Source organism: Ascaphus truei, chromosome 5, assembly GCF_040206685.1.
Source record: "Ascaphus truei isolate aAscTru1 chromosome 5, aAscTru1.hap1, whole genome shotgun sequence".
Taxonomy (NCBI): domain Eukaryota; kingdom Metazoa; phylum Chordata; class Amphibia; order Anura; family Ascaphidae; genus Ascaphus; species Ascaphus truei.
In genome coordinates this window covers 279,373,085-279,502,499 of record NC_134487.1, presented here as the reverse complement: position 1 = coordinate 279,502,499, position 129,415 = coordinate 279,373,085, and the positions used below count along the sequence as shown (strand labels likewise).

General features: G+C 42.1%; 1 protein-coding gene across 1 annotated transcript; it reads right to left on the bottom strand.

Annotated features, from left to right (window-relative positions):
• Positions 1-14,686: 14,686 nt before the first annotated feature.
• On the bottom strand, positions 14,687-86,471 carry RFX4 (regulatory factor X4). Its single transcript, XM_075599193.1, has 18 exons — positions 86,381-86,471; positions 81,491-81,577; positions 79,355-79,412; positions 70,191-70,314; positions 52,975-53,036; positions 51,318-51,531; positions 51,059-51,136; positions 49,298-49,461; positions 47,505-47,605; positions 45,941-45,999; positions 45,441-45,585; positions 43,867-43,961; positions 42,190-42,307; positions 41,025-41,144; positions 32,706-32,861; positions 21,984-22,143; positions 20,030-20,165; positions 14,687-15,494 (listed from the first exon to the last, which is right to left on the bottom strand). Exons 1-18 carry the CDS (start codon positions 86,469-86,471, stop codon positions 15,225-15,227), a joined length of 2,238 nt encoding a protein of 745 aa, XP_075455308.1. The 3' UTR covers positions 14,687-15,224.
• Positions 86,472-129,415: the final 42,944 nt, after the last annotated feature.

Here is a 129,415-nt window from a genome sequence, read left to right as displayed (position 1 = left end):
CTCCTGGGTTCAGACCTTGTACCTTCCCCCTCTGTACTTAAGGAGCTGCACAGCTAAATTTAGTCAGAATCTCCGAGAGGGTGGGAGAAACACTGTTATATACCCTTATGTCTGAAGCATTTCCTCCCATTACAGACATACCCCGCATTAACGTACGCAATGGGACCAGAGCATGTATGTAAAGTGAAAATGTACTTAAAGTGAAGCACAAACTTTTTTCCACTTATCGATGCATGTACTGTACGGCAATCGGTATACGTGCATAACTGATGTAAAGAAGGCATTTGTAACAGGCTCTATAGTTAGGGTGACCATTTGTCCCGCTTTTGCCGGGACAGTCCCGTTTTTTTGTGTCCTGTCCCGGTTCCCTGTCTGTCCCGGATTTGTCCCGGGTTTTGGCCCCGGTCCCGGTATGCGGCGAGGCGGCGGTGGTGAGAAGGATGCCGTGCGGGAGCAGGTAAGTTTTCTTCCTATGTAGAATGAATGGTTGCCGGGGGGCGAGACTTAGAATGCCGGCCGGGCCGCAGGGGATTGGCTGCAGGTCAGAGGGTGCCGGGGGCGGGACTTCCGCTTCCTCCTGCAGAGCACATGTGGTGTGTGTGTCTCTTCCCGCTCCTGGCTCCCCCCTTGGAGGTGGGTTTTTCTTCCTTTGCCTCCTGTCGCTCCCTTCCCCCCCGGTCCCCTTGGTGCGGGAGATGGGCGCGGGGGCAGGCAGTGGTGGCTGTGCGGTGTCCCCCACATTCTGCCCCGGGAACCTGTGGCTGCCCGCCGGGGGAGGGGGGCGGCTGTTTGTACCTTTGCGTCCCGGTGCTCCCATCCCCCCCCCTTGGTGCGGGAGATGGGCGCGGGGGCAGGCAGTGGTGGCTGCGCGGTGTCCCCCCCATTCTGCCCCGGGAACCTGTGGCTGCCCGCCGGGGGAGGGGGGCGGCTGTTTGTACCTTTGCGTCCCGGCGCTCCCATCCCCCCCCCCCTTGGTGCGGGAGATGGGCGCGGGGGTGGCTGCAGGGGGAGACGGGGGAGCTGCCTGCAGTGTACTCCACTGTGTGTGTGTGTGTCTGTGTCTGTGTGTGTGTACCAGTGTGTGTACTAGTGTGTGTGTGTGTACCAGTGTGTGTGTGTACCAGTGTGTATGTGTGTACCAGTGTGTGTGTGTGTATACCAGTGTGTGTGTGTGTGTACCAGTGTGTGTGTGTGTGTGTGTGTGTGTGTGTGTGTGTGTGTGTGTGTGTGTGTGTATCAGTGTGTGTATCAGTGTGTGTATCAGTGTGTGTGTGTGTGTGTGTGTGTGTGTGTGTGTGTGTGTGTGTGTGTGTGTGTGTGTGTGTGTGTGTGTGTATCAGTGTGTGTGTGTGTGTCTCCCTCACCCTCTCCGTCTCCCTCACTCTCTCCGTCTCCCTCTCTGTCTCCCTCACCCTCTCCCTCCCTCCCTCTGTCTCCCTCCCTCTCTCTCCCTCCCTCCCTCTGTCTCCCTCCCTCTGTCTCCCTCCCTCCCTCTCTCTGTCTCCCTCCCTCCCTCTCTCTGTCTCCCTCCCTCTCTCTGTCTCCCTCCCTCTCTCTTTCTGTCTCCCTCCCTCCCTCTCTCTTTATGTCTCCCTCCCTCTCTCTGTCTGTCTCCCTCCCTCCCTCTCTCTGTCTCCCTCCCTCCCTCCCTCTCTCTATCTGTCTCCCTCCCTCCCGCTCTCTGTCTGTCTCCCTCCCTCCCTCTGCCTCCCTCCCTCTCCCTCCCTCCCTCTCCTTCCCTCTGTCTCCCTCCCTCCCTCTGCCTCCCTCCCTCTCTCTGTCTCCCTCTCCTTCCCTCTCCCTCCCTATCCCTCCCTCTGTCTCCCTCTATCTCCCTCCCTCCCTCTGTTTCCCTCCCTCTGTCTCCCTCCCTCCCTCCTTCTGTCTCCCTCCCTCTGTCTCCCTCCCTCTCTGTCTCCCTCCCTCTGTCTCCCTCCCTCTCTCTGTCTCCCTCCCCCCTCCCTCTCTCTGACCCCCTCACTCTCTCTGTCTCCCTCCCTCTGTCTCACTCCCTCTGTCTCCCTCCCTCTCTCTGTCTCCCTCCCTCCCTCCCTCCCTCTCTCTGTCTCCCTCCCTCCCTCTCTCTGTCTCCCTCCCTCCCTCTCTCTGTCTCCCTCCCTCTCTCTGTCTCCCTCCCTCTCTCTCTCTCTCCCTCCCTCCCTCCCTCTCTCCCTCCCTCCCTCCCTCCCTCCCTCTCTCCCTCCCTCCCTCCCTCTCTCCCTCCCTCCCTCTCTCTCTGTCTCCCTCCCTCTCTCTGTCTCCCCCTCCCTCTCTCTGTCTCCCTCTCCCCCTCTGACTCCCTCTCCCCCTCTGACTCCCTCTCCCCCTCTACCTCCCTGTCTCCCTCTCCCTCCCTGTCTCCCTCCCTGTCTCCCTCTCTCTCCCTGTCTCCCTCTCCCTCCATGTCTCTCTCTCCCTCACCCTCTTCCTCCCTGTCTCCCTCACCCTCTCCCTCTCTGTCTCCCTCACCCTCTGTGTCTTATCTTAACTGCCGTATACCTACACCGAAGTAACCTACCCTGCTTTCTTCCAGATCTGACTCAAGTTTCACGCAGGAGATATCGGAAGACAGGTAGGGAACACCTCCCCTCCAGTATAGTACCTTGAGGGACTGCGGATCAGGTAAGATCCCAGGCATGATTGCTGCTTTAGAAATTGTGAAGAGGGGGCATCCTGACCCTGGTTAATGGGTTCAGAATCATTCACATCTAGCTTTTTTTTTGTTCGATTAGTGAGGTCGACACACACACACACACACACACACACACACACACACACACACACACACGTAACAAGGACTAATGGTAGTAAAGTATAAGTGTACTACAATAAATAAACTGTTATGTAAAAAAAAAATGTGTCCCGGTTTTTCATTATCAAAATCTGGTCACCCTATCTATAGTCTCCCCGCTTGCGCACAGCTTCGGTACTGGTAGGGAGCCGGTATTGCTGTTCAGGACGTGCTGACCGGTGCCTGCGCGAGCTGCTGTTTGCCTATTGGGCGATATGTCCTTACTCGCGAGTGTACTTAAAGTGAATGTCCTTAAACCGGGGTATGCCTGTATGTGTTATTTGTATTATTTGTTCTTTATATGATTATGTCACGTGTATTACTGCTGTGAAAAGCTAGGTACATTAATGGCGCTATATAAATAAAGACATACTGTACATACATACAAAGCACAAAGTTGCTACACACTTCCTTCATAACACAGCATTCCAAGAAAGAGATACATAGTAAACCAATAAAGTTCTGAACAATGTATGAAACCTTCAATAGCCTGTTTCTTGCTAAGAAATTACTATATACTTGTAACATGGCTGGTCCTGTTGCTTTTCTGCCTCCTGCCACACAAACCCTGATAGGTATTGCAGGCTGTGACAAAATAATCTAGAGCTATTGACCCCCCTTCTGCTATCCTCTGATTGACAGGAGAGGAGGTGACATGGTGCATGTGTGTATGTGTGTCCAATGGAGATACAGACACTATGCCCTCCCCTTCTTGATATCAGGGGGAATTGCTAAAAGTTAGTGGGGCAGTCCAGGCTGGAGTTGGAGACTGGAGGAAGGGTTGCGAGTCTCTACCATCTGGGATGAGCGTGCCCACTCCAGCCCCTAGGGGGCTGCGGAAAACCTGCTGCCACAAAGGCTGCAAGAATGACAATTAGGCCTCAATATGACCTGAGGTCCATGTACCATCCTGATGCCTGGAACACTCTGATTCGCATCTGCACCGCTTCAATTCCATCTATGCAGTGACTGCACAATAAAGCCCCTTGTTTTATATATCACTGCCTGAGTCTACAGTAATTGGGCAGGGGTATGAGAGACTATGCTACATTGGGACCTATCTCCAGGAATACTGGATACTCACTGAAGCTGGAGGCGCTGACACCGATCCCAGATGACACCAAAAGCCTGTCCTGATCTCCAACTCATCGCAGATCAACTCAGCTCTCCTACACCCTCACAGGTATGTGCATCACAAAACACCTGTAGCTGAAGCAGTATCTCCTAGAGGGTGGCGTACATGTGCTACATATTATTATACTATACAGACATGCATATTATCCTGTACATTGTTGTGTTCCAAATGTAAAGGGAAGAAGGTGTCACTAGAGATCGGCACAATTTTTGCCAAAGTTCGAATTTGCCGTGAAGCCTGCATTTTGGGGGATTTTCCAACTTTCATTAAAATGCCGATGTCAAAACCACCATTCATGTCTTTTAAAAAAAAAATTGAAATGCAGTGAATGTGTGATTTTTTATTTAAATAGTTAAAGTTTGAAAGAAGTTCAACTTTGCTTCTATAAAGGGCTACTGATTTTACAACTAAATGTTCATATTTAAAAGTTAGATCGACAGGGCACGACCCAGAGAAGAATGACCCCATAACAGCCGAGTTGTGCTCATGAGGGGGTAAAAGCGCCGTTTGTGCCTTTTTAATAAGTCCTAGGAATAAAAAAAAACTAGATTTTGATATCCTGACATCAGACCGAAGCCGAAAGAGCCAAAAAGGACTCCCGCACAAGAGGTGTCCCATTTTATTTTTTAGCCGGAGGGAGAGGTCTGTTTACAGAGTCATAAAATGGCGGATCGCCACGTGGCCACCCATACTCCGAGTTTATCTCAGATGAGGATGACTCCAAGTCGGGCGGCCACCAAAAGTTCATCTATCGAGAGGTTGATGAGCTCTCACAATATCCGCAGGAGATGGACCGAGAACTGCGGAGCAACATTGAACTTGTTAGTAAAGAGAGTGTAGAGGACGAAGAGAACCGTTTACGCAGGAATAACATCAGCATTAGAAATATTCTGGATGCTGATAAGCTCAAAAGATATGATACAACCTTCATGATACGACTCTTTAACACATTTATTGCCCGCTTCCATTATTACCATGTGGTGGAAGCCATGCTGAAAAGGCCCAGGAAATGCCTTCCCTTTCGTATGAAGGCTGTACGGCTGCTCCAGATCGGCATAGGCCGAGACAGGGGCTTCTGTGAGGCTTTTCTTGAGCCCGGTGAATTCCTTCTCGCAGACGGACGCCCACTTGTTCCCAAAGGGTGTTTGTGGGAATGCGGCCTTCTGCCGAGGTTCCTTGGGGTAGATTTTCAACAGGTTATTGAGGACCTTGGACTTGCTGGTGTACCCCTCTACGAATCTGCGGTAGTATCCGCAAATCCCCAGGAAGGATCGTAGCTCCATCACGTTATCTGGTCTGGAACAGTTCACTACGGCTTCGACATTAGCAAGGTCGGTGGTCACTCCTTCCGTGGAGACTATGGGTCCCACATAGGTGACTAAAGTGAGGCAGAAGCAACATTTATCCAGGGACATCTTCAGGCCTTTAGTCTATCCAGTACTTTCAGAAGGCGTTCTTCGTGCTCTTCTTGTTTTTTGTCAAACACGATGATATCGTCCAGATAGACTAGACATTCCTGGGGATTCATATCGTCAATGGTCTTTTCCATCAATCTCTGTAATGTCCCTGGTGCATCACAAATGGCTTGGGGCATCCGGGTGAACTAGTTGAACCTGAGGTGGCAGACAAACACTGTCTTCTCCTGGTCTTCAGGGCTCATGGGTACCTGGTAGTATCCAGACCTCAAGTCCAGCACGCTGAACCACTGACTGCCTGATAAAGCGCTGAGGATTTCTTCATTCCGTGGTAGAGTATATTGGTCTGGTAATGTACGACGGTTCAGGGTGCGGTAGTCTACGTATAGGCGGAAGAAACAATTTTTCTTGCATACTACCATGATAGGGGAGGCATAGGGGCTACGGAACACCATTATGATACCCGCCGTCTCCATCTCCGTCTCCATCTCCTTCAGGACATCCCTTACATCCTCCAAATTTCTGGGGGCTATACGTCTGGAACACTCCCTGAATGGAGTGGCGTTGTTCAGTTGGATTGTGTGTTGAGCACTCTTGCTGCAGCCCACATCCATCTCACGGGTGGAGAACACTTCTTGGTGTTCCCCCAGATTGTCGCTCAGCCATTTCTTCCATTCCGCAGGCAGGGATGATTCTCCGAAGCTGAATTGCAACCCAGTAGGAGCGTCTTGAACGGTGGCCGCGCTCACATGTGCCAGGGATTCTATTGGAGTAACTGGGTATATCTGATCCAGTACCTGCCCGACATCAAACTGTATAGGGTCTGGTGAGATATTCTGTATGGCCACCCTGAATCGGCGAGGGAGTGCAGACTTCCACTCTTTTATTTCAGGTACCACCTTGAATCCTCTAATGGCGTTCTCTTCTGGTGTGGTCTCTAATGAGAAGTACCAGTTGGCCTCGTCACGTCCCGGGTAGTTAGGTACAGCGTTCATGTGTTTCACTCCCCCTGGTGGAATCTCTGTCAACCCTTTCTCTAGATTGAAGAATTTTCCGAAGCATTCTTGGATAGAGATTCAATGGCATTCCTCCTTGAATACGGGGTGAATCCGTAGAGATGCTTCTTGCAGGTAAGCTCGGATTAGAGCTCTCACCGCATCGGCGTTGGTCCCTGATATGATGGGGGAATTTGGATGTTCCTGGGGCTCGGGCCACATCAATGCTTCTACTTCCATGGGATGGGATTTGTTAGTATTGAGCTGCGGTATGCCTAACCGCCCTTGAACCACGCCATCAATGGGGTAGTCTTCGCTGCTAAGGCCCCACAATTTCATCTGTTCTGCTGACTGCACAGGCAGATGCTTGAGGTGAAGGGGCGGTAGATGATGGTCACCTGATACCCAGTGTCCAGCAATGCGGAGGCGTAGATTCCTTCCACTAGGACTCGTATTATAGCCGCAGGACCTACTCGAGTGCAGGCATCTGATGGGGTCCTCTCTTCAGGATGAAGCGCAGGGGCACTATCCGAGGATGTGGACAGTGCCTCTGCTGAATGTACGGTGAAGGCCATAGCTCCAGGGGTGGAAGTGTCTGATTTGTGGCAGTCCGTTCGAAGTGGCCTTCTTTGTGGCAGTTGAAGCAACGGTTGTCTCGGGTTGCATTGTAACTGGACCTCCTGCTTCCGTATGTGGCTCATCAATTCCAAGAAGCTGGGGGGTTTGCGGCACAAGGGGCGCCACTCATTATGAGGGCTATAGGGTGTGAGGGTAGAGATCCTTTCATGAGGTGTTTGAATCTGTACTCATTTACTATAGCGGCAGGGATAATTTTCTTGGAGAGCAATCCCCATAAGGACAGTTGTAAGAGTCGGGTAAACGTGGACAGTTCTTCTCCCTCCTTCTGGCGGAGAGCACGGAACTGAGCCAACAGTTCATCTCCGTCATCCTCGACAGTGTTGGCCTGGGTGAGGAGTTTGGCTAACTCCTGTGCGGTGACTTCTCCTTCAGTCTCGCAATGCATTCGCACCAGTTGGGCGGCTGGGTGCCGTAGACACTCGACTATTCGCTGTCTCTTCATGGCTTCTGAGCAGGACCATTCGTCAAGCACGTGCAGGGTATGTTCCCTCTATGCTCCAAACTATTTTTCCCCGACGGGAGTGGGTGATATCCTGGAGAAGGCTTTGAGTTCGCGGTAGTTGTGGAACTGTGAGGACTGCGCTAGAGCATCCACCAGTTGTGGTAGTGTTATCCCTAAATCCGAGCCTACGGTCAACAGGCGACTATGGCAGTCACGCCGGCAGCTCGGGACTGACTCCGGGCTAGCTTCGTTCCTCCTTGGGATATAGGAGTGCGTGGAAAGTCAGTCCGATAATGTACCTCTGGTGTGGGTCCCGGACTGAAAGTTACCATTGGTATGGGTAGATCTGGGTATATTAATGGACAAACCGTGGGTAGGGTTTCCGGAAATACTGTGCCCGGGGGCCGTCCTCTTCACGTATTTCTTTGCCCGCGGGCCACTATAACGAAACTCCACCGGTATGTAGGGTCCCACTTTCGGCCTATGGGCAGGCGTTGGCTAAACCGGGGAATTGTCTTAGGCAGGTGCAGACTTCCCGCGGGGGTGTATCGGCTGGGACGTCCCCCATGGTAACCACATGGCGGGGAGATTCGTGAAACTCCACGGCCCACTGATGGACCTCTTGCTTGGAAAATACAAACATTGTTCCCTACATTTTGTACTACTCTCTCGGGCACCCCAGGTCTGAATCTCAGCAGTGTCTCCAAATGTAGCCCTATTTCCCTATGACTAAGGGGAACAACGCGTGCTGATTACCTGTTTGCTCACTGGAGGCCTAATCCTCTGCCGCTGGGAGCCTGGGGTGAGCTCTTTCTTCCCTGGGTACAGCGCCTCCACCTATGAGGGATCCCAATGTTGGCTGGAAAGCCCCTCACAGGAACTAACACAATCAGTAATAAGAGATACACACACACAGGTATTTAACTAACTTATATTTACTGACACACATATAACTATACAATAAGAATGTAATATCCCCATGCAACAATACAATGTAGTAACCCAATGTCCCCCACAGTACGGAGGGTGCCCTGGGCACCTACGACCCCGGTGTCCACAAGAGCAGGCCACCCAAAATGTGAGGTAGCGCTACCCCCTTGTGTTGTGGTGGTGCATGGTGGGTACCTTCCTGGCTACGACCAGGGTATGGTGGAGATCCTGGGTTAGCAGAGCCGCAGCGTGATCCCACGACACTGGGTCTGCAAAATCCCCTGTCGCCTTACTGGTGGTGGTCCGCCTCATGGGGGAGCTCCAGCAGGAGTGTCTCCCTAAAGGTCTATAGGGCCCTGGACCTGGTACCAGGCAGCAGGACACCGAGTGGCCGTCTGGTCACCGGTGTGATACTACCACTGTGTGCTAAGGGGAAGCATCCCTATCTGAGGGCCTTCCCTTCAACACACCAACTAGAGGGGCTTGCGCCTAGCTGGGGCCTACGGGGCAATACTAGCCTAGTCCAGGGAAGCACTGCTCCCTGGAAAATACCTGCTCCGTTGACTTCCCTGCTCCAACTGAAGCGCGTGGTGTATGCGCACCAAAGATATCTTGGTTCCTGCTCTGAAACCAGCCGTATTGGCTTGGACTCCCATGTGATTTCCCCTCTCCTGAAGGACTCTTGGACATGTAGTCCCTGCCTGTGCCTTGCGGAGCCATCCAAGATGGCCGCTGCACTTCTACCCTTCTGCGCATGCGCACAGCGTTACTATGCGCATGCGCGAAAACTAAGATGGCGGCCCCCTGCATTACGGTTTGCTGCGGAGCTCCGATCAGTCTGCAGACTCCCCACCCCGCACAGGAGGTAAGAGGGGACCCGGCTACATATATATATATATAATGGGAGTTATTTATTACTATCCTGATGTTATAAGAGGGAGATAAATAGGAAAGGACCAGTGTGTGAAAAGGGCAAAATCTTTTATTGGGATAGCCTGTGAGTAATGGGCAGAGATAGGTGAAATGTTATGGAGAATTTGAATCCGCCTTGGATCAGCCGGATCCTCTGGTACATGAATTTCCGCGGATCAGTCTTTTCCAGATTCTTTTTTTTTTTTACTATCACTGACAATCCACACGGGGGATTAATAATCTTCGGTTGGATTGTTATTAATCCGCACTCAGATTAAATTCGAGGGGGCAGACTGCAGATTGGTAACAATCTGAGTGCGGATTTCATATTCAATATGGAATCTGAGTGCGAATTCTTCAAAATCCACCCGGATTGTACCCAACGTACATATTTGGAAACTGCTCAACAACGCCCCCCCCCCCCCCGTCCCCGTCCCCGTCCCCGTCATATATTCCTCAAGACATAGAGCAGTGTTTTTCTTCAACCAGGGTTGAACCCTTGGGCTCCCCGGGCTTCCCTAAAGGGTTCCCTCTAATTTTCATGTAATTTTTAAATTGTACCAAATACAGGAGAATTTACAATGCATCTGATCTCAGACGCGCTATTAGATAGGGTTGGGGTTCCTTACAATGCATCTGATCTCAGGTGTGCTATTAGAGAGGGTTGGGGTTCCTTACAATGCATCTGATCTCAGACACGCTATTAGATAGGGTTGGGGTTCCTTACAATGCATCTGATCTCAGGTGTGCTATTAGAGAGGGTTGGGGTTCCTTACAATGCATCCGATCTCAGACACGCAGTTAGATAGGGTTGGGGTTCCTTACAATGCATCTGATCTCAGACGCACTATTAGAGAGGGTTGGGGTTCCTTACAATGCATCTGATCTCAGACGCGCTATTAGAGAGGGTTGGGGTTTCCTTACAATGCATCTGATCTCAGACGCACTATTACAGAGGGTTGGGGATCCTTACAATGCATCTGATCTGAGACGCGCTATTAGAGAGGGTTGGGGTTCCTTAGAATGCATCTGATCTCAGACGCGCTATTAGAGAGGGTTGGGGTTCCTTTGAATGCATCTGATCTCAGACGCGCTGTTAGAGAGGGTTGGGGTTCCTCAGAATTTCACATTGGGTTCCTTAACCAAAAAATGGTTGAGGGGATTTTTGTACCCAATGACTTATTTACCTCCCAAAACATTAATTGATACAAATGTGGAGACACACCTGGGAAATAAGCTAATTTGAATATGCAAAGAACATTCAAATTATTTAAATTGGCATATTTCCCAGGTATCTGAGGTGTGTTCACAAATATGTTTCCACGTGTTGTACAGCGGAGAATTTTGGAAGGTAATTAAGTCAATGGATACTATACAAAATTCCTCTCTTTCTCAACTTTTGTAGATATGTAAGGTTAATGCCTCTTTTGCATATAATAATCATGGCTGTTATAGTTACCGAAATTCTCTTTACGGGAGAAAATACGACTTGACGTTACATTATTGTCCATTGAAGAAATCGTTAAGTTCACGTCACGTGAAGACACTTAACGGAGCTTTGAGGATGTGACCCTTTGTGAAATTAGACAAAGCCCTTTACGTTCCTGTGCTTGTAAACTCAACGCGCCTACAAAATACTAGGTACAGTATATTGTCAGTGCTACAAAAGAAAAAAAACACTGTTATTTTATAGTTAATAGTCCACAGCTAATTGTAGAATCGCATTTACATTCCAGATCCCCTACTTCACTGTGACTTCAAGTAGTCTTCTATTGTGAAGGAATATTTACAGAAACTCATTTTTTTGAGGCACTCTTAAAACGGCTTTATTTATCATCCCCAATAAGAGGCTGAAGTGGTTTAAAAAAAAAAAAAAGTTGTGGTAGAATGTGATTTACAAAAAGATCTACAGAGATTAAACACTGACTAGGGCAAAGCTCTTTGGGTTTGATTGAATTTTTTTTTTAAATAGCATTATTCCATATCCCCCAATACCATTACACCTTAACCATCCTGTTCCCTCCAGTCCCCAACAAGGCATTATATACAAGGCTGTATTTACTAAGTGGTGCTATTTTATGACACCTCCTGGTGCTTGAAGACACCTCACAGGCCATGGATACAACACAGTTGGTTACATAATTTCAATCCCTAATGTCTTCAAACAGTTAAACACATTAGGCCGCGTCCACAGTGGCTCCGACGTCGTTTACTCCAAATACAAACCAATGGAGGCCAATGCGTGTGTCCATAGTTCGCCCGTGAGCGCCGAGGCTTGGCAAGACAAACAGGTTGGAATTTTGCCGTGCGACGGCCGGGTCGCGAGCGCGGTTCATCCAATGGGGGCAAACCGCTCACGTGACGTCACGGCACGCTCTAGCCACGCCCCCCCCCCTGATCGCACAACCCTGCAGGACACAGATCTCGGCAAGTACAGGCGCGCGACGCCACACGCTCGGTCGCGAGCGCGCGCCTACTATGGACGAAGACTTACTCCGCTGAGTATTTTCATTTACCCTATTGAATAGGCCACACACTCCGGTGATACTGGGGGAAAAAAACACTGACTTATTTGGAAACTATTTATCTTATGGCCCATTCAAGCGAATGTGCCCCAAGGCGTCTCCCAGCGCAGGAGCGTTTACGGTGGAATAGAACAGCTTAGTAAATATAGCTTTTTATATTATCTACTCTACTGGTTTTTATGCTTATGTTTTTTGCTAATAGCCTTTCAGGTTTTCATTTGCAAATCTATTGAACATACCTTAAATCAGGGGTCTGCAAACTGGGGGGACACAAGATTTTCCTCGGGGTGGTGGCGCGGTGGTCGCAGATACCCCGCGCTCTTCCCCCAAGGCATTTCAATTAAATGCCTGGGGATCGCGTGAGGCCTCTGCAACTTCCCTTACCTTGTCTTTGGCGATGCATTGGCATGGCAACGCAGCGTCAAATGACGCATGACCCCGCAGCTTTATTTGATGCCAAAGACAAGGTAAGGAGGGGGAGAGGGTGGGGGGGGGGAGAGCAGGCAGGGGGTGCAGACTGAAAAGTTTGCGCACCCCTGCCTTAAATTACGTAACATACATTACAAATGGTTAATAATGTTTTACATTGCGGACTCTTTTCACTTTCTTTGGTTTTCAATACATATTGATAACTGGGACTGCATCTTAAACATTGGTGTAGGCATGGTGGTGAAAAAGTAATAAAAGTGCCATCATATACAATAACTCAATGTATAAATGCTGCCCTTGCAGGCCTTTTCTTTTCTTTTTTTTAGAGATGATATATTGAATTCTTTGGGCAGTAATCCTGGTGAATACGTGGCATTGCTGTCATTAGCGGCTTCAGGCTGCGCAACGGATTCACTAAAACAAGTTCAATATGTATACTTTCAATAATTGTTTTATTGACGTGAAAACTGGCTTCACAACTGTACAAATAATATGAACTTTCCATTTGCAATATGCATGGCTGGATGCTAGGAAAGGGACTATTTACAAACAATTGCTCAAATAGCTGATGTTATACTTTCATTTATTCATTTCTTACCCATAGGGTAATAAGTCTGCCTTATTTCCTCAGTGCGTTATACACAGGATACATATCAGGCCCGTCCCTAGACAGGTCCCTAGGGTATGTGCCGCCCCTTAGACGAGCACTATAAGGACGCCCTCCACCCCCTCGGTAGGAAGCAGGGGGTCTCCGGAGCTGAACCCCGTTAATTTCAGCTCCGGGGGTCCCCATGCTTCCCGAGATACGTACCTCCTGAGGACGTGGCAGTAGCTCAGGTTTGGATGTCACATCACATGGACCAATAGGAAGCTGTGACATCATATGCGGCTTCCTATTGGCCCATGTGACCAGGGGCTTTAACCCTCAGTTGAGATACCGGCACCGCCTATGGAGGTAAGTATCTCAGGAAGCAGAGGGTCCCCGTAGCTGAAATTAACGGGGTTCAGCTCCGGAGACCCCCTGCTTCAATCCAACATGTATTTAAAAAAAAAAAAAAAGGAAAGCAGCAGTGCTGTTACTCTCTCCCTCTTGCCGCCCCCTGAGAACTGCCACACCATGGCTCTGCCTTACCTGCTTACCGCCTTGGGTCGGGCCTGGGTACAAAGCTTGTGGTACCAAAAACTCACAGGGCTACAAATTAGACAAGCAAATGTCTAACATAAATGTTCCAAAAGTACCGATAAATTGTTTCACACGGACACTGACTAAACTGTAATTTTCCTAAGGCACAGCTTTGATGTGTTGACAAGTATATGGATTCTGAATGTGATCACATCGTAAAAGAACTAAAAAAAAGAGTCACTGTGCAGTAAGCTTTTCAGTAGCCATATTTATGCTATATTGTGTTTCACCTGCATTGTGATACGTTTCAAGGTAGAGGGAAACCACAACAGTTGCATTAAATCATTGCAGTCAAGTGCAGACTAAGTATAATCCTTCTAATGTAGGGGTAACTTCAGTCCACAAGGGCCACCAACAGGTCAGGTTTTCAGGATATCCCTGCTTCAGCAGAGGTGGCTCAATCAGTGACTCAGTCTTCAGGAGATCCCAGCTCCGAAGATTGAGCCTCTGATTGAGCAACCTGTGCCGAAGCAGGGACTGATTGAGCCACCTGTGCTGAAGCAGGGATATCCTGAAAACCTGACCTTTGTTGGGTCTTGAGGACTGGAGTTGATAACTCCTGGTTTAGGAAATTGTATGATATGGGCAGTAACGTTGTTGTTAATAATGACCTGCAGTGAGTTTATTATACAAGGTGATTTAATTATTTCTTATCCAATAGGCTAAAGGCCACATTCTGTGTTGTGCGGGAGAAGGGCTCCCGTTTCTTAATCCATGTTCTCTTTTCAGATGCACCCGCTGAGGGTAGTAAGAGCATCAGGATTTAGGTGGATACAGCACATTGAAGTGAAAGTTCCCCCTCTCCGCCCAGGCATGTGGCCTTACTGAGGGGGAAACCCAGACTTTTGTCGTCTCTCCTTCACCTGCATTTCTCTTTACTTGCCTTCTGCAAGCTACAGCTGCCGCTCATACACACGACTGAATCTCATAATCCTGATCAGGCTTAATCACACACTCCTGTAATCACTTACTCCATCATTTGTTGCCTAATCACATTATTGGAAAATAGACTCCTGCAATAGTTAAATGAATATGTATACAAGCGAGCCTGCGTATGGTGCTGCCACTCTGTGGTGGCAGGCGGGGGTAGATCCTTTTGGAATGTCACAGGGGCGAAGATCAGATCTTATGATTGCAATCTCCACTCTTTAGATTTAGGGGTGGGCATCTCCAGTCCTCACGGGCCACCAACAAGTCAGGTTTTCAGGATATCCCTGCTTCAGCACAGGTGGCCCAGTCAACGATTGACCCACCTGTGCTGAAGCAGGGGTGTCCTGAACATCTGACCTGTTGGTGGCCTTTGAGGACTGTAGTTGCGAGAGGCATCCTCTCTTTTCAGAACATCTGCCTTACCAGAAGGTGCATCAGTATAGGTCAAGTTCAGTGTAAACAAAATCTTATCCATTATCTGATTTGTTAATTATATAGGCAGGAACAGAGACACGCTGCTTTTGTGAAAGTCATTACTTTGCTGAAGCGAAAATAAGGTTAGGACTCTGCATATTAACTCATCTATGTGTAAATAAATACAAAACATTTACCCCAATGATCCTCCTCCTGAATCTATTTAACAATTGTTAGAATGGCAGGAAATTCTCGTCTGAAACTAGCACCATATAGGATCAGATATCAGAAATTATTAACATATAAAAGGCACGACTTGGCCCAAATAGTGCTCTACAGTAACAATAAATTCTCTTTAGCTACACGGACGTTGTCAATCTGGTTTCACTGTCCAGTTTTAGATCTACTCCATATTTAAACTTCTTTTTATCAGTCAGAAATGCAGACAAAGAGGTCCCAGTGAAAAAGTTCGGAGAATCTGTCCTCATTTAGCCCATCCTGTGGTCGTTTCGCCGTTGATGTAGGCGAAGCCGGGGAAATGTTGCATGTGCTCGTACTCTGAATTCCGACGGGGCGCCAATGAAGTGTACATGTCGCTAGAGTTCCCATATCTCGCAGAGTGCATGGACGGGCTTGTGTAACACGTGTTGGACGATGCAACTTCAGGCCATCGGGGGGCCACTTGGCTTGGATGGAGCCTCGTGGCGGTGTTCATAAGACAAGGGTCCATACGTGCCTGGCTGTTGAAAGGATACTGCAAAAAGGATGTACACGGACCAATGTTACATTCTGACAAATATATCAACCTGGGCAAACTAAGGGCAATGAATGCAACCTGGCTGCAAATATAACATCTTTGAAATAGGTTAATAACTAATAGATGTTTAATAACTTTCAAGTAGCAATCCCTCTCTCCCCTCCCCCCAGAATCTTTTTAGTTTAACTCTGGTCCCCTAAGCCTTTCCTTCTAATTAAAAAAAAAAGTGTTAAAAATCATTGTTTTCTTAATCTCTAGTGCAGAGTGGCCAACTCCAGTCCTCAAGGGTTACCAACAGGTCAGGTTTTCAGGATATCCCTGCTTCAGCACAGGTGGCTCAATCAGTGGCTCAGTCTTCGAAGCAGGGATATCCTGAAAACCTGACCTGTTGATAGCCCTTGGTCAAAGACTGAGCCACTGGTTGAGCCACCTGTGCTGAATCAGGGATATCCTGAAAACCTGACCTGTTAGTCTAGTGTGTGAGCTTACCATGGTGAGACATCCTTTTTGACCGCGCGGACACTTAATATTGAAACTGCTCACATCGCTCTAAAAATAAAAACATCCACTGACGGGACATTCAGATCTCTTAAATATATATTCAAAACGTACTTTCAAAGTGAATTCTATCTATAATTGAAAACCGTTGAATGTTTTACCAACTGATAACGGCTGCTTTAAAGATCGATTCCCGAACGGATCTTCACAATACAAGACTTTTTTGAGCCTGCCACTGAGCTGCCAGTAATATTTACTAGAAGGAGATAGCATTTTTTTTCCAGGGCAATGGTTGCAGCTGCGTCCTTGAATGTCATAAGTTTAAAGGAAGAAAAATGTCTAAAAATAATACCGACTGTAAGTGTCTTCTATTTGGTAATAAATTCTATTATGACTGACACATGGAAAGTTTTGCCATTATAGGTCAGCTAATTGAAAATGAGTCATTAGTTTTTCTTTCTTTGCAGTGAAGAGACCATTGAAAGACAATGTTTAAAACCAGCCATCGGCATGCGCCTAACAATCTCTCCAATGAGCCTTCTATTCAGCCTTGTTCGAGTGTCCAAACTTAGCCATCTGCGCAGATGTTGGCATGCTGCTGCCTCCATCACCTCTCACACTTAACATCCGGTGTAATGAAGAGTCCTTAAGCACGGAGACTCAAACCACTATGTCCTAATGATCTTTGTCAAACATAAAGGCGATATTTGTTGCAATATGCTTGACAGGAAATTACCCTTTTCTGGGTCAACTTACTCCTACTTCTGTATACACCAGACAAGAAATATTAACCCTTTATAGCAATGGTTTTGATCTTTTTAAATGTCCTTGAAATTAAAAAATACGACTGATGTGACAGGGCTTATATATTTGTGTGGGTACCGTCCTCAAATGCTGTGTTTATGAAGCACAGACGGTGGCACTCACATGGACTATGCTATAATTAATATTTACTTACAGGATCCTAGATGCTCAGTAAATGTAGCCTTATATATTAGCTACCCTATGGTTATTGTGGTTGAGCTTTTTGCTATTAGCCTTTCAGGCTTTAATTTGCAAAGCTATTGAAAACACCTTCAATTATGGAACATACATTACAAATGGTCAAGAATGTTTTACATTGCGGACTCTTTACTTTCTTTCATTTTCCAATATATATTGATAATTGGGACTGCAGCTTAAACATTGGTGTTGGAATAGTGGTGAAAAGTAATGACAGAGCCGCTATGCAATAATGCAATGTATAAATACTGCCCGTGCAGGACCTTTTCTTCAGAGATATATAGAATTCTTTGGGCAAGAGTCCTAGTGAAAACGTGGCATCCTAGATCCCTGCAATAAATATTAATTAGAGCTTAGTCTATGTCTTCTGTGCTTCATGAATTTGTACGATTTGATGGGGGGGAGAGTAGAGAGATTTGCTGGCGGGGAGAGGAGAGAGACATGTTGGGGGGAGAAGAGAGACATACTGGGGGGTGAAGAGAGACATACTGGGGGAGAAGAGAGAGACATACTGGGGGGGGGGGAGAAGAGAGACATGCTGGGGGAGAAGAGAAATACATGAAAGGAGGGGAGAAAAGAAACACAGAAGGGGAAAAGATGGAATAACACAAAGGGTGTGAGAGAGAAAGACATTAGGGGGAAAAGGAGAGAGTAAGACATGAGGGGAGGGGGACCAAGAGACATGACGGGGCAAAGTAGACCGAATGTGGTTATGTCATAACATTTGGAGGGGTCCCATTCTTCAAGTTTTTCCTGGGCCCCCACAATTCAGTTGGCAGTCCTGTGTTTATGTGTGTGTGTCTTGTTGTGTGTGTCTGTGTATTTGTTCTGTCCTGTTGTGTGTGTGTATGTTTTCTGTGGCTGTCATGTGGGGGTGAGGGAGGGGGGAGAGAGAATGACAGGAAGGGGGGGAGAGAATGACGGGGAGGGGAGGGGAGAGAATGACGGGGAGGGGGGGAAGAGAGAATGACAGGGAGGGGGGAGAGAATGAGAAGGAGGGGGGAGAGAGTGAGAAGGAGGAGAGAGATAATGACAGGGAGGGGAGGTGAGGGGGAGAGAGAACGACGGAGGGAGAGAGAGAGGGAAGGGGGAGAGAGAATATGGTAGAGAGAATGCGAGGGAAGGGTAGAGAGAATGAGAAGGAGGGGGGAGAGAGTGAGAAGGAGGGGAGAGATAATGACAGGGAGGGGAGGGGGAGAGAGAACGACAGGGAGGGAGAGAGAATGAGAGGGAAGGGGGAGAGAGAGAATATGGTAGAGAGAATGCGAGGGAAGGGTAGAGAGAATCAGAGGGAAGGTTCGGGAGAATGAGAGGGAAGGGAGGGGTAAAGAGAATGAGAGAGAAGGGAGGGGTAGAGAGAATGAGAGGGAAGGGGAGAGAGAATGAGAGGGAAGGTTAGAGAGAATGAGAGGGAAGGGTAGAGAGAATGAGAGGGAAGGGAGGGGTAGAGAGAATGAGAGGGAAGGGGAGAGAGAATGAGAGGGAAGGTTAGAGAGACTGAGAGGGAAGGTTAGAGAGACTGAGAGGGAAGGGTAGAGAGAATGAGAGGGAATGGAGGGGTAGAGAGAATGAGAGGGAAGGGTAGAGAGAATGAGAGGGAAGGGAGGGGTAGAGAGAATGAGAGGGAAGGGGAGAGAGAATGAGAGGGAAGGTTAGAGAGAATGAGAGGGAAGGGGAGAGAGAATGAGAGGGAAGGTTAGAGAGAATGAGAGGGAAGGGGAGAGAGAATGAGAGGGAAGGTTAGAGAGAATGAGAGGGAAGGGGAGAGAGAATGCGAGGGAAGGGAGGGGTAGAGATAATGAGAGGGAAGGGGAGAGAGAATGAGAGGCAGGGGGATAGAGAAGATGAGAGAGGGGAGAGGAGAATGAGAGGCAGGGGGATAGAGAAGATGAGAGAGGGGAGAGGAGAAGAGAGAATGAGAGGGAAGGGAGGGGTAGAGACAGAGAGAGAAAAGGGGGAGGTGTGTATGAATGTTAGAAAAAAAATCTACTTTGTATAACATGGTAATTTATCAATTAGATAGAAAATAAAAATGGCGAAAGTTAATTGTGTTGGTTGGCGCAAGGCTGAAAGTTTGCCTAGGGCGCCGAATACCCTCACAGCGGCCCTGACTACAGTAAATACTATTTGTCATTGCTTCTATTCCAACTCCATCTACAACATCCCAATCTTAAAACATTTGCATACACAGACATATGCAGAGATAGTGTTTGGGTTTGCTTCTACATATCTGGGTATTAACACCAGCACCCTGAGAGTGATCAATGCCACCATTTTATATCACCTTTGGATATCAAGAGTTCTTGTGTCAGTAAATAATAAAGTACTTTCTGAGGAGGAAACATTGCAAGAGACGGTTGAGCAGATCAGAGGGCAGAAACAGAGGGAAGAAAGCAGAATAGAAGAGAAACAGTGGGAAAAACTGGAGAAATGTAAATATTTGAAATAATTGCACTGAATTTGTGTTCCATTGTTTTATTTGTATTTTTTTCCCCCTCCTGATGTAAATATGTAATGTTTTGACAGTCTGTTTCTGTATGGTATATGTTGCATGTTTTTCAACAAATAAAAATTACAACATCCCAAACTTATGTGTCAGCAAGATGCTAGTTAATAAATGAGTTAGCACAGGTCAGGTTTTCAGGATATCCCAGCTTCAGCACAGGTGGTTCAAACAGAGGCTCAGTCGCAGACTGAGCTTCTGATTGAGCCACCTGTGCTGAAGCAGGGACTGATTGAACCACCTGTGCTGAAGCAGGGACTGATTGAACCACCTGTGCTGAAGCAGGGATATCCTGAAATGCTGACCTGTTGGGGGAGGGGGTATGGGAGGCTTGAGGACTCCAGTTGAACCCCCCTGAGTTAGCAGATTCTAGGCATGTCATGTTAGCCTTGAAGATAAAGCAGGTGAAGCAACTCAATGGGTTGATCACAATGACACGCTCCATGTAACTAGTCTTACCTAGCTGACCAGAAAATATTTTCTGAAGGCACAGGCGGCATGAAATATATTCAGTGTAAATCATACAGACCTGAGAGGTGCTTCTGTAGGCTGTGTAATGAAGTGGTGCAGAGATGCCAGACTCGTGTGGTAGAGATGTGTACTGTGATGCAATTGGAAGATGTCCTTGGTTACTGTAACTTCCATAATTATAGCTCCCCGTATACCTAAAAAAACAGGACAGGTGTTAAAATGGAGGGCTGTACAAAGATGTTGACAGACTCATTGATGCCATAAAGACCTTGCGGTCATTATTTTGAGGTGTCTGACCACTACAGGATAAAGTAACATGACCAAAGTCCGAAGGATCAGCCACTGAGAGTTGAACAAGATTAACCGATCCCAAAACCAGTGTAAAATCACTCAATCTCCCATAGGCCATATTAATCAACCAGGCAGAATATTTAACATTTGTTTTAATCGTATACTTTGTTGGAGTCAGAATTTACAACATCACTTATTTATTTTCTTCCTAAATAGTAATTATAATATTGTCAGAACAACTGGGGGGGGCCTATTATCATAGCTCCAAAGTGTGTCAATCCGCTTCTAAAGAGCCCTTTATTGGATTGGCATGCTTTGCTATTCTGTAAGCCCTCCTCGCATGTCCAATCCATGTCTAGAAGGTTTGTTTAGAAGTGGTTTCACTCTGTCTCTGCCAATCCGATTGGTTTGTCAAAAAAGCCTCCAACTCCCATTTTTTTTTAACGACACCTGCGATTCTTGTAGCTCCGTTATGCAAACCGCTTCTATTAACTCGCATTGTTTCACACACCTCAAGAGATTGGCATTCTGAGTTACATCCAGAGCCTGACATTTGGGTTTGGCTGAGAGAGCAAAACCCATCAGTCAGACTGGGGATAGAGTTAGTAGCACCTCAGGTCATTCTGCTTCTAAAGCAACTACAATCCGGGCGGTTTGGCTGTTAAACCAGGCGGTTTGTCACTTTTTATAGAAGCGGTTCAGAAGAAGCGATTTGCAATAGAGAATAGGGTTTTTTCTCACATTTCATTCCGCTACTTCTGAACATACCAACTGCAATGAGAACTTCAGAGCTACGCGAATAGGCCCTCCCAGGAGTCTAGAAAATGTACAGTAAATCTGCTTATAACAGATAGAATGCGTGATTACAACTCTTTTGTGCTAAGCTATAATTGCTTATTTTTTAATGAGCTTTGAATTGGCTCATTCATTGTGCAAATTGATCTTAAGAAAGACTCAATATAGTTTTGTCATAAGGTATTTATGCCAGAAAAGAATGCTAAGCATTGATTTACAGTTCTCAGAATGTATTTGGGCGCTAGGGAATTAAGATCCATACCTACCTAGCAATGCTGTGCCATAAAACAGAAGACCCCTTATAGCCTATTGACTTGAATGGACTGTAAGGTGTCTTCCAGCACTGGAATGTGTCTTACAGCATAGCACTGCTTAGTAAATACTGTCCTAAACGTTTCCTAATATTACTTACTATATAAATAACAAGCTGAAAGTTGCTCGGGAATTCTAAGAAACCCCCAAAAATACTGAGATTTATAAATGGATAATTTAATTTTTTAGTTTCTTAATGTGAAATCCCCTGCTAAAACAACAACTCTGCCCATAATAGTTTAATTGCCTCTGAGGTCCTAGGTCCTGAAGTGTTCGATCGAGTGACTCTAATGCGTGTTTGTGGGACATTGTACTCTTGTCCAAAACAATGATCTCACACTCATGAAGAACTTTGGCTGCGCCTGTATCTTTGCTAATGTAGCAAATTGGATTTTCAGAGTGACCAGGTGAAGTGGTAGCTAGAGGGTGGTGTGATGGGTTCATGTCATTTGGGATGTCATCGCTGAATTGTATCCAAACAGACACAAACCTGCTCCTTGATCTTAGGAACCGTCATGCAAAATTTGGTTACGATATCTTCAGAGGTGTCCAAATGCATAGTGAGCAGACAAACAACTTTCCAAAATATATAGTAAATATGACAATCAACCTACCCATGGTCCTCTCTGTGTGGATAAACAGGTATCCTGTGTGTGACGGAAGGAGGCACGTTTGTACTTCTCACCCCGGATACTTGCTGACCATTTTCTTCTGCGCCATTAGCAGCTGTAGTTACAGTGTACGTTAGAGACCATGTGTATGACTGCATTGGACCTGCACAGCAGAAAGAGTAACGAGAAAACAGAATTACTTTGTGAGCTGGCACTTTTAGAGTAGTCATTTATAAAAAAAATATAGGCTTTTTAACCTGGGCAGAAATATAGTATAATATTGCGTATATATACTTCACGTGCATAGAAAAAGAGAATGACAAAAACAGAAGGGTGCCAGGCTCACCACTGGCTTAGATAGGTGCACAATTAGAGTAACACATCAACGGATGCAAAGGTCAATGTGAATTTACTGTAGCTTTACATCACCGCTGATTTGGTCCCTACAAGAAGACTAACGCCCTGGTTAACCGTGATGAAGGTCTGCTTGTTGTGGACAAAACGTCAGTGATATCAACCTACAATAAATTCCAATTGATCGTTGCATCATTTGGTGTGCTACCTAATTTACTAATTTCACAGAAATGTGTCAACATTTAACATTATTCCGTGGCATAAATGCCATACACACTGTAGACTGGCAGACTGCTGGAATAATAGGACCACAATTGAGCATCACCAGTATGTTAAGAAGTCCTTTTGTTCTCCGGACAAGATTCTGCAGCCTGGACCACCCAACTAGTTAGGACATTAGTATTTGTTTATGTAGATGGGCAAGGGTAGAAACGTAAAACACACCAAACAATGAGTGCAATAAGAACAATGATTTGCATTTCTATAGTGCCTTATCCAAAGCGCATAAAGCATACACGCAGCCACTGCGAGGGTGCAAGCCAAGCAGAACATGTGGCCACTGTGGTGAGCATGACAGCCCTCCAAAGCGGAGAAGGAAGAAAGCAACAATTGTTATGATCTAAGCTGAAGAACAAGGATATACAATGAGGTGCAAAGATCACAGAGTTTTGGTGATTGTGGGGGAAAAAAATACTCGTGATTGTGTAACCAAATCCAGCCCTCTGATCATGTTAGACCCACTTTTTGATCTATATTGGATTGGCAACAAAGTGAAAGCACTTAGGCATGTAGCAGCTTGAGAGTGATTTTTAGGATTTACTACATAGTTTAAAATAAGTTTCATGTTTTTTTCAAATTTGTGCCTAAATGCCCAACTCTAAAATGCAAATTGCGCAGAATGGTTTAAAATGAAAAGCAGAGGTGTTTCAGACATTTCTCTCTTTTTTTTTCTACGTTTGCTAGAAGCAAACAAGTTAGTCGGATAATGATCTAAAATTCAGCAATTCAAATTGGAATGTCAAGCTTCATGAGATCTATGCACCGGTCACTGAGGGGGATATGTGAAAGGTCAGTTTGGGCTCACAAGAAAAAATGTTCCTTTGTTTGCTTATGCACTAAATATAAAAAAAAATGTTATAATCATGTGTGTTACATTTGACATGAATTGTCAGAGGGTTTTGGTACAAGTCAGAAAAGGAATGAATTTGTTGCACGCAGAAAATGGAAAATAATGTGACAGACCCAGATGCACAGTTTGATACAGTACTGTATGTCATAGGACAAGCCAACAAAAGATAATAGCCTTCAAACATTTATGCCTCTCCAAACATCCTTTTTGCAGCCACACAAGCAGTAGTGTCGGATGTTACAGAGCCAACTCTGGTTTTAATGCTCACTCCCAGCTGCACCAAAACAGCAGCAAAAAAGCTTTTTCCTTCATATTATTGAATTACTTTTGAAGCTAGAGGAGTTGGAGGAATAGCCTTACAAAAGTTATTTGGAATATGTAAATGTTAATTAATTTATGAAACACATCATGTCACATAAAGCACAATGTCACAGCTTTCACTCTTAGAAATACTTGGCAATAATACTTTATTCTGCACTAATGTTTGGAAGGTAGTCCAAGCAATGCCTAAGTTGGTGGCGCTGTATATAAGTCTGTATGTAGGCTTAGATAGAAATAATAAAACTAGTATAGGAATTTAACACTTAAAAATGATTTATCCTTATTCTACCAGCATCAGCTAATTATGACACAATCCAGCAGCAACCAACATCTGAGTAGTGTTCAAATAAGCCGTGCCAAATAAATAACAAATAAGAATGTGTTTGCAAACAGTGCATAAAGACATGTATACATCTAGCGTTTCACTGCACAGTAAACTCAGGGTCAGAAATAATAAACAATCTAATGAATAACTATCAAGTGTGAGAATAGGTGTGAGAGTAGGAGGCAGTAAAGTGGAGGATGTTTTGGAACCCTGGAAGATAGATAGGGTTGAAAAGAAAACCGTGCATTGTAATGTGTACAACAAAGTCTAATCATAAGCTTTAGGCCAACCACTGACCAGAAAGGCATACATCACACTGTTCTATAAAAAGTCCACATGACAATGAAGACATTGGTGGAATTTTAAACAGAATCCCTTTGCTCAAAGGAAAAGTCCCTTGTGGTTTGACTTTAAATGCCAAGACAATAAAACAAATCACATTCTCTGCTGTCCATTCTGAAGATGTTAAATGAGAGGCTCATAGATATCACTGCCCATTTTCACTAAGTGGTGCTATGCCATTCAATACCCTGCAGTGTGGGGAGACACCTTATGGCCAATTCAAGTAAAGGTGTCTTTATGTTATAGCACCATTAACTAAATATGGATCTAAATCCCAATGTACACCATATGTAGAGTAGTGTCATCTTATAGGCACTAACATCACGCTCTAACATGACATACATACACATATATATATCAAACAAAAAGAAAATAAGGTGCGCAAAATGTCAACGGAAAATAATTGGATGGTATCAATGAATGCTGCCACAGTGTAAAGGCTATACACCATAACCCAAAGAGTAAAATATGCGGAAAGAAAACAAAAGGCGCAATCAAGGACAAGTAGATCAATCAATATAAGAAATAACTACAGCGACATGCATAGATGAGTCCATAAACTAGTTCCAGGCCCGGGAAGACCCTAAAAGATGAGAAAAAAGACCAATATAGTGAAGTACGGTTGTTTTGGTTATACAACGCAAGTAGACAGCTACTTACAATAGGGTAGCAAATGCAGGCATTGCAGGATAAAATCATATCTCAGTAACGGAGATGAATCAAGTAAGGTCCGGTCTGCACAGAGAATGTTCACTGAACGCAACACGGCCGCCGCCGCCTCTGAGCCTCTCTTCCCAACTCTCGCGATAGTATCGCGTTGATGACATCAAGGCAACTCGGCAGTTAATTAACCGAGGGGATCGTTGTAACAGTCCCTTACACCTTGGCATGAACAAACAGCCTGAGATAGGTGTTCTAAAAACAATCTGAAGACTGCAATTTAGAAGATCATAACAGTGACCTCAGCCCTACGCGTTTCATCCTATACAGGACTTCTTCAGGGGTATAGTTCATGTCTGCCCAAAACTCTCTATATACGTGTGATTCGGCCCTGATAGGCTAATAAGTTCACATGATTGTACCAATCCAGAGAAGTTCAAGCGGCATGACAAGTATACACAGACTGTTGTAATTAAAATCAATAACAATGTAAGAACCCATGTGTAATATATAATCATCTTAAACATTTAATATAGATATATACAATAAAAATAATTTAATAAAAGTCAACCTAAATAATACATATAATGATGAGATTATAAAATATAGTTAATATGGAAACAGATAGATATGTTATATACCAAAATGGAAACAGGCACATCATAGAACAGTAACCTTAATAAATGTAACAGACAAAACACAATTCGATAATAAATAAATCATTAAAGGGGAATAATCCAACAATGTAGATTATATATTTAAAGATACTTTGTGGTAATTTATGTCAAAAAAGCACTGAAATCTATGTCTGCATTAAGACACAGAGGAATCAAAGTTTTTACAGTATGGATCCATCTGGTCTCTAGTTTAGATATGGCTCTAATAGTATCGCCCCCTCTCCAATATTGTGGTAATTTGTCTATTCCCATACATAGGATATAGAGTTATATTGCGTAATAAATGTTATATTCATTATTTTATCTGATTCATTTGTGGTTTTGACTTTGGTAGAATTATATTTTAATAGATCTTTTCTATCAATTTTCTGGATTTTTGAATAGGCTTGTTCTAGGATAGAATTTTTGTAATGTTTAGATTTAAATTTGTTTAGCATTACTTCTGCTTGCTGTTCAAATAATACCATATTTTCAGAGCAGTTGCGTTTAATTTTCCTAAGTTCCCCTTGTGGGATATTGTCAAGCCATTTACTGAGATGGTTGCTATCTGCCTCAATTTAATTAAGGCAACTTACAGGTTTGTGGTAAGTTTTTGTGCATATATTGCCATCTTCTTTGTATATAAGCAAGTCAAGAAACGCCAAACTCGTGGTACTGAATTTATAAGTGAATTGAAGATTATACGAGTTGTGATTAATATAATAAAAAAATAATAATAACGTGTCGTGATCCCCTTGCCAAATGAAAAATATATCATCGACATACCATGTCCAGAGCACCAGGTTTGCACCGAATTCATGCTGGGACCAGATGGTTTGCTTTTCCCATATCCCCATTAGGAGATTTGCATAACCCGGTGCAAACCTGGTCCCCATTGCCGTGCCCTTAATTTGTAAAAATAATTCTTCGTTAAACCAAAAAAAGTTGTGAATAAGTGTAAATTCAATTAATGTGATTAAAAAATCAATATGTAACCCACTGTAAAGACCTTCTAGTTCCAAAAAATATTTTGCTGCGGTGCAACAGTGGTCGTGTTCAATCACCGTGTATAATGAAGTGACGTCGCAAGTGACTAAATAATATTGATTATTCCAAACAACATAATTTAATAAATTTTAAATGTCTGTTGTATCTTGTATATGAGATTTAAGTTTCGCGACAGGCTTCTGAAGAAAAAAATCAACATAAGCAAAAAGATTGGAAGTAATAGATTGAACACCAGAAATAATAGGTCTGCCTGGGGATGTTATGAATCTTTGTGTAATTTAAGTAAATAATAAAAAATAGGTCAAATGTTTTTTTCAATAAGTATAAATTCGAATTCATCTTTGCTGATAAATTTATTTTTGAGTCCAAGTGTTAAGAGATTTTTCTAGTTCATACAGGAAATCCTCCGTAGGATTAAAGGTTAATCTCGACTATGTGTCTGTATCATTCGACATTCTAAGGGATTCGGTTATGTAGCTTTCCTTGTCAAGGATCACTAACCCTCCTCCCTTATCTGCTAATTTGATAACTATCGAATTATCTTCTTTTAATTGTTTAATAGCTAAAAATTGTTTACTATTCAACTTTTGCTTAGTGTATTTATTTTGCTTAGCATGTTTGTCTAGATCATCCTGTACTAATTTTTCGAATAGATCTAAGCAACCACCTTTAAGGTAGCTAGGATAGAATTGTGATCTTTTTTTAAAAGGAGTATGGTGTGTCTCACTAGTGATCGTGGGAGGCATGTGGGTGGTACCTGACGGTGTATATACCTGTTGTTTAATAAAGTATTTTTTCAATGATAGATTCTGTACAAATTTGACCCCATCAATATAAGTGTTGAATGAACACATTTTATTAGAAGGGGCAAATTAGAGACGTTTATCCAAAACATGTATTTGTTCATTGATTATTTTCTTGCTTAAATTAAAGATCCCTTCCTGGTTAGTGTCTATATTGCGATTTTTCTTGATTTTTGTTTTGTATCCATTCTTCAATCTCACCTTCCACAAATCCACAAAATAGTTTTCACTAAAGCCGACACACTAAAAACTAAAATAGCACCCAGTTGTTTCAAACCATCTCGCATTCAGACACCAATTGTTTCATTTATGGACACCAAAGGCTTTTACAAATGCCTGAGGTGTAAAATGTGTAAATTAGATCCACATGGGTCCAAATATGTTAAGGATTTTACTTCTACTCATACAGGAATCAACCATAAGATCAATCACTTTATCAATTGTGACTCGACGAATTTAGTCTATCTTATTCAGTGCCCCTGCAATAATCAATATATAGGGTGAACTAAAGGAACGCTAAAACTATGTTCTGCTGAACATTTTACCAATATCCAAAAGGGATTCCTACAGCATACTGTGTCCAAACATTTTGCGGAACAGCACAACCAGAATTCAATAGGTATCCTATGTATGGGAATAGACAAATTACCACAATATTAGAGAGGGGGCGATACTATTAATGCCATAATTAAACTAGAGACCAGATGGATGCATACTATAAAAACTTTGGTTCCTCTGGGGCATAATGCAGACATAGATTTTAGTGCTTTTTTGACATAAATTACTACAAAGTATCTTTAAATATATAATCTATATTGTTGCATTATCCCCCTTTAATGATTTCCTTTCCCATTGTCTGATTTTTGCTGCACTTATTGTATTTTTTAAATTCCCTGTACTCTATTCTTTGTGAAGCGCTGAGTACACTTTTGGCGCTATATAAATAAAGACATACAATACAATACAATTTACTTATTATCAAATTGTGTTTTGTCTGTTACATTTATTAAGGTTACTGTTCTATGATGTGCCTGTTTCCATTTTGGTATATAACATATCTATCTGTTTCCATAGTAACTATATTTTATAATCTCATCATTATATGTATTATTTAGGTTGACTTTTATCAAATTATTTTTATTGTATAAATCTATATTAAATGTTTAAGATGACTATATGTTATACATGGGTTCTTACATTGTTATTGATTTTAATTACAACAGTCTGTGTATACTTGTCATGCTGCTTGAACTTCTCTGGATTGGTACAACCGTGTGAACTAATTAGCCTATCAGGGCTGAAGCACATGTATATAGAGAGTTTGGGGCAGACATGAACTATACCCCTGAAGAAGTCCTCTATAGGACGAAATGCATTGGGCTGTTATGATATTCTACATCGCAGCCTTCAGATTGTTTTTAGAACACCTATCTCAGGCTGTTTGTTCATGCCAAGGTAAGGGACTGTTACGGCGATCCCCTTGGTTAACTAATTGCCGAGTTGCCTTGGCGCCATCAACGCGATACCATTTGGAGAGTTAGGAGGAGAGGCTCTGAGGCGTCGGCGTCCATGTTGGTGCGCAGTGAACATTCTCCATGGAGACCGGACCTTACTTGATTCATCTCCGTTACTGAGATAGGCTCTTAACCTGCAATGGAGTAGTGAAATAGGTGAACAAAAGAAAAGTGCGCAACAACAATATATAAATAACGTGATGAATGTGATACAATTAAATAGGTGACCTTGTGTATAGTATGAATATTTATGGAGCGTCTGCAGCTGTGACACCAGGGATGGCTCTGGTCCCCCCTAAATGCACACAAAAAAACAAGAAACACAGCGCACAACGCTCATAGTGCATTAAATGATATCTTTAGTAACCAAAATAAGAAGGTAAGTATTGTGCGTACATAAAATAAAATTTAAACAAGCATTTCAGGGTTATTGTTACCCAAGCACCAACGGACGCCTGTGATGGTCTCGTGGCTCTCTCCTTCTCACTCCAACAACCTCGATGTAGGGCCTGGAAAATCTCCACTCCAAACGCTGGTGTTTTGGCCTCTCGCCTTAGGGAAAGGCTAGTGCAGCTTCAGCAGTCCAGAAAAAGACCTCCGCTTATATGCGTTGTGCCCGTCACTGCATAAATCTCGTGTATAACGGAGCAGCGGAGTACACGCGGTTTTGCGTCCTGGTCGAGAGCTGTGACGTCACAAGATCGCGAGACTTCGTCGCAAGTCTGCAGGACACCGGATCAGTTTTCTGGGAGTGCTGGGATGTAGAGGGTTCGCAAATGTCATCAATCCTACGCGTTTCGAAACCACAGAGGGTCTCTTCATCAGTGATGAAGAGACCCTCTGTGGTTTCGAAACGCGTAGGATTGATGACATTTGCGAACCCTCTACATCCCAGCACTCCCAGAAAACTGATCCGGTGTCCTGCAGACTTGCGACGAAGTCTCGCGATCTTGTGACGTCACAGCTCTCGACCAGGACGCAAAACCGCGTGTACTCCGCTGCTCCGTTATACACGAGATTTATGCAGTGACGGGCACAACGCATATAAGCGGAGGTCTTTTTCTGGACTGCTGAAGCTGCACTAGCCTTTCCCTAAGGCGAGAGGCCAAAACACCAGCGTTTGGAGTGGAGATTTTCCAGGCCCTACATCGAGGTTGTTGGAGTGAGAAGGAGAGAGCCACGAGACCATCACAGGCGTCCGTTGGTGCTTGGGTAACAATAACCCTGAAATGCTTGTTTAAATTTTATTTTATGTACGCACAATACTTACCTTCTTATTTTGGTTACTAAAGATATCATTTAATGCACTATGAGCGTTGTGCGCTGTGTTTCTTGTTTTTTTTTCTTAACCTGCAATGCCTGCATTTGCAACCCTATTGTAAGTAGCTGTCTACTTGCGCTGTATAACCAATACAAACGTACTTCACTATATTGGTCTTTTTTTCATCTTTTAGGGTCAGACAGGACTTTTTGTTATAAAAAAAAAACCAGGACAAATTGAAAAATGATAGAAAAAAATAGAAATTATACCAGATTAGCCAACTGATTTACTGTGTAATCACGCAAGGATTACAGCAAGTATTACAGTACTTACTGTATCTTGCTCATATTCTTCACTTATTAAAAACAACAGCCAATAACCATTTAATCTCTAGCCGGCATTTCTTACTTTGTTATCTAAAAAATAACTGCATTAACAATATATCATTAAACAAATATAATGTCTGCAGACATAGAGAAAGTAAGCCAATAGCCACTTGTAGCCCAGTAATTTGCCTTCAGTGGTCAGTCCACACTACACATATCATTCATGATCACATCTCTTCAGGATTAGGGATTTATGAAGCATTTATTGATGGAATGTAAAAAGAATGGGTCTCAGTCAGAAGCAATATAGAATGTAACAGAGAATTGGTCCCAGAGTTTTACTTATATGATCTACTACAGTATCCTAACTTACTCAAGCCAAAAGGTTACAATATAACCAACCAATATAATAAGCAAAACGAAAGGGGCGTCTCCAGACTGAAAAGAGGTGTTTTTGCAAACCTGTAATAACAATGAACGGCCAAAAAAAAAATCCAGGCACAACAAAATAAGTTAAAAAATTAATGGAAAAAAAAAGACGACTTACAAATCATAAACCCAACGTTTTCGTCAACAAAATGCTGTCTGTGATTTAATACAAATGTAACTTTTTCAAACTAATTTCTGTGTGCCCAGACATTTTGGTTTGTCTATTCTATACCAAAAGTCTACTCACATGTCTTTGTATTGCATCTCACAAAATTACTCCCAAGAGAAGATCCCGTTTTTGTTTCTATGGATATACAGTACCAGAATACCAATGTCAATGTGCTGTTCTTGCAGTAAGGAAGTTTACTAGCGGAAGACCAAGACATGTGGAAGACACAAAGCTCTGTTGAGTCCAGTGCTCATAAGGTCTAAAAAAGTTAATGTGTATATTCAAAGCTAATTATATGATAGGCCTGGGGTGGCCAACTCCAGTCCTCAAGGGCCACCAACAGGTTAGGTTTCAGGATATCCCTGCTTCAGCACAGGTGGTTTAGTCATAATGCATTATTGCACAGGGTTTCTTCACACATACTATTCATTATTCACCCAGTTTGCGCCGTGGATACCTATTGTGTTATTGCGGTTGGGAGACCGCAGGTATCTGGCAGCACCTAGTATATGAGCACTAAAACATTTCCAATGAATCACACTGGTTAACGCTCTGATTTTCACTGATTATTTATCATGAGCACACTATTAATTTATTTTACATATAAAATATAATTATACATATTATATTATTTGACATATGGGTTTGCGCTTTTTTCTGTTCAGCTTAGTCATAATGACTGATCCACTGATTGAGCCACCTGTGCTGAAGCAGATATATCCTGAAAACCTGACCTGTTGGTGGTCCTTGAGGACTGGAGTTGGCCGCTTCTGTGCTAGACCAACAGTCAAAAGACATCTCATTAGCCTTAATGTAACATAACATTATTGTAGCATAAGATTGCATTATCTTCCAATAGTTTGACAAGTTTGTGTTACTCCCATCCAGACTCTGAAAAGGATATTTGCTGTAGAGAGGAACTAATTCTGTAAAGTACCCATTGACTTATATATTCCCAAAACACCCCTCTATACAACACGTGGAGATACATGTAAACATACCTGACATACCTGGGATAAATGCTAGTTGAAATAATTTGAATATACTTGTACCTTGCATATTCAAATTAGCTCAGGTGTGTTCACAGGTATCTCTCCACGTGTTATATAAATTAGTGTTTCTGGAGGTATATAAGCCAGTTTTACTTATACAGTAGGAGTTTACTTAATAGGACTCAAAGTTCAAATGCTCGTTACAGGAGAAAACATGATATAAGTTCGGTTATTGGCTTTAGACGATATGCAGTGAGGTTTAACGTTATGTTACTGTTACGCTGTCACTAGACGGAGCTTTGTTGATCTTGGCCAAAGGCTATGTCAAGACATCAGTTATTCCTCTAAAGACAAATATATTTTCTTTTGCCTTCTCCCAATATTACTCAAACGTTTCACTTTTATATTTCTTCAAGTAACACGATCATTGTCCTACCTGTTGTAACTGGCACATCAACACTCTCAGGGGACTGATTACTGACAGGTGAGGGTGCTGAACGGATTTCAACCGAGGCAGAAGAAGTAGCTGGTGAGAATGGAACTGGAGATGGTGTGGCAGGATCTGTCACTGCAATTTCTTCTCTTACTTCTGCTAAGGGTTGAAAAGCAAAGGAAGTATTAATACTAAGGGGCTGATCCATTCAACTGCGAGAATGGCGTTTCAGAAACACATCTCGCCATTTTCGTTAAAGAAGCAAAGCACCTTGCGCTACATGGTTTTTGCTTTTTGTTCTAGGATTGAAGCAGTGGTTCCCCCGGAGCTGAACCCCAGTAATTTCAACTGCAGGGACCCCCTGCTTCCAGAGACAATTCTGTAGGGGGTGCCGATATCTCTGCAGCCAGGGAACTTGCGGAATGGTGGCTAAAATGTTCCGCGGGCCAATAGAAAGCGTGACATCATCCCTTCTGGATTTCTATTGGCCTACATGACCAGGACCTTCAAAAAGCACAGATATACTGGCACCCCCTGCAGAAACATGTTTATCAGGAAGCAGGGGGTCCCCAGAGCTGAAATTAATGGGGGGTCAGCTCCGGAGACCCTCTGTTTCAAACCTAGGACAAAAAAAAGAATGAAAAAAGATGAAGTGCCAGGTGTTTTGCTGCTATAAACTGTTTTATTATGTGCAAACTGTGCAGAAACAGAATTGAAGGTTCCATCTGTGCAAATTCATGCAGTATGCACATTTTGTATGCAAATAGGGAAAAAATCTCGCCCCCTTCGGTATTCACCAGCTATTCAATAAGCTGCGACAGTGCATTTCACAACACAAGTCTCGCCCCCAGACACCTCCACCCTCAGAGAGCTTCCCCCGGCACATGACAATGGAGAGAGGGAGAGAAAGATATCCAGACGCTCACATGAGGGAGGCAAAGGACATTTCATGTCAAATAGAACATTTCTGCGGCAGAAAGTTACAGGTGCATTGTACGGGCACAGAGAACGTGTATGTCAGTATTCTCCTATGTTTTATGTACAGTACTACAAAAATACTTTAACATATTAAACTTGTGGAGAGATGTTTTTTTTAAGAGAAGAGCTATATATGCAAAGAATGTGCTTGATATATGTACAAATATGTACAACCTATGTAAAAGTACAATATACTGTACAAACAACTAATTGATCCTCACCCCGAGCTGAATCTGTCCTGTCCTTGCAGTGATACTTCTGCATATTTCATTTTTAATGTAGGTGGTGAATGCTCCTGACTTTTATTACAGCAAATTGCCCCTAAAATTTCAATAGGCTGAAAAGCGTCTTCCCTGTGCCAGAGAAGATTTTGGTGCCATTACTTTGAGCGGAATACTTTTCCAGCATAGGGAAGTGGCTTCACAGCATATTTAAAAGGGGGCACAGTATTCAACATAAACCATCAAAAGGGACACTAAATGAACAGATAGCCACATTAATGCAACAATTCTCCCCAAAATTGGGTCTGGAGGATCCAGTGGAACTCAACCGGGGTGCTCCTAGGACCTCCCAGTTGCCAGTAAAATGAACTGTTATGCCCTGACTTTATAAAGTGAGAGAGCGCTGGTCCGGTGCTTTCACACAGAAAGCCCATTCCCACTTTATAGATTAAAGGTTAGATCCACAAAGCTGGAAACAATGGTGGATTCGGCGCAACTGCGCATGTCTGGATCAGAGAGACTCCTGAAGTTCCTCAAACAACTTTATTGGTAGTACACACAAGGGCTAACACCGCAATCTCCCCCTCTATGCGTTTCACCCTCACAGGTAGGGCTTCGTCTTGGAGTTCAAACTCCAAGACGAAGCCCTACCTGTGAGGGTGAAACGCGTAGAGGGGGAGATTGCGGTGTTAGCCCTTGTGTGTACTACCAATAAAGTTGTTTGAAGAACTTCAGGAGTCTCTCTGATCCAGACATGCGCAGTTGCGCCGAATCCACCATTGTTTCCAGCCTACACTAAAGACGGTGGCACGCAGGAGCAGCCAAGGGAGCAGACCCCAGACCTGAGTGCAGGTGAGGTAAGGCATCTTACGGTTGTTATTGAGGCGAAAGGGACCTCCCCCGTGTGATGCCCCAGTGTCTGACGCATTCAGAATACTGCCCTGCACACGGAAGCGCAGGACAGACACATTGACAATTAGATCCACAAAGCTCCATGAAGTCAGTGCTCATAACGGGAGGTTACCTAAAACAAGAATGGACATTGTCTTTCCGCTTGTTAATGCATAGCCTCAAAGCTATTTTTTTTTTACAGAAGACATCTCTTTATCATAGGCTTATTAAAGTGACATTATTGAAGCAGAATGTTGCTTTATCTTCCAATAATGTGATATCAAGTACGTCCGTGTTACTCCGATGCAGACCCTGAAATAGGTGTTTAACTCAAGTTGTGACAGAGAGGAGAGGGAAATAGCTCTGGAAATAATGCTATGTTAGTTGAATCATGCCTAATTGTGGTGTTTATACATCCAGTCTCTGTTAAAGCCCAATGTCAACGTCTGAATGTGAGTAATGCCGAGGTATGTCCTAACTAATTTAATGTTAAGATTTGTGTTGACATTAAATGACTTTAATGCATATGCGATCGTTGGTGTATTGTTCGCACGTCATTATCACAAACGGCGATTATAGTTAACACAATGCTCTTTACGGGAGAAAATATGATGTAACGCTACATTATTGCTCTTCGAAGATACACCGTTAGGCTTAACGTGACATTACGTTTAGTTAACGTCACTGTAACAGGATGCTGCCTGTTACTAACAACTTGAACTGCTGGGTGTCATCCAGCAAGGAAGAGGCAGGAGGATTAAAGATCTTATCTGGGCTGTTAAAGTTTAAAAGGCAGGCAGCACAACGCTCACGCCTCCCCGGTGTGGAGTCGCTGCCACCAACGGCTCAGATCATCTCATCAAAAACTGCAGAACAAGGCGCTGCGGATTGCGTCCAACGCACCACTTCCTACAAGAATAGCGGACCTTCAAAGGGAGCTGGGCATCGAGATGTTGGATGAACATCTAAAGAAGCTCAACGAGAAATTCTACAAGGAACTGGACCAGAACTCAAATCCGCTGATCAAGAAGCTTGCTGCGATCTCTGCCAACCCATTTGACCGCTACCCACGACCCATCACAGCGCTGACCCTGTGAAACCAACTCAACTGTGGCAAGTAACACAGATCAAGAAGCTTTCTAAAGTGTGCGACAATACACTCAACAAGAGAACTTGGAGTAATGAGGCTCAAGCCTCGGTATCCAATATCACCACTGACAGATTTAATCTGTCAGTCAGAACAGAACAGGCAGCTCACTGTTCCCCGTTCCTGGTCTGCAGAGGGACACTAGGTCTGAAGTGTGTTCCTGTGCTATATTATGTATGTAACCTCCATCTAAGGGGTTACTAGCAGGATAGTATATGATGGGCCCCACCCTGTGTTGCCATAGGGATAATGATATCACAAGTTAGTATTTAGGTTCTGGAAGGTTGGGTTCCTGGAGGACAAGAGGAGAGGAGCCTCGGAGAGTGTAGATAAGGAGGATGTCCTTAAAGTAATAAAAGAGATCCATCCCCCCTTTTTTACTGAAGTGAAACTTCTTTGCTGTCACCTACACATTTTTGATAGGAAAAATGATTTGTGTTGTCACAAAAATCCACGACGGTAGTGACGTCACATTACTAATGGGCGCGCACCCGTGCATGCGCATACCTCACACTTCCACCCTGCGAGAAGGTTGTAGCCAACGCATGCGCAGAAGAGGAGTGCATGTGCAAAACAAGTGCACTCGCGCCTCCCTCTTCAAGTCTGCATGCGCACTAACGGCCATCGGCTACTGCCGTGGGCCTCTGCGCATGCGCGCCATGTGCCACGCTCACGCATCACGGGTCACGTGGACCTCTGCGCATGTGCACCACCGGCAGCGGGCCTCTGCTCATGCGCACCATGGGCCACCACACCTCTGAGTATGTGCACCACGCAAGAGGCGGGACCCGGGGGGGTGGTGGGTATAGGAGAAGTGGAACACCGGGCAGAGACATAGAAGAAACCCTGCACCAGGGCTCTGTAGGAAGAAGTGAGGGACCGAGCCACGTCCCCTGCGATCCCAGTGCTGGAACAGTCACACAGTCAGACATACACAATCACAGACATACTCACACACAGTGACACACACACATACACACAGTGACACCACCAGACACACACACAAAGTGACACCCACACTGTGATACACACGCACAAAGTGACACACACACAGTGACACACACACACTGAGTGACATACACACACAGAGTGACGCACACAGAGTGACGCACACAAAGAGTGACGCACACACAGAGTGACGCACACACAGAGTGACGCACACACAGAGTGACGCAAACAGAGTGACGCACACAGAGTGACGCACACAGAGTGACGCACACAGTGACGCACCCAGAGTGATGCACCCAGAGTGATGCACCCAGAGTGATGCACCCAGAGTGATGCACACACACACAGAGTGACGCACACAGAGTGACACACACACACAGAGTGACGCACACAGCGTGACACACACACACACACACACAAAGAGTGACACAGAATTATACACACACACAGTCACACAGAATTACACACACACACACAAACATGAGGAATTCACAGTTACTATAAATATAGAAGTGCAAATAGCTACACAGGAGGTGTGCCGAGCACACGTTCTAAGTCAAACTTCTTTGCGTTTTGTCACTGAAGCACCATGTTCATGTGTAACCATGAAACTACAGAAACAGTACATTGTTGTCATATGTGTGTGATGTGTCCCCGTGCCTGGGGACGTGAATAAAGACTGAGTTGTACTATAAAAGTTCTTGGTGCCCATCATTGTCAACCTTGCTACCTCCTCACATAGCCACCTGAATCCAGCACCCTGAATTGAGATAATCTATGCCAAGTAGCCACATATTGCACACCCGTGTAAACACAAAGAGCCAGGCAGGGAGGGACACTTTTGGCGCCCAATGTGGGTCTGGCAAGAAAGAGGAAGAATGTTTTTGTGTTTCACTCATTTTGGAACGTTTAGACCGATTTAAACTTCCTAGGAATCGGGCAGGGAGGGTTACATGTACATGGATTTTTTACTTGCTAAAGCTGTGTTTTTGTGTTGCTGAACTTTGGGTGAATAAAAGTTTACATTTACTTTTTAAAATGTGTTTCCTGTCGTTACCTCAGCATGCATTACCTACTGTCATGTTAAGTTACTTTGTGGATCTGAGTCTTTGGGGCCTATTCTATAAGCCTTCATAAAAAAAAATCCGCCTGTTTTTTGAGCGTTGCTATCACGGTATTTAGAAAGCCTCGATTACCTGTGATACTAAAATTCCAAAAACGGGCAAGTAGCCGGCGACGTGATGATCGCTCTCTAAAAAAAGACCAAATCCGGTGATTTGTTTTAGCTGCAGATTGAGCTGCGCAGAGAGAGCTGCCTCTCCATGCGCAAATCTCGCCAGCCATTGATATGTTTTAATATTCATTTTAATACTAGTGTAGATGAGCAGGGGGTCTCCGGAACAGAACTGCATTGATTAGAGGTCCGGGGACACCCTACATCCCGAGACACAGGCCCCGTTATGGGGTGCCGGTATCTCCTTTACATTTTATTCCCACGGTCACGTGACGCGAGACATTTAATCCCGCTACCCAAAATAAATAAAAATACAACAACCCTACTACCACCTCCTCTACCCCCAACAACCCCCCTGCCCCCCAACACATACAGTACAGTAATGGGCAACATTACTATTATCCAGATATGGATAATTGTGCATTTGCCCATTGTAAAGCAAACATTAGCCAGCCAGCATAAATAAATCTTTCTACTTACCCCTGCCATCATGAAGGGCATCCTCATCAGAATACTGCAGGTCCATGTACTCCGTTGCCAAAAAGAGTACATAAAAACTACAATCTAATGGCCCCTAACCCCTTAATCACCTTAGCGATTAATAACCGCTATAGTAATTAAGGGGTTAACCCCTTAATTACTATAGCGGTTTAGCGGTAATTAACAGTTAAGGTGATTAAGGGGTTAGGGGCCATTAGATTGTATTTTTTCTTGTATTCTTGCTGGCATCGAAGGACATGGACCTGCAGTATGCTGACGAGGACGCCCTTCATGATGGCAGGGGTACGTTGAACATTGTATTTACTTTATTAATGCTGGCTGGCTAATATTTGATTTTATAATGGGCAAATGCACTATTATCCTATCGACTTCTTTGTGGGGTACCCCAGGGCTCTGTCCTAGGACCTCTCCTCTTTTTCTCTGTACACACTCTCTCTAGGTGACCTAATCACATCTCTTGGGTTCAGATATCACCTCTATGCCGATGATACACAAATTTACTTTTCAACCCCTGACCTTAAACCTGCTGTACAGACCAAAGTTTCTGAATGTCTTTGTGATATCATTCTGGATAGCCCTCCGTCGACTTAAACTCAACATGGCAAAAACAGAGCTCTTATACTTCCTCCCAAACCTGGCCCCACTACCTCCTTCCACATTACTGTGGGAAGTTCAGTCATACACCCAGTAGCGCAAGCACGATGCCTAGGGGTCACACTCGGCTCCTCTCTCACTTTTTCCTCTCACATTCTAAACGTATCTAAAACCTGTCGCTTTTTCCTCCACAATATCACAAAGATACGCCCTTTCCTCTGTTGCTCGACTGCTAAAACTTTGACACATGCCATCATTCTCTCCCATCTCGATTACTGTAACCTCCTGCTGTCCGGCCTTCCTGCCTCTCACCTGTCTCCCCTACAATCTATCCTAAACACTACTGTTAGAATCACTCTACTCTTTCCTAAATCTGTCTCAGAGCCTGCTGAAATCCCTCTCCTGGCTTCCTATCAAATCCCGTATCACACATTCAATTCTCCTTCTCACTTTTAAAGCTTTACATTCTTCTCCCCCTCCTTACATCTCAGCCCTAATTTCTCACTATGCACCATCCCGACTCTTGCGTTCCGCTCAACGATGTCTTCTCTCTACCCCCTTTGTATCTACCCCCTTTGTATCTCTCTACCCCTTTGTATCTCTCCCGCCTTAAACCTTTCTCACTGACTGCCCCACACCTCTGAAGAAAAGGGCATTCTATCTGCGCCCACGATAAGCTCCGTTTCCTGTGTGTGATCTCCACTGATGCCCCTCTACTATCTCACCAACTGATAACCACTGGTCTCAGTGTGTGATTGTCCTTGTGAGTGCAATTTTTACAGTGCACTATTGTTAAATCTTTGTGCAACGTTTTACACTATGGAGCGTGCGCTTGTACTTTTTTATATTTTATATTTCCCTTTGGATTTGGTGTAACCAAAAATAAGCTGCAGAAACCTCCACTCACTGCTGTGAGTTTGGGCAATTACCTTTGTAAAAGGAACTATTTCCTTCCCACTTCCCACTGGACTTCGTGTTTAAATCCTTTTATTTTCATTTTTATCACTTGTTCACTTTATTGTAAGTGCTGTTTAGTATATTTGTACACATCATAGTTATCACTCACGTGAGTTATATTTACGTTTTAGTAGATTAGATATTTACAATAGCACTATCGCTTTCTATTAATTACTTTATTAATTATTGAATCACGACATAGCACAACAAGTTCTCTAATAAAGACTAGAGATGTACGAAAAGTTTGAACAAGTTCAAATTCACTGCAAAATGTGCTTTTTCCTCCACAAATGAAATTATGGAAACATGGAAAAGTTTGCACACAAAAAAGTCCTGCATCACATGACCAATGGACTTTTTTTTTTGTCTTTTTTAAAATTCTTAATGAAAAAAATGTGTCAAAAATAGTCGCATATCGCCCCCAAAAAATTGCAATTCAAAATGTCAGAAAAAAATTCTCAAATTAAGACACTGCATATGCCTCCAAAATATTCTCCAGCCTAAGTCATAGTGGATACTACGGTATACATATGGACCCATACTACTGTAAGTGGTGCTCTGTCATAAGAGACCTTCTGGACCATTTACTTGAATAGGCTACGAGGAGTTTTTGTAACACCCAGTGTCTTATGGCAAAGCACTGCTTAGTAAATATTGCCATTGGTGAGTTAGTCTTATAAATGGCACAATTAAGTGTTATTCATTTCCTGCTCACATATTTAAGTGTGATCACTTCTTGGTGCTCTTGACACGTGAAGCACAAACTCTTACATTCATCTAAACTTGCCCAAATGTTCAGCAACATTTTTATCAGTGAAGCATAGCTAGGATAGATTATAGCGAAAACTTACCACTGTTTGCTTCTCCCTTCATTGATCTCATGAGCTCATTGGCCCTCTCCTGACAATGTAGAGACTCCAGCAGGTAAAGTACATAGTCATCAAACATTAGGTGAATAAGGTGAAAGGAACCTGGTAATAAAGTTTTTTTTTTTTTTAAAAAGACCAATCAGTTGTTTGTTCGTTGAAGTGTAACATAGTCAAAATGTACCACAAGAATAAAGGTTATAAAAACAGAAAAATAATGTTAGTATTCCTGTTCAGAAACAAATGAAACATTAGCTGAATTTTCTTTCCCTTTCATAAACAGTTGAAAGCCTAACAGGAAAAGGTTTGCTAATACTACTGGATTTGGGGTAGTGTGGAATTAATGCAGTGCTACAGTATGTAATTGGTTTACCTTTTGCTATTCAATCAAGGTACGTCTTATCCACAACTCAATATTTACAAACTGCAATATAAGCAAAAACTCAATGCCCTGGCTTAGGCTGAGATTATAGTTGGCACGCGCACGATGGAGCACATGGTGTCGCGCAACCCCTGTCGCTGGAGCAATCCATGGCGTTTGAGTTTTCAATGACACGCGCGACAGGGAGGCGTGGCCGTGGCATCACGAGGCTGATTCGCCCTCATTGGCTGACCCACTCACATGACCCGGCCATCGCGCGCCAAAGACACATTTTTTGGTTGACTAAAAATTGTGCCGCGTCATCGCGCGCGCTATGGCCTGCCTCATAGAGGTGCAGCCTGTTGTTCTCACCGCATGCGCGGTCGCTCACAGTATAAACGGGGCCTTTCCAAAAGACACAAAGACACCCTTATAATTCACAAAGAGGCCTTTTCTTTTAGTTCCACAGACAGCAACATTTTGCACAAAGGATGGGCGCATTCGTGGGTTCAAAATCCGAACTTCGCAAGCTTCGAAGTTCGCTCAGAGGTTCAAGTCAAACTTCGGAATCAATTTTGTTTTGAATCTGAGCAACGTTTGAGCCAAAATTCGAGAATGAAGCTACATTTAAAATAAATAAATAAAGTGGGCAGAATTTTGACTTTGAAAAACGAACATTTTGCAAAAATTAAAACAACTTCTTCATACAGTATTCCATAATATGTATGTATGTATAAACGCACCATCTACATTTGATTGTAAACATAAATAATGGAATTGTAACCGTACCAAAGCTTGGTGCACTATGTAGTGTCATATCCCGAATGACTCGCGTTCCAAAGCAGGACCAAATCAAAAGGAACTGCTGAGCTATTTTCTTTAAAGAGCCTTGTTTCTTAGAAGCAACCTACAGAAGCAGGGAAATAGGGACATTTTTAAGGTAGAGAACACAATATAATGGCCATAACAACAGATATTTAATTTGATCTTATGCCTTCTCTACTGTTCTTTATTTTTTTGCTTTTTAAAGGTGCCCACAGCTTCCATAGAACTCACTGGAAGAATGATTGCTTTGTAGTTACAAAGAATTGATGATGCTGGTAATGCAAATTCAGAACTTGGCATCACTGAGCTGTGTTTCTGATTTGGAATAAGGTGATGCTATAAAGTGGAGTTATTATTCCAAAATCAGCAACACTGCTGCGTTAAAGAAGCAATTAATGCGCTTTTTATATTTGTACATTTTTAACATAGGATTGAATCAGGGGTCTCCGGAGCCGAACCTCATCAATTTCCTGCTTCTCGAGATACAGACCTCCGAACGGGGTGCCGGTATCTCAGCAAGGTTTAAAGCTCCCGCTCACGTGGACCAATAGGAAGCTGCACTGGATGACGTCACAGCTTTCTATTGGCCCGCAGGGCACGGGAACTTTGAAAATAACCCATTACGTGATCCCTGCTAGGCAAATGCAGCAGCTACCGGCACCCTTTACGGAGGTAGGTATCTCCGGAAGCAGGAGGCACCCGGAGCTGAAATTAATTGGGTCCAGCTCCAGAGATTTCCTGCTTTAATCTTATGTTGAAGGAAAGAAAATGTGTGCCTTGAAAACAAGAGGTAACTCTTAATGTATTACTTCATGGTAAAACATTTTATAAATAAAATAAATAAATAAAATTGCCTCTTTAACTGCATATACTAGAATCTCCCCTGTTCTCTAAAACTAAAATATTGAGGAGCAAGTTCCTGAATTTGAAATCCGAAATTGGCGCATTTCAAAAGTGTTTTTTTTTTTAATCTAACCTCGGGAAAAAAAAATTTGGATTCAATTTAAATTGGAGCCAAAACCTCCCAAAAAGGGTCATCCTCTGATCTTTGATTTGATCAACTTTGGGGTTTATGACTGAAAAGAACTGCAATCTTTCCAAGAACCTATGAAGTTTGAAAAAAAATGTGCCTGCCTATTTAATTTTTTTTTTCTATCTAATTTCAAATAAATCCCAAACCCGATTGGGATTCCCAGCAAAACGCCAACTTTTTTTAGAACAAAAGTTAAAACCCCATTCATAGCACCCGCACAAAAAACCCTAATGCAAACTTTTATGTAACCTCATGATAACTCTTCCCTCTCCCCTCCAGTACGAAGCAATATTTGGAGACCAGAGTAAGGAAAAATATCTACCGGTGACATTTCAGGCCAATGGGCAAACTTGCAGCTTCACAAATAGCCCATGAATATAACATTTTGCCAGTATACCTATCGCTTCCAAAATATGAAAATCACACACAATTGCTCAGTCAAAACCAAAATGCGTCAAAGAGCTATTTTTTTTTTGTATAGTGTGGACATTTAATACTTCGAGATGTCAATCTATGGCTGTTTATGCCGTTCAATGAAAAAGTTCCACAATGTTCCCTTAGCAAACTCTTGTATTTTGAAAACATACTAATAATATCTGTGACCTTACCTTCACAACACATCTGTCCACCATGGAATCCAACCAATCGATGTAGGATTCAATTGGAGATTGCTCTTCTAATAAATGATCAAACTCCTGATACACTGCAAATTAAAACATCCAACTCTCAAATTCGGGACAGTGACATTTAAATAACATTACAAAAAATGACATCATTACAAATAAGGGAGGTAGACAACCGATTGAATACTGTAATATACGTCCAGATTATGTATGTCTTTGATATATTTTCTAAAGAGGCTTTTTAAAAGAACCATACTTTGGTTCTTTGACCTAAAATGTTACTCCAAGTTGGTCTTCCTGCTTACAAAATAATGACAGTGCCACTGTACATTTAAGTGTAATAAACCCGGCAAAATTAACACTTTTTTTGCAATAGATAAAAGGCTTTTTGAAATATTAGCTCTGCGTGAATTTGCTTAAATTCTTTATTTTAATAGCTACAGTCATAAACTCTGCTTTAAATATCTATCTCCAAAATCTCCTAACTTGCCTTCCCTTTCACAGGCAGGGTAAAGCCCATTATAAATACTTTTTCTTGCTCTAATATACACCTACATCAGATTTATCAATGTATTTGCTTTTAATTTTTTTTTTGCCATAGCAAGCATATTGTTTTGTTCCAATATTGTCTCAGTTTTAAAGTGGGAAAACAGCGATAAATACCGGAGCCCCAATGTATCCAGCCAGTGATTTAGTTATCATACTATAGCAGGAGTGGCCAACTCCAGTCCTCAAGGGCCACCAGCAGGCCAGGTTTCCAGGATATCCCTGCTTCAGCACAGGTGGCTCAGTCAACAACAGTTTTTGGACACTAAATTTACCAAGGTTGTTTTATCCCCACAACATCAAAAGCTACTGGTGGAATTTATCGCTTTTACATTTGTGAATGATGACACTCTGTCGGAGCTGGTGGCATATGAAATTTAGTACACTGTTTTCTGATACTTAGAATACATTCTACTTCTTAAGAAGTATTCTAACTCTTCCAGACAGGAAGGCAAAGGCGCGCTGGTCCAGCACTTAATAATGACGGATCCTAGACGTTTTCTGAATAGTGCATGCATTTAATGTCACTTTTCCTAACATCTTAAAGCCACAACTTCCTATACCCATTTTATTTACAGGATTGGAATCGGGGGTAGCCTGGAGCTCAACTGCACTTTTTTTTCCCCAGGTGAAGTTACAGGGTTCAAATCTTTCAAGGGAAAACCAAAAATGGCTGCCGCATCGCTGGCCAATAAGAAGCTGCAACATCATCGTGTGTGGCTTCCTATTGGATGGCCATTTAAAGCCCCTTTAAAAACCAGGAAGATGTACCGGTAACTTGAGCGGTAAGTATCTTAAGAACCAGGGGGTTCTTGGAGCCCCAAAAAATTGCACAGTTCAGCTATGAAGAAAATCCCCGGTTATAATCCTGTAAAAAAAGAAAAAAGGGGCAGACTGCTTCTTTAATTAATTCTTACACCATGGAGGCTATCAGTGACATCATTGATGCATTTCCAAATATCTATTCCATACAAGATGAATCAGCTGTATATACAGCATGCTGTTACCCTTACATTGCATGATCAGTTTTCTGTGTTCCTCCCTGGAGTCCTCTATAGTATAAAGACTTTGTTTGGTGATGCTATTTAGATCAACGTTCCTCCAGTCTTCCAGCATTTGAAATGTGATATCCGCGCTGTGTATTACCGTCCTCGATGCCTGCAATTCAAATATGCACACACAGTGGTAATTAAGCTATTGCCATATACACATTTTTTTTGTATTTTCCCAAGTCCCAAGACAGTGTTTGTCAATAAACAAAAAGTATTTGTTCCATGCATGTATATGCACAGTATGTATAGTCAATTGAATATATATATATACTGTAACATGAATGCATCAGTGTACTTTGCATTTGTTGCAGGATTTGTGCCTTAATATCCGTTTATTAAAATGTTGTCACTAAGAATATGTGTGATCAGACCTCATTGCACATTGCAACATGTTTCTGCCTATATTACATAGTATTGTTTCATTAAATGTCACTGAAAATAATAAAAAAACGCTGTTTTACCTGACAGAGGTGGTTTAAGGATGTTTGCCTTCTAAGGATTTGTGAAAACCTTTTTGACACTAGGAAGAAAGACAAGACACAAAATTATATAAGCAGTGAGATCTATTAAATAGAATAGAATATGCTACACAATGAAATGTCTGCTGCTAAGTCTTATAACCAGCAAAGGGATTCTAAAATGATAATGATGTGCCTCACATATTACTAGACATACAGTATGAACTACTAGCACACAGGGGTGATATAATGTTTCCAATGGGCTCTAAAAAAAAAAACCTGTCTGTCAGTAGGGTTACTGGCTCTGCACTTCTTTAACCCAGGCAGTGCTGATAAGCTGCGTAATACGGCAGGTAAAAGCTTACAGGGTTCCATGTTAAATTAGATAAGAAGTAAAGAGGTAAAGAGTGACACATTAAGCTCATTTGCATGTCATTACCCAGAATCCTTGGCTGCAGTGGAAGCACTGTTTGCTAAGCGATATTGGGGAAATACAGAGTTGTGGACTTGCCTGAGACATGCAAATATAGTGGTATTTTTATTTACTCTACATGTTTTGCTTTGTCGAATCTGACGCTGTCATTTGCACCAGATTGGTATCATGGAAACCTTGATGCTTCTGTTTGATTTACATTAAATTACCATTTGCAGTCAACACTCCATCCTTGTAAAGGGTGGGAATGAAGTCAAAAACTATTCCTAACTTATTTTGTTCGGTGTTTGTGTTTTAAATAATAAAACATAAGCCACTAAATGGTGCAAAGAATAATACTGCAGTACATGGGTACAATATGCTTCTAGCTCCTGTTATTGATTCATAGTTAATCCTCGTTCATAATTGGTGTTTGGTGGAGTTCAGTGTTCCTTGAATGGAGCACTGAAATTAAAAAGGCTTTATGCACAGCTGATGGGCATCGGGCACAGCAGGCAGCACGCATGGCATGTCTGAAATGAAGTACCTTACCTGCTGTGAAAAAGTAATTTGATAACCCTTTTTCTAGCACTAGCGGTGTTTCAACAATGATCTTTCTATCTGTAATCATAGTTTAGAACTGTGCCGTGTATGCATAAATCAGAAGTATATGTTGGTATAAGAAGCATATTTCTGCTTAACTAGGGCGGATGAAAGGAATATACTTTGCAGGGCAAAGCAATAGTTACAAAAAAAAAAATGTCCTTCAAATATATTTATGAGAATCATTTAATTCAGTGTCATTCACTAGACTGTCCCTACTTTCTAGTAAGTATCAACGTCACACAGCTGCAAAACTGCAGTAAAAAGGGGTGCGTCCGATTTACAAAAGGCGGGAAAAAAATATATTAAAAGCAAAAGGATTTTAATAATAAATCTGCTATGTTTGGCACCAGGAAACTTACTGTAAATAAATAACCCCCTTCATTAGAATGGGGCTGAGATCTTTCTTATGTTGGGGAGGGTGTCTTCACAGCATACGACAAGGGACCTGATACACTCAGAACGCAGCTTTTCTGCATCAAAAGATGCCCTAAACTACAAGCAAGCAAAAGGATCACGTATATTCAAAAAAGATCATAAATCAATACCTACGCTCAAATTTGATATTTCGTAAGTTTTCTGGGAGGTCGTGGAGAGCCACTTTTAACCATTCGTCCAGCTGTTTCGCAAATTTCCTTATCACTTGCGTCAAGCTGGAGAGAGAAAGCGAGGTGATTATTAATTATTCCTATTTTGTTAAGCCGTTTGGATATATTGAACAACGACTGCATTATTAACCAGTCCGATGACGGAGAGGGAAGCAACACGTGGATTGAAAATTAAATTGCCCTGCGCTTTAATCACCTCCCTGATACGACTGAGTTGCATCTGTGGTACCGAACCATACATGCACCAATACCAGCAAATGCTAACCATCATTAATTATTTAGCAGATAGATTACATGTATTTAACTCAGGGGTGCTCAACTCCAAGACCCCCCAACAGCTCAGGTTTTCAGGATATCCCTGCTTCAGCACAGGTGGCTCAATCAGTGGCTCAGTCTTTGACTGAGCCACTGATTGAGCCACCTGTGCTGAAGCAGGGATATCCTGTAAACCTGAGCTGTTGGGGGGGTCTTGACGACTGGAGTTGAGAAACCCTGATGTAACCCCTTTGCTGCCAAAGAGTCCAGCAGTGCATTAAATGAGCCGGACTCAGAGCACCGTTTCTGATCTGAGATTATATAAAGGGAAACAGGTCCTAAGCAATACGCTGGGATTCAGTAAGCGCGGATGCGTTCATCGCACACAGATCTGGCGTAATCTCCTATTGGCTTGAATAACAGTTAACACCGCATTGGAGCATAGTGAATCTCACCCCAGAACCCTTCTGTACATACACCAAAGCGGCCATTCGGGACGTTTTTTGGCCGAAAAATTCCTATTGACTTTAATGGGGGTTTTTTCGTCCGAAAATATCCCGCACTGCCGCTCGGGGCCATATATAGAAATATTCCCTTCGAGTCTAAAATGGGACATAAATGATCACGCACGATGCTTGAATATCAATGGGAAAGCAGCAAACATATGGATCATTTGCAGGTTAAAGATTATAAGATTATAATATAAAGATTATATTAATTATCAATGTCCCCTGGCTGCAAAACTGCAAAGAAAACAGCAGCAGATTTCTTACAGAAGCGTCAATCCCATCTCAATAGGAATGTTTAAAGAACCTGGTGATGTTTTGTTGCACAAGTTTGAGGCCAGTCTTGCAGTGTGTACACATTGATAGATAATGTCCTATGTATTGGTTAATGGCTTAATGTACTAAGTATACTGTATATAGTTACATTTTTAAAGTTCAAATGCGCCACAAGTGGTATTTTTGTTTGCTGTACATTGCTGTAACCCTACGGTAGAGGGGTTTTGTCACTTTTTTTTGACCCACCATAACTTTTTTAATGTCTGGTTATACCCGCGTACCAGCTTCGTATTGCACAGCCCGCAACCAACCTCACACTGATGATACACAGAAGGTTGAAACAGCTGTCTGTGAGCAGGGTTACTGGCTATGCTCTTCTGTAACCCAGGCTGTGCTGATAAGCGGTGTAATACGGTAGACATAAGCTTACAGGGCTCCATGTTCAAATGGATGAGAAGTAAAGAGTGACACATTGTGCTCATTTGCATGTCATTACCCAGAATCCCTGGCTGCAGTGGAAGCGCTGTTTCCTAAATGATAATGGGGAAAGACAGGGTTGCAGACATGTCTGAGACATGCAAATGCACCACGAGGGATATTTGTATTTACTGTACACTTTTTTTTACCCACCATAACGTTTTTACTGTCTGGTTATAGTTCATGATAATACACTATAGATCATTTGACTGAAGACACTAACCTGTCAGGTAAAGCTTGTAATACAGTTGGCATCAACACTCCAGAAATAGCTTTATAAAGTATCGAGTCACAAACTCCAACTATGTTAACTACAGTGGAAGAACCCAAGACTGGAAGCATGTGGGGCGGCATTCCTTGCCAAAAGTGCAGAAGAAAACTTTGAACCTGCAGTTTTGTAAGCAAAGAAAGAATGCAGGAATTCCATTAAATCCATCATCCTTCATCATCATACAGACCCAATTTACATATTTATCCATGTAAAAAAAACATTAATCTGGAACATTGAAGGCCCTTGAAATAAATGGTGGGGTTTCTCTTATAAATCCAGTTCTATTTTTTGCACTAGTTTTATAGCCAGGAGACTTTGAAATGTAACCCCGCCAATAAGGCTGTAAAGGAGTTGGGTTACCTTCATAAACTTCTGAGTTGGCAGGTTTTTTTCACACTTGTGAGGTCACTTGCCTGAGACAGTGGGACCATGTAGCACTATTCCCACTTTAACCTAGAAAAGGATTCTCCAATTCAGTTAACTCTTGCCTATCAAGGACAGATCACCTCTGCCCCCTCCTTGTCCTCTGACACTAACCCGTGGATGGCCCCTTCATTAATCCCAGAATATCATTCATACCCTTCAGTGTACATCTGGGGCATTGCCCCAAAGGCGGACAGCCTTTTGCGCAGCCGAAGGGTGTGAGCTATTTGCTGCCGTTCGCTGATGTTTGGTGATGATAAAGCTTCTCTATTTCAATTTGAAACTCACCAGCCCCTTATCCCCTGTACCCAATTTTCCAACTCTATCTGTCCATGAAATGTCTGTGAATTGGCTGTATAACCTTTGTTTTTTTAATGTAACCATGTATTATTATAACTCTGTGCCCAGGACATGCTTGAAAACGAGAGGTAACTCTCCATGCATTACTTCCTGGTAAAACATTTTTATAAATAAAAATTATAATTATCAATCCAAACAAGCATTAGTATAGATGGTGGAGATAAACGCCATCAATATTGTCTGATACTGGGCATTGAGTACCGGCGTTTCCGTCCTGAAATTAGAATGTATCATATTTAGCACAATTACCAGAACACTACATACTCTTCCTCATTATTTCAGTACGTCCCAATTTTAGTTTAAATAATACCCCAAAAAATTAATGACAGATGTAAAGCGTGGAATCAAGTTTCTTCGCACCGAACTCGCATTTAAAAATTTTTTTTTTTTAATATTCATGGGACAGAAACAAGAAAGAACCGTCTTTGTTTTTACGACCAAAAATCATACAGTATATGAAATTGTAAAATTAACCAGCACAAAGCGATATATTTCTTCAGTCAATATACATTGCAGCATATTGTGCTCATCTGATTTCCCCCACTTTTTATTTTAAACACAGAAAAGACAGCTCAGCCCCCTTATAACGCTGTGCTAGGGGTCCAAAGAATCTCATCACGTTATAAGCGGATCGCGTTGGAAATAATGTACAATTGTATGCATTGTACAATAAGGTATTTAAAACACCAATAATCGTGTTGTAAAGTATTCATAAATAAGAAAATTGGGAGCCATGCTTGCATCGCGTTATAAGCGGATTTGCATTGTAACGGATCGCGTTATAACGGGGTTGAGCTGTACATACAAATATATGCATTGTATATATTAAATGTTTCTAGCAATGCTGCTTCAGCTGCCATAAAGTAACTCACTTATTTCGTCAACATGTCGTGTTTCATTCAAATAAATACATTTCATTCATTATCATACCTCATCAAAGTTCGCTCGTATAACAGTGTCCAAAATCCTTTGACAGTGGGTTCGATACATCATAATAAAAGTAGAAACCTGTTAGACAAACAGAACCAAAAACGTTGTCAGTGTTTTTTTTTTTATTTTAAAGAACACAGTATGTGATTACAGGTTTTTTTTTTTTATAGCTGTTACTGCAAGAGAAACATTTTCTGGATACGTCTTTGAAACAATAAAAAAAAAAGAAAGCAGTGAGACCAATTGGTTTTATGCGCACCTTTTCTTCTGAAAGGCTGGCTGGCAGATTTAAGTCTTTGACATTTGGAAATTCTGGCAGTAAAGTCCCGAGTTTGGATCGCGGTGAATACGCCACTGTCTGCTTTGTGACTTCTTTTTTCCCTGTCTCGCTGACCCACGCTGCTCCTTTCTTTGAATACATCACGTCATAATATTGCGAGCTTTCTTTGACGGCTATGCCATAGTAATGGTACCTGGTACAAAGAAAATATTCTGGTCAGTCTTTAACACGACGCGTACGGTAGAAAGCAGAGTAAGGAGACGCCGGAAATAACCGTCAAGTTCTGCAGCCGCAAGTCATGCATCGCAATGTCTTGTAGTCCCCTCTGGCCGGGGTCAAAGTGGCTAAATAACGTAGTGATATTGTGCCTGACTTCGTTCATTTGAAAGGAATTAAACCTTAAGGACCATACTTTCGAAAGAGTGAAATTCGGCTCCTTCTGGCACAATCACGCTGTCCTCCAGCAACAAACAGGTTAATTCAAGGGTTCTCAACTCCAGTTCCCAAGACCCCCCCAACAGGTCAGGTTTTAATGATAACCCAGTTTCAGCCTAGGGGGCTCAATCAGTGGCTGAGCCACCAATTGAGCCACCTTTGCTGAAGCTGGGCACTCATTGATTCAGCTGTGCTGAATATGGGATATCCTTAATATCTGTCCTGTTGGGGTGGGGGGAGGGTGGAGGAGCGAGGGTTACTTGAGGACTGGGGTTGAGTACCCCTGGGTTAATATATTCAGGTTCAATGGGTTAAACCATTATCTTCCCAAAACAAAGGAGGGCTACTTTGCTATTGATATATTCTTGAAACTCTTACTCCACTTGTGTTCAAGCTGGGTAATGCAGCGGGCAAAAAAAACTCTAGGTAAATGGATAGGAAGCTGAAAGTGACCCGCCTACTGGGTGTTTATTTGCATGTCACTCACTACCCAGAATCCTTGACTGCAGCTTAACCACTGTATGACGTGTGGCAATGGGGTGAATGGAACAGGTTTGGGTATCTGTGGAAGACATACAGATACAGTCATGGGTATTCTATCTTCTCTATACAGTGAACAAATAAAATGATAATAATGCTGTGATGTTCGAGTACCCTATGACAAATGTTCAACTTGTACATACACCCCAAATAATCTAAATGTTCTGATGATATTCCTTTTCATTGCCAAATGAATTCCTAGTTTAGATGTTTTGTAAAGTTTAGGGTAAAATTAATAAATAGAATGTGCACTAATTTTCACAAAATGTTAATATTTGTAATTCCTTTCCTATCGAGACCTAAGTTCAGGATAACTTTTAGATGTGGGGAAACTGGCAAAACTAGTCTTGGAAGTGGGGGATATTGTAAAGTTTTGTGTCAGCTCCAAACCTGTTTGGCCTGGGACTTGTGCCCGGAAAGTGTTATGCCCGGAAAGTGTTATGCCCGGAAAGTGTTATGCCCGGAAAGTGTTATGCCCAGAAAGTGTTATGCCCGGAAAGTGTTATGCCCGGAAAGTGTTATGCCCAAAGTTGCATACGCTGCAGCATTGAAAATATATGATTAATGTGGAGTACAAATAACGTACAGCAAATGCACATGAAGACATCCGGCTGGAATCCATTAGATCTGATGCAGACACCGACAGTATAATATTACTCACTTTGATTGTCCTCTAGTTCCAAGTCTTCGTGTGGTTAACTGAGGGAACTGTTGTCTAATTATCTGCAAGCAATAGAAATAGATTACCAAAAGAAAGTTGAACGGTTCATTTCCTTCATGCAAAATGTGGCTCAAATACCATACCAAGGGGAAATACCATATTAAAACAAATAACGAGTTTACCACAAGACCTATTAGCATTTGTGTGAAACTCACTATGTCCCTATATAGTGTGCTACATAAAAAATATTATTAAAATACTGATAAGACGCCCAAAAGGGTGATACAGCTGCCTGCAAGTAGGTTTACTGTCCACTCATGTCTTTAATCCAGGCTGTGCATTAAAAGGTGTGAAAAACAGCAGGCATCCGCTTATAGGGATAAGAAGCAAAAACTGGCACACAGTGAGTGCTCACACGGTGAGTCATTACCCAGAGTCCTTTGCTGCAGTGGAATCATGTTAATGGGGTGAAGCAGGTTTGTGGACCTGTCTTATACTTGTGAACATGCTCATAAGTGTTCTTAATCATTAAAATACTTTGGTAACTATATAATACATTCACAACAAGCTTTGACAGAGGGATTGGTTTAATCATATTTGTGCAACTGCAAGATATCTTATTTTACAGCACATTAAAGTTGGTTTAAGCCCTATTAAACGTTCTGTAAAGAATGTTATCTTCTGATCAATCCTGATCAAATAGGTATGGAAGACGTTTGCAGTACATTGTAGCGGGTTACTCATTCAGCAGCATGAAGTGTATTCCTGATGAGCCCCTCTGATATGTGATATTACTAACTCTATGCAATTTACCCCTTACTGTGGGTAACAAGTATAAGTATCTCCCCAGCGTAAGAGTGAGAGCTACCAGGGGGTGAAGTCTAGAGTATTATAGTTTGCCATGAGTTTCTGTCAAATGTGATGTATGTCAATACCTGTGGATCCTTATAGACAGATGGACAATAAAGCACCTTTTATGTTTTACAAACGTCCCTGGCATCCATTCATTTTCTATCTGCTTATTCACGCCCAGCCTGCACCTATCCAACACACTGAAAAGGTATGAGAGGCCGAGCAATGTATATAGTCAATCTGATGTTAGCTCCTTTGGAGTCGGATAAGGAGATCTACATTTGGCGTCCAATGTGGGGCCTGGAATGCAAAATATTTTTGTGTTTTTGCTCGTTTTGGAGCAAAGAAAGTGTTTCTGATTTTTGCTGTTTGAAATGTTAACATGAAGAAAAGTGTTCAAAGATTTTTCACAGTGTTTTTGTATGTCTCTCGCCATTGAAACTGTTTTGCTGCTGTTATGCTCTAAAGACTTTCGCAAATACTAGTTACCAAAAAGACTATGTTAAGTTCTCTCATTGTTGCAAGATTCTGGATTTGAGTACTATCTGGCAAAGTCCCAGATATGAGGACTGAAGTATAAAATGTTGATCTCTAAAAGCAAGGTACTTCACAAGATTTTTGCAAAAGAGGAATACATTGTTGTTTCCTGCCAGTGGAATGTTTTGTGCATGGGGTCATAATATACGTCTCGGCACCCCAAACCCACCTTAGCAAATTAGATACCCTCTACAATTCAATATGCCGTTTTGTTCTCCAATGCAACTACAACACACATCACTACAAAATGCTCAAAGAACTAGATTGGTCATCACTTGAGTCTAGGCGCAAAGTTAATCTTTCCTTTCTTGCCTTCAAATACTTTCTGGGCAAGCTACCCATCTATCTGAACAAGCTCCTCACCCCTACCACATGCAGCACTTATCAACTGAGATCTGACACCAAAAGACTGTTTATGGTCCCAAGGTTCAACAAAGTATCCGGCCGCTCCTCCTTCTCTTACTGTGCACCCTAAAACTGGAACAACCTACTGGAGACTCTCACAGCCACCACCAGTCTAAGTTCTTTCAATACTCAAGCTGTCTAACAGTTTAATCTGATCTGTAACTGTTACATACGCCTATAATATATATTATCTCTTACTGTGCATGCCATGTCTTGTATATAATGTATACCCTATTCACTTATGTAACTGTGTATTTGTAACCATGTATTATTTGTCATCTTAACTGTGTGCCCAGGACATACTTGAAAACGAGAGGTAACTCTCACTGTATTACTTCCTGGTAACACATTTGATAAATAAATAAATAAATAAATAAATGTATTAAGGAGTGTAGTTCAAAGTTTGTGTAATTGTTGTGGGCCCAATTTTCAGTAAATGGGATTGCTGTCTCCCGCCAGTGGAGCTAGTTTGCACAATCCAAGGACTGTTTGTCAAGTTTGTGCACCCGGAGTTAAAGTTTGCCATTTCCAAGGATTGCATAAGTGTCCTGCAAAGAGAGTTTTGCAGAAGATCGTTTCCTGCTAAAAAGAGTTTGCAGAAGTGATCCGGGGCTGGTTTTCCCGCCAAGAAAAAGTTTTGTTTGCCAAAATGTGCGTGGGTGCAAATATTGTGAAGCGCCTGCCCACAGAAGTGGCACGAAAGTATGGCCACGCCTGTTCAGGACTGCTCGATGAGAATCAATGGAAAAGAGCCCCTATCAATAGTCTTGATAGGGGAGGGTCTTTTGTCACAAGGAGAAAAGAACTTATAAATGCTTATTGCATTATAATTAAAAATGTAATTGAGTTGTGTAAAAAAAAAATACTAAGTATTTTCTCATAGTACAGAACTGATTTATTAAAAAAAACCACATAAGATATTGCTTGGTCTGCAGCTTTAAAAATGATTATTTAACAACCATTGGTCTACCCTTTGATACAGGAATGGTGGTGCTTTTTCTCAATTTGAAGGTACAGTCCACTTTTGGGTCAGCTTTAATCAATTGCCAGCGTGCATTTAAGGGATTCAATCTAGTGTGTGTGTGTGTGTGTGTGTGTGTGCGTGTGTGTGCGTGTGCGTGTGTGTGTGTGTGTCTCGTTATTTTTATTTTGGATCAGTCTTGCTAAGTTTATTTTTTTTTATTACTTGCTTTCAAACCTTTACGTGTGTGTATGTGTATAAATATTAAACCCATTTGCTCTCTTATCACTGCCATTCATTCTTTGTTACCTTTATATCACGTTGACTACTTTACTGCATTTTTAGATGTACTTGGTAGGCTTGTGAAAATAATCGTTGTCTGAAGCTTGTGGTGTATGTATATGTATATATGATATTGCATAGAAGGTATGGAATACTATTCCCACCTTCTGTGCAATATCATGAGGTGTTGAGCAAGACATGACTCGCGCACTAAACAAAAGCCTTAGTAGACAGACAAATGGGCACTTACTGGTCTCTGACATCAATAATAGTTTATTAGAGCCGGTATGTGTGTTACGAAGCTGGACATTTGGATTTGAACAATTGACCACTCTTGTTGAATCCCCGCTAATACTTGAGAAGTTTACACTATTTCTAGTAGTGTTCAACCCCCAAATTGAACATGTTACAATGTTGCTACCTCAGCTCAACATGGAGCTTACAATGCCTGCCCATTATGAAGTCTCAGCAGCGGTCTTTGTGATAACCATTCAAGGAAACAAGTTTTTCCAGGCTGTGTGTGCACTCTTCAGGCACCCAGGAATAGAACTGTCATACACTGCCCGATGTGGTGAATAGGGTACACGCTATCTGCAGAGCTCGAGCTTCAGGGACTCCAAGAATGCTCATAATGACGTTTCTTCTGCGGTGAGCAGTGAGACTACCAGCGAGATGGATGTCTTACGCAGGGCCGGTGCTACCACTAGGCGACTTAGGCTGTCTCCTAGGACGGCACATTTTTAATGTATTGCACTGTGAAAAAAACATTTATTTTTTTTAAAGCGCTATTAGCCATCTTTGGTTAATAGCAAGAAAGGGTAAGGATCGGTGGTCCATCCATCTTGCTGTCACGTGAGAGGATCAGCGTTCACCACCGGATGCAGATGCAGAGGGAGACGCTTCTGAAGCAGCGTCAGGACTGTAGCTGGAAGGAGGGGGAGCAGAGCGGTGATTTATCGTGAGTAACTTGTACTCCACACCGGGCACAGCCGGGGCTAGGGAGACTGAGTGAGTACCTTTTGTCCCCAACGTGATAGCCCTCTCTTGCTTCAACCGTTACCAAGCAATTGGATTAATACAGTCTTACAACCCATATGTCCCGGTGTCAACTCCATAAAGTATTGAGTATTGATTTTGCCCTCCTAGGCACTACTGACATATACTCTTGGAGCTCATACACGGTTGTTGTCTCCAGATCTTTGGTTAATAGCACTTTTACCCATTCTTGTTGTTGGTACAGGGGGTGGGAGAAGGTGGTAGTTGCCCCGGGTAGGTGTTTAGGGCTTGCAGGAGGGTAGCACGAGGGGTTAACCCCTTCAATACCTTAGAGGTTGTTACAGCTAAGGTAATGAAGGGGTTAACTTCTACTGCCACCCTCCCGCAATCTAAACACCCACCCTGGGGCAACTACAAGCTTCACCCACCCCCTGTACCAACAACAAATCAGTGCCTGCTTTTTAACCCTTTCCTTACCTTAGCAGTTAGCCGCTAAGGTAATGAAATTGGCTGCAATTTTTTTCTGCACAGAATTGATACCATAGGCCCGCGGGGACCACCAGGAGACCTCCGGACACCCACGGGGCCCCCCCAGAAACCCCCAGGACACCCGTGGGGACTACCTGGAGATCCCAAGACAGCCACGTGGACCACCCGTGGACCCCCGGACACCCGCAGGGATGACCTGGAGATCCCTGGACACCCACGGGGAAGACCCGGAGACCCCCGGACACCCGCGGTGTCCCACCTGGTGGTCCCCGCCGGCATTCGGTATCAATCCAGTGCAGAAAAAAAGAAAAGAAAATGCTTTTATGCCTCTTGCAATATCTTTAGCACCAACCTTTAGCTAGCAACAAAATATTGCAAGATTTTAAAATTCACTACAGTGTGCTTATCACTGTTTAGTGAATAGCATTTACTGGCAAAAACAGTAATTTTGCCCTTTTTTTGGCTTGTCGAACAACTTTTTTGCCTTAGGCTGTTAAAGGTTGTTAAAAATCCATTAGAGCGCGATGCTGCACTGTTATCACTGTTTAGTGAATAGCAAAGCAGGCAGTATCGCGCTATAAGGCATTTATAGCACTTATCACTGTTTGGTGAATATGCCCCTCAGTGGTTTCATCCATGGCGGAGCCAAATGATATTTACAGCAGAGGAGCGGTTATTGAGGATCATCGAGATGATGTTGCAGCACCTGAGTTTGCCAAAACTGGTAGTCCCCGATCGGCATATTTGGGGATTAGCTGGAATAAAGTTTCAGATCCAGAATCTGTTGAAGCAGATGTACCCCGACCGGCATGCTTAGGGGGTCAATGATATGGTGGATACCAGTCCTCGTATGGTGGTGGACCGTCCTATCCAAGGTAAACTTACCCAGATGTCTATGGTTAGAGGGGGTAAGATTGTGCACTGGTGGGAGGGTCTGTTAATTCCTTCGGAGGAGGAGGAGAGAATTTACCAGTGACATTTGGAAGCTATTAATGATAAACTGTCCTACAACAAAGATGTTTCACGTGACATGGCTCTGGCACAGACCCCTAAAAAGGAACCGTTAGTTTGGACTGTGCCTGGGGTACCTCACTGTACGTATCTAACAGGGCCGAGCCGAAGGGGGTGTATGGGACAGGGTCTGGGACACTGGGGGTACAAGTATCCTTATGTACTTTTGGGGGTTATGGACATGGTTGATATGTTCCGGGGTCAGTGGATTGAGAACGCCGTGAAGGCCTATATTCTCGTCATGGACATTATATCATTGCCATGAGGGATGTGCCAGAAACCTGACCCTGCCCATTACTGTTAACACAAGCCCCTCTGATGTAGAGATAAGTGCCATGCCACATGCCCACTGCCTTAACACAGATTAATGTACTACCACTCATCCATGCCCGTGTATGACATGTATTGTGCCCACAGTCACTGCCACATGTCCCTTGACACTGTTCCGCCCCAGTGATTGTATGTGTATCATATTTGAAATGTTGTATTACACCAAGTATGTCAATATGTTATTGATGTCATATCATGCCTTATTTTGGGTTAGATTATGAAGATGCAGAGACAAGAAATCCATGCAGCTGTATGTACTGTATTGTTTCATGTGTATAGAATGTATATGTTTAAATATCCTAACGTTGTCCCCATTATATATTTAAAGAATGTTGGGGGCATTATGTTTTGATAGGGGAGTGGTAGTTACTACTATTGCAATTAAGTGGTTAACGGCCTTAATGGGATAACTGTGTGGTATCACTCAGGTTACTCCCCTGCCCATTATGTGATGTAGGGATGCCAGTATGTCTTGTGACCAGTGATGTCACCATATGGAAATTGAAGGGTATACATAGCTCCACCCAATGTTCTAGAAACAGTTTCTTCAGAGTTCTTCTGAGTTCCTCACTGTGAGTCCTGTAAATAGGCTTGTGTGTGTGTGTGTATAGCTAAGTGCCTTAAGAAATGTCCAGTCACCATTTGTGGTTTTCAGTTAAGAATCGTGCCCTTTAAGTAAGCGCCAGTAGTACGGATCCAAGATTGTTCGCACTATTGAAAAGGAGGAAGCATGCTTTTAGCAAGGAGTAACTGCTTGGATCTGTCCAACCGGAAGGTTCCTAGTGCAATCCTGAACTAATAAGTATGGAAGAAGTAAGCAGTACATACTGTAGTATCAGGTTACTAATTCAGCAGCATGAAGTCTAATCCTGATGAGGCCCATCCAATATGGGGCATTACTAACTCTAAGCAAGAGACTGCCAATTTACTCCTTACTGCGGGTAACAAGTATAAGTACCCCCCCAGTGTAGGAGTAAGTGCTAACAGGGGGGGAAGTCCAGAGTATTATGTTTTGCCACGAGTTTCTGTCAAATGAGATGTATGTGACTACCTTTGGAGCCATATAGACGGATGTCAAATAAAGCATCTTTTATGATTTACATAAGTTCCGGGTGCCCATCCTTTTTCTATCTGCCTATTCACACCCAGGCTGCACCTACCCAGCACCAGAACAGATATGAGAGAATGAGCAATGCAATGTACAGTATATAGTCAGTCTGACCTCTTCTGAAGCCGGGTTAATGCCTTTCTAAAACAAGTCAGTCTTAATTTAAATAGACAGTGGAATCGTTAATAAACAAGTACTCTAGTCCTTTAAATTAAAACGTAGCGGTCCTCCGTACCTCCTACTACCAAGAATATTCGACCACTGATTACTAGGCTGAGTAATTCACACTTTAAATGTAGCCCCCTGTAAACAGCACGGGCTATACCTATCTTCCTCCTACTGTGGTAAGTCCTGTTAAGGGCAGGCACCAGTAGTCGTCATGGGTTTTCCCCCTTCAAAGCCCTGCCCTGAATGGTAGATGCAGGCCCCTGACTCTGCTGCAGACGTGAGACAGAGGGGAGGCTCTGCTGACATCATGAGGGGTGGGGCTGACTCTATTTAACATCCCATTCCTGTAAGTGACTTGTCTTGTTACGTGCTGTTCTGTCCGAGGAGTTGGAGGAGACAGTGCGGTCTCACCTGTGCAGCTTGTACAGGAGCCGAGAGAGAGAAGGAGAGACTCAACCCCGTTGAGTAGAGCGGATAGCACAATAGACCCGGTGGACCAATGCCCCTTACCCCAGTGCCGGGGTGATGGGGAGAATCCCTTCCCCACCCAGAGGCTAACCTCTGCGGTGGGCCGCGGGGTATTGCCGCCCCAGCCCAGACCATCCTGTCGGAGGAGAGACTTGGAGGGAAGGAGAGGAGGAGATATCTGTAAAAGGAGGAGAGTGGAGTGATAGCAAGGACATTGCTGTTGTTGTTGTGGCTGCTGGTCGCCACTACATTTGGGGTCGCTGATCTGACCAATAAAGAGACTATACTTTTATACCAAAGACTGTGTGTACTTCTGGGAGCATTCAACCCTGGACCAGGGAGGTTCTTCTATACAGGTCCTATCCCATATTCCTGGGAGTATAGAAGATGGAGGCGCTGCACTACTAAAAGAATGGAGGCTACCACCCCAGAAGCCTGGTCCTGTCTCCCCAATAACATCGCGGGAAGCTCAGGCCCTCCTGTTCCACGCAGGTATGCACCACCACTACGCATGTAATCTGCCCTCACGCACCCTAGACACTACAGATGAGTCTGGGGGGGGGGGAAAGCAGGGTTACATAAAGAAAGAAGAAAATAATAACTGGTAATGGATCACACATCAGTTTCCCAATATTGTCTTATCAAAATGCAGTGAGTATTTGTTGTGATCTTTAGAAGTTGCAAAATACAATACCCCCCCCACACACATACTCAAAATACAATACCCCCGGTACACACCCAAGATACAATCCCCCCCCCCCCCCACACACACACAAAATAAAATACCCCCCCCCCCCCCCCGCACACACAAAATACAATATCCCCAACCCCCCACACAAAATACAATACACCACCCTGGCACAACCAAAATACAGTACTCCCCCCCCCACACCCACACACACCCAAAAAGACAATAATCCCCACACACCAAACGTACAGTACCCCCACACACACACACAAAATACAATACCCCCCTCACACCCAAAATACAATACCCCCCTCACACCCAAAATACAATACCCAACCATACACCCAAAATAAAATACCCCCCCACACACCCAAAATACAAAACGCCCCACACACAACCAAGATAAAATACCCCCCCACACATATACACACAAAATGCACTTACCCCCCCCCCCCCCCACACACACACACACAAAAAATACAATAGCACCCTCACCCTCAAAATACAATACCACCCCACACATACCCAAATCACAATACCCCCCACACACCCAAAATACAATAGCCCCCCACAAATACAATTCCCCCCATCACAAATACACTTACCTTTGGTTGCCGCTGCCAAGCCCCGGCTCTCCCAAACTGCTGCCTCCTGTTCCCACGCCATCCTCTCTCTCCCGTCGGTGCGCACCAAAGCTGGGTGCACGCAGAAGTCAGGAACAGCTTCCGGTGGGAGAGTGAGGACGGCGTGGGAACAGAAGGCAGCAGCTAGGGAGACCTGGGGCCTGGGGCCCGGCAGTGTCAACCAGAGGCCCGGCAGCTGGACGCAGAAGTTGTGCCTGACTTCCAGCATCTGCCCCCACAGCCACTGGGCCCCGGGACACTTGTCTTGGCTCTCGCCCCCTGTCGGCGTCCCTGATTTCAACCACCATAAGAGTAAATAAGTAAACCTACATTCTGTACTACTAAAGCTATTTCCTATACTGAGAGCCTATAATTCTTTTCTGAAGGGGTTGCTGAGGTTGCATTCATACATTAATATTGGTAAAAAGGAGAGTCCTGCCAGGAGGATCTAGGTGATTTCTTGAGATTCCAGGACGTTGTTCTATTCATTGCATCTGGACGTGAAGAGTTTGTGGGAGGGGTGGGGGGGAGGGAGGGGAGGTTTGAGAGCCATTCAAAATGAAAAGGTGTCACCTTTGTCTTGCTTATTGAAAGTCATCATCAATAGCCTTATCTTATTACACATGTACCCAGTGTAAAAGCGATGGAATTTGGGGCCTCTTCTCATTAACTCAACAGTTCAGATTTAATTTCTAGAGCCGAACTTCAGCAAACAGTAAAACACTTTTGAAGAGCTGTGAAAGTTTGCTTGGCTGTGTGATAAATGAGCAGACAGGCAAGCAAGTCCGTCTTTCTTTTATTTTGTACAGACTCAATGAAGCCAGCCTAAAGAACACCCCATGCTGTTCCAGCTACTGATCTAACATTCCACAACATCTCTGCCGTCCAAATTAATTTTAAACCCTGTAGCTGCCAGAAGAGCAAGAAAAGCAATGCAGAACAATTCAATGCAGGCTCTTCTGGCAGAGGGGTACGTACACACCTCATTAAACCAGCCCTCTCTCAACTTTCCATCTACAGTGACATGGTTAGGGGCTACTTATGACTGTGTGGATTGATTATATACAGTGGCAGATTTCCTTAGGCCAGATAGGCCCGAGCCTAAGGCAGCAGAATTTGGGGGGGCGTCAGAATTTGGAGGTGACATGCCGGCTTGCTACCCCATGCATGCCTGATCGGCGTTTGCCGCTTGTGCGTGGTTGGCAAACGCGTGATGTCACATTGCCATGGGAACAGGAGGGCGGCATCAGGTAAGTGCCTAAGGGCGCCATTTTTTTTTAACCCGCTACTGATTATATACATGGCTGTGCATAGTCTCAGATACCTGTTCAGTGTGCTGGGTCGCTGTAGGCTGGGTGTGGATAAGCAGATAGAATAATTATGGGTGGCAGGAACTTTTATAGTACAAGCAAGAGCTTTATTCACATCAGTTTATAATGCTTGTCATACAAAAGTGAAAACAGAAAAAACTTGCGCTCAATGTGGTCTGTGCTGAAAAATAGTGATTAATGAATAAATAAATAATACAACCTGATGGGTGAAGTTTTATGCTGCTGATCAGTGGGAATGGTTCAAACACCAAGCTAGATAGAAACAGAAAAAGAACAGCGCAAAAAAACCATTGTGTAGTATATTTAAATAATTTTATAAAAGGTGAAGGTGAGTATTGCACGTACATCAAAAAAAAGGGTTAATAGCAAGACATGTTAGGGACATTTTACCACTCGGCAGGCACAACGGGATACAGGCACCAGGAATTGGACGTCCTCCCTCAAGATGCTGGTATCTGGATGCAGAGTGTACAGCTCTGCGTTGGGGAACCTTCCCGCGCCTTCACGGAGCTCACAGCAGTTGTTTGCAGGGGTAGATCACTGCGTCTCTTCCTGGTTAGTCCACGTTGGCGTGTGACGTCATCCGGCAGCGTCTCTCAGCCGGTCGCGTCTTTAGTGCGTCACTCCTTAGCAATATGTAATCGGGCGGTAGCAGAGTCCCAGACAAGTCCCGCAATGAAACAAATGTCTCAATACAATGCCGCAATGGGAGTATATGTAAAGAATAAAGGAACGCGCCCTCTCCTACGCGTTTCGTACTTTCGTACTTCGTCAGGGAATATTCCCTGACGAAGTACGAAAGTACGAAACGCGTAGGAGAGGGCGCGTTCCTTTATTCTTTACATATACTCCCATTGCGGCATTGTATTGAGACATTTGTTTCATTGCGGGACTTGTCTGGGACTCTGCTACCGCCCGATTACATATTGCTAAGGAGTGACGCACTAAAGACGCGACCGGCTGAGAGACGCTGCCGGATGACGTCACACGCCAACGTGGACTAACCAGGAAGAGACGCAGTGATCTACCCCTGCAAACAACTGCTGTGAGCTCCGTGAAGGCGCGGGAAGGTTCCCCAACGCAGAGCTGTACACTCTGCATCCAGATACCAGCATCTTGAGGGAGGACGTCCAATTCCTGGTGCCTGTATCCCGTTGTGCCTGCCGAGTGGTAAAATGTCCCTAACATGTCTTGCTATTAACCCTTTTTTTTGATGTACGTGCAATACTCACCTTCACCTTTTATAAAATTATTTAAATATACTACACAATGGTTTTTTTGCGCTGTTCTTTTTCTGTTTCTCGTCATACAAAAGACAGAGTTCCCTTCGGATATTAAAGCGGCAATACAAGACAATTTTTTTCTCTCTTCCACATTTGATTGAAGCAGTGGGTCTTCGGAGCTGAATCCAATTAATTTCAGCTCCGGGGAACCCTGCTTCCAGAGATATTTACCGCTGTACGAGGTGCCGGTAGCTACTCAGCTACCAGAGTTCACACTATGGTGGAGTTTCTAAGGTCCCGCGCCCTGCGGGCCAATAGGAAGCCGTGACATCATCAGGTTCGGCTTCCTATTGGCTAGCGTCACATAGAAGCTTTACACTTTAAAACCCAGCTAGCTCAGCCAGAGAGGCTACCGGCGCCCCCTTCAGAGGTAAGTATCTCCGGAAGCAAGGGGTCCCCAGAGCTGAAATGAATGTGGTTCAGCTCCAGAGACCACCTGCTTCAAACCTGTTAAAAATCTAAAAAATGTAAATGGCTCCTTTATCTGGTGTCAAATAATATGGTTACTCTTCTGCCCCTGATAGCTCTCACTCTTACACTGGGGAGGTACTTATGCTTATTTCCCTTAGAATTGGTTAGATTGGCAATCTCCTGTATAACGTCTATTAAGCCCTATCCCAGGTCCATTATCCCGTTAATGTGCACGGCATTCTGCGTCCATACATATCGGATCGAGAGTTTTCTAAGGACCTTCCAGTGAGGTCGATCCGATTAGGCTCCGGATAATTCCTCCTGAGCACTTGCTTACTCATTTTCCTGCATGAGAACAATCTTGGGCCATTACTATGGGTTCTAACTAAATAGGGCACGTTCCTTAACTAAGAAACAATAAATGGTGACAGGACATCCTTAATACACATAAATATGCACGTAAACATACATTCAAGACTCGTGGTGAGGCCCTCTAACAAACTCCAAGGAACCTCCTTCTAGAACATTAAGTGAAGCTATATATACCCTTCTACAGTATCTCCCTGGTAACCAGACATTCTACATCACATGGAAGGGAGGGGAACAATACTAGCATGGGATGCTCTCGGCCCTCCCCTCTCCCAGTCCACACACAATGTGAATTTTTGGGGTCCCGTCAACAGATCTCCTTCACCTCTTACTGCTCAAAGCGTCCATCTCCTTGAGATGGAATTGTGGGTATCCTGCTATTCTCTCTCTCCCTCCCGGCTCGTGCACAGCCAAGACGGAACAGATCAGCAACGGTCCCCTTCGGAACGAGCCTGCGTCCGTGCACGAGTATCCGCAGGAGCCGGCAGCTGGCACGTAGGTTTGGAATCCGCGCGTTACTGAAACTACGGTGGCCAGCGAGGCACAATGCCTACCACTGTAGTTTCAGTAACGCGCGGATTCCAAACCTACCTGCCAGCTGCCGGCTCCCGCGGATGCTGGAAAGCAATTCAAAACGCGCATTTGAAAGAGGTGTTCATGTTATCACCATTTAAAAATCTGGGAGCATACTGTAGCTTTACTCACATGCCTGATACACAACTAACAACTAACAACATAATCTGTAAGTGTCCCTTAATATGCAGTGGACGCCTGTGTACCTGTGCTCAGTAATACACTGCTGTTTTTCTTCTGTTTTTTTCCATATCTGAATGCACCATTTGAGTCTACCCGCCGGAGGACATCCCTTTTTTGACTGCAACTTGTCTCTGGAGGGACGTGGAACTCTCTGTTTGGACTCTGGCAGCTGGACTAAAATATTATCCCAATATTGTACCTACATTGGGAGTCATTGATGTGTTTCACCTTATTAGCAAAAAAACACACAAGCCACATTTGCACTTTTTCAAATAGCACTCCATTAATAATTAATAATTTGTTTAGTGACTAGCGCTGCTTTTTCTCTTTGCATAATTTCATACCAGTTGCTTGAAGTCCAATGGCCCTCTCAAGGCATTTTGTGGGCTACCAGTTAAGGAGCCCCTATCCAAGGCCGTGCCTATAGTGCTGTCGATGGCGACACGACGGGTGATGTCACCCATCGCCGTCGCCACCGGCTAAAGTTATGTTTCGCCGGGTGGCGGCGGCGCGGGATTCCGGCAATTTGATTTGTTCAAGGGCTGTCACGTGACACGACAGCCCTTGAAAAATCTAATTTTGCCGACTTCCAGTTTTCGCGAGGTCGCTCCGTCGCCGTCACGCGCACTAATAGCGGACGCGGCAGCGGCAATGTATTTGTTTTCGGGCAACGTCGCGTCGCCGGCACTATAAAAGAGTGGCCTAAGGGTTAGTCTGGCTCTGCCATTTATGTATATGCCTTGTCCACAAGCAATCTATGTATTTTATGTATAATAAATATTGATATTAATCTACATATTAAAGGTTTCTCCAAGGATTTCTTGACTGTTGGCTGGTGTGTACATCTCATTACTCATGGAGGAGAACCCAAATTCATGTTGTTTAGCCTTCTTCCTCACTATTTTCTTTTAACAAGCATCGGGCTACGCTTTAGCTCTGAGTAGGTTCTTTCTAATATTGTTTTCTCTTCCCAGAGCTCACAGCCTCAGGGCCAATACCTACCAGTGAAGGACATATGGGTGGCCGCTGGACTGACTGGTTCTACTTGTTTCACTGCAGTTGCTTAAGCAGCTAAGTGCACATTTCCACACTGAAACTCACTTTACAACTAAGACAATCAAAATATATACTGTAATGTAAACGTAAAACCGGAGACAGAACTATAGCTGGTGAAAGTTACAGAGTAACCGCCGGCTTCAAGCATCTCATTGCCCGGATCTGTCCAACTGGATTCTTTTTTTTTTCTAATTCTCCCTGGCTGTTCTAGTAGTGTGGTACTGCTAATAAGTAAGAGTGTATATTCTCTGTATTTTGTGTTCCTGTGTGTTTCCGAGGTCTTATCCAAATAAACCTCATTTTATTTCACTGCCTTGTTTTGCCTTGTGACTGATCCCTTAAATATAAATGTGTTAAAAGACCTGGTCTACCGTGAAAGGCTTTTTTCTTTTGAAATCCTAGTTGGCAGAATATGCCTCCCCTTTTCTAAGCCCATCTTGAATCCAATCCTCTGGCATCCTTCCTGATATTTTCAGTGACCATGCAATAGTGTACTGTGTAAGGAAAATAAAAATCACCCCAATCAAGCCCTAAAGTTCTCATCACTAGAACATTTAGAAACTTTAACCCACAACAGTTTCTGGCTGACCTTACCGACTGCCCTTGGTACAGAATCGACTTAATTCCCGTCCCTGATTCTGCGCTCGACTATTTCCAATCCGAGTTCTTACAACTCTGTGATACCCATGCTCCACTACGCAGAATAAGAGTACGGGGGACCCACCTTCCGTGGGTTACAACTGACCTAATAGCGCTCTACCATTTCAGGGATGTCTTATATAGCTTAATAACTACAGATGCCTGCGGAATATGTGCACAAGGCAAACAAGACATGCAAAAGCACAATATTACTCTGACAATCTTCACCAGAATACATCAAACCCAGCTAACTTCTGGAAGGTTACCAAATATATATAATAAGATTTTCCAAGGCAAGTTTAAGGCAAGTGTTAGAATACTCGTCGGCGCACCTGTAATCATTGAATGCATTTGCAATGTCAGTGGGATTTTTCACAGTAGTATCCTTGTCACGGTAGCCCAGGTCTCTTAACACATTTATATTTAAGGGATCAGTCAATAGGCAAAACAAGGCAATGAAATAAAATGAGGTTTATTTGGATAAGACCTCGGAAACATTTGGTTAGTTTGGGCCTGTGGTTACTCCCCGCACTCCTGACTTGTGATTCACTTACTTCCCCCCTTAAATATGCTCTATGCTGCAGGTGCTCCTCTTGTATTCTGTAAGTCTCCCATTTCCCCATTTAGATTGTAGGCTTTATAAGGCTATGTAACAGGGACATATCCCTGTTTAAATAAAGCAGCCTCAGAGCTCTGAGAATCCAGCAGAGAGATAGTTAATTGCAGCCGCTCAATAAACTAGTCTCCACCTGGACTAATGAGAGTGCTGTAAAATGCCTCATGTGAGACACAGGAGAGAGATTCCTTAGCTCACATTTGGGCTGACAGAAGGAGAGCAGAGAAGCCTGTGCACAAACACTGTCTTGAGCACAAGGCTGTGCTGAGATCAAGACATCCAGACACCCAGAGACCTATATTTCCTGGACACAGAGGACCCAGGAACCTGCCAGAGGCTGACATGGAGGGCCATCTGCCTAAGGTACTTCCTGAGACTTTGGGGTGATTGGCTGGTAATGGGAATATCCCTCCAGTCCTGCAGATAGGGTCTGGGGAAGTAAGTTAGCCCTTACAAAGGGATAGGGCTTTGTTATTGTGTTGTTTTTGCATGTTTTGCCTGGATAAAGGAACAGGCTCATTAAATATAATTTCACCCTAAAACAGTCTCCATTTGCATACCTCTGCACACATCTCTTACAGGCAGGGACTTCCCAATTCCCATTGTTGGCTTCCTGTTTAATGCACTTGTGACATTGTGTATATTATCTCCCTGTACTTTCTTGTTAATTCTGTAAAGCGCTAAATACATACTGTACATATACATACTGCCTCTAAAAGTCTCACCAAACACCACATCGGTTGTAGGCTCAATGGATCAGGGACTCCTTTATCCTAATGTTTACTTCTTTTGGATACAATTCACCATTTTGTACTCTATTTACCATCTATTTTAAGGACCTTATTCTTTAAAGTGTGATAGCACAGATCCATCACTACCGAACGGAAAATCCTATGGAAGTCAATGGGGTTTTCCATGCAGTAACGCTCAATCAGCGCTATCGCACTTTATAGAATAGGGCACTAGGTCAGTAAAGCACTGTCTACATAGCTGGTGAATATGTATAATGAAACATACACAAACGTACATATATAAGGTTAGCAAGACTATTATTGTGAGATTGGGGGCACTGTTATTCAGAGAGAGGAAGTAGGGAACAAGAAAGAAACAGGCAAACATGGATAGAAGTGAGGACAGACATCTAACCAATTGTACAATAGTCAGTCCATTAACACACTCGACTAGGGTGGCCAACTCCAGTCCTCTAGGGCCACCAACAGGTCTGGTTTTAATTATATCCCTGCTTAAGCACAGGTGGCTCAATCAGTGGCTCACTAAGAATGACTGAGTCAGAATGACTGAGCCACTGATTGAGTCACCTGTGCTGAAGCAGGGATATCCTTAAAAGCTGAAATGTTAGTAGCCTTGAGGACTAGAATTGACCACTCCCGCACTAGACCATCAGTCTTTTAGACTTCTGTAGTCACGTATTTCAACATTGGTTGCCTCCAATAGCCCCCATGTAATGTTCCTGGGATGATCTTACGGGTTACATTGAATTTAAGAAGTGTAAACATGTAAACTGTTCAGGAAGAAACCTCATATGGGTAAAATTCACACTTTAAAAAACAAAAAAACTATATTTATAGAGAGGTTAGTACTTTAAATCTGCTAAAACCTTGAAGAACACCTTAAACAAGCAACTGCAAAAATTATCTATTGACTCGAGTTGAGATATTTAGCCACTGAGTCAATGCACCACTTTGGAGAATACCGACTGCTCTACAAAAAGATTGTAACAAAAATGAGGACCGTGACGCAGTTATTAATGTTGAACGGCAAGGTCAAATACACAAACATACCAGTATTATATATGAAAACAATTTCTTGGACATACCTTCCCAAAGCTGGCTGCATTTACTGGCTGCGTGTCATTCTTCTCACAAAAATCCAAGTAATGCATATACAGAGCACTCCTCGGAATGCATACACCTTCTGCAATCTCATAGTTTTCCTCCAGCCTTGAAAATAATGTGAGGATATTACTTTTCTTGAATAATATGACGTCAGTCTCAATATTATTAGCATCATCACGTTATTGTGTGGATTGGACACATGAAAACATCACCAGCAATGGAATTTAATCAGTGTGTGCAATGCTGATTCCATGCAGATTGTGGTACAGTACATTTTACTGGAGGAAAATTTGTTTTTTTTTATTCTTTTCAAAGAGTTGGCAATTGAGGCCTGGTGAAGTTATACAGAACAAAATTCTATTTTGGCTAAAAGGCATCACATTATATATATTTTTAAAGTGTTCTCCCTAATTACACACTGTGAGTACATAAGAATATAAGAACATAAGAATTGCCAATACTGAATCAAAAGTAATTTTCCATGAAGCCCAGTACAGGCAGTCCTCGGTTATCCAACGGAATCCGTTCTGGAAGTAGCGTTGGATAGTGAAACCGGTGTAAAGTGAGTCCCGTGTTAATCAGTGACGGTGAGCGCTGGATAACGCATTCAGGCATTGGATAACTCATTATGGTGTTGTAAAATGGCTCTTAGGGTTGCATTGTAAAGCGTTGGATATGCCATTCGTTGTAAAGTGAAACATTGGATAACGAGGACTACCTGTATCGTGTCTCTGACAGTGCTGAAAGCTTTTGGGATTGGGCATCATCTCTAGTAGACAATCCTGAACTTTCTCGCCATGAATATGTCTGTTCCTCTTTTCAGTGCTATCACCGTCACAACCCTGAGTGGTAGCATGTTCTTTGGAGTACGATGAGTACAAGGGAACACAGAGTATTGTACATTATTTATTTTTAAGGATTATGAATCTGTGTTTAAAAATAACCTCTCTCTTTACAGTCTTCTAGTATAAATACACCTATACCTTCTAAAAGTATTCTCTTTACAATATCATTCACACATTTTTATTATACGGCTAGTAGGAACCACCACAATGACTCTGGTTGGAGCCACTGAGGACCAGAAACTGGGGCATCTGAAATTGTTTACTGGTTTAGCATGAAGCTGGTATTATACAACCACATACAGGTAGTCCTCATTATCCAACGTTTCACTTTACAAAGAATGGCATATCCAGCACTTTACAAAAAGCAATCCTAAGGGCCGTTTTTCGATGCCGTAATGTGTTATCCAACGCCTGAATGCGTTATCAACGCTCACTGCCACTGATTAACATGGGACTCACTTTACAACGGTTTCACTATCCAACGCTACTTCCAGAATGGATTCCGTTGGATAACCGAGGACTACGTGTACATATAGAAAAGTCTTTAACGGTCATGTAAGTCTGCAAAAAAAATATTCAATAAAGTATAATGGGTTCAGAACTAAAGCCCCAAAGTATCATACAGCAGCATTTTATTCAATGTTTGTAGAAATGCAGATTGTGATGTAACCCTTTCTTTATTCCCCCTTTTAAGGGGAAGTTATTTATTTATTTATAAAATGTTTTACCAGGAAGTAATACATTGAGAGTTACCTCTCGTTTTCAAGTATGTCCTGGGCATAGTTAATATGACAAATAATACATGGTTAAAAATACAGTTACATAAATGAACAGGGTATACGTTATATACTATACATTGCATGCACAGTTAGAGAAGATGTATATTATAGGCTTATGTAACAGTTACAGACCAGATTAAAATGTGAGACAGCCTTAGTTTTGAAAGAACTTAAACTGGCGGTGGATGTGAGAGTCTCCGGTAGGTTGTTCCAGTTTTGGGGTGCACGGTAGGAGAAGGAGGAGCGGCCAGATACTTTGTTGAGCCTTGGGACCATGAACAGTCTTTTGTAGTAAGATCTCAGATGATAAGTGCTGCATGTGGTAGGGGTGAGGAGGTTGTTCAGATAGGTGGGTAGTTTGCCCAGAAATTATTTGAAGGCAAGACAGGAAAGGTGAACTTTGCGCCTAGACTCGAGTGATGACCAATCTAGTTATTTGAGCATTTCGCAGTGATGTGTGTTGTAGTTGCATTGGAGAATGAAACGATAAATTGAATTGTAGAGGGTGTCAAGTTTGCCAAGATGGCCATATACTATGTCTCCATAGTCGATAATTGGCATTAGCATCTGCTGTGCAATACGCTTTCTGACCAGCAGGCTTAGAGAGGATTTGTTCCTGTAAAGTACACCTAGTTTGGCATAGGTTTTCGATGTCAGGGTATCAATGTGCATTCTGAATGTTAAGTGGGAGTCAAACTATATGCCCAGGTATTTAAAACTAGTAACAGGAGTTAGGGTGGTGTTAGCGTTGGTTCTGATCTGGAGCTCAGTCACTGGAAGCTTTAAAATTTTAATCTTGGTCCCAAATACCATTGTTACAGTTTTGTCGGTGTTTAAAAACAGTTTGTTTTGGGAAATCCAGTTTTCGAGTCTCAAAAAGTAAGACTGAAGTATGTGTTGAAGGTCAGACAGGCTATGGCTGTGTGCATATAGGATTGTGTCATCTGCGTACATGTGTATTGAGGCTTCCTTACAAGCTGTGGGAAGATCATTGATGAACACTGAGAAGAGTAGGGGCCCCAGAACAGAGCCTTGCGGGACGCCACAGGTGATATCCAAGGGGTTGGAGTTAGAGCCTGAGATGGACACATGTTGGGATCTACCTGATAGGTAGGACTGAAACCAGTTTAAAGCATGCTTCCCTATTCCAGAGCTCTGGAGTTTAAGCAGGATAGCATGATCAACAGTATCAAAAGCCTTTGCAAAATCTAGGAATATTGCACCAGTGAGTTGTCCCCGATCCATTCCACACTGGATTTCATTGCAAAAAAAGCAGGGTAGTTACCGTGGAGTGTTTGGGGCGAAAGCCTGATTGGAATTGGAATTGGAATTGGATTGGAATTAGCTAGGGAAATTTGTCTTGTTATAGTAATCGCTTAATTGGGAGTGGACACATTTTTTCTATGACTTTGGATAGGATTGGGAGAAGGAATATTGGCCTGTAGTTTGAGGCAGTGTTTTTGTCCCCACTTTTGAAGATTGGGACAACTCTGGCAGTTTTCCAGGTCTTAGAGATATGGCCTGCAGACAGGATAGAGTTGACTATGGAAGCAATTGGTTTGGCAATTGCTGGGGCACCAAGTCTTAGGAACCTAGATTGTAGTAGGTCAGGTCCACATTGGCTGCTTAGTTTTAATTTGAGGAGCGCTTGTGTAATCTCCTCTTCGGATACTGGGCCACATTAAAAATTGTGGGCAGTGTTGGGAGGGGGTGGGGCTATATGGGTACTTCCAGGATGAGATTCAGGATTGTGGTTTGGGTTGCGTTTAGCTAATAAGTTAGTAGCACACCCCACAAAGTAATCATTGAATGCATTTGCAATGTCGGTGGGGTTTGTCAGGGTAATATCCCCTTTAGTGATATTACTTGGCTGTTGATCGTTAGAAGGCTGGAATATGTTGTTGATAACCTTCCAGAAGTTAGCTGGGTTTGATGTATTCTGGAGGAGATTGTCAGAGTAATATTGTGCTTTTGCGTGCCTTGTTTGCTTTGTGCACATGTTCCGCAGGCATCTGTAGTGATTGAGATCCTTGGTAGTGCCAGTTACTTTGTAGCTTTTCCACAAGGCATCCCTGAACTGGTAGAGTGCTAAAAGGTCAGGTGTAACCCATGGAAGGTGGGCCCCCCGTACCCTTATTCTGCGTAGTGGAGCATGGGTATCACAGAGTTTCAAGAACTCGGACTGGAAATAGTCGAGCGCAGACTCAGGGTCGGGAATTAAATTGATTCTGTGCCAAGGGCAGTTGGTAAGGTCATCCAGAAACTGTTGTGGGTTAAAGTTTCTAAATGTTCTAGTGAGGAAAACTTTAGGGCTTGATTGGGGTGGTTTAATTTTCCTTACACAGTACACTATTGCATGGTCACTGAAAATGTCAGGAAGGATGCCAGACGATTGGATTCTGCTGGGATTTGAGGAGAGAATCCAGTCGAGCAAGGAATGGTTGTGCGATTTCAGGTTTGTTCGTGTGGGTTGGGAAATGAGTTGCGATAGGTTAAGCGATTTGATTTGTATCTGGATTTTGTGGTTTTTAGGGTCGAGCCAATTGAAGTTAAAATCCCCAAGAACTCATTCAAAGAGGAAATGGAGCCAAGAAACTGGGTGATATCAGTCAGAGATTGTAGAGGGGCTTTAGGGGGGCAGTAGATGCCAGCAAGCAAGATGGGCATAGAAAAGGGGAGGCATATTCTGCCATCTAGGATTTCAAAAGAGGGTGGGCTTGGGGGGCAATTTAACAGTGTAAATTATAAGGTGTCTGCAATATAAAATAACACCCCTCCTCCTCTCTTTGACCTATCTCTCCTAGAAATGGAGTATCCCTGAATGGCAATATGTGTATCAGGGGTTTTAGGGGTTAGCCATGTTTCTGTAAGAACGATGGCTTTTGGTAAATGCATAAGGCACCATGCTCTTAGTTCATCCAGTTTGGGCAGCAGATTCCGGATATTTATATGGGCGACAGATAGCCCTTTTAGGAATTTGAAGGGGTATTCTCAGGGGTATGGGACAGAGTTGTAGTGGGAGGGCCTGGGTTAGGTTCAATATCACCTGCTAAAGAGAGTAATAGTATGAGTAGAAACTTGAGTAGTTGTTTGCAAGTTGTACATTTGTGGTGTTTGCCATTAGAGTGTGCGGTGGTTGGTGTGCTGGTTTTTAGAGGTCTCCACCAACATTCAGTAGATAGTGCAAGGCTTTTGAGTAATCCAGGGTGTATGGTGATGTTAGGTGTGGGCCAGGAGGGGGGAGTTTGTAGTGGATAGAGGGAGTAACATTTCAATGAGGCCACGAGAAAGAACAAAGTGGAGGTAAAAAGCAGGTTCATTATGCCAGAGGTAGGTAATGCTGTATGGAGCTGTTTTGAGCCAAGTGTGTGCGCAGACTAAACAGCAGGGGTGCGCCTTTACCTTGTCAAATGTTTTTCTGAATTGCAATGCTTGGGTCTATGCAGTGGGCTTAGTTAGTAGAAGTGCAGGAGGTAGTTGTGTGCAGTCAGTGTTGGGAGAGGCTGTAGTGAAATAAGTTGTAAAGGGGTGGGGGTTTAAATTGTGCAGGCAAACAGCAGGGATCATAGTGTAGTCAGAATAGCTCACCGTTTGTTGCCTTGTGTAGAAGAGTTTGCAGAAGGATGCAGTCCCAAGTCACCTCTAGTCAAACTATAGTCTAACTATATATTCTCACTTAAAAGCTCACTTTAAGATGCCTCACTATATAATGCCAATGCAGTCAATGCTAATGCAGGGGGGTATTGGTTTTATACAGCTATAGCAGTCCCATGACCCTCCCCAATAAAATCAGCTTGTTCCAGTTGGTCAATTAGCAGCACATAGTTAAAAAAAAAAAAAAAAAAAAAAACACCTTTTGATATTCACACACACCAAAATATCATTACTAAAGGCCGCTGCATAATTCTTTTAAAACAGGACTTGCAGATCAGGGACATATACCAAAATATCATTACTAAAGGCTGCTGCATAATTCTTTTAAAACAGGACTTGCAGATCAGGGACATACCAAAATATCATTACTAAAGGCCGCTGCGTAATTCTTTTAAAACAGGACTTGCAGATCAGGGACATACCAAAATATCATTACTAAAGGCCGCTGCATAATTCTTTTAAAACAGGACTTATGGTAGATTATGGACAGGACAGAACCCACTTTATTCTGCATGCTGCGCTATGTTTTTATTATTTGTCGTTTAACTGCTACCCTGAAAGAATGCGCGTGCCTGTTTCGCTTTTACTATAAATAACAATGTAAATCAACACTTTCAATGTTTACGCTTTAGATCAAAATATATTTTTCCCTCCATAATCCAGCAGAAACCATCCCTTTTATATCACCTAATGATAACAACACAATATATTGCATTTGATCAAAATATTATAGATCAAGGGTGGTGCTGAGAACAGCACATCATGACATAGTATAAATGACCAATAGCTCATGTCCCGTCTGTATCTGTGTAACAAGCCGCAGAAGAATGTTAGTTCGTTTCTTACAGCTGCATCTGAAACCTATTATTTTCCTCGTTGTTAGATGACATCCAGCATGGTTTGGCTGAAGAAGTGTTTAAGGAACGTCAGCTCTGTGCTTTTGCGTTTTTAACTTTAATGCTACTCCAATGAAAGGTTTCTGCATCCAATATATTTCCACAATGACAGACACAATGGATAAGATGCTTACACCTTCCAGAGCCACGTAACCACATAATTCTCTCTAAATTCCTGGGCTTTCATGAAATGTCAGGATAGAGAGGACATTCGGAACCCGCCAATTAGACTGTACATCCCTGTGTCCCGGCCGAGATGTACAAGTAGCTGCTAATTATTTCTTCTTGAAAATAATGATTTTATCTGTGTTCCTTCTGGCTTTCAGAGGCAGTCATTAGTCTGACACATCACACAAAGCACTATTATACCTGAAGTTTTTAATGATCAAAGACCCACCATATGCGCTTTTCTTTCCTTTGTCCATTTTAAAACAATCTGACACCAAATATAACTCGCTGTCAGTGTATATCCTCTTTAGCTGCACATACTGGGTTTATATATTCCTATGCTGTGCCACAGACTAACTTATTTTTTTCTTTACAGAGTGGAATTTTAATTGACCAAAACTCGAACCGGTTTTTTTATATACTGATTCATTGGTTGCTAAGACACTGTAAGTTGACCAGTTTAGCTATGTACGCGTAATTGGATTTGATTTGCAAAGGCAATAGTGATGTCGTAGTTCAAGAAGGACGAGGTTTGATGGAAAATAAATAGGATGTGTTTATCAATGTGTACCACAAGTACACCAACATGAATGGACACAATATTGCTTTGTAAACAAGGAATTTTCGTATTCAATTGAAGAAAAGAGAGATTCATATTTTGCATCAGTAAAACATTTTGAGCCATGTCAGATGCTTATTATCATGGCAAAATCTTGGTAACTTCACTGATTGAAGCAATACCCCCATTGTTAATTGATTTCTACCATTTCTTGCGATTAAATTCATTTTCACTAACCCATGCCTAACTTACGAATAAACAGCTTTAAAACTGTTGCATTTTGGAGTTGGACTGTTCATTGAGGCAGTGATATATTAATTTAAAGTTTCCCATTCAGAAATCAAGAAATGACATGGATTAGTCATTAAATGTAACATATTTACATGTATAATTATGCATATAACTAAGAGACACAGCCCCCAATGTGTAAAGGATACTTTGACATTTGGGATTCTTTATTTGAAAAAGTTGATGTATTTCCATTTTGAAAAGACACGGCACAGTATTATGATTACCGGAAAGAGAGAGTTCTACTTCGGGACCGGATTTGAGTTAGCACATTTAAGAAAATTGAAATCCGCTTTTTGCAAATCGCTTGCAAATTCTGAATAATTTGCTATTTTTCCTCCTGAAAAAAGGGTTACATTTCACATTGATTCGCTAACTCATATGAAATCATTGCACATCTCTTGTTACGAACCAGAATGAATGAAAAGCATAGGAACATACATCTTTGAAGTATCTCAGAAAATTGGGAGGAAGGTATTTTATGTTTCTTATCACAAATGTCACTTTTGATGTTTTTGACTGGAATATGAGATATGTTTTAGAAGTTTGAGTTATCTCCTTTTATTTTTGCCTTTGGGGGTCTCTAATGATTGGACACAATATAAAGTAGCAAGAAGACTATCAGCAAATTATTTAGAGACAGTTTCACTTGTTCTCGAACTCTTTGCAGGCTTAGGCAGTGTGGTTACATAGTTGATTTAAAGTGGCAATCCAAGGCAGATTGTTTTGCAGTTTTTTTTCTGACAGGGTTGAAGTAGCGGGTCTCTGGAGCAGAACACCATTAATTTCAGCTCCAGGGCCCCCCTACTTCCGGAGATACTTACCTCCAAACATGATGCCGGTAGCTGCTCTCCTCGGCTACTACGGTTCACAATATGTCTGTTCAGATCTTTCCCAGCCTGCGGGCCAATAGGAAGCTGTGACATAATCGGTGCGGCTTCCTATTGGCCCATGTGACACAGGAGCTTCAAACTTGAATATGGAGTACAATTTTGGGCGCCACTCCTTAGAAAAGACATTATGTAACTAGAGAGAGTGCAGAGAAGAGCCACCAAATTAATAAAGGGGATGGACAATGTAACTTATGAGGAGAGGCTAGCTAAATTAGATTTATTTACATTTGAAAAGAGGCGTCTAAGAGAGGATATGATAATTATAAGGGCAGTTAAAATGTGGAATTTGTTACCCATGGAGACTGTGATGGCAGATACAATAGATTTGTTAAAAAAAAAAAAGATTGGACCATCTTTTTAGAAAGGAAAGGTATACAGGGATATACCAAATAAGTAAACACGGGAAGGATGTTGATCCAGGGAGTAATCCGATTGGCAATAATTGGAGTCAGGAAGGAATTTATTTTTCCCCTTATGAGATATCATTGGATGATGTGTCACTGGGGTTTTTTTTGTTTGCATTCCTCTGGTTAAATATTCTGTAAGTACAAATATAGGATAAAGTATCTGTCGTCTATATTTAGCATAGGTTGAACTTGATGGACGCATGTCTTTTTTTCTACCTCATCTACTATGTAACTATGTAACCTAAAAGCCCTGCTTGCTGAACCGCGGCAGCTACCGGCACCTACTTCGGAGGTGTAGTTGGTCCGCGGAGCTGAAATTGATGAGGTTCAGCGCCAGAAACCCCCTGCTTCAATTCTATTAAAAAAAATAATTTGCCATCCTAGATTGCTCCTATAGTGGTTAGGTGACATTGAGAAAGTGTTTTCAGCAGCAAGTGTTTAGTATTTTCAATATGTTTTTCATACGTTCCAAAAAATATCTGTCCCTAAAAAGAGAATGCCATGTATTGAACTATCTTACAGAATAACAAGCTGAACCACGGAATATATATTACAAGCGACATTAGTAGTCAAAATTGCTTTGAGGTTATACAAAAAAAAAAATCACATACATTTCTAATCCTCCAGTAATTAAAAAAGTGCCCCCGATTCCTTACCATTGCAATGTGGCCGGGGTAGAATGTGGCTTTGATGCCCTATTTTCTTTTTCTTCATCTGCTGAAAAAGAAAATTAGCCGAGTTAGTTTAATAAATGCCTATTTATGCACAGTTCTAAGAGTGAAGGCTGCGTGTAGATGTGCACTTTTCTGAAGACAGAAAACCCAGTACAGTAGTAACTCACTACTTCAGGAGGTCTATGAATCAAGGCATTTTGGGGCTTAGTTGAATCTATCAGAGGCATTTTTAACCTGTGTCTCTTATTGTCAATATATCAACATACATTCCACAAATGCTGTCCCCCGTGTGCATTAGATTGTGACTGGGGAAGTGTAAGTAAAAGGAATTTGGGAGGGGATAACTGCAATACGTGATAATGGGATGTACAGATCACAAGTCCCCAAATCTCAAAATTTGTTAACCGGTGGCTGAATTTTGTGCAATTTCGTCTGACGCATAAAACTTATGTTAGTAATATCCCACGCTAAGCCGTGCGAGTTTATAATTACGGACACTACTCAATTTGTCTATCATATTGCCTATGTTAAAAACTTTGGCCGGTCTAAAGCGGTGTGAATCTCTTTATCCAGAATTAATGATTTACATAAAAAGTACAACAACAACGCAAACGTTACATTTGATATTGTCAAAAGTCAGGTGTAAAATGGCGTACTGTGTAAAATAACTCGTAATCTCTGTCTTGATGATCCTCAACTGAAGTAAAAGAAAAAATGAAGCAGCAGATGTGTGTTTTCAGAAATGCAGATGTTATATTTCTACATTAGTGTCACAGTGCTATTATCTTGGTCCAAAATGGTATTGTTATCGAAATGTTCAACAACTATCCATCCTGTCAGGGAGCGACTGGCCTGGATGGCAGGCTGGCCAATTGCTCTCCAGGCCTGGGCCACCATGATTTTGATTACTTGGGTTGGTGTCTAAAGAACTAATCCTCCAGACTTCCACCTCTGAACTATGTAATGGTTTAAGGGGCAGATTCATCAAGCGCCGGTATAGTTTAGCACAGCTGCACCTGTGTTAACTACCATTGACTGGGAGTTAACATGGTTCGGGTACCAGTGTTTGATGAATGTGTCCCTAAGAAAGCCTTGAGCAATAGAACATGGGGGATTCCTAATTCTGTTCTCTTTCTACTTCACCAGCATTGGGAGAGAGAGTGGGGAGAGACCAGAGGAGAGACATAGTGACCAGGCGTGCGACACTGGGACTAGGGGTGAGATACTGGTAGCCGAGAAGAGACATTGGGACAATGGGAGAGATGCAGGGTCAAGGGGAAAAGACGCAGGGACCAGAGGTGAGATGGGTGGAGGGTCGAGGAGGGAAAGAGGCAGATACTGGAGGTAAGAAGCAAGGACTAGACGTGAGAAGCAGGAACCAGGGGAGAGATGCAGGGACAAGGGTTGTGACACACCAGCACCAAGGGTGAGACACATGGACCAGGGAAGAGACACAGGAACCAGTGGCAAGACACTGGGACGAGGGTGGGGCAGAGGGACAAGGGGAGAGACACAGGGCCAGGGGGAGACACTGGGACAAGGGGTGGGTCACAGGGGCCAGGGGTGAGGCATAGGACACATGGCAGAGAGATACAGGTAGATACAAAATAGGAGTGAGGCAGGGCACATGGCACAGAAACAGAGGTGAGAGTGGGACATGATGTAGGAAAAGGGTAGAGACAAAAGAAATATTGCAGAGAGACAATGGAATAGGTTTGAGACATATGGCACATGGCAGGAACACTAAATCATGGGAGAAAGAGAGGTACATAAATCAGCAAAGTCTCTGAAGCAGAGAAAATACACTCTGTACTCCAGAAGCTAACTGGGAGACTGCCTAAGATCTACCTTCCCATAGTTAATGTATGTAATGTTAATGTAATGTGTGTGTGTATGTACGTATGAGCTACTCCTCCTATATATGTGTGCATATCTATCTACATATATATATAGAATTTCATGTATTTATTTACTGGGGCCACCATCCATGGGCCATGAGATTGTGTTTGCCGGCCAGGCTAACATTTGCTAGCCGGCCCCTGCACCTGTCCTGTTTCTGTGAATTATTGCTACAAGAAGAACAATGTTTGTATGCAAAAATAGACTAGAAATACCTACTTTCGTCATTAGAAACATTCCCCAGAGATGTGTGACTTGAATAACGTTTGTTTTCACTTTCGCTAAGACATCTTTCAATCCAGCTTTCTGCAAAAGCAAGAGGACAATGTATAAGAACACACATTTTCTACACTAAAGTTGTGTCGTGGTCACATTATACAATTCTCTATATAGATTGTGGCATTTTACAGAGGCCCAGACTTACTAAACTCATGAGGTATTTGAGCCGTACCTAAACTTGGCGCTACGCCCATCCAGGAAGAGGAGTGGGCACTGCATGTTTCAAATCAAGTTTTTTTTAGTTTGCCATGAGAATCCAACGTTTCGGCTGCACACACGGCAAGTGGTTATCGTGGCAAAAAAAAAAAGACTTTATTTGCCAAAATCCGCAGTGCCCCTCCTTTTTCTCTAAGTCAGTGATTCCCAACCAGGGTTCCTTGGAAGCAGTCTCAGGGGTTCCTCCTATGGACCACAGAGGGGGTTGGTATGTATTTTGTAGGGTGGATTGAGAGAGAGTGGGCTAATTGACGGAAGGTAGGGGCGAGTGAGAGAAGAGAGGGGGGCAGGAGGGAGTGAGGAACAGAGAGAGTAAGAGTGAGACGCAAGGGATAAATACATGGGAGGGGGAGGTGGGAGAGTTAGTGAGATGGATGGGAAAGAAATACATGGGTAAAGGGTGGGAAATAGAGGTGGCTCGTGAGGTGTGACATGTTGTGACTGACCCCTGTCGAACCTAATATGTGTCAGCCAGGTAGGGGTTCCCCGAGATTTTTCGAAATACTTCAAGGGTTCCTCCAAACAAAAAAGGTTGGAAATCTCTGCTCTAAGTATTTAAGCTATATTGGGACAGCTGCAGGCTTGACCTGAAGACAGGAGCACGGGTACATATTTAATTCTTCTTCCCCCATGACACTGAAACAGGGCAAAAGCAATATGCTAATCCCTATGTCAGTGTCTAGATGCAAGTAATGACATGTTTAGGTACGGGGTGACTTAAATTACATACTCTTAGCTCCCTGAGTTACTTCACTCTCCTCTCCTCCAAGCCGTATTCCATTGTCTGGCTTAGGCCGCGTTTATGGTAACCGATGATGTCACCCGTCGCCACTGGCGAAAGTTAAACTTTAGTTTTAAGCAACGTCGCTGCCGGCGACAAGGCTAGTGACGTCACCAAGGAGGAGGGAGCGCTCTGAGATTGGTTTAGAGACAGTCACATGTGGCAACTGTCTCTACAAAATCAAATTTAACTGGCTTCAAAATTTTTGGTCGCTCCGTCGCCGTCACGCTTATTATAAGCGCATGCGACGGATTCAATGGATTTGTTTTGGAGCAACGTTGCGTCGCAGTCGCAAGACACTATAAGCGCAGCCTAAGAGTTATACCAGGACTTAAATAACAGCACTTTGGGGCAAATAACGTTGCTCCTGATTTAGTTAGCGTCAGAGTATTTGTCCTAATTTGGTGGAGTTTAGTGAGTTTCGGAGCCGGAGAGAGAAAGAGACAGGGGGAAATAAAATAAGCTCCGTTAAATCAATGTTAGCTAAAATAGGAAGGGGTGTTATATTCCCCGAGTCAATGCAGTATCCACAAAGCCAATTATATGCGTCCGTAATGCATCTCCTTGGGCTTAACATCACAATATTACACTATAATATTGCGCTATCTTCTAATAACGGGACGTTACATACGCCTTGATGTGACTGGAGTGGTGAAAGAAGGAGGGGAGGGAAATAACCCCAGGAAATAACTCTATGTTGTTATTTAAATCAGACCAAACTCAGGCATTACACCCACCATGGCAAAAAAAACAATTTCAGGGTCTGGACGGGAGTAAATTTAAATAACGTAACGGTAAGTGTCCATGATAACCTTAAATGACTTTAGTGGATAGGCAAAGATATAATAACAAATCGTTTGCCTATAGTTTGCATCTAATTATCATTTAGATTGTAAGCTCTTCGGGGCAGAGACTCCTTTTCCTAATGGTACTTTCATGTCTGAAGCGTTTATTCCCATTATGTGTTATATTATTATGTCCCGTGTATTATTGCTGTGAAGCGCTATATACATGGATGGCGCTATACAAATAAAGATATACATACATACATCACTTACGTCCGTTATAGTTACAGTAATGGCATGCTCATTATGGGACAAACCATTGTTTAACCTTATGTTACTCTCCTTTGTGGATACAGTGTTACTACTAATGTGAGGTTAGGAAGCCTAATTCAGCATAGTGCATCCTAAGATAGAGAGTTAGCTTATTCAAAGGGAGAACAACTAAATAGTGTATATCTCGCAAACAGGCCACTTTTGTCACAAAAAAAGCCATACAAATCTCTCTTTTGTCCGCCTTCGAAATATAAATATTTATATAAAGGTGAATATTTGCAAATGTTGGGATGATTTCGTGAAATTTTCGTGAGTGTTGAATGTGTCCAAAATCTGCCACTTTCACAAACGCGCTCTGTACACAGTACCACCCCTGGGCAGTTACATGTGCCGGTCGCCTCCTTTGCTTCCGCCCTCCTTTCTCCTTCCGAATCGCTGCGTCACGTCACCAACGTGCCGCCGCGCCGTGACGCGTTGCCATGGTAATGCGACATTATGACGATATTTGACACCGCCATTTCGGAAAGCAGAAGGAGGGCGGCAGCAAGGAAGCGTGCCGAGACATGTAAGTGACTTCCCATCATGCACGATAGACCCGAGAGCGCGGCATCTGTATATGAGGGGGGGGGCGGACATTTTTGCCGCCCCCAAATTTGGACGTCCTAGGCCCGGGCCTCATGGGAAATCTTCCGCTGACCATACTACCGTATACTATACCATACCATGTTGTATTTAATCTCCGGGGGCTTTGCAATTAGCAGAGCTGCATCTGAAGACAAGTTCAGGCAATAAATGCTAAATGATATGTACAGTAACCATGTCACGCAAATATGCAGTTTGATACATTTTTAAAGCAGCCATCTGCGCTGATCACCATTTTTTTTTATTTCAATATTTACTTGAAACAATCTCCTCTTGTAATTTCACCTGATGGTTTTGCGTTTGTTTGTTTTTTTTAACTCAATGTTTCATTCAGGAGATAGGAGAAGTTGAAATATTAAGAGTCCAGGAGGTCAAAATGAACGAACCTCCCCAATCCCAGTGCAGTTCGACGTTACCATGGTAACCTGAGACACTAGCGATTAAGAAAACAATTATTTTGAATACTAAAAAAAACACATATAGGATTCAAGGGATGGGGGGGGAGTTGATGCTTTAAATATAGACTCATAAGCCTATGGACAGTGCAACAAACTCCCACAATACATATACTGTACATACAATTCTCAACAGGCCTTTGCTATAAGCTTCTATATAACTGCAATAATGCCAGTGTTACAATGGTCAGGGCTGAGTTAAATATCAGTTTGGGAGAAATTCTCTATGGCAGCCATTGCCATGATTTGTTTACTCCAATATTTCTACGAAATTGAGAGATTCCACAATAAAGCAGGATCAGGGCAAAAAAGTGTAACATAAATGTTATTTGCCAGGTGGTTTCTCCAAAAATACTGGACACAATGGTGAAAGGTGCATCACACTCGATACACACACAGACCTCTCTGCTCCATGCGGTTTCCATCTCTCCTTGGCACCACCCCCAGGCTCGTGACACCTCTTCCTGATTGGCTGCTGCTGGGTAATGCAGCCAAACAGGATGGGGGAAGCTGCCCAGCCACCTAGCAACAGCCCTGCTCTCTCCCTGCTCGGGGAAAGCCTGCTGCTCCCCCAAGAGGGTCAGATCACTATGTCCAGAGAGGCAATGCAGGACACATACATGTCCTGTATTACCTCTATTTTTTTTTACTGGACAGAGTGTCCATATACAGTACAGTCTGGTTCAATACTGGACACCTGGCCAACCCTATTTGTTAAAGAAGCAAGTGTGAGAGCACCTCATCTCTGAGGACCTACAGGGGTGAAACCATGTCTGGTTTAGAACTGATCAATTCCTAGTAGTTGCAAAGAAACATGAGCCCCAAGTGTTTAAGTGGCTACTTTGCAAATACAGATTCAGATGTGTATAAACACACAGATATGCACAATGTTCATTAGGAACATTACTTCAGTGAAAGAAATGGGATTTTGCCAATACACTCTGATTTGTGGCATATTTATGAAGGCAAACGTGGGGGAAGTCTGGGGCTAAATCATTGAAGAAAACAAATCCATGTTCATTTCATTTTCTTTGATATATTATGGATTAGTAGTTTTGCCCCTAAATTGCCCCACTTTTGCCTTGATATATAAGCCCCACTGAGGTCAAAAGAAGAACGTGTTTTGACACATTGCACCATTTTGTTTTACTTACATCCAGTGTAAGAAACAGTGCTACACATTGTCACAAGTCAGAAGGATTTATTCCGTCTTAAACTTTGCACATTTTGTGATGCAGAATTATGGGAGAAACAAATGATTTACAGAAAATATATAGAACAAATGAAATCTTTTCCAACCCAAGTGTACTACAGCTAGGTATGATTACAATAATCAAACGTCCTTTTGACAATGTAAAACAGGTGTGTGCTCTGTTCTAGAAGGCAGGGTTTCTCAACTCTTCAGGGCCCCACTGTGGAGCCCCACATGTAGTAGGAAAAAGGATAAGTGCAACCAATATTTAGTAAAAGAATGTCATGTATTCGTAGCCACGATAGCCCACAATTCTCACTCACATCTGAGATAAGGGAAATACATAATACTCAAGCATCCAATTTGGTAAGGCTTGGAGGGTGTAGTCACCGCTGACCAGACACACAATTATGGAGAGCACCGGAGCTTCTCTTCCACTCAGTCCTGTTATAGCCGGCACACCGGGCACCCCTAGTGTCCTCGTACTTGTTGCTCCCGTCCACCTCCTCCTTAGATCACTTCCAACACAATGTCTCCATGTGATGCTTGCACAGTGCCACCAAGTGTCCCCACGCATTTCGCTATTCACAGCTTCCCTTTTATAGCCCTCCCCCTCTCATGCATCAATCAATGTAGCTAACACATACAAAGCGCATTATATATATATATATATATATATATATATATATATATAATCAAAAAATAAATAGATGATACCGTTCTGTGGCTAACGAAATGCTTTTATTTAAAATATTTCGTTAGCCACAGAACGGTATCATCTATTTATTTTTTGATTATTGAAGCTCGGCTAACACGGTACTGATACCTCTACATATATATATATACATATATATATACACAGAAAGATGACTGCGCTCAACAGGTACTAATGATATAAGTGTATAAGTACTAGTAAGCACTGTAGATTAGCATAAATGATTGACTATACATTAAATAATATAATTCCAATAGCTGAATTAATACTGGTATTCACTGAACATGCTATAAAAATTGTATGTGATTCTAGACCAATGTATATTAAAGTTAAAATAGTTGAGACCCATAAAACATAATTAAGAATACATATATATTAGTGTTATAAATGTGAAAAGCAAATGATTGTTTAATGATAAAAATAATTATGTTTAAAAATAAAAATAAAAATAAAAAATAAAAAATGCAAAAAAATGAAAAAATATATTTTAAAAATATAAAAATGTAAATATGAAAAAAGGGGGGGGCTCAAAAATAGGATCTGGCAGCTCTCCACAAGGACCAACGACCTCCCATAAATCTGTGAACAACAAGAAAAGAAAGCGCCCGATCCTAGTGCAACATGAAAAATACACTTTTAATAAAAATAGATTAGGTCCAACATAAATGCACTCACAAACAAAAAATCAATAAAAGCATGTAATGAGTATACTCATTCGCCTCCGTGTGCTGCTATGGCTCCGTTGGTATATGCTCTCTCTCAAGTGGGATGTCAGCTGCTTCTGCCGTCTTCACTGAGTGCAGGGACTGTGCATGCCTCTGGAGCCGTGACCCAGAAGTGTAACAGTCTCTTAGGTTAACCGGATGCCAGGATCGTGGATATTTGTCCCCGTACAATATAATAACGGGCAAGGTACTCAGTCCTATTAAAGTCCACACCAGGAGATTATCCTGTACCTTTGCTGGCTAGCCGCTCTCGTAGATGATAGGGCCCCGGTCTTCCCGCAACTATCTAGTGGAGATCGCTACTGGGGCTCTAACCCGGAAGTATAAGCGCGCCCTCTAAACAACCGGATGTGTTATAGCGATTGTGTAGCCCCGCTGTTTGCTGCAGAGACCGGCACGTTCCAAATGTCCTGGCCGTGTCCAGGCACAGCAGAAAAAGTATAAAGGCTGCGAATGATAACTACAATAAATCAGTTGTAAATACAAGTAAAAAATCCTCCCTACGCGTTTCTTCACTCTTAGGGTGATTTCATCAGGGGATGAAATCACCCTAAGAGTGAAGAAACGCGTAGGGAGGATTTTTTACTTGTATTTACAACTGATTTATTGTAGTTATCATTCGCAGCCTTTATACTTTTTCTGCTGTGCCTGGACACGGCCAGGACATTTGGAACGTGCCGGTCTCTGCAGCAAACAGCGGGGCTACACAATCGCTATAACACATCCGGTTGTTTAGAGGGCGCGCTTATACTTCCGGGTTAGAGCCCCAGTAGCGATCTCCACTAGATAGTTGCGGGAAGACCGGGGCCCTATCATCTACGAGAGCGGCTAGCCAGCAAAGGTACAGGATAATCTCCTGGTGTGGACTTTAATAGGACTGAGTACCTTGCCCGTTATTATATTGTACGGGGACAAATATCCACGATCCTGGCATCCGGTTTACCTAAGAGACTGTTACACTTCCGGGTCACGGCTCCAGAGGCATGCACAGTCCCTGCACTCAGTGAAGACGGCAGAAGCAGCTGACATCCCACTTGAGAGAGAGCATATACCAACGGAGCCATAGCAGCACACGGAGGCGAATGAGTATACTCATTACATGCTTTTATTGATTTTTTGTTTGTGAGTGCATTTATGTTGGACCTAATCTATTTTTATTAAAAGTGTATTTTTCATGTTGCACTAGGATCGGGCGCTTTCTTTTCTTGTTGTTCATACATATATATATATATATATATATATATATATATATATATATATATATATATATATATATATATATATATATATATATATACTGAGTTAAGTTATGGTGAGTAAAAAAAGTGACAAAAACCCTCCACAGGAAAGCAAATATGCAAATATAGCTGTATGCTCATCTGCATGTCTTAGGCAGGTCTGCAACCCCACCTTTCCCCATTATCACCCAGCATACAGCACTTCCACTGCAGCAAGGGATTCTGGGAAATGACATGCAAATGAGCACACAGTGTCACTTTTTGCCTCAATAACCATTTTTAACATGGTTCCCTATAGGCTTAAGCTTGCTGCATGGTCACAGCTTCGAGCACAGCCAGGGTTAAGGTGCATACCCAGAAAACCACCCACAGACAGCTGTTTCGACCTTGATGGGTCTCATCAGTGTGGGGTTGATTTTACTGGGAATGCAAGAGAGGCTTATGGGATAGGCCAAACCATAATACTGAGTTAAGTTATGGTGAGTAAAAAAAGTGACAAAAACCCTCCACAGGAAAGCAAATATGCAAATATAGCTGTATGCTCATCTGCATGTCTTAGGCAGGTCTGCAACCCCACCTTTCCCCATTATCACCCAGCATACAGCATACAGCACTTCCACTGCAGCAAGGGATTCTGGGAAATGACATGCAAATGAGCACACAGTGTCACTTTTTGCCTCAATAACCATTTTTAACATGGTTCCCTTGCTGCAGTGGAAGTGCTGTATGCTGGGTGATAATGGGGAAAGGTGGGGTTGCAGACCTGCCTAAGACATGCAGATGAGCATACAGCTATATTTGCATATTTGCTTTCCTGTGGAGGGTTTTTGTCACTTTTTTTACTCACCATAACTTAACTCAGTATTATGGTTTGGCCTATCCCATAAGCCTCTCTTGCATTCCCAGTAAAATCAACCCCACACTGATGAGACCCATCAAGGTCGAAACAGCTGTCTGTGGGTGGTTTTCTGGGTATGCACCTTAACCCTGGCTGTGCTCGAAGCTGTGACCATGCAGCAAGCTTAAGCCTATAGGGAACCATGTTAAAAATGGTTATTGAGGCAAAAAGTGACACTGTGTGCTCATTTGCATGTCATTTCCCAGAATCCCTTGCTGCAGTGGAAGTGCTGTATGCTGGGTGATAATGGGGAAAGGTGGGGTTGCAGACCTGCCTAAGACATGCAGATGAGCATACAGCTATATTTGCATATATATATATATATATATATATATATATACAGAATAAATGAGTTCACATTTATGTGACACTTTTTTAAACACATTTAACACCCTACCTTATCTACTGTAAATATCTGCTGTTTTTTTCCCCCTCTCTCTACACTGTTTTAGCCATTGAAACCTTTGTATATCAGTATTGCTTGACCTGAAGAAGAGAGGATAACTCTCGAAAGCTTGTCCTATGACATAAATTGTTAGTCCAATAAAAAAGGTATCACCTAATATTGAAAAAAAAGAACTCATTTATTCTGCACTATCGCAACTGGACTAACACGGCTATTTTCTGCTTAATATATACATATATATATATATATATATATATATATATATATATATATATACAATAGGGGTCTGCGCTCGTGTGTGGAACGCCAGAAGTATAGGATATACAAAATCAATTAAACCGGTAATAAATCATAAATATATCAATATAATATTAATGAATTAATATAATGATATACCAATGCAATATATCCTAAATAATGAAATTAATTAATATACCAAAAATGCACTGTGAATGTCCAATATAAGAAAGAAAAAAGCTAAAAACATACAATTATACAAAAAAAAATTATTTTTTGTGTGTGGTGCTGTGAACTTTGCCTTAATCTGCTCAATGCAGATAGTCCTCTAGAGTCCAACAAATAAGTCCAATAATTGGGGAGTGACAGTGGCACTATTAGGACCAACAGGCAGCTTCTTAAAAGGGCACAACGACCTCCCTCTCCACCTGCATAGAAAAATATAAGAAAAAAAAAAGCGCCAAATCCTAGTGCATTACTGTGCAAAATAGATATATTTAATTCCCAAAAATCTCAATAAAAATGAACTCACAAACATAAAACAATTAAAAGCATTGTATGAGTAATACTCATGCTCCTAGGACCAGGAAACGCTGCTTTGCTGCTGTAGTCCCTCCGTGACTCCACTGGAACAGATTGCTGCCTCCGTTGTTCACTGCCTGCAGGAACTGACGTATCAGGCACTCCACGATGGTCTCTCCCCCGGTATACACCAAACAGTTGATCTTTAGTTCCCACCGGGGACGGTTGAAGTCGCGGACCAGCGGGTGACGTCACGGGAACAGTTCTAATTACCGGACCGGTACAGATCCTCAGCAGTTCAATGGCAAGTGTTGCAAAGTCCACTGCACACCTTCCCTACGCGTTTCATCTGATTTACAGACTTCTTTAGGGGTGAACTCTGGGTGTGTGGTGTCTCATATTATATACCTCCCAAATCCAATTAGCTTAATTAGTTAAAAGGCAAAAAACAATGTGTTGGCAATTTAAATTGTACGTGGAACCGATTGAATACACATGTGAACACCTAATGTTACATCCACATCACTAAATACTTGCCAGCACAAAGAAATGTATATACAATACTGATGAATACCAGTTATACTATAGAATTATTAAAACAAATATATAGTTGATGTCCTTGTCTATGTTATTTTGTTGTAATTATACGGACTACAAGGGTGTATCTAGAGATATCAAGAGAATATACTGTAGTTGCCAACACCTCAATATAAATGATATTTAGCAACAGTTTATACATATTATATGTTAAACAAAAAATTAATATTGTTATTCTTATAAAATAAAAATTATTTCATAATCAGTGTCCTTATTTGTTTTAGTTAAACATATTATAAGGGTACATCTCAAGATATCCTAAATGCCCCAATGAACAGAAGAGTTAGATATTTATTCAATACAATATAAAAGTGGCTTAAAGAGGGTAGATCAATTAATGAACAAAAAAGAGCATAATAGTCTCTTATATACCAATTGATTTTTATCTTGGTACATTATTTATATTTTACTTAGTATTATCATGGATAAGGATTGAAACCATAATCCCTTATGAGTGATTTTACTCTTAATATTGCAGAACCATTTGTAATATTAAATGAGTGTTAGTCAGTGTCCCATAAGATGGAGGTTAAAGTATCTTTGTGTTTATGTATATAAATCCAATTTGGACTATAAAATAGAACCAGCGTGGAAAAGAGCAGCATTGAACTCCATAAAGAATATAATATGGAGTTAAGAAATATATTAGGAAGTTTAGACCGGGCATGTATCCTAGGTCACTTGAATCGTCAGCCCAGTAAGTTTGCATGGTTCAGCTTACTTCCAACACTCCTCGATAGGAGGGGGGGGGGGGGGGGGAGGGGGAGAAAGGGGGGGGGGGGGAATAGAGGGGGGAGAGGGAGAAAATGTGATGGTGAAAAAATAGGAATCTATGTGTATGTGATACGTGAAATAACCAATATAAATATTAATAAAGTGTCCTAGTATGGCACTGTGTTATAAGTATATGTATGTGCTATCAGTAATATATACCCTTAACTAAATGTTTATGTGCTATCATAAGTTCTTAACACCATAATGGATGAATTTATATTAATAATCACCTATGTCAGGCGATCACGAAGGGAACATATGACCATGTTCAACCCAGACCTCCGTGGTCACCAGACTTGTATAGGTACCTATCCTACAGTAACAAGGAGCAAAAAGAAAAAAGGCAAAGAAAAAGGCAAAGAAAAAACAGGAGAAAAATCCGTCCCAAAAAAATATATAGACAGAGGTCAGATTAGATGACTGTGCTGACATCAATACAATCATTTAGGCCTTCTGGACTCAATGTATTTAATTCGTAGATCCAGTATGTTTCTCTCAGATTGAGCAGTTTGTGCCTGTCTCCACTCAGAAGTGTAGAATTTATAGCCTCAACCCCCATGATTACTAATGAGGACGGATCTTTATTGTGCTTCAATTCGTAATGTCTGGATAAACTATGTGTTTTTAACCCATGAATTATATTACGTCGGTGTTCCAGGAATCGTATACATAGGGCCCTTTTGGTTCTACCAATATACTGAAGCCCACAGGGGCATGTAATCGCGTATACAATGTGAGTGGACAGACAGTTGATATGGCCTTTTATTTGATGTACAGATCCATTTGAGTGGGATGTGACACTCTCAGTCTTTTTTAAGTGTTTGCATGTAAGGCATCTTGAGCGATTGCACAGGAAATTACCATTTTTAACGTTCTTATTTGTTTGTACAGCATTTCTGAATTTTCTCAGTCTACTGGGTGCCACGATTGATTTTATATTTCTGGCCTTGATTGTAAGGAGGTATATAATATGAGACACCACACACCCAGAGTTCATCCCCTGAAGAAGTCTGTAAATCAGATGAAACGCGTAGGGAAGGTGTGCAGTGGACTTTGCAACGCTTGCCATTGAACTGCTGAGGATCTGTACCGGTCCGGTAATTAGAACTGTTCCCGTGACGTCACCCGCTGGTCCGCGACTTCAACCGTCCCCGGTGGGAACTAAAGATCAACTGTTTGGTGTATACCGGGGGAGAGACCATCGTGGAGTGCCTGATACGTCAGTTCCTGCAGGCAGTGAACAACGGAGGCAGCAATCTGTTCCAGTGGAGTCACGGAGGGACTACAGCAGCAAAGCAGCGTTTCCTGGTCCTAGGAGCATGAGTATTACTCATACAATGCTTTTAATTGTTTAATGTTTGTGAGTTCATTTTTATTGAGATTTTTGGGAATTAAATATATCTATTTTGCACAGTAATGCACTAGGATTTGGCGCTTTTTTTTCTTATATTTATATATATATATATATATATATATATTGTGACAAACGGCTTACTCCGGGGCTCCGTCGTTTGTCCGGGACTGTTTAGAACACGGTCTTTTAGGGTAGGTTAAATGATGAGGCGTCACGTACTGTTCCTTTAAACAGGCTATGCCTGGTTTATTCAGTCCCAGGCACTGAGACTGCCACAGTGCATACAACAGAAAACAGATCAAAACAAAAGCTGCTCACCTGAGCGATAACTTAACTTAGATATCCCTGACTCAGGGTTGGAAGTGGCTTTTCCACTTCCAACATCAAAACATGGTACTTTTGCAGTCTTACACAAATGAACAGAAAGATTGAACCTGTTTGGGGAAGAGGCTTCTCCCCTCTGTAGTTCAGCAGCCTTCCAGCCTCCTGGCTCTTGTGGGGAGACCAGAGCAAACAGGAAATCAGTCTTTCATACCTGATTCCTAATTAGCATGACAGGTGACAGAAATCAGGCAGCAGACAAACTCTGGTCTGGATCTCTCATCCCTCAGTTCCAGCGCTTGCCAAACTGTGGGATGGAGTGTATGTATTATAAGGCTGCACTCCCAGGCCAAACAGGATAGAAACTGTCTAGTATCCTGGGAGCCCTATATACGGAATTTATTACCATCCCCTGGTTTCTGTCACATATCCTCCCCCCCAGCTCAGACCTCGAGGGATGAGCGACCATGGATATTAGGGAGTGCATCCTTGACAACCCGTCAGCATTGCCATGTTTGTGCCCTGACCTGTGTTCCACAGAAAATTTAAAGGGTTGTAGGCTTAGGAACCACCTGGTCACTCTAGCATTCTTTTCCCTGTTTTGACACATCCAGGTAAGGGGTGCATGATCTGTGACCAACCGGAATTTTCTCCCCAACAGGTAGTATTTGAGCGTCTCTACAGCCCACTTTATTGCGAGACACTCTTTCTCTACTATGGAGTAATTTTTCTCCTGGGGATTTAGTTTCCTACTTAAATAAAGGATGGGGTGCTCCTCACCTTGAGACTCCTGGGAGAGTACCGCCCCCAGCCCTACCTCAGATGCGTCGGTTTGGACTACGAACTCTTTGGAGAAGTCAGGTGTGACCAACACTGGTTGGGCACAGAGAGCTTCTTTCAGGCTTCTAAAGGCCTGTTCGGTTTCGGGGGACCACTTTACCATTAGCGGTCCTCTTGCTTTTGTGAGGTCAGTTAGTGGGGTTGCCTTAGTTGCAAAATTGGGAATAAACCTTCTATAGTACCCAATTAAGCCCAAAAAGGTCCTTACTTGTTTTTTTGTAACTGGCCTTGGCCAATTTTGTATCGCCTCCACTTTGAGTGTTTGGGGTTTGAGTAAACCTCTGCCAATAGAATATCCCAGATACTTGGCCTCTTCCAGACCAATAGTGCATTTAGCGGGGTTAGCAGTTAGTCCAGCAGACCGGACTGCGTCAAGCACAGCTTGGACCTTTGGAAGGTGGGATTGCCAATCTTCACTATGGATTACCACATCATCCAGGTAGGCGGCAGCATACCGAGCATGTGGTTTTAAAATTTTATCCATCATTCTTTGGAATGTGGCGGGAGCTCCATGTAAGCCAAAAGGCAACACCTTATACTGAAAGAGGCCGTCTGGGGTTGAGAAGGCTGTCTTTTCTTTTGCCCTTTCTGTGAGGGGAACCTGCCAGTACCCTTTTGTTAGGTCTAGGGTTGTGAGATATCGGGCTTTGCCCAGTCTCTCTACAAGTTCATCTACCCTGGGCATAGGATAAGTATCAAATTTTGACACCGCGTTTAGTTTCCGGTAGTCATTACAAAACCTTGTTGTACCATCTGGCTTTGGGACTAAGACTATAGGGCTGTTCCACCCACTTTGGGATTCCTCAATTACACCTAGTTTTAGCATTTTTTTAACCTCTAAACTTATAGCCTTTCTTTTGGCCTCTGGGATTCGGTACGGTTTAAGGTTAACTCGGACCCCCGGTTCAGAGACTAAGTCATGTTCAATTACGCTAGTTCTACCTGGCCGTATAGAGAAGATTTCTTTGTTTCTTTTCACTAAATTCTGAACCTCTCGTTTCTGATGAACAGACAGGGTTTCAGCTATGCTAACCTCTGGGTCAGTTTCTTGATTCTCTGACGGACCTGGGGGTACTAGGGTTAACAAGACTTCTCTATCTTTCCAGGGCTTGAGTAGGTTTATATGGTAAATTTGCTCAGGTTTCCTCCTACCTGGCTGTCTTACCTTATAATTTACTTCTCCCACTCTTTCCAAGACCTCATATGGCCCATGCCATTTAGCAAGGAATTTACTCTCCACGGTGGGAACCAGAACTAGTACCCTATCACCTGGAGAAAAAATTCTGACCCTAGCACCCTTATTATATGTATTCCTCTGTGCTTCTTGAGCTTTCTCCATGTGTTCCCTCACTATGGGTAGGACTGCAGCAATGCGGTCCTGCATCTGGGCAACATGCTCTATTACACTTCTGTAAGGGGTAACCTCGTGTTCCCAAGTCTCTTTGGCTATATCCAGTAAGCCCCTTGGGTGTCGGCCATACAATAGTTCAAACGGGGAGAAGCCTGTGGATGATTGGGGAACTTCCCTAATGGCAAATAACAGGTACGGTAACAAACAATCCCAGTTTTTCCCATCTTTATCAACCGCCCGCCGTAACATGCTCTTTAAGGTTTTATTGAACCTTTCCACTAAACCATCTGTTTGTGGATGATAGACTGAGGTTCTGAGATGCTTGATTTTTAGGAGTTTACATAGCTCTTTCGTTACTTGGGACATAAATGGTGTTCCCTGGTCAGATAGAATCTCTTTAGGAATCCCGACCCGGGAAAACAGAACTACTAACTCTTTTGCTATGTTTTTAGCTGAGGTGCTACGTAGGGGAACTGCCTCCGGATATCGGGTGGCATAATCTAATATTACCAATATATGCTGATGTCCCCTAGCAGACTTTATTAGGGGTCCTACTAGATCCATAGCAATCCGGTCAAATGGTACCTCTATTATGGGAAGGGGTACCAATGGGCTGCGGTACGCCTTGAACGGGGCGGTGATCTGACATTCTGGGCATGAGGAACAATAATTCGTAATTTCTGCCAGAACCCCAGGCCAATAGAAGCTTCGGAGAACCTTTTCTTTTGTCTTTTCCACCCCTAGGTGTCCCCCCAATGGATGACTATGTGCGAGGTGTAATACTACGTTACGGAATGTCCGTGGTACCAACAATTGTTTAGTTGTAACTGATTTCCTTTTATCAACCCGATATACTAGGTCGTTCTCTACCTCGAAGTAGGGGTAAGCAAGTGACCTATCTGGTTGGCCAGGAGTACTATTCTGGTCCCGTATATTTCCCCTTGCTACCGCTAATGTGGGGTCCTCCCACTGGGCCTTCTTAAAACTCCCAGGACTGACCTCTAGGTCAGCGAGGGTCTTATCCGGTTCTGGGGTGGTAAGTGTCTGCTCAACATCTTGATTTGGGGTATTCCCTACCAAAGTAGTGATGGGGAAGGGAATTTTACAGCACTCCTCCTTTTCCCCCTTCTTATTTGGGCCCTCGTCAACCTCCATTTCTGAAAAAGGGAAAGGATTTGTTTCTTCTAATACTTCGTTATGGTCCGCTATTGAACTCTGGGCGCTATTCTGAGCGGGGGACCACATTTTTAGAAAATGGGGAAAGTCGGTCCCTATTAACACATCATGTGCCAGTTTGGGTACAATACCCACCTTGAAATCTAAAGAACCAAACTCTGTTTCAAAAAAAACATCAACAGTGGAATATTCATGATTATCCCCATGTATACAACAAATTGCCACTCTTTGTGAACTGTTTCCCTGTTTCTTCTTAATGGGCAAGAGGTATTCGGACACTAGTGTGACCATGCTCCCAGAGTCAAGAAGTGCCCGAACCCTCTTACCATTAACCTTTACAAATGCCCACAGATGGTTATTCAAGGGGTCCTCTGGGCTAGGGCCCATACATTGGGACAACAGCGAATAAGGTTCCACGCTGTTGCATTGCATGGGCTCATAATTTAGTGGGCAGATTTTTGCTGTGTGGCCCCTCTCATGACAATTTACACATTTAGGTACATAGTCTGTGTCCCACTTAGAGCCTTTTCCCGGCTCCCCATGTTGGCTATTGCCCTTAGTGTGCGAACCACTGTTGCTGGTGCTGCGTGAAGGTGGTCGCCGCTCTTCAGCGCCCCTTAACCCCGGTACCCTTTTACCGTCTCTGGAAGAGTCCTGGAACCTCGGGTAGTGGGGTTGCTCCACGACTGCATTGTACCTTTCTACGAGGGCCACAAGCTCATCCGCATTGTGGGGGTCACTCCGACTGACCCAACGGCGTAAGGCAGAGGGAAGTTTCCTCAAGAACTGGTCCATGACCAACCGTTCCACTATGTGGCTGGCTGAGTTGATCTCGGGTTGTAGCCACTTCCGGGCGAGGTGGATGAGGTCATACATCTGGCTTCGGGTGGCTTTATCCATCGTGAAGGACCATGCGTGAAACCTTTGGGCGCGAACAGCCGTGGTTACGCCGAGGCGGGCGAGGATCTCGAACTTCAATTTTGCATAGACGTTAGCTTCGGCTGGCTCTAGATCAAAGTAAGCCTTCTGGGGTTCGCCGCTTAGGAAGGGTGCGATTAGACCAGCCCACTCAGCTTCTGGCCATCCCTCTCTCTGTGCCATGCGTTCAAACGTGAGAAGATAGGCTTCCACATCATCCGAGGGTCCCATCTTCTGAAGGTAGTGGCTTGCCCTGGTCATTTTCGGAACTGGGGCTGCCGCTGCCAGTGGAAGGTTACTGATAGTCCCCCTCAGGATCTCGAGTTCCTGCTGAAAGCCCTGAGCGAACCGCTGTTGCTCCTCTCTCAGCAAGCGGTTTGTCTCTTGCTGGTTTGCATTCGCGTTTTGCAGGGCTTCATTCGTCTGTTGCTGGTTTGCATTCGCCTGTTGCTGGTTGGCATTCGCCTGTTGCTGGTTGGCATTAATCTCTTGCTGGGCTATTAGCAGCTGTTGATGGGCTGCATTCGTCTGCTGCTGGTTTGCATTAGTTTCTTGCTGGGCTATTAACAGCTGTTGCTGGGTTTCATTCGCGTCTTTCTGGGCAGCGACATTGCGTACCAGCGCACCCACCACGTCTTCCATCTTGTTTGCAGAGGATGAAAAAAACTTTTTTTTTTTTTTTTTTTTTCAAAGTTCTTCAACCCGCAGACCCCCTAGTGCTCTGCCCGCATTCTCCACCATATGTGACAAACGGCTTACTCCGGGGCTCCGTCGTTTGTCCGGGACTGTTTAGAACACGGTCTTTTAGGGTAGGTTAAATGATGAGGCGTCACGTACTGTTCCTTTAAACAGGCTATGCCTGGTTTATTCAGTCCCAGGCACTGAGACTGCCACAGTGCATACAACAGAAAACAGATCAAAACAAAAGCTGCTCACCTGAGCGATAACTTAACTTAGATATCCCTGACTCAGGGTTGGAAGTGGCTTTTCCACTTCCAACATCAAAACATGGTACTTTTGCAGTCTTACACAAATGAACAGAAAGATTGAACCTGTTTGGGGAAGAGGCTTCTCCCCTCTGTAGTTCAGCAGCCTTCCAGCCTCCTGGCTCTTGTGGGGAGACCAGAGCAAACAGGAAATCAGTCTTTCATACCTGATTCCTAATTAGCATGACAGGTGACAGAAATCAGGCAGCAGACAAACTCTGGTCTGGATCTCTCATCCCTCAGTTCCAGCGCTTGCCAAACTGTGGGATGGAGTGTATGTATTATAAGGCTGCACTCCCAGGCCAAACAGGATAGAAACTGTCTAGTATCCTGGGAGCCCTATATACGGAATTTATTACCATCCCCTGGTTTCTGTCACAATATATATATACACAGTACATATAATAAATAAGGATAACATGCCATCTTAGAAATCAACAATCCGTAGATGCAATAATATTATAATCATTAACCTATAACTAACCAAATTATAATATAATACAAGACATTTTTCTACAGTACATAAAGATATATACACATATTTATTTATTAACTATCCTTCAATACATTAATTGAAAGCTACATTGAAAGGGAAGAAAAAAGAGGAATGGGGAAAGAATCTAAAACATATATTCTCTCTCATCGTATGGCTATCTCAAACATCCTTATTATTACATGTATCTCAACTTACACAGTTTATAGTAAAAACATGATTTACTTATTAGAAGAATATATTTAGCTGATCTATGAGAGCCTTAACACCCAGGGTCATCCCCTCCTTAATCAGACCAATATCCTCCAGTAACACTCTGGTCCTCGCCATGGACCAGTGTTGGGAAGACCTACAAACCAATAGTCCTTATTTGGCCACCACAAAAACCAATATAAACTCTCGCTACCCTCAGATGGGATAGGTGTGCATCTTAGTTACAAAGCATGCTCTTTCTTTTCAATATTGAATAAATATTTAACCAAATTGTATTATTGACAACTGTTCGAGACTCAAAGTGTATGTATATATTTTTTTCTGAACATCAGCTCGTCGGGAATGTTGCATGTTGCACCATTCCCCCCCCCCCCCCCTCTCTCTTCTTTTTCTGTATCCCCCTACTCTCCCCAAAATGTTGGGGAAATTCAATAAAAATATAAGTAAAAATAAAAATAATAATAATATATTTATAGAAAGGGGACAATATCTGTTTGCTCTTTCAGGACAAAGGGCATTTTAGTTGGGGGGGGTCATAGACCCCAAAAAGCTCCCTTTGTAGCATCAGACTGTTTCAATCTCCCCCTCTTTCCAATACCTACCTGTTCTACACCTACAGTATGAAGCTTGTGTGTCAGGTGACAATCATGGTGCAAAAGAAAATGTTTAGGTACATTGTGCAATTTCTTATTTATTTTCAATCTTTTTTTTAGCATTTTTATATTATTTACATGCTGGTATTAAGTTCAGGTTTTGCTTTCCCTGTTTATTCTAAACCCCATGCAGAGGTCATTTTTTACACTATACCCTTTCGATTTACAGTTAATAAAATGATTCACCTTTGTTAATTTTAGGTAACCATGACCTGCACACCTTTTGCTGATCCACGTATTTACACACCGCAAACGTGTTGGACAAACAGTTACACAAAGATTTACTGGGCAACCATTTCATTTATTTCTCCTTTTGATTTTCTTTTAATAAATTGGCCTTAAAATATTCTTTAACATTGTAGCTTTCCTAAAAAAAAACGTGGGTCCTCCTTTATAATTTTCCAATGTTTATACAGTACATTTTGGATCAGGATTCTATCATGTAATTGTAACGGGTATTCCTTATCTGATCGACCCACCCAATCTCATATTGGCCCCTGTGGTCTACCCAGCCCCCATTACATGGTCGTGTCTGGTGGTGCACCTGTTGGAAACAGGACTTCCGAGTCTCCCGCATGATGGTGTTCGGGGATTGTCAACCCAGACAGGCAGCTGAGGTAGTGTGTGCGAGTCCTACCTATATCACGTGCAGCGCCTCCACCTCATCAGGATCTCTGCGTCCGCAGGGAGATGGTTCTGATGAGGAACTTCTCTGTGGTGCCATCCTCTGTACAGTTCCTCCAGACTCACACATGAGGGTATCTTTTATCAAGAGCTTATTTATTGTTCGTATATGGGCCATCTGCCCCTCACAGCCAGCTTCTTAGCCGCACATTTCATTCTGCTGTCCCTTTGAAAGGTACGCCCTCCCAATGGAGTGGGATCCCCTCTCCCCGTAGGGAGATCACCCCTGTGCCATGTCCCTGGACACAGTGTAGGCCTTGTTGCTTGTTAACCTTGAACTGGGCCACTAGTTACTTCACTAGTGGGCCCCGCACTCTCAAGTCTCAACCCAGACTTGTTCCTTTGTCCAACAACTAACTTTGGGCAGTGCTGTGCCTTATATACCTCAGGAAACAGGCACATCTCTGATGTCACTAACTGTGGACTCAGAGTATGTAGCCACTCCCTTCCATACATATGACACCTCTCCAGGGTGTGAGGGCAAACCTCCATGATTACTGCTGGCAACCCTGTAACTTACCAGGTTTACTGCCAGCATGAGAGGAAACTGCAGACCATTTTACAGCATGGCTACATAATAAACAAAAGAATATTATTATTCAAATAATTTCTCCCCATTTTGTTCTTGTTACCTTGTAGCAATTTTGCTGTATCCACTAAATTAGTCCTCTCTAGTTCTCTCTTGACCAACAAATTCTCATACCTCTTCTGTCTACATTTTACCTTCAAGTCATCTGCTTGTAATCTACAAATCTTATTTTGTGAGTTACTTCTTTTCAATCTCAAAACGTGCCCGTATGGGATATTATTCACCCATTTGCTATGAGGATTTCTTCCTGGGTACAAATACATGCTAGCATGATTTTTAAACTAAAAAGCTGCTGATTCGAAGGTAAAATGTAAACAGATGGGGTATTATGATTTGTTTCACTAAATATTGGTTGCGCTGGTTTTTCTACTTAGACTGTAAGCTCTTCGGGGCAGGGGCTCCTTTTTGCTAATGTTACTTTTATGTCTCAAGCGCTTAGTCCCATCATGTGTTATATTATTATGTCACGCGTATTACTGCTGTGAAGCGCTATGTACATAGATGACACTGCAGTATATAAAGATATACAGTACATACAGAAAATATACACCCAATTACAGTATGTGCTGCATATATCTCTTCTGTTACTGCAGTTATTTACACTCCTCAGGTTGCAAGCTAATGCACATGAAAATAAACTCGATGAAAATACACCAGTTTTGTTTTTAAAATTGCCATAATACATAGATCCCACTGCATAACCTAGTCCATTCTCACAAACAGCAATAGATAACACAATTCCATACAGGCATACCCCGATTAACATACGCAATGGGAGCGGAGCATGTATGTAAAGCGAAAATGTACTTAAAGTGAAGCACTATCTTTTTCCCACTTATCGATGCATGTACTGTACTGCAATCGTCATATACGTGTATAACTGATGTAAATAACGCATGTGTAACAGGCTCTATAGTCTCCCCGCTTGCGCACAGCTTCGGTACAGGTAGGGAGCCGGTATTGGTGTTCAGGACGTGCTGACAGGCGCACGCGTGAGCTGGCATTTGCCTTTTGGGCGATATGTCCTTACTCGCGAGTGTACTTAAAGTGAGTGTCCTTAAACCGGGGTATGCCTGTATTGACTTTGAAGTAAAATAAAGCTGTTTAACAGTAAAAAAAAAAAAAGGGGGGGTAATTCATTAAACTGCCATAGTGTCGCACAGTAATGGCTATAGGGAGTAACCATGTAATAGTGCCCCAATGGGCACTATCAGAGTTAAATAAATAACCCCCAGGGTCTTCATTCAAAATACAACCCTGTGAGGTCTACTGTAGGTAATAACATTTCTTTGGTACAAAACTCGTGTAATTCTAGTGCATAAACTGCACCAGTTTGATTAAAAAGTGCTTATTTTCCCACCCCCTCCCACCCCCCAGGAGACGAGAGACTATTTACGAGCGAGGTAAGAATCCCACTAGAGGCAACATGGAGGCAGAAGCACAACCGCAAACCCCTAGACACACCAGGATGGGTGAGTACATATATATATCACAGCGAGACAATGGTCAGGGTATGTAATATGGCATTGACACTACTCTCGCACAATGTTAAAGGCTTTAACAGTCCGGTCAAAAGACAGATAGCTTTCTCTGACTACAAGAGGAAAAAAGCAGACATACTGTTATTGCAGGAAACACACTTTAGCAGCACGAACACACCCAAATTTCTGGATAAGGCTTTTTCACATTTCTATACATCCTCAGCCCCAGTGAAGAAACGAGGAGTTGCCGTCCTTTTCAACAATAATACACCATTTGTGGCCCAGACAGTTAAAAAAGATAGGGACGGCAGATTCCTCATATTAGTCGGAACAATACACGAACAATGGATTACAATAGCCACCATATATGCCCCATGCATACAGGACGCAACGTTCTTCAGTAAATTCTTCCAAACCCTACAGGTAATAGCAAAGGGATGCGTTATACTGGCGGGAGACTTCAATATGACATTACATCCGGGCCTAGATAGATCAGGAGGAGGGGAGTCAGCTAATAAGAAAACAAGGGCATCTCTGATCCAAGGTTTCAAGAACAACCACTTGGCGGATATTTGGCGGGAGATGCATCCAATTGACAGGGACTATACATTCTTCTCCCACCCGCACCACACATACAGCAGAATCGATTACTTCCTTGTTTCATGTCGAATGGTTCCGATGGTCTCCCATACGGCGATCCATGATATTTCATGGTCGGACCACGCACCAATTGAGCTAAGGTGCAAAGATATCCGGCTCAGCCGGCCGGGGGCGAACTGGAAACTTAATGAGGCAGTCCTTAAGATCCCTGAAACCTACGCGATGATCGGGAACGAAATAGAGCAGTTCTTCAATATAAACACGGGCTCTGTGGAATCTCACCTGGTGTTGTGGGAGGCTCACAAAGCTACACTACGTGGTGTCATAATTGGCATCACAGCCAGGCGGAAAAGGGAAAGAGAAGCCAGAATCACTGCTCTACAAACCAAACTACACACCCTAGCATCCAAACACAAAACTAACCCCGATATACAATTACTACAGGCAATCAAAGACACCAAGATTGAATTGAATATGCTATTAACCTCCAAGGCCGATAATTCACTGAGTTGGTCTAAGAGGATGTTTTTTGAGAAGGCCAATCGACCAGATACGATGCTAGCCAGAGCACTGAAAGACAGGCAATCTAAGTTTAACATCCAAGCTATACGCTTAAAATCTGATGTTTGTACGGCCAATCCACAGAAAATAGTAGAAGAATTTGGAGAATTCTATAGGTCCCTATATGACGGGAAAAAAGTGGCACATAATCAAAATACGAGCACAGCCTTAAGAGATTTCTTAGCTAACTCGAACCTGGGTAGATTGACAGAGTGCGACCGACAGGCCCTGGGCGCTGACTTCACATTGGAAGAGGTATCCCAGGCTATTAAAGAACTTAAACCATCAAAGGCTCCTGGTCCAGATGGTTTCTCGGGGCTCTATTATAAGAAATATGTAAAATATTTAGCCCCAAGGTTGCTCCACATGTTTAATGCAATCTTAGCAGGAGCTCCCATCCCCGAGGATATGCTGCGAGCGTCCATATCACTAATACACAAACCTGGCAAAGACCCGCTGGACTGCCAAAGTTACAGGCCGATCTCCCTAATTAACACAGATATTAAGTTATATGCTAAATTACTGGCCAATAGATTGTGTCTTATCCTACCCAGACTTATACACCCAGATCAGGTCGGGTTTATCGCAGGGAGACAAGCAGCGGACAACACCCGACGAATTATTGATCTGGTAGAATTGGCTAATAAAAATTACACCCAAAGCATGCTGTTAAGTCTGGACGCTGAAAAAGCATTCGATAGGATAGACTGGCCATACCTACAAGAAACTCTCGCAGCATTTGGCTTCGGGGATCAGATGAGTAGGGCGATCATGTCGTTATACTCAAACCCTACAGCTAGGGTGATATATTAGGGCTTCCCTTCATCTTCATTCCAAATTAAAAGTGGCACTCGGCAAGGATGCCCGCTATCTCCCCTTCTATTCGCCCTATGTATCGAACCACTAGCTGCTAAAATACGAGATAACCCGGATATCGCAGGGCTAAACGCTTACTCCCAATCGCACAAAGCGGCCCTGTATGCAGACGATATCCTTTTAATCATAACAAAACCCCTCACCACATTGCCCAACCTATTCGACCTCCTGAGCAGATTTTCAAAGATATCTGGATTCAAAATTAACCAATCCAAATCGGAAGCACTCAATATCAACCTCCCCAGTTATACGGAAAAGCTGTTGAGGTTGAACTTTCAGTTCAACTGGCAACAAAAACACATAAAGTACTTAGGAATCCACAACAGCAGAGAGGCCAACCTCATCTATAGTGCAAATTATCCCAACCTAATTCGGACTCTTAAAAAAGACCTATATAGATGGTCCTCCAAGAGGATATCTTGGATCGGTAGGATACATAGTGTCAAGATGAACCTACTACCACGTATCCTATACCTCTTCCAGGCACTCCCTGTGCCACTTAAAACTACAGATATACTCTCGCTCCAAACAGAAATCTATAAATTTATCTGGGGTAGGAAAAAATCGAGAGTCAATCGCTCCATCATGAAAAGACCTGTTGCTGCGGGTGGTTTAACGGTACCCTGTCTATTAACATACTATAAAGCGGCCCAATTAAGCCAAATTGTTCAATGGCACTCTAACCCCCAATTGAAACGGTGGGTAGAACTGGAAAATGCCGCGTGCTCCCCAAAGGAGCTTAGCAGCCTGATTTGGTTACCAAAAACTGTGTTTAACCGCAGAGAGATGCCGCTCACTTCAATGACCAACTCTCTATCGATCTGGGAGGCAACCAAATTTAAGAATTCCCTGACATCAAAGCACTCGCTGATGTCCCCCATTTGGAATAACCCAGTGTTCGCACCTGGCATGGCGGGGACCAGTATCCCGATTTGGAAACAAAAAGGTTATTCTCGAATGAAAGACCTGGAAGGAGACAACCAGAAAATCAAGACCTTTGATCAGTTAAGATTAGAAAAAGAAATACCTCACTCTGAATTCTTTAAATACCTCCAGGTCAGAGCATTTTATAACAAATATGCCCCATACCCCCCTTTAACAAAATTCGAAAAGCTCTGTCGGGCTGACGCCGACACAAAGGGACTTATATCAACAATATACGGAGAGGTAGTCGATTCTGCTGACCTCGAACAACAGATCCCCACATACAGGACTAAGTGGGAAACAGATCTAGGAGAAACCCTGGAAGACGAGGAATGGAGCGCTATCTACTTGGCCTCAGCAAAAAGCTCCATGTGTACCACTCTAAGGGAGAACGCATATAAGGTCCTCATGAGGTGGTACCTCACCCCACTGAAATTATCTAAATACATACCGGGATCCTCCCCACTGTGCCCCAAGCAGTGCGGCGGATCAGCAGATTTGTTACACATGCTGTGGTCTTGCCCAAAAATATCCCCGATATGGGATGAAATCAGAAATTGGACCCAGAGGGTTTTTGACCTCACTATTCCGCCTGACCCGTGGCTGTTCCTGCTAAACAGGCCGCTGCCGGGCATATCAAAAGCAAGTTCCAAGCTAATAGCACATTTTGCACTCGCAATGAGATGCGAGATCGCAGCACTGTGGAAACGCCCCAATATACCAAACATCCCAAAAATTCGAAATCGCATTTGGTTCATCTGCCAGATGGAAAAGTTAACCAGTTTAGTTAACGACACTGGCGACAATTTTCTAAAAGTCTGGACGCCATGGCTGGCACAGACAGATATCCCGGGGATTGAGTGTACCACAATTTGGCATTAATATCAACAAATGCGTTCTCCTTTGGTGGGGACAGTATAGACAAACAAACACGTAACAGCCGGACAGGAATTATAGCCCCTAATACCCTTAAGGCCAGCCCAAAGACCAGGTCTCCTTCCCTTTCCTCCCTCCAGTTTCCCCCCCCCCCCTTTCCTCCCCCCCCTCCCTTTCCTCCTTGGTTTTTTTTTTTTTTTTTTTATGATTTGACCCTGGTTATTACTTTTATTATTTCTCTTACTATATGATTTACTTATACGCCGTATGGCCGAGTAGGGACCGAAAAGCTATACGATTCTGTCATCTCCACCAATATGTACGAACGATCTATAATGGTATATGTATATCCAGTGTACACATGCTGTCATTCTAAACTCATATATTGTATTGTATATTGTGTATGCCTTTTCCAAATAAAATACAAGTTATAAAAAAAAAAAAAAAGTGCTTATTTTCAGAAACTGTTATGATCCATTTTCAGTGTTTTTGTGAAGGATGAATAATGCTTTTTATTCCATCCCAACAGTGAACAAGACAAGAAGATTCAGATGAAACGTGGGTACAGGAATGAGGGCTGTAGGCATGTGGACAAACATTGTGAAAGGTCTTAAAAGTATAGTTCCTATAAGGGACAATGAAATTAATCATAAGAGCAAGTTGTAGATAATGTCTTTGTTATACCCAAGAGGCTGATATAATGGAGTTAATAGGGAGGCTGCAGAAATACTTTCTGAAGAAGGTAAATTTTCGAGTGCAACTTGAAAACAAGAAGAGGTGATGACTAGGGCATGCCAAAAGTAGGTGGAAATTAGGAACATGTCATGGATTTTCAGACATGGATCCAAAAGCAGAATGACTAAGAGCAAAGTCCAAGCGATAGCAGTATGGGAAGAGTCTGGAAGCCAGACAGCAAGTCACAGATTGTATATCACAAACAATAATTAGAAACGCTAAAATAATGCACGTTTAAATGGGGAACCAAATGAGATAGTCAAGAGATGGGCAAATTTTGGGGCCGGATTTGAGTCCACCGCAGGTCGGCCAGTTCCTATGGTCCGTGGACTTCAGCGGTTGAGTCTCAAAAATGGCAATTCGCATTTTGCAGATTTAAAAAAAAATGTTTAAGACCCAACAATTCATCTGTGGATTCCACAATCCGCTAACAGATCTTAGCATCCAATCCACAGATTCGGATCCCGCGGATTGGATTCTTAATATCCGTCAGAAACTGCAGATGGATTGTTAAAATTCACCAGCGGATTGTATCCAATGGCTGCTTTAGATTAATCTGCAAGGATTGAAATGGGAACAATCTGTCGGCGGATTTTATACCACGAAACAGATTCGGAATGGCAAATTCTGAAAAATCCAGGAAGTAGATTTGAACTGGTTCCAGACCATCTCTACAGATGAGAATAGGGTAGGAGGGTATTGTTACTTATATTGATACTTCCTCAATTGAAATGCACTGGAATAAAGAAGCAAAAGTTCCAGACAACAAAAGGGAATTATGTACTGGAAGTTGTACAGAGAACAAACTTTGTTGAACGATTGAGAACTCCATCTGAAGTACCCCCATGAAACATATAAAGTATTAGATTAATAAGGCACAGGATAACCAGAGACTTAGGACTGGGCCATTGGTGGTAGGATAGGACTGAGACATAAATGTGTAAAAGTAGCAAATGTTATTCAGACATTGTACAAGCTGTGTGTATTTCCCAGTAAGACAAGATGAGCCATAACAGAGCCTGTGGGAACTTCGCCATCAGTGGAATTCTGGATGATTACAATATAACAAAGAAGACACTAAAAGGGTGTAATAGAGGAGGAGATGAACTGCAAGAGGCAGGGTCATGACTCATGGATGACAAGAGAATAAGAAGTGAGGCGAAAAGAGGGTGGTCAAATGAGTACAAACCAGAGAAATGACTGCAGAAGCACACTCTTTGGAATACATTTCAGATGCAACATTGTATACGAAGATCTAGGATTATAAATAGATTTATAAATGCCACTAAGTTAAACATTTCAAATAAGAGACAGTGAAAAGGGTCACTAATATAAAATGTATTTAAGAGTTGAGTTAACTTGATTTACCGACAAAAGACCCCTTTTAGTTCCAGCAGTATTTCCTGGACTTTTCTTGCGAATTAAATTTTGGGCACTGTTATTGAACTAGACCAATAGAATAAGTTCAATAGATTTTACATAGTAATAGAATGAACAAGAAATATTACCAGAAACCAACAAGAAAAATACTAATATCCAGAAAAAAGAACACGCCAGCTTGCAAAGAAATTCATAGACATCCCCAGAGTAGAATGATGTCGAATGTAGAATGAGGAATTTTAGGGATTGTGCAGCAAACTAGAATGTTTGACTAATTAATTTAGAAACTGTCAGTGATCTGCGTACTCTCCTCATATAAACAAGTGTACAACTAAGCTGATGTTTAAACAATTTCTCAATATTTCATCTTTAGGAACTTTTGTCCAAGTGTTTTAGTGAGTACAGTACAAATATGTGCTTGGAAAACCACATTATGTTAGTGTTGTGTATTATTCGCAAGTAAAAAGCAAATGTGCAAATGCTCAGAACTCGTTTCACTGAAGCTGTGTACGGTTGTTTTTTTGGGTGGGCTTGGATTTGCATTGCTTTGGAGAATTTGAGTAAGCTGTAGGTGTTTATAAACAAGATGCATGAAAACTTGTTAGCAAAAAAAATGTACTTTGAACTTGACTTGCACCAAACACCCCCCTTGCTTTTTCATAAAAAATCCATGTATACCTTTATCTGCTATCACTCTAAGCATCCTTGCTTTATGATGTGAAATAAACATATTTCCCATTTGTGTCATAATAGCATAATACAGGGGTGCTCAACTCCAGTACTCAAGCCCGCCCCCCCTCAACAGGCCAGGTTTTCAGGATATCCCATCCATCTTCAGCACAGGTGGATCAATCAGTCCCTGATTCAGCACAGGTGGCTGAATCAGTCCTTGCTTCAGCACAGGTGACTCACCTGTGCTGAAGCTGGAATATCCTGAAAACCTGACCTGTTATGGGGGGCTTGAGGACTGGAGTAGCATAAGATATAAGTAGCGCTTTGTAGATTTGGTATAGAGGATCTCTGCACACAACGTGAGAACCTTTTTTTTTTATTGCACAACCCTAAATTGCTACTGTACTTTAGGGTTGGGTAATAGCAACAAAGTTAGGATGAGAGATCCAGATGTGGAGAGATCCAGGGACTTTTTCGGTATATATAATATACAAACAACAAAAGACAGGGGTGCCCAATGCTACATCAAATTGACAAAACATATATGGTAATAAGTATAAAATTTCAATAATTCAATAATAATAGTAATTACTTGGTTATTTAGTTAAAACCTTTGGCCAAAGCGTCATAAGCCTGCATACCACACGTCAAGGTATAACCAAAATGGGAATGTGTGTGTATATAATATACAAGGTACATTAAATTGTTAGTGTTCGTTAGGGTTCGGCAATGACAAAAACATTCCCACGGTTACAATATATGGCCATAAATATATTTTTCAGGAGTAAAAAATTATAGCATTTACTTTTTTTTAATTGTTCCGAAAACATTTTTTCATAATAAATGTTAAAACAAATCATTTGTATGGGATGTGATTTTAACAGTCATTACAAATAGAACGTTTTGAAATATATTTCACTTTCCCCTATCCCTGAACATCCGGAGGTGGGGAGGGAATTAAGATGAAGAAGAGGCCAAACACAGGGCATGGTGATCCACCGGGGAAGGAGGGGCCGAGCTATCCACAAGTTGTGTAGGAAGGTGAAGGGTGGATGTTGAGATCCCATTTACATTGCAGCTCTGCCTTCTTTAAATCTGGTGTGTATTAAACTGCATGTTACCCAAGTGCCCCTTACATGTCAATGAGGCCAATGCTTGACTAATAGCAATACCGTGATAATAATAAAAAATGTAAATAATGACATATCGTCATGTTTTGTTATCGTGGTATCCCTATCATATGTGTACATCGCCCACTTGTGAAAGAACACAACAAAAAAGACAGACAAAGATGCCCAAAGCTACTTCCAATGTGACAAAAATACACAGTGCAATACCTATATATTCGCATGAAAAAAGGGTCATTTAGTTTAACCCTTTGGCCAAAGTGTCTTAAGCCTGCTGCCACTTTCAAGGCATGACCGAAAGCAGGTCCTAACACTCCCTCGGTTAAAATGTGTATTAACCTGTATAATTACAGGAAGAATGATCACATTGCATCTGTCGTAACCTGGCAAAATGAAACTGAGCTGCCAACTTGGAAAGTGGGGAGGGGCAAGCTTAAACCTTGGGGGGGAGGGGCCACTACCCTCCCAAAAGCAGCTGAGACCAGCTGCACATATCTGTGTATTCACTTGTAAAAGAAGTGCTTACTCACTAGCAGAGCAGGACATTGCATAACTTATTTCACAGGCTGATTGCTTGAGAAGTGTTCAATCTATGTCCTAAAGCCCCCCCAACAGGTCAGGTTTTCTGGATATCCCTGCTTCAGTACAGGTGGCCAATCAGTCCTTGCTTCAGCATAGGTGGCTCAATCAGAGACTCAGTTTTCGACTGAGCCTTTGATTGAGCCAACTGTGCTGAAGCTGGGATATCCGGAAAACCTGACCTTTTGGGGGTTCTTGAGGACTGGAGTGGAGCACCCCTGATATAATGTATTATTATTGCTTCTTCACATGGGGTGCAACCTTTTGCTGCAGTCACAGTTGAGCACAGGTGAAAGAACCAGGCACATTACAACATGTAGGTATAGGTCCCAGATCGATGTTACATTGCAGGGCAAATGGTAAACTTAAGTCGATCCGTGTGTGAAATAAATGGTTTTAGTTCAATGGTACAGGTGGGCCGCTCCATTTGTTCGATAATAGGAAATTGGTTGTGCCTGTTGTAAGGTCAAAGGGGCAGATCCACGGCACTAGGTTAATGACTTAACAAAACGTTAACTTCAGTTAACATCTCGTTACGTGCTAATGGGGATCTTGAAAGCTCGGTAACGATGTGTTAAGTGCTGTTTTCAGTCGTAACGAGCCCTTGAGTTATTATAATGTACATTAGTGCTAATGCTATGGAAAAGAGGTGTTCCCTCTACCAACCCATAATCCTCAGAGCTCCGTTACAGTAACCGCAGGGATTTAACGTTATGTTAGTTAGGTCAGGGCTAACGGTGGCGTTACTCACACCCAGCCCCTGAAATCGTTCTGTTACACGGTCTGGATAAATACAGTTAAGTCTGATATAACTATCATAGTGTTATATACAGTGTCCTTTTCCTCTCCTTTCTCCTCTTTTTTTACTTTAATTAAACACCTTTTCAGGGTCTGGATGGAAGTAACGCCACCTTTGGGTAAGACAGGTTATTTGAAGCTAACGCAAGGCAGCGCTAACTTCACATGGCGTTAAGCCTATGGTAATGAGATCACTAACAGCCGTTGGTTTTGCATATATTTAGCTTTGTGGATACCTGTTCAGATAACATCACATTAGTAGTCCAGATTTAAGGGAGCTCTGTGGATCGACCCCAGAGTAGCTAAAATTGTATTGTATGTCTTTATTTATATAGCGCCATTAATGTACATAGCGCTTCACAGTAGTACTACATGGGGTAATCAAATAAATAACAGATAATATAAATAACAGATCATGGGAATAAGCGCTTTAGACATAAAAGTAACATTAAGGAAGAGGAGTCCCTGCCCCGAGGAGCTTACAGTCTAATTGGTAGGTAGGGAGAACGTACAGAGACAGTAGGAGGGAGTTCTGGTAAGTGCGTCTGCAGGGGGGCCAAGCTTATGTATCATGTGTTCAGAATATCCACAGTGCTATTTATATGCTTGTTTAAGCAAGTGTGTCTTAAGGTGGGTCATAAAGGTGGATAGAGAGGGTGCAAATCGGGTACTGAGGGGAAGGGCATTCCAGAGGTGTGGGGCAGTCAGTGAAAAAGGTTTAAGGCGGGAGAGGGCTTTAGATACAAAGGGGGTAAAAAGAAGATATCCTTGAGAAGAACGTAAGAGTCTGGATGGTGCATAACGAGAAATTAGGGCAGAGATGTAAGGAGGGGCAGAAGAGTGTAAAGCTTTAAAAGTGAGGAGAAGAATGGAGTGTGAGATGCGGGATTTGTTCGGAAGCCAGGAGAGGGATTTCATGAGGGGAGATGCTGAGACAGATCTAGGAAAGAGTAGAGTGATTCTGGCAGCAGCGTTTAGGATAGATTGTAGGGGAGACAGGTGAGAGGCAGAAAGGCCAGACAGCAGAAGGTTACAGTAATCAAGACGGGAGAGAATGAGGGCCTGAGTCAGAGTTTTAGTAGTCGAGCAACAGAGGAAAGGGCGTATCTTAGTTATATTGCGGAGGAAAAAGCGACAGGTTTTAGAAATGTTTTGAATGTGAGGGGCGAATGTGAGAGAGGAGTCGAGTGTGACCCCTAGGCAGCGTGCTTGGGCTACTGGGTGAATGATGGTAGTTCCAACAGTAATGTGCAAGGAGGTAGTAGGGCCAAGTTTAGGAGGAAGTATGAGCAGCTCTGTTTTAGCCATGTTGAGTTTAAGGCGACGGAGGGCCATCCAGGATGATATAGCAAAGAGACATTCAGAAACTTTGGTTTGTACAGCAGGTGTAGGTCAGGTGTTGAAAAGTATATTTGTGTGTCGTCAGCATAGAGGTGATAATTAAACCCAAAAGATGTTATGAGGTCACCTAGAGAGTGTACAGAGAAAAGAGAAGAGGTCCCAGGACAGAGCCCTGGGGTACCCCCACAGAGAGATCGATAGAGGAGGAGGAGGTGTTAGCACAAGAGACACTGAAAGTACGATGGGAGAGGTAGGATGAGATCCAGGATAGAGCTTTGTTCCGAATACCAAGAGTATGGAGAATATGAAGGAGAAGAGGGTGGTCCACGGTGTCAAATGCTGCAGAGAGGTCGAGTAATATGAGCAGAGTGTAATGACCTCTGTCTTTGGCAGCATGGAGGTCGTCAGTTATTTTAGTGAGGGCTGTTTCCGTGGAGTGAGCAGTGCAGAAGCCAGATTGTAAAGGGTCTAGGAGAGAATAGGTGTTGAGAAAATGGAGCAAGCGAGAGAATACAAGACGTTCAAGGAGTTTAGAGGCAAAAGGCAGGAGGGAGACAGGTCGATAGTTAGAAAGACAGGTAGGGTCAAGCTTGCTGCTTTTGAGTAATGGTATGACTGTTGCATGTATGAAGGAGGATGGAAAGGCTCCAGAGCAGAGGGAGGAGTTAAGAATGTGTGTGAGCGTAGGGATTATAGTAGGAGCAAGAGGTTTTAGGAGATGGAGGGAATGGGGTCAAGAGGGCAAGTGGTAGAGGGAGAAGAGGCGATCAACAGCGACACATCCTCCTCTGAGACAGTGGAAAAAGAGTCAAGGAAGGCAGGAGGAGAGTTAGGAAGAGGTGTAGGATGGGAGGAAGAAACAGAGGGGATGTTCTGACGTATGGATTCCACCTTTTCCTTAAAATAGTCAGCAAAGTCCTGAGCGGAGATGGAGGAAGGAGAAGCAGCTGAGAGTGGTTTGAGTAGAGTATCAAAGACAGAGAACAGTCGGCATGGGTTAGACTTGTGCATGTTGATTAGTAAAGAAAAGTAGGCTTGTTTAGCTTGCGAGAGGGCAGAGTTGAAACAGGATAGCATAAATTTGTAGTGAAGGAAGTCTGCGAGAGTATGAGATTTCCTCCAGAGGCGTTCGGAGGAACGAGTGGAGGAACGCAGCATGGGTGTGTGGGAATTTAGCCAGGGTCTAGGGTAAGAAGGGCGAGTGCGGCAGAGAGAAAGCGGGGCATGTAGATCAAGAGAGGAGGACAAGGCAGAGTTGTAGTTCCTGACCAGGTTGTCAGGGTCTGTAGCAGAGCTGAGAGAGGAGAGGGAGGAGCGTAAAGTGGACTCAAAGTCAGGTAAGTGAATAGAGCGCAGGTTTCTGCAGAACCGGGGGGTAGATGGAGGTGGAGAAGGGGAGAAGCGAGATAGAGAGAATGAGATGAGGTGATGTCAGAGAGAGGAAAAGGGGAAATGGAGAAATCAGAGAGAGAGAAGTTTTTAGTGAAAACCAGGCAGACCATTTTTAGGAACGTACAGGATCATGGGACCTTCTGTCTCCAGGTGTAAGATTTGCTAAAGACAAGAAAACATGTTTATTCTCAGAAATACGGTTTTAAGCTAAATGATTTTCTATACAGTGTATTGATGATTAGGTTTGTACATCTGTTTTTTTAGTTATGAGATTATATGGTACAGTATATGTCTTAATTTTTTTTTATAATCTTTTAAATCTGGGTAATTTTCCTATGTTTGATAGGTTGTCCTATAATACCCTTCCGTCTGCAGATGCAGATATTATACTTATTGGTTGAAATTATTGGTAGTAATAACCCAAGGATGCCCTGCAGAACAAAAATATCACACCAAAAGCAATGAACTAATAAAACATATCAAGTCTATCTATAAAAGCAATAGCCATCTCGAAACCTTGATATTAAAGTCTTGGCGGAATTTAACTGCTCTGGTTTAACATAATGTTTAGGTAACGCCCTCATCTCAGGGAATTGTTACTTACGTTTTAAGTCGGAGCAAAAAAAATGCACTACAGTTACAATGAAGAAAGTCCCATTGGTCTGAATGGGAAGGCTGTTCCTTCATAGATCTGCTGCAAAATTTTTGCCCCAGTTTTGCGGTTAGGAAACTTTGATCAATAGATCAAACATTCTACATTTCTTAAAAATAAAAAAACATGTGTGCTAGATTTGTAAATCTATAATACATAGAATTCCTACATATGTATAAGTTCAGCATTTTAATGTTATCCCATGTTTTTTTGTTGTGTGTTTTTTTTTTTACAAATAAACTATATGCTGGGATATACACTAATTCCTAATAACAGATTGCACATAACACAGCTTGTATGATAATAGTGCAGGATGGTGGTTCCTGTCCTAACAAATGTATCTTACAAAGTTACTAATGACAATCAGTGGTAAATATACCCCATACAGTGGCAACACACAAACAGATGGAACACACTGCAGCACAGTGACACAACACAAACAGATCTAATACACTGCAGTACTATGATACAAAGTAAACAGATGAAACATACAGTGATACAACACAGCCAGATGTAACACACAGCAGTACCACAACACAACACAAACAGATGGATGTATCACACAGCAGTATAGTGATACAACACAGACAGATGTATCACACAGCAGAACAGTGACACAACATAAACAGACGAAACACTCCGCAGTACAGTGATACAACACAACCAGATGTAACACACAGCAGTACAGTGACACAACACAAACAGATGTACTGTACAGTAAATAACACCTGGGCATAGTTTCCAATTTCTAGGCAGCACTTAACTGAACTCTATGGTTGCATGTAAAGGAGAGACAATGTCATCGAATCATTTTTTGGTTAAACTGAATGCATGCCAACCTAAACAACACATTCTCCAAGCTTGTGCAATGTGCATGCTACAATCCATTGCTAGCCGAGCTGGCACTGAATGGGCTAAAAAACACTTCCTTGGGGGGGGGGGGGGGGGGAAGTGGCTCACAGAGTGTCAGTCACATTGTGTCTGACTTCATGCATTGCCTCTTCCAGGAAACTGACTATAACAGTAATAGACACCTGTCCCAACCTTAGATTACAACTCTTCAACAACTTTATATAGAGTGATTATATTGGGCAATAAAAGGAGTAAGGAGATGCGTTAACTTATGTGAATTTTAGTTATTCTTTTCCATTTTTTAGTGTTATTTAAACCACTATATCTCTATTGATCTAGCCTGCCTCGAAAATGTTTTGAAAGCTGGGGGAAAAAATTATTTGCATTCGACACATAAATTAAAATGATAGATGTTTCACTTTATAACAATTGAAATCCCACCTGCTTCATACATAGAGCTACAAATCATAGTTCGTGTCAATTAAAGGCTGCTCATATTAATGGCCACATTGATAATGGTTTATATATATAGCAAATAAAAATATCACTTGCGAGCACATTCACATGTTTTACACAGGTCTGCAACCCTGCTTTTCATCATTATAACCTAGCATATAGTGCTTCCACTGCAGCAAGGGATTCTGGGAAATGACATGCAAATGAGCACACAGTGCCACCTTTTGCCTTAAATCAAGTATTACACGGAACCCTTAAGCCAATGCTTGCTGTTTTAAATACAGCCTGGGATCTACTCACAGACAGCTGTTTCAACCTTTTGGGTCTCATCAGTGTGAGGTTGGTTGTACTGGCTTTGCAATTTAAGACTTGGGTAGGTTTTCACCACACATTATTTAGGTTATGGTGGGTGAAAAGGTGATAGATAGATAGATAGATAGATAGATAGATAGATAGATAGATAGATAGATAGATAGATAGATAGATAGATAGATAGATAGACAGACAGACAGACAGACAGACAGACAGACAGACAGACAGACAGACAGGCTGATTTAGATATATAAATATTATATAGATTTCAGGATTTTAGACCTCCCAACATTTTGCACATCAAATAGCTACCAATAGTTCAGGGTTTTTCAACAGGGGTTCCTTGGAACCCTTGGGTTCCCCAGGCATCCCTAAAAGGTTCCATGCAATTTTCAGGTCATTTGAAAATTTGACTAAATACAGAAGAATGTACAATGTATCTGATCTCAGACGCGCTATTAGAGATGTTTAGGGTTCCTTACACTATCTGATCTGACGCGCTATTAGCGAGGCTTGGGGTTCCTCTGAATTTCACAATATAATTACAGCTTTCCTTAACCCCAAAAAAAGGTTACAAAACACTGGTCTATGCTATGCATGAAGCATAGCACATGAATTGGAGTCACCGTAACATGTCTTTAATATATACACACGTGTATACATACTGTATATGTGAACCCAAGTTTGTTTAGTGAGGACTGTTAAACAGTGATTAGGAATTGTTTTCAGGGCCTGTTCAGCGGGGGCTCTCTCCTGAATGTTTTTATTTCACAACCCGCAGGAATCCTGCATTGTGTCCCAGACACGCATGCTCAATTGGATCCTGCTCTCTCGCCACTCAGCCCCTTTTGTTGGTTTGGGATTTCTCAAAGGCATGGCTTGCCTGGTGCTCTTTAGCACAAAACTGCTAACTCATAATATTTTGCTGTCGGGGATCTGTTTTCTCCACAGTTCCAGCGGTATCCATGACGACGGTGCCAGGGCTGGTTGCTATGGAAACCGGCCCTAGCAAACTTTACCCAGGACTTCCATCTTGCAAAGTTACTTGGCAGCAATGTCTGCTCACTGTTTATCTTCTCACATAACACCTTAATGATCAATGTGGATGTAATAATGTCGTGACCAATCCGATAACATGTATGGGTTAATCTGTGAGATATTTTAACAGGAAATGTAATCCCTCATTATATGTAGTCATAATTAGAGAAAATATGACATAGGACAATATCGTGATGCTAATTACATACATATTCAATCATTCTAATTAGTGGGTATTTACTATTTTACCTTACATTGTTTTCATTTATTACATGGCACAATAAATATATTTGATTGTATTTTACGTTTGGCTTTGATTTATGGATTTAAATACTTATTTGAGATTATGCAATTTTATAAATGTGCCTAAATTATAATCGGTAGTAAGTCGAAAGAAATCCAGTAGAGAAGTGTTATGTTATTTTAGAATGACAGATATATATATATATATATATATTTATATTTAATATATTTATTTTTTGAGGGAGCGAAAAGGTAGACTGCTAAAAACATGTCCTCTTTTCTTTACTGAATGACCCATGCAAAGAGAAAAATTAGAATTTGAGTATTTCAGCATATAGGTGTACAAAATAGTTTGCAATCATTCTAGGTGGATTGTTAGTAGCTACTATATATGCAAAATAAAAAATTAACAATTTAAGAAAAAGGGTATAAAACACTTTACATACATTGTTGTGGTTTTCAGTCTAAAATATCTTTATATACACTTTGATATTTAAAAAAAATCCAATCAAGTGTTTAATGCCTCTTTTTTATTTCAGTATCTAGATTGTTAACATTGTAATGTTACAAATAAGAGTGTATATATGTGGTATGCCATTTGTTACATGGGAAAATGCCCAAATGAATCTTACTGGAGCTGCATTATTAGTATTCAACCAAATAACTAGAACAGTCAAATCAGGATTCATCATGTAATGGAATATAGTAATCTGAAGAAAGCCATTAAAAAAGATTATCTAGATGGATGCCTACTGAGCCTCATTGAATCAGGAGGCTGAGTGCACCCAACACTTGTTGCTTCTATATTTTTAAGATCTTACTATATCACACACTAAATTGTGTGTGTATATATATATATATATATATATATATATATATATATATATATATATAAATCTATACACATAGTTAGATAGATTTATTTATTTTAATAAATTAGTTACTGTATAGCAAAATTAAATTACAAATTCATCCATCTTAAAAGCTTATATTTGTCTAATGTTTGTGATTGTGCAATATGACATTTCATATTATGAACCATAAGTGATTAATAAGTGATACACTTCTTTAAAGGTTGTACTAATATTGCTGATCTCTGAAGTTGAAGGATTTAGTGGATACATATAAGCTGATTAAAATGTTTTGGTTACAAGCCAGTGTTAGATGTAGCAGAAAGCATGTATGCAGCACACATCTTCTCGGTGACTGTTATTCTTCCTCTTCGGTGGAATATTTTTATAGCTACAAGTCATTAAACGGATTTTACTTACACTCTGAAGAATAGCTAAAAACAGCTGTTATTTTTATTGCAGTATTTACATTTTTTAGAATCTCTACAAACGTTCAAATTACAATAATCATGTTTCCTTCGATGCAATCAATTGAGTTCAATGCGTTATAATAACAATATGATAACTGTATCAAAGTAAATAACTTTACTAATGGCTGCAAATGATCTCACTTATTTAATAATAACTGTGAAATGACCTGCCTTATTTAATATTAACGTTATCAAATTATCTGATTTATTTAATGTTAATTTTATCAAATGATCACACTTATGTAGTAATCGTTTTACCAGATGATCTGATTTATTTAATAATAGCCTTATTAAATGATGTGACTTATTTAATGAGAACTTTATCAAAGAATCTGACCTATTTAATAATAACTTTGTCTAAGTCTGCGAATGATCTAACTTATGTAATAATAACTTTATCAAATGATCTGACTTATTTATTAATAACTTTATGAAAAACTACACATCATCTGACTTATTTAAGCATTGCACTGCTTTTCAATTGGCCCTAAGAAAGTAACACAAAAGGGTGAAGTGAGTATATAAACTTGCATGAATAATTTACACAGGGAGTCCTGAGGCAAAAGCTAATTCAAGTTTCAGTAAAAGTTCACCCTTTGTTAGTGTTTCACTTAGGAAATCAATGGAATGGTATCATAAATTTGTGAAAGTAAAGTACAATTGTATATTTGTTTATTGTGGGGTAACAATGTGGATAGATATAAATCTGCACATACACAGGGGGGTAAAAAGAACATTAACATGAAAAGGTTAGGATGACATACTATAGAGACGAGCTTGAAGTGATTGCACTATTCACTAAACATTTTAACGTTCAATACAATCTACCTCTAATTTCTAAAACTAGAGGTATTAAAACCAATAGCTTTAAACATTACGATGCAAACGTTTCCACCCAAACTAGAACACACTTTAAAAGTTCTGCCAAGTCGTAAGAAATGTATTCATTGAATACCATGCAGTAATTTACAACACATTTGCAAGTGTTCAGATACCAATTACATACTGTATGTACTTACCCTTGGGGGCTATTCAATACACATGCCATACAGTACTTCTAACATACATGAAGATAAAACATGTTTTATTAAATATATGGGCTCACAAATTATTTGAAAAATAAAACAAATAATGAAATATTTAGAATGCCATTTATTGCATGAGGAATAATAGACCACAATTAAAATCAATGTAGGCAAAATATAATTTCAAGTGATTTATAAAGTAACCTTTTTTTTAAAAAAACAACCAGGGTTTTGTAAAGTCACTTTTTGGATCGTGTCCATGCTAAACTTCCAGTCTACATATTAAAGGATAGAACAGTGAGTGGTAATTATTATACAACTCAATAACTAGGGCATCATTTAATTTTTTAGCTGCACTTGTCATTAGAGCCATAAATGTACGTATGTTAAAAAATAACATGTTCCTTCAGAGGTTTAACCAAGGGACAGATATTTGGGTCAATGTATAAATTAGATGCCCCTTAGTGATAGCTACATGTAAATAGATATCCCAGGAAAGTTCAGCAGAAGTCTGCAAATTATTCCACTACCAAATTATATTACAAACAGCCCAACCTCTTACTGTCCTGCTCATTACCTGACACAGCTGAATCAGAGCAGAACTGATCAGAATCCACAACATTTCGGTATGAGGCTTTTAACATTGCCCTCAGTAATCTAAATTCATGTATCAAAATCCAATACTGAATCAATACCTTAGGAGAACATCCTGAATATTTAATGGCAAAAAGTTATGTCATCTGAAATACAAGAAACCTGTTAAATCCTCTAATGTGTAAATAAATGCATTTTAAGAAGAAACACCATTGGAACATTCTGGATTGTAGACAAGTGTGTCATCTTTTCTGAAATGTTGTGTTCTAAAAGGGTATATGAATATTACAACTCTCCCCCAGAAGTATATAAAGCATGGATTTTAGCTGAGCCACATAGCTCAATATTTGGATATTTAAGGGACCAGCACAAAAAAAATAAGTCTTTAATGTAAGTTAATGTGTCTGATCATTGGACTAACCTGTGGAATCCATGTCAGGTTCCTCCAGTAACCCACAGTGCATGCTCATCCCATGGACAGGACAGGAGACCCAAATCCTGGGGATGGGAGATCCCCTATCTCAGTGATGTACACACAGTGAAAGGGAGAAAGAAATGAAAATGGGGCACTTGGCAAATCCAGCAGGGCAAAGGCAGACCCAGTCACAATGTTTGCGGATGTTTCATGGGAAAAAGCATCATTTTATAGGAGCCCTGATGGGAGAAATGTCATTGATAGGCCAGGCAGCCTGATGAATGGCTGCTAGTCAGATGGGGATGTGGCAAGGCTCAATGTGAAGCCCATTGTGATGCTGTTTTGAATAAGAAAAGCTTTCCTCCAAAAAGGGGGGCTTAGATCTAGGCAATCCCAGCACTTCGGCTGCCCCTTTCTATTATAAAAAAAGGATTTTATTATTTAAACTTATACAGGCCTTCCCCACCATCCTAACATACTTATTATATTATTATAGCAGGTAAGCAGCAGAACTGGCTCAGATCCCACAGAACTATACACTGGTAATAATATTTATTAGCAGAAGATTAATATTCCCGTGATCAGTTTTACAGCCTGCCTGAAATAAAAGCTCCCCCCCCCCCCCCCCCACCCACCCTCCTTTTAGTCATCACCTATTTGTAACTTTTTATAAGAGATCAACACACTCCTGGCCAGATGTGTTGATCAATTTGTAGAGGAGCAAAAGGTATACATGTCTGATATCATCTTGTTCCACATCTGTGATTTATAGCTGAGTTATTTGTAAACTCAGAAGCTCCTTTACAATATGTAAGTTGTTAACTTGCTTAGATTGTTGCATCTGAGAAAATGTCACTCTAGAAATAGTATTACAGGCTGCTGGCTTCTGAAATGCTGGAAACGTGGTTTAAGGAGAAGAGCTGAACAAGTGGAGGATTTTTGCAGGGGACACAGTTTAAGAGTTGGAAGTGAATGTAAAAGTGAAAAGCTGGGCTCTGGGCTATGATAAAGGGGGCTTTTTTTTTGGTTAGGGAAAGCTGTGATTAGAATATGAATGGAGCACCAACAGAGGACGAGAAAGGGGGATTACAGCTGAATTTCTTTGACCATGGACAGAGGCACAGCTTTCTACACCCTCCTCCACAAACACAAAACTTTACCCCTGCTAAACAGGAAACAAGGCATTTCATACTAAATTACTTTTCCCTACAGACATTTTTTTCCTCCAACTGTTTATTTTGTTAGTTTGTTCAGGGTACAGAAAGAAGATTGGCAGAAACAGTATACTGGAGGACCAACACCATACATTGACAATAAGAGCAATATTGGTACACTTCACAGTATATGCCTATCCCAAGTGTTATGCATGTTATCGGAGTCACCCAATGAGCGCTACAGACATTTTTAACAAGGTGCATCATGTTACTTTTATGGAATAATAATTAATCTATTTGTTTTATGAAATTATATATATATAATTTTATATATATATATATATATCATTTCATCAAATAAATAGATTAATTATTATTCCATAAAAGTAACATGATGCACCTTGTTAAAAATGTCTGTAGAGCTCGTGTAAAAAAAAAAAAAAAAATATATATATATATATATATATATATATATATATATATATATATATATATATATATATATATATATATATATATATTGATACTTTCACCGTCACTGATTAACAGTTATCTAGGGTTTTCAAAAAGGAAGTCATCGGATATTACTTAGTGTACATTTCACAAACAATAATCTAAAGCTCAGGTTAATGCAATTGTTACTTGTATAAAAATAAAAACAAGGAATTGTAATACATTTGTAAAATAAGCATTAAGTACTGAATTTGAGTACAGAATTGAGTTCTAATAAGCCAGTCACGATGAAAAGATGATGAATGTACATTGTCACCTGTGTATATTGACACAACCTATTTGTCTGTTCTTTAAGTAGCAATTAAAAAATTCTGTAAAGGGAGCTGTGCTTAAAACCTATTTTTACATTCCTGATACATTTTTGATGCCTTGTGTATATAGTGTCACGTGTCCAATAATTCTTATCTATTTTATTGAAATCCTGATCACAAATGTATTACCCAAAGGACAGCCACAACGATTGGCATATTGTAAATGTGCAAGATGTGTTTGGATTGATAACTATTTAAATAACTAATGGATATGAAAATATTTGCATCTTAAAAGTCCAACTTTAATAATGCTTGTGCTACCTATTGCTGTTTTACCAGTGGTTCTAATTAATTGGGAGCAGCAACAGTTATACGTGCAAGCAATGTCACAGATGTATTTTGTTCAGTAATGTAATACATACCTCTTCATTATATAGAACCCCCACATCAACTGGTAATGTTGCAGTTTACAGATCTGCTTGATACATAGAGTACATTTCATTGACTTTATCAAGACGTGTTTCTTTAAAAAAAAAAAAAAAAAAAAAAAAAATACACGTTGTTTTGAAGCAGTTGTATAGACTTCATACATATGTAGATCGCAAGAAGTGTGCTTCCTATTACTGTGTATGTCTTCTGCCTCGTTATAACTATACTACTAATGACCTGGTGTTAATGTGATGCCACTGCCTGCGGCTCATTAGGATGTCATTAGGCCTGACAGGTGCAAGAGTGTATCCCTGACCTTACCATCACAGCAAGGGCACACACCCTTTCTCCTGTGTGTCCACATTACTGTAGGTGATGGCAAAACCTTTAAGCCAATTACCAGAGATAAAACAAACAGCTGATTGATATTTAAGGCCATGCTTTTGTCCTCTGGATGCATTCACTCAATGAAATAGGAAAACACAGCCAAAAGAAACAAAAAAAAAAAAAACGTTTAGAATTATTTTAACTTTTCTTTAAAATCTGTTTTTATTATGTCTATCTTTATTTATATAGCGCTTTACAGCAGTAACACACGCTCAAAGCTTCATGCATAAAAGTTGACATTAAGAAAAGAAGTACCTGCCCCGAAGAGCTTACAATCTATTATTTATATTTCCCCTAGGAATCATATAACACACGTTTAATCATAAGACAGCCAAACATTATCTCCTACGAGAGAATATCGTTTTACCATATCTGAATAAAAGTGTATAAGTGCCATAAGAGGAAATCTTTTTAATCTCTCTCAATAGCGTAAAATGATCTGTTAAAAGGCGGATCAGCCATTCTTTATTACCTTATATTTAAATGTTCATGGTTTTGAGTTCAAGGCACTTTTTATTTTTAATCAAAGTATCCGAGATACAAAACTGATGCAAATCAATGAGATGATATTTCTTTAATAAATCTGATGCTGTGGGTTAGCATTGCCTCACTTTTGCAGCCTTGATAAAGAACTCCCCTCAGGGGATATAACCTAAAGTGAGCCAGCTATTGATGCTTGTTAACTGTCACTCAGAAGAATGGCTGCTAACTAAAGATAATGGACATCATACATGAATCAATAAACCCCCCCCCTAACCTGTTAAGAAAATAATATTGGCTATTTAATAAATAAGAGAAAATGGTTCTAAAGTAATAATAATATAAATAATCATAACTTAAGAACATTAATAATTATTTAATGTATTGTTATGTTTATCACGCCGCGGAATAATAATAGATGCAATATGGTTTGGAGTCTCGTTGGTTATAACTTTTAAGGAGCAGCGTGAGATTTCTTGCGGAGATGACAGTGTACAGAGCTTCCCAAATCTCCCAGAATACTGCTTCATTAACACTTCTTTTTTGACAAACTGCTGAATACTCATTAGTGTAAGGAGGACAGATAACAATAGGCGAGAGGTACAAAGTCAAAGTCTCCATGCTGCAAAACTGGGAGAAAAGAGACGCGAAAACACAGATATCATTAACATTTCTGTATAATCAATTACATAGTTAATTAGTGGTACTCAGGTATTTTTTAGGCACAAGTATGAGTAACGCTGCAGCAAACATTAAATCCTCCTTTTGATGTTAACCATGCGTAGGAGACATACAACCGCATCCAGTTAGGATCATGCACAAAGATGCCGAAAATGAAGCAACTTGCTGGATGATTTGCTAATGTTTTTTTCTAACACGATTCCAAGTCAATGTGCAGAAAGTAAGTGTGTTCTGCATCCCTTTGCACCACCAGCTCTTAAACTGTATTCTATTGTCCAAAATTGGAAAGTGATCATGCAAGTAATGCAATAGTTCCATGAACGCCCCTACCCCCTCTTTCATTTTTTTGGGGCCCCACTGGCAGCGAAAGGGCGAACTATAGAGTTTGTACACAACCCCCTATGCGTTATTCTGTTTAACAAGACTGGATCCAAACCAAGCTGTGATTCACATATCCCTGCAGAGCTTTGCTGCTAGCCTTCCCTGGCTAATACCCCATCTCTGTCATCTTCTACCCAAACAGGTCCAACCTCCTGCTGCCAAAGTGGTGGAAAACGATTGCAAAAACAGCATCGGGTTTGGTAAAGGGGGAAAAAATTCTCGCTTTTAATTGGAATATTTTCTTTGATAAATCTGGTAGCCCCTGTATTGCATCAATTTTCCATTCCAAGAATTAACAAAGCTTGGGTTTCTGTTGAGATGACTCTATTAGCAACTTCTGACAGCTCAAACTTGTAAACACCCCACACCCCAATTTAAATACTTGGGCAGACTGAATTTGTTTGGTTGATTTTGATCCAGGTGGTCATCTGACCTAAAAGGCACAACTCAGCTTGGACCCTGGAATCCCATGCCAAAAGGACACAAGTACAGTATAGGCAGTATCTGTAGGTTTCACCCAGTGTGACTGGCACGCCCAGTTCTTTTGTATCTACGATTGTATTTTTATAGTGCCAATATTGCACGCAGAACTGTACACAATTACAATACAGAGAAAGCAAAGTACAAACAGGGGCGATAAAGGCAGCAAGTAAATGACAACATAAGGCAAAAGGAGGTCCTGCCCTGAAGAGCTAGCAATCTTCTTTTCTGAGCTTTAGCACTTGTCGGACATGCAGTGTAACACATATTAGAGTTGCACCAAAGAAAAGGCAGACTGCCATGAGACACTGTGTCTTCCATCCTGTAGATCTGTATATTCATTCTATGCTAATGTCCCAACACGGGAGGAGTTCTTCGTAGATAAAAAAATTATAGTAAACAGAGCATTCAAAACACACAGGTCTTGCTCCGTCATATTGTTTGGGAGACAAATACACATTGCAAATGTGCAGAGATACTTAGTATAATTGTATGTTATAGTACACTCATTTTCATTTCAGAGAAATGGAGTAACATTTTCTCTTCGACCAATTAGTTTTGACTATGCCCACCGTTAGAATGTTTTTTTTCGAACATGTTACATGTAATAAAAGTGGTATGCGGCCTTCATAGGTTCACTGATGTATTCAGAATGCTTTTCAATCCTGGAAGAAGAGAAAGCACATCGAGCATTGGTTTACATCATGGTATCATAGCAAAACCTTCGCACCGAACGGCCTAACAGAAGCTGGCATGCAGTCCATTGGAAGTAGAGGGGAAATTAGATCTCTTAACTGATCCGCTGGATAAACTCAAGGTTACAGGGTCAGATCAAGCTGTCACAATATTGCAACAAATCATTCCTCCTCAGGGAGAATAGCTCGCCTCTGTTCTAAAATCCATCAGGGAGCTATTCATGGTGCACAAGATTTACTCCACAGGCAAATCACAGGCTGGGGACTAACCCTAAACTCCCACTGAGTCAATCTACCAAGTTCAGAAGAATATTAAGAGCATGTTAGAGAACTGTTAGAACTATGTATTACTAACTGTGCACCAGCCCTGGGAAAGAATCCTACCAATGCCACGATGGGGAAGATTATAAAACCTAGCTTCTATTGTTGTATTTGATACTCAGTAACCAGAAGCGACAATATCTGCAGAGATTAGAAAGCAAAAAACCTCCACGTTTTACAGAGATGCCTCTTACATCCTTCTACAGCTTGTATTAGCCCTGGAAATATTGCAGCGTGTCATGCTGCAGATATGACGGCTCTGCAAAGACGCACATGTCACAATTCATCCCCTCCCCGCCCCCATACATTTGTATTTATTAGATCATTTAGGATTTACACATGTGCAAAAATGAAGGATTATAATACAAGTGCAATATAAAAATGGGGGGGAGAGGGAGGAGAGGCAAGGGTGTAAGGGTGTGGATAAGAAGTTGGTCAGCTGCACTTGGTACAAACAATATTTAGTGTCAATACCATACAATAAAATATCACTCAACCTATTTAAAGCACAAAGAGAGCAATTTAGTAATCACTTAAAACCAAATATATAACTTATTTATAACCACAAATTCTAAGGAGTTCCCAGGAGACCAGACCTTGTAATACTCATGTTGTGTTTAGTGTAGTATACTCATATTAAGCTTCATGACCTCAACAAACCAGATTTAGATCTGCTAGTGATGTAGAAATAACCAGCATCCATTGTATAGCGTTACATCATCTGGCTGCTAATCCCATTTTATCTCTGGATGAGCGATTACACGGTTTATTCAAGAGAGCGACCCAAGAATCTCTAGGGATAGTGAAACCCAGAACTTTCTGAATTAATCTATAGACTTGGTCCCAATAATAAACAATAATAGGCCAGTGCCACCAAATAAAGAGTGAAGCTCTCCTACGCAGAGATGGGCGAACCTGTCTGATTCCGATCTGAGGCTATAGTTGGGCTTTTCAGACCAAATCCGAGTCGCACGCTGAAACCCCAAGTCGGATTTCAGCAAAACGTTAGCCCACGCAAATTCTTTAAAATCTCTGCATGGCGCTCTGATTCTCGGATCTGAAAGAATCCTACGTCAGATTTAATGGAAATCCGGTCCACGGAACGTGTTTCTATGAAATCCGACATCGGATTTTTTGGATTCGGATTCTGTTTTCTTTTTTAAATTCGGATTCAGCTTGCAAGTTCCGATTCTGAAACCGTCAGATGGATTTTCAGTAATAGGAAAAAAAAACCAACCCACTGAATCATCCTTCTTGAGACTGATCCGCGCAAATCCGCAGCTCAAAGTAACTGGCCAATCTGCGTCGGATTCAGGCGGGAAATTCGCCAATCTCCGCTCCTATGTCCACACTGTCTCCAGCACATAGGTATAGAGTTAGGGAATTTCTTATGTAGCTGGGTGGGGTTTATTCACAATCCATGTCATAATAATATATATATATATATATATATATATATATATATATATATATATATATATATATATATATATACACACACTCAGTTAAGTTATGGTGGGTAAAAAAAGTGACAAAAACCCTCCACAACAAAGCATATAGCAAATGGATATATTACTGTACCCATTTCCATGTCTTAGGCAGGTCTGCAACCCCGCCTTTCACCATTATCACCCAGCACACAGCACTTCCACTGCAGCAAGGGATTCTGGGAAATGTGTGCTTGTTTGCATGTCATCCCCTGAGGAAGGTCCTGCCAGGACCGAAACGTTGGGTTTATAGTGTGCTGTTTTGTCACTGCTAATACATGTCTTTTTGCTATATCTGAGTGTTGCTGCTTTTGTGCCTTTG

What these genes read in the sequence shown, in the direction of transcription:
- RFX4 (XM_075599193.1), bottom strand. Translation starts at nt 86,471, where the DNA reads ATGCGTGGGGACACTTGGTGGCACTGTGCAAGCATCACATGGAGACAT. An exon ending in GAATGTTTCTAATGACGAAA is followed by an intron (nt 79,413 to 81,490) that starts GTAGGTATTTCT and finishes CTTTTTCAGCAG; the next exon opens with ATGAAGAAAAAGAAAATAGG. An exon ending in CCTACAGAAGCACCTCTCAG is followed by an intron (nt 15,495 to 20,029) that starts GTCTGTATGATT and finishes TCCTTTTTGCAG; the next exon opens with TATCCTTTCAACAGCCAGGC.